Source organism: Sinohyriopsis cumingii, unplaced genomic scaffold (genome assembly GCF_028554795.1).
Source record: "Sinohyriopsis cumingii isolate HCF-2022 unplaced genomic scaffold, ASM2855479v2 utg000066l, whole genome shotgun sequence".
Lineage (NCBI taxonomy): Eukaryota > Metazoa > Mollusca > Bivalvia > Unionida > Unionidae > Sinohyriopsis > Sinohyriopsis cumingii.
The window spans coordinates 962,658-1,106,836 of record NW_028315866.1 but is presented as its reverse complement, the minus strand read 5'-3'; the positions used below and the strand labels follow the sequence as shown (position 1 = coordinate 1,106,836).

General features: G+C 33.8%; 2 protein-coding genes and 1 long non-coding RNA gene across 9 annotated transcripts; all 3 read right to left on the bottom strand.

Moving 5' to 3' along the window:
- Positions 1-1,859: 1,859 nt before the first annotated feature.
- On the bottom strand, positions 1,860-3,180 carry LOC149774966 (uncharacterized). Its single transcript, XR_016416682.1, has 2 exons — positions 3,042-3,180; positions 1,860-2,714 (listed from the first exon to the last, which is right to left on the bottom strand). It is a non-coding gene; the product is annotated as an uncharacterized LOC149774966 (long non-coding RNA).
- Positions 3,181-12,947: 9,767 nt separating this feature from the next.
- LOC149774965 (uncharacterized) lies at positions 12,948-35,778 on the bottom strand. The gene is made up of 9 exons (XM_089944619.1): positions 35,669-35,778; positions 33,895-33,910; positions 29,579-29,642; positions 26,703-26,770; positions 24,549-24,609; positions 19,318-19,394; positions 17,308-17,343; positions 15,599-15,748; positions 12,948-13,133 (listed from the first exon to the last, which is right to left on the bottom strand). The coding sequence occupies exons 1-9, from the start codon at positions 35,714-35,716 to the stop codon at positions 13,117-13,119; spliced, it is 537 nt and encodes a 178-aa protein (XP_089800745.1). The 5' UTR covers positions 35,717-35,778; the 3' UTR covers positions 12,948-13,116.
- A 38,819-nt stretch (positions 35,779-74,597) lies between these two features.
- On the bottom strand, positions 74,598-135,357 carry LOC149774964 (uncharacterized). Of its 7 annotated transcripts, XM_089944603.1 has the most exons (28): positions 135,252-135,357; positions 133,607-133,622; positions 130,386-130,421; positions 129,038-129,107; positions 126,155-126,219; positions 123,024-123,093; positions 122,541-122,602; positions 120,315-120,384; positions 119,937-119,998; positions 119,429-119,498; positions 117,773-117,834; positions 116,732-116,801; positions 115,073-115,134; positions 114,032-114,101; positions 112,373-112,434; positions 111,334-111,403; positions 109,611-109,672; positions 108,570-108,639; positions 106,053-106,114; positions 105,012-105,081; positions 103,311-103,372; positions 102,273-102,342; positions 97,760-97,821; positions 94,840-94,909; positions 92,850-92,911; positions 90,085-90,212; positions 89,821-89,970; positions 83,075-86,032 (listed from the first exon to the last, which is right to left on the bottom strand). In XM_089944603.1, the coding sequence occupies exons 1-27, from the start codon at positions 135,297-135,299 to the stop codon at positions 89,950-89,952; spliced, it is 1,704 nt and encodes a 567-aa protein (XP_089800729.1). In that variant the 5' UTR covers positions 135,300-135,357; the 3' UTR covers positions 83,075-86,032; positions 89,821-89,949. The 7 variants fall into 7 exon arrangements, with proteins under 7 accessions (XP_089800732.1, XP_089800729.1, XP_089800727.1 ...); XM_089944601.1 differs by lacking the exon at positions 89,821-89,970; XM_089944606.1 differs by lacking the exons at positions 83,075-86,032; positions 89,821-89,970; positions 90,085-90,212 and adding an exon at positions 74,598-74,639.
- Positions 135,358-144,179: the final 8,822 nt, after the last annotated feature.

Genomic DNA, 144,179 nt, shown 5'->3' with positions numbered 1-144,179 from the left:
ATGGCCAATATTTCTAAAAGAACAACAAAGGGGTTAAATATTTATTAAAGAAAAGCAATCATCATTTGGGAAATGAATTTTATTAATAACTCTATTGCCAAAAATATCAAACAACTAGTCAATGACACATTAATCAATTCCATCTCTTGAAATCAATGAAGTTTTCTTTGTAAGTTCTGAATGAGTCATTTGCTTGGTGAAAACTTTACTGAGAGAATATTTCTGTGATTCTTGGATTTTATATTCCAACATAAGCACTGCCTTACCATAACCATTATGGAATACAAATTATATGAACTTGATTGTAATTAATAAAATTCAAACTATAGGGCTACAAACCTGTTTAAATATAGAGTAACATGATGCAGAAACCAAGGTACTTGTATATCTAATAATCTCCTATATAGCCCCATTGTTTAAATGTCAATAATGGTCCTTTACTTCTTCCTCATTCATGCAAGTTATACATATGCAGTTTCATTACATTTTGTGTGTCATCATGTGCATAGTTTCACAAGTTTTTCGTTACCAGCTTCATTTAAGTTACACATGTGCATGTCTTCACACAATCTTTGTGTGTACCAGCTTCATGCAAATTATACAGGTGCATGATTTCACACAAGCTTTATGTGTACCAGTGCAATTAGTGATGTGAATTGGTCTGAATTACATAGCTGATTATCAGTTTCACACAAACAATAATCGATTAAATTCAGTTGCTGAGAGCAGATTTTCATTTTCGTTTCTTATACAGCTGTATTTTTGCTCTCTAGGTCAAAATGTTAATAAATGAACATGAATGATCTCTTTTATCGCTATAAATACGATTAACCAAATAAAAATGTTACTTTTTTATTGTTTTACGTTAGTTGTGTTCCACAACTTTGTTAACTGAAGACAGCTGCCTATGGCTGATCTGCGTTATGAAACTGATATACTGTTGCAAGCCCATAATTAAACACATTCATTCATATGTGGTTTGTCCATCGCTGAAAGTATATAAGAACATGCTTTGCTTGTTTAGTCAGTTTTTACTAATATTTTGATCACAAGATTTTGCATTTCAGTTGGAACAAAACAAAAAAAAATGTTCATATATATTAACTCAACAACCACAAATCAAAAATGCCTAATAGTAGGTTAAGCTTCTGATGATTGATATGATTCAAACATGACACTGACAATTGGAAAAAAAATCTGAACTACTGCGACACATAACATTTTATTTATTGTTACACAAGACACAACTGCAAACTAAATACATGATTTCATGAATATAAAATAGAAGGATTTAAAATTCTAGATATTGGAATTTCAGGAAAAATGTATATTATGCAAAAACAGTCACTCTGAATGAGTTCTACTATAGTCAGTTTCCAATCTGTACATAATATAATAAAAAAGATTTAAAAAATATATATACTCAACGTGCAGGACATTTTTAAGATGTCAGAATTTAGTCAATGTGGTCTTATCTCCCTTTATTTTAATTGTATTCATTATATACCACCTTCATGTAAGTCATAGACGTGCATGATTTCACACATGTTCTGTGTGTACCAGCTTCATGTAATGTATACATGTACATGGTTTCACACAAGTTTTGTGTGTGCACCTGTTCCATGAAAGTAATGCATGCGCATGGTTTCACACATATATTGTATGGGCGCAATTTAAAAACTTGCTTGTAACAATTAACATTTAAAGTAACTGTTTAATGGCTTTAGTCATTTATAAGCCAGATATAGAAATATATTTCCATTAAAAGCACAATTTGCCTTTAAGAAGCCAACAATAAACATGTTATCTACTGTAACAAGATAACCGGGTGGGATATTTCGGATTGACAACAGAACACGTTTTGACGACACATATATATATGGTTTAATGTGTTGATTTATATGAGCAGTAGATTATGAAGATGTGTGCGTATTTATAATCCAAATATTGGATTTATTTAACATAAAACGCACAGATTCAAAGATGGAAATAAAAATACGAATAAATTAGTTCAGTAACACAAAAAAACACAAGATAAATGATTCACAAATGATTCAATAATGGAAAGATGAATATAGTTCACTCAGATAGTAAACGATGTAAGCTTTTTACTCATAGTAAAAATGTATTCGCTCAGGTAGCGAAATTATGTTGCTAAACACAAGAACGGATATACCATCTATCTATCCAGTTCTGAATGATACACTGGGTCATACTAACCCAAAATTAGCCTACAGCTAATAAAATACATGTATGGAGATACACTCCGTTACCCGTGCACCATATCCGCTCCACAGCTCCTATGAATCAATTCCACAACTGCCACAGACTCCGGACCCTCGGAATACTATGATCACTCGGAACATTAGACCCTCCTGACACTCCAAATATTAGACCCTCCGGACACCCTGGTCCTTTGACGGCTCTACAGCTGGGTCACCTTAGTCACTCTTGACATTAGACACTCCGGACACTAGACATTAGACACTCCGGCACCTTAAACGCTCCGGACAAACGGATGTTTCTACACTCAGACAACACCGGACACCCCGGATATTCCTACCTTCAGACAACACCGGACACCCCGGATATTCCTACCCTCAGACAACACCGGACACCCCGAATATTCCTACCCTCAGACAACACCGGACACTCCGGATATTCCTACCCTCAGACAAACACCGGGCACCCCGGATATTCCTACCCTCAGACAGCTGAAAACATACCCGGTACAGTGTACTAAACTTGATACAGACATAATAACGTAAGGACGTCATACATGGTAAGTTATAAAGATTATATTATTATGACAATTACAAAATGACAGGTTCAATAGTAAACCTAACCCTGCTCGATAAGACTATAGTAAACAATTCTTTAAAAAATGTAGCTTTACATTACCAATATAAATCCTGTACTACGTTGCAACAAGAATAAAAAAAATGCACGCATTATGCTGTATAAAGAAAAGTATATAACAAACATGCAAAGGTAAATATGGTAATACACTAGTTATCAATTAAGACCGAAAAATTACCTACCCCTACAGCTGGAGTTGTGCGAATCCTTTAAGCAGGCCGCTTGCTGACAAAACCATTAGTATTGTAAAGACCCTTTACATACAGTAAAGTATTTATACGTTTAGATTTTTCGTTTTGCCGTATCGAAAGCACCTTGCACGTGTGGCATAGGACGAATCGTACTCACGATTTCGAAATACAATAGACCATATACATAATCACCCTCGGGTATCGTTGTACAGCGGAAAAACGAAAGCCGAGTACATGTATTTAATGAATAACATTTACACCATTCCGTGACATCTACATCAGCAAATTTACAGCCGAATAATATATTCATTTACTTAATCAGGACCTGAATATTAAAGTCATACATGTTTAGTCATTGCTATCAACTAATTTTTTTATTATGATCAATGGTCGGCCCATCGGTATGTGCCATATAAGCAATAAATGTGCGCGGTAACACAGAAGTTTTGTGTACCAACTTAATGCAAGTTATAAACGTGCATGGTTTCACACAAGTTCTGTGTGTACCAGCTTCATGGAAGTTATACATGTGCATGGTTTCACACAAGTTCTGTGTGTACCAGCTTCATGTATGTCATACATGTGCATGGTTTTCCACAACTACCTGCTTCATGCAAGTCATGCATGTACAGTTTCACACAAGCTTTGTGTATACCAGATTCATACAAGTCATACATGTACATGGTTTTCCACAAGTTCTGTGTACCAGCTTCATGTAAGTCATACAGGTGCAGAGTAAAAAACAAGCTTATACATATAAGTGTGCATGTTGTGGTACATATGTATGCATATTGTAATGTTTTACAGCACATCAACATAACATTGGCTATATAACGCCAGCTAATGGCAAAATCGTTGCAATAACGCATGATGTACAATATAAAATATAAAACTTAAAGAACTTAGCATTGTATAAAACGTATATTAAATAACATATAATGGCTACAAATGTAAATCCATAAACATATGATACAAATATGTTATATAAGCCACATATCCTCAAAACGCTGAAGGTTCTCTCAGGTGGTGCATCATTATATTTACTTCACACAGTTCACGTTAAAATATTTCTGCCTCACAGCGCGAAAAACAATACAGTCAGTAAGAGTCTGTTCCATTGTCAGCGGACATTGGTCTAGATTACCCAAGGGGAAGTATGCATGTGTCAGGTATGTGTGACGGATACACGATCACCACAAAACCACCTTATTTCTGCGATTGTTTTTGTTTGTGCGATACCACTCTCCAATAGTGTTATTCTGATGATTACGGAGTTTTAGTTCCACGATATTTTACTAACATGCTGATTTATGCAATATTTAAAATCAGCATACGGACTCTTTCGTTCGAAAATGGGTGACTGCGGGGTAGCTTTGGCTGCTTACTCTGCCCCTTCATTACCCTTTGTATCGATAAAAAGAGGCTAACAGTACGGAATAGGTTTCTCAAAACTTATGAGCACAATATTTATGTAATATATCTGACATGAACGGGTTGTCTAGGGTTCGCAAGGCTTTCCGTGTAAAAGGAAACCCGTAAAAGAAAGATACTTTTGGTTGTTGAGATCTTTTAATGGAGTTATTGTTTTAGGGTGGATTTGATTTATGAATTAGTAGCTGAAGTTTTATTTGGTAACAGGCTCAAGATGATGTCACTGGGCGTTGCTATGAAAGATTTATCCTGCTTTCCATCTTTCGAAGTGTCTGGATACAGGGATGCGTGGTTACGATAAGTCAATATTACATTAAGTACACTCTGAAAATAAAGAGCATCTGTTTGTACCTGTTTAAAGTATCATATATCTATTATTATTTTGGGGTGGGGTCTTTATTAGTTAAGGCTGTGATATTGGAACATAGTTTTGGCGGATGTGCAGAATATCTTATTGCTTCGGAATTGAATACAGTACATTCGTTTGGAGAATAGGTAATGGATACATTGAAAAGAAAACAACCCAGATAAATTCTTCCTATATGATTACATACCTACGTATTAGCATGATAATCGGTTTATATTTCATTTTATTTCGTCATCTGTGCACAAGCTGTACCTAAATAATTATGTGCATGCTTTGATTGAATCGGTTTGAAGTAAGGCAGTACTGAACTTGCATTTGATATGACACCAACAGAAGGAAGTGTGAGCACACAGAAAACCTCTGATAAAATTACAGGTGTTCGAATCAAACGTGACCAGTGGATACAATATTGGATCTCTCGTTACTAAAATGTTTAGGACGACAAGCAGTTTAAAAGGAAGGTTTCCAGTTTATCAACATTTACCTGTCAAGCCTGTAACTCATACTATCGAGATAATATATATTTTTTATAGTGTAAGTGGAGTCATCACGATGATAAATTAAGAAATAAACCCCAGATGTTATCGAATACTGGCCACCGTAGGCTTTTGTACCCATTTATTAAAATTAAATTAAACTATACATTCTTAAGCTCTAACCATGACATAGCGATTGTACTCGCTGATAGTGTTTCTAAATAAAATCTTGAACTAATTATTCAGCAGATTTTCCAATACTGAAAAGCCAAAAAGAGTAGATACACTTAAAGTTAAAATCAGACGATTCAGAATGTTGTAATCAACCGTTTTCAGTTTTGGGTCTTAAAGAAGCATTGAACAATGCCTATGCTAGTTTCACTGGGCCTGACCAAATACATTTCCAGTTTTGAACCACCCACCGAACCATTATTATTATGAACTAGTGGTAATATACAGAAAACATGGAAAGAGGATACGGTAGTTCCTTTTCCCAGTCCAGGTAAAGATATAACAGATCCTACGAACTACCATCTCATTGCCTTGACGAGGTGTGTCTGTAAAACGTTTGAACGAATGTTCAATGCAAGGCTTATTTGGTATTTGGAGACTAACAATTTAATATCTTGTTTTCGAAGTGGCTTCCGATTTGATCGTAGTACGAACGACGAACGAGCATTTAGTTAGACCTATAGCTTCCATTCGCTATGCTTTTATTGAGAAAGAACATCCAGAAGCTGTTTTCTTCTTATTTTGAGATGGTTTATGATACAACATGAATGTAGGGAGTAATTAATGACCTGCACGATCTGGGTCTTAAAAGCCGTCTGCTCACTTCTACATCAAACTTTTGTTCAAATAGGAAATTCAAGGTACGCGTGGGCTCCATTCCCTGTGATATATAAGGGCAAGAGATGTTTGCGCCTCAGGGCATTATATTATCCGTTTCTCTTTTTTAACGTCAAAATTAATAACATTTTGCAATTATATGGCTCTTATCGTGAATTGCTCCCTATTTTATATATAGTTCTTGATGATTTTCTAATATGCTATCGATTAAAACGCATCCATACAATTGAAACAAAATAAGAACTGGATTCAAAATTGGGCCACTTTTAATTGTTTTAAAATCGTAAAAATTAGAAACAGCATGTTTGCTTTTGTGTCAGATAATAAGACAACACGATGTTCATATGCTCACTTTGGACGGAACAAATATAGCGGTTGTTGAGGAAATATAGTATTTAGGTATAGTCTCGACAGAAAACTTACTTTTTGTTTCACATAATAAGACATTGAAGGCTAAATGCTTGAAAACACTTGATATACTCAGCGTAGTAGCACACACTGACTGAGATGATATTAAAATGGTTTCCTTAACCTAATGCAGACCTTTATTGGATCCAAACTTGACTATGGTTGTGTTGTTTATGCTTCAACCACAACCTTTCATAGTAAAATTTTTAATAATGTATTACGTATTTGCGCAGGGTTACAGCCAAACATATCTAATACTTTCAAAATGTATAATATCCAATATAAATCTTGATTGATGGGATATTTACACAACAGTGCATCGTGAAAAGGTACAAAAAGAAGGTAAATGATGATGATAATGATGATGATGATGATGATAATTGCAAGTATGCCATGATGACGAAGATGGTGATTATAACAACAATAATGACAAGAACTACAATGATATAATCGTAGCAAACGCGGTAATCTTCACATAAATAAATGGGTGAAATTCTCAGTAAAATCGCTTATGTTAATCAAGTCTTAATCTTTAGAAGAGACATGCATTCAATGTTTGATTTTTAGCTTTCGGATTTAACGCAACACTTGTAAAATTGTATGAAGCAACACAAGATCGTGACCAAGACTATTAACACTATTAACTTGACAATATTTGACTGGATTATGATATGGTCTATTCAGAATCAGTTGCACAGTCGGTAAATACCAGATACAGAAGTGGAATTGTTTTCTTTTATACTTACGCCCTTAGGTCAATACGGGGAGACTCATTGATATGCTAGCCAATGCAATCGTGAGAAATCGTACGTAATAAGTCTCAGAGAATTATGTTCACGGGTCTGTTTCTATGTTACAATTTTATGTATTCAACATCCCTTCCTGTTTGGTAGGTAGTTTCCTAAGTCTCATAGCTAAATCTTTTAGCCTTTACTGAATCAAACTTGTTTTTTTTATCTGGCAATTTTCTTCAAGTAATGTTCATTGTCATTGACAAATGTATATAAATCTTGATATTGATTGCTGCTTCCTTAAAATGTATACTCATTGAAATTAATGTCTAATTTGTTTCATTATGTTAAAATCCTGCCTATTCATTCGTTTTCGCTTCTAGTTGAACACGTATTAAAAAAGGTAGACGTAATTTCCTTTTTTATCTTTCCTGAGGATGCTTTTCGATTATATGCATCTTCATTTTATTTATTTATAAAGAAATTGTTTTGCATATATGATATTTTTCAATGTTTGTTTAGCTATTTAGCTTATCGTAAAATGTTGCCCATCTGTTTTCCTATTGATTTTACTGCTCGAAGTATTTCAATCGGAACTGAATTATTCACATATCTCGGGAAGGTAATATTTTCAAGATATTGCGTACACGTTTCGACTTGTGCATCAACAACAAAAGGAATTTTTCCTTTATTGCTTGCATCATATTTTTGGATGTGACTTCCTCGTGAGCCTATTTCGTACAGTTAATTACTGTGTTAATGGTTTTTTTGTGCGTCAGCCGCACAATGCAATTTCTTTACACGCTTGTTTTAATCCCCTTCTCAAATCACAGAGCTTAGGTCTCACTGGACAGTTTTTGGTGAATTTCTATCCGACAATGTCATTTTGCAGAACAACGATAATATTACTACAGTAAAGATCAAAATAAAAACTAATGATTTTTTACAAAATATGCTCTAAGATTTTGACTTTGTCATTCAGGTTAATTCATTATTAAACTGGTGGCTTTTATACTGAACCGATACTACCAGCAACCCCTCTTTTAACATTCATTTTGACAGTAAAGGTGGCCAAAGAATCAGTTTGTGCCTTATGCGTGATTAAAGTTCACTTGTACTATAACAAATTAGGATACTTTTAATCACCCCTCAACCATCTCAATTTTTAAATATTTACCTCTGTAGCAGACACACGTGAATGCGAAAGTCATGTCGGCTGACCATTTGCAGCCCAACTTACGCATTTGATCTCTAATACTAGTATAACCGTGACAGGCTGTCATTAATCAAGCCAACATATTTTCAAGCCTAACGAAAAATAAATGTAAGCCACATTACAGATTTAGCTTATTTGTAAACGTTAGGCTTGTGGTAATTAGACTCGTGGCTTCTACCATAAAAATTAGTGGGCTATGAAAATACGAAACTATCCAGTGTGACCTTATATGTATATCAATCGAAAATAATTTGATTCGTCTTTTTTTGTAGCAACCGGTCTGTTAAAAGCGAAAAAGTTATTAATCTATATAGATTAAAGTTTCACATCATGAAACATGTAAGCGATCAAACTCTCCTAAAATCCAACTGCATACTTCATTTTTAGTGTTTCCTACGTTGCCCTTACGCTAGCAACTGCCTCTGGCCATCTCTGTTGTTGTTTATATTGGTTGTCACTGACACGATTTCTCCCCAGTTTTATCCATGAATCTTTCTATCCTGCTTTTATATGCATTCTGCATTTTGCTGCTCGTATTTTGCATATTTTTAAATATGCCCCTGTAGATATCCGTATTTAATTGTTCCATTGCATACACAAAGACATTGTCGAATAGGAATTTATCGATGTAGTAATTTTCTTGTTGAATGTGGGGGAAAAGCTTTCAAAAATAAGATGTAAATTGATAAAGAAAATCCGCTGTTGTCATGCTGAAACAAATGCGTGCAGGCAGAAAACCTTTCCGAGCTATATAGATTATTTTAATTACTATCGGAAAGAAGTTTGATAGGAATATTAAGTTCATATAGGCTGGGGAGAATGTCCGGAATGTAGGATTTATTGATTTGTGTTCTTAGGCCGTATATCTCGGTATGTTTACATTTGGTTCAATGTGCAGCAGCTGTCCTAGAGTAACATAGCAATTGGGGACAGCTGGAATTATAAGTTATCAGTGTTGCAATGTTTCTGAATTTACTATGCGTGGGTGAAATGCATGTGCCCTAAAGTCCGGAGAGTGTCTTTGAACCAGACCGCTCGCATGGCTCTGTGACAAGTTCGCCATACAAGGGTCATGTTAAAGTCTATACACACGAGTTTAACTTTGAAAACACTGCTAACAGATATATGACTTATGGACAGGTGGTGCAGGGGACTTTATGGTATTGGAGATGTAATTTTTGAAGAGATAAAAACTAGAGATGAATGATATCTATTATGAAGGCCTGTACATAATCTTGGTAGGCGTGGATCGCTCGAAGTCACTCAAGAGTGTTGTAAAACAAGAATATTGTCCCGTGAACAAATTAGGCTGCTTGATGTTTCCTCTGGAAATTATGCGGCTGTAAAACTTCTTAAATCGTTCCATTGACTCCCAGCAACTTCCTGCAATTTTCGAACCGTGATAAGCACTTGTTTTCAGTGCCTTAAGTTCGCTACTTACACCAATGTTAATTAATGTTGAAAAGATTAGATGAAACTAAATGTGCCACCTGGATACCAAAGTTAGAGACATGCTTTTTGTTTCGGTTTGGTTTTGGGTATGGCTAAATAAAGATGTTGGAGACGAAACCAATTTGTCTATTTTTGCAAAGAATTTAAGGTTTCTACATTCCAAAACTGGCAAAATGATATAAAAAAATTCACATAAATGTCTTTATCATAGCATGCAGAGAGAGAGAGAGAGAGAGAGAGAGAGAGAGAGAGAGAGAGAGAGAGAGATCATGTACACAGATGAAAAGATGTTATGACATAGATTTCTGCATTAGCACTGGCAAATATGAACGAGTTTATTTCGGAAGAATACTGCAAGCTCTTTGTGAGTGAAGTATGTATCCGAGAAAACAAGTTCATATTCTCCCATACAAATGGAGTAACGTTTTTATTATACACTCATTTTTTTATTCTTTAAGGCCTAATGATAAAAATACATTATAAGAAAGAAAGTAATTGAATTTATGCTGTATTAAAAATAAATGTACAATCGTAGATTCATCAACACACAAAAACAATATTAATGTGCACATAGCACAGTCCAGCGACCCTTGAACTTCGTCTCGAACTCGATAGCAGGTTTTAAAAGAATTGCCGTTTCGGTCTGCTTAAAATTTAAATTTAGAGTCATATTGTGAATGAATGCGAATTGTAACAACTTTTCCATTTGGTCTGGAATGGATTGATTTCGTCTTTATGTTGATCCAACTCAGTTTACTTTTCTGTTTTTGATGGACTGGATTGTTGGAACAATTCAGCGAAGATTTCAGATGGAAATATACTCAAAATCCAGTACAGTTTCTGTGATTATTGGGTTTTTCAGAATATGACATTCGGATTTACAGAACTAACTAAGAAAGTACATTATGATGATATTCAAGATGCATAAATGCAAGTATATTTGTTGCCATTCTTATTATCAGCTAAAGGCGACATATTTTTATGCCCTGCTACTTGTATCTCGCTGTTGAAGGTACCCCTGCTTTGACCTGAATCATACTGTTTGTCTTCTATTGCTAGCCTAATATTGTATCAAAGTAGTCAGACGGGGACAACTGCAAAGCGGAAATAGTATGTTTTCGTCGTCTTGACTTATTGGCTGTGAAACTCTCAGTTTACTACAAAAACTTTCAGTTGCATGTTTTGTCTCGACTCTAATTTTTTGCAAGACTTGTAAAATGATACATCTCTGATAGATATGCGATAGTACTTTGCCTCAATATGCTATATGTTTTTTAGGACTTAGAGAGAACTTGTCATAGTCTAAACCATTCTATTTTCAATAAGATGCAAATATGTTTCCTTAAATAATGTTTCAGTGATTAGAACGGTATTTTCAATTACTGCGTCTCTCACCTTTGATGTTAACATTGCAAATATCACGTTATTCACTTGTTTGAATGTTTAATTTCTGACTCAGTGAACTCGTCCTCATCATTAACTTTATCGTATATACTTTCAAATGGCCAAAACAGCTTGTTTAGTTAATTCACACAAAAATTAAATCAGCCAAATTCTAAAGCTTCTACTACATGAGTGTCCAAAGTAGTTAGTAATACACTATATTAGTTTTAATTACGCGTGTCGTGCACGTGTGTTCAAGGTGTTCAATATCGTACAATACTGCATAATTCTGGCAATGTAACGTTAATGGAGACAACAGTGAGCATCTAATCAAACCTGCTATCTATTCTATGTAAGCACAAAATATGAAACCGAGTTAAATTTCATACAGAATGATGTATTTCATATTGTTCTTTTTGAAATGGTAAATTTGTGCAGTGGTTTTTTCAAATTCCGGTTTTTTTCCATAAGCCATGTCTTGGACGAGTGAGCCCTATACACACGTTGCACCAAGTTATAAAACTATAAAAAATCTTCTTCAATAATCATGTTCATTTGAAACGTCTGATATTTGAAGAGACTGAGATTGATGCTGATGTTCCAAGTTTATTGATTCAAGAGTATTTGGTAACATTAGGCACTTCTCGCTGATCAAAACAAATTTGCAACCGAAAACAAAAGCTGCTACTTTCTGTGAACTCTTGCTGTGATTAGTGAGTGATTTGACTCTGCTGTCCGGAGTTTAAGACGTGTTAGTAATCAGACTTATTATGAGCTCAGGGCCCGGATCAGACTTATTATAACATTGGCAATGGAAGCAGGCTTGTTAAAGCTCAGGACCCGATTCAGTTTGTTTCAAATAGGCACTCGAATGAAGCCTACTATAATCTCTGGACCCGAATAGGGCATGTTATAACCTCATGGCCCCGATCGGGCATCATATGAACGCATGGCCCGAATCGGGAATGACTCGAGTTGGGAATAATATAACCTCATGGACCGAAGCAAACTTTTAATACCATTTTCAGACTTGCTATAACATCAGAGCCCAAATCAGGTTTCTTAAAACTTAACAGACCGAATACAACTTGTTACAGCCCCCTGACCTGATTCAGGTTTATTATATCCTTGGTGCTCAAATCTTGATTGTTACAGCTTCGAAGCTCGTATCAGATTTGTTTTAACGTCAGGGCTTGAACGAGACTTATTATAAGTTTTAACGTCAGGGCTTGAACGAGACTTATTATAACCTCATGGCCCGTACGTACACGTTCCTTTAATTTTACTTCAGTTGTCTTTATCTTCGAATTCATCATCGGTGGGTGCTAGCATAATATCTAATATTATATTAATGTTAATAGAATAAGATTATAAATATCTGGTGCTTCCAGTTGCTCAAGTAATTATCTTTCAAACGTTTACTTTTTATGCTATTACTGCGACATCAAATTATATTCCCTACGTATATTGTCTTTGAGGAGTAGGAAAGCAAAGCAAATGTTTGAAAGTGCAAGCCTGGACAAAGAGACTTCCAACAGCCTCAGTAAGAAATGGCACGCTGTCATAGAAGAAATAAAATTAAAGTCATATGTTTAGATATTTATTGTCCATACAAATTACATGTTGAACACGCAGTGGTCTATACGTTCATTACTATGTCGTATATTTATCAGTATGACATTTTCAGGCATATTGATGCGTTGGTCGGTTAGGTGACAATACCTTCATTCCGATATCATCGCCCGTTCTCCAATTATGTTTTGATTTCTTCTGAAAATAAGATAAAGAAAATGTCATATTCGATCCATCATCAAAAATCAAAGAGCATCGATATTTATCATTGTTAATCCAGTGAGTTCGTTTTCAATCTGTTAGGTCTGAAGGAACCTTTTTATTAACATATAATGTTGAATGCTGAAAATTATAACAATGTGACCAGGGTATTGACATTATTCGTATGATGCATAATTGTTTTCAATGTTAGCTTGACTGAAGTGCTTTTCGATAATGTACCACCAAAGTCGTTTAGTTATTAAAGATTTAGGTTTATGTAAATAATTTAAGATTACCTTATTACCATTTTTGTTATTTTATATACCTTATAAACAGAATTTTAAAATCTTGTATTTATATTGAATGGTTACTTTTAATTGGAAGATTTTCCATTGTTTTCTGCAGCTTTGCTATTTTGTACCTTTGCAATTTTACGACATAAATTTTACTCGGCACTATAGAGCCATGATTGTGCTGATCTGCCCTAAACTATTTTCATACATGTTAATATGTGACTAAAATGTACTACAATGTACTACTACAATCAGCGGTAATTACTAGTGGAGGTTCTTGATAAAGTAATTTATATGTCGTCCGATGATGTAAAATAATAATCAATATTTTCATGTTTAGTAATCTTGAGTTTCATTTGCTGTTGGTTATGTAACAATGTAGATTTGTATAGCAAAGAGACGTTTTCACAAGTACCACGAAAGCTATTATGCTGCTTAAATTCAACTACAGTATGTATGACCCTAACGGATATACGGACTGTCTGATGCATACAATAAACCAAAAAATGGATTAGTGAATGTCAGATATTTGCAATTCCATAAATGATTAGAAGTAGCTGATTATGATACGAGCTATGTGTGGTAGTATTTTAACACAGTATTTTAAAGAATGGCGGCCACTTATTGACTGGAAATTATTATAACAATACGGTAACTTTTCAAAAGACGCTGTTGTTTTAATGAATTCAACGCTGTAGCAAGCTTGAACCGAAAACCATTTTAATTTTAGCATTGTCAAAGCACTTGCATTATTGGATGCTAACTTGTAGGTCTCATATGGATGACTTTGTATAGCGCGCACATACAAGGGCATTGTTCTCTAAACCGAGACCGGCAGCATACGATTTTTATAGAATTAAAATTTTCTTCTTGGAGAATGCGGTCATTGGATATTAGCGTCCTTTGCAGATCTGAACATAAAAGTTACGGTATACGTTCAAACATTAAAATGACTCTCTATGGGAACTGAATGAATCTTTTGTATTCTATAGCGACAGACAAACTCAGGTAAAATGAACCAAATAAAAAACACAACAACTCCATCGTCAATTTAATTAGAAAACGTTTTCGTAATTTTAGAAATAATTATCTGCTGTGAATGCTTTAAGTGATTTTACTGATTTTTATTAGTCACTCTGAATTTAAGCAACGGCTATCTCATGATAGCTTTAAAAAATACTGTGTGTTTTGAGCGCCGCTATTAATAAAGCTTGTCCCGAAATAAATCTATGTCAAAAGTTCCAGCACAAATATTATTGCTTAAGAATTCTTTACGTTTAAAAGTGGAAATATATAATTGCAATAATCTTAGGTGAGGGAAAAACAATATATTGACGCAAATACGCGAGGAAACATCTTTTTTTAATAAGTGATAATATATCGACTAGGAACCTATGTACTAATCCCATATTATCACCCTTTCCCAAGGTAATGCTGCAACAGGAGTAAAATGTCATTAACCTTAGGGTATGCGATAAAAAGTCACATCGGAATCAATATTCTTATTTTACACTTTCACGATGTTCAGAGGAAACTTGGATTCCTTTTCGGAAAATGTGATCGTTTTAATATTATAACCGCTTGCCAAACTGAAATAATTTCTTGATAGCTTTAAAACGGCAATGGAGAGAAAAGTATGGCTTTTTTGAGTTTTCGAGGGAAACTGCTGTTGACTGTAAATACACATTATACAAGTAAATCTTAGTTTAGGTTACATGAAAGTAATTATTAATGAGCTATGAAACCAGCCTAACTGTGGTTGTATACAAAATGCAGTTGTTAGATAGAAGTATGTATGAGTAAACGTGCGCAACAGAAGGCTTCTACCTTAAACCATCTTAATTGTATCGCTATGGAAGCACAATTACTACTGAATGTTAACTGCAAGAGCTCACTGGGGTGAAGTTTTATAGCGGGAACCTACAATGGCTACATTTACACACAGAAAACGACATACATCGTTCTTAAAATATAAGCGTAACGTTTGATGCAGATGAGGCAAGCGGCAGGTAATTATTAAAATGTTAGGAATCATTTGCACTATTTACAGAATAATAAAGCACTTCGGTCAACAGTGACTCCCAGCTATGACAAACCGTAAGCAACGTTTCAAATCGGTTTTATGTTCAACTCTTTATGTTGAGAAGGGAAGACAAGAAAACGAGTTACCTTCTTTACCAGCTTCTCGTTTCTTTCTTACATCATTGACAATGACGCTGTGGAGAATATGGTCATATGTGTTTTTGGCGGTGTCGATCAGACTCTGTGCCTCCTGTTTCACATTAAGGAGAATGGAGAGCAGGCTGCTCCTGGACATACCTCCAAATTACAGAAAACAGATTAAATAGTTGCGGATTTGTGTGAGTGAGTGCGTGCATGTGACAAACCCCTCATTCCACATCATGTTATCGTACATGCTACATTTTCACTGCAGTCGTTGTAGTATCCGTTTGCAGAATATTAGTTTTCTCGGCTACTTGCTTTCAATCCGCTCTATTCCCACCCCCAGTCCACTGAAAAATGCCCTTCTGATTCTCTTAATAGTACTACAATATATGAAGCTTGTCCCGAGTTATTGAAGAAAAAAGTTAGTAATGCGGATAATGAAATCAAGACTACAAATATACCCGATCGAAGGTGAATATTCATTTTTTCATTAATCTCTCTCTCTCTCTCTCTCTCTCTCTCTCTCTCTCTCTCTCTCTCTATATATATATATATATATATATATATATATATATATATATATATATATATATATATATATATATATATAATATTAAATCCTAAAAAGATAAGGTAAACATTTATTATATTAACTGCATTTTTTATACGTTCAAGACTATTTCATAAAGCTTCTTACTTGAGTTCATATACAAGATCTAACCGTAAACCCCTCCAGAAAACAAGTTCCCCCATCCCCAATCCTCCATAGCAGCACCCGACTAATTACTTATATTTTTAAAAATAATTCCATGAATGAGATCTTTAATGTCTTTTGATCACAAGCATACAGGCTGCTTTCCAACCCGATGCTCTCTTTGTCGACGCAACCACAAGTCCAAAGGCCGTTACTCAAAGATTAAAATGCTGAAGCATTAGGCATCATATCTAACCATTCATATACTCGTCCTTTCATCACAAATGCACGTGTTAAATTTAAATTTGCATCAGGTTCTTAAGGTCGCTCTTGAACAAGAGAGTCGCATTAAGTACCTTGTATTAGACAGACATGTGCCATGATTATGTATTATATTCTATATCATGTAAAATTTGACCATAGTATGTATTGCTGTATAGAATTTAAGTGCACGTGATTAAATGAAACAGAGATGTTAAAGATTTACTATTGTTTCCCGATTTATAAACGTTTAGATAAATTAAAAAACACGAGTCACATATCAACAAATGGAAAGTTTCCAGGTAGTAGATCACTGTCGTTCTTATGTGATATTTTTAATAGTTACCAAAATGATTGAACAATTTAGTTATATGTAGAAACTAATTTGTTGTTGCAATTACAGAGTAGTATAAAAATGTCGTTCACCTTGGCAAAGAGACTTTGTGCCCGGGTTTCTGCCCTTTATCTGCTACGTGCCTGCATTACGTAATAAAAGTACTAAAAAACTAAAAATTAGGAGTCATTCTGTGGCCAGTAACTCATAATGAGAATCCCCTTTACAACATATATTTCTTAAAAACATTTCAGAACTAAATGTATTGCGTCATGGGAATATTTCTAAAAATAATTTAAGATTTTGCAGCAAGGTGATAAGATTTAGGCAAAGAATAACATTATAGGTCGACGATGCACTGGTTTTGTTATCGTGTTCAGCAATAAAATCGAAGGAAAAGAAAGTGGAAATATATTTACTTACTCCAGTAGTTTGCTGGATGAGGTTCCCAGTTTGCTCCTAAAATATAGTTAAAGGAAAACAATATCACTGTAGATCTTTTATAATTAATTAATGTATCACTCCTTCGAAGCTTTTCTGGGATAGATTTTGATAGAAAAGACACATGGTGTTCCGATTGCATTGACTCTATCCGTGATGTTTTCTCAGTCTCCACTGACTGAAGATCTACTGTTTAAAATCGATAAGAGTACGTATTAGAAATGATGATACGGTTGAGGTCATTGCATTACCTAATTTTCAACGTCATTTGTCAATGAAAAGACTTGAAAGTTGAATGTCATGAACGATAATAGAAGTTGTGACAAAGATGACAAATTAATAAACGTTATGCGCTGGCCTTTTGACATACACATAACATGTGAATATTACATTCTTCAATGACATCTGGTAAGTTTTGTATGGTCTAATTATTAATATTGCATTTCTAATATCTATTAATTCCTGCCGTCTTGAATCAGTAGTGATTTCCAGGAAACAAGTATGCGTGTTGGTTGTATAGCAGCCACATATCCATATGTTCCTCCTATGTGCCTTGCAAACATTTTGCTTCAACCGAAGATAAGCAAAAACCTAAAGCAGAAAACATCGAAAATGTTTCTAAATTATACTATTTTGATGCGAGAAATATCAGTTTCTTTCATGTGGTCGTGAATGTTTTCCATCCAGATTTTAGAATTTGGGTGAATAAAGACAATGTACCAAAACAATGTACGCACGTATGTTATGTATATTTAATTCGCTTTATTTGTAAGTTTTATTTAATTTTATTTCATTACATCCTTTTGTAAATTGAGTTCATATCTGCTTGACCGAAATTGAATTTTTATTTTATTCAATGTAAACAACTAATACACAGCTAAATATTTGTCTATGTTTATTGGTTTAAAATCCGTATTATTATTAATAGAAGTAAATTTGTTTATTTGCGTCAAGGTTTTGGAATCTCCTGAGTGAAATTTACTGGTTATTGGTTTTATTTTGAAAACATTAGGATCATTCTAGGTTATTTTCCATTAGGTATTATTTTATTATTATAGAAAATGCTATTTGTGACCTGAGGTCAAGGAGAGAATTATATACATTTTAACTGAGAGGATTTGGTCATTCGTGCTTTAACATCTATCACTTTCAAGTTGTTTTATGTTGTGTTCAGTTGGCACGAATTTTATTTCTTCAAATTATTAAGTTCAAGTGATTATTTTTTCTGGAAATGCAAGTGTGCTCTTTTAAAATTCTTGGATACAGATATTCACTGGAATTTATAGTGAATTTAAGCCTGGAGTTCTATTACTGTGATTCAAAAAAGACTGTTGGCATATCAACACAGTATGAGCTATAACATACACGTCATCGCCTTCAGTTCTTGAATTTATTCTGGACTTTAATGAATTTTATTTAGGACTTTAAATTACATGGACTTGTGTCTGTAATTGTTGGATTATTTGGGGGTTTGATACGCAATACCTAAGTTATTTGTTTCCTCATTTTTACTTTGCATCCCAGGGAAATAAATTATTTGTTAAAATTTACATAGGTTGTTGTCTCTTACTCTTTCTTTGTGTTTTGTGGTGTTTTGTATACTTTTTGACGTAATTAGTAGTTATAAAGGGATATATATATATATATATATATATATATATATATATATGTATATAGATGTACGATAAAGTGTAATTATTTCACGCATAAGTGTCTCTTCTGGACATCAAATTATTCCAATTCCTGTACGTCTCACCGAATAATTTATTCAATGTGTTTATGCTTATTGTTGAAAAAAGTACTCTTTGTCTGGAATAATGTGCGTGTATTGTGGTTTTATAATTGTCAGAAATCAGCTAACGGATGAGTTTTGATGAGATTGTATTCAATCGCGACAAGGGAAAGGCGAATTAGAATAAAAACGGTTTGCATTTTTATAATACAAAAGAAAAGGATGATGAGCAAGTATATCTTGAAGTATTATTACAGTACCTGTAGCAACCGCAGGAGCAAACGTCGTGGTCATTATCCACTCGCAGTAGCATTCTTGACAACCTCTCCAATTGATTCTGAAGAATTTAGACATATACGACAATATATACTTTTGCATAACATAATAATGTTTGCGTACATATATTCATACATAAGTCGCGTTGAAGGAGTTTCATCTGTGTATGTGATATCAAGCAAACATTCCTGCATTTGAAATGAAGTAGTTCCACCTACATATCAATTAAACTCGTTTAAACCTATTTAACTGGTCTATTTTAGCAAATATTGTTGGCGCAAAAGTCCTCCCAACATTATATAAAGTCATCCCCCAAAGAGACATATTTATACTGTAACTTACATATAACAAGAACAAACCAGCATTATCTATGATAAACATAAAAAAAGAAAAATGTAAAGACAATTTGGGAATACACAAAACAATACATTTAATTTTGGTTCAGATTAAAAAAGAACAACACTAAACCAAGGATATGAAAGACCAACAACCACAGGAGGTATGGTTAAATACATGTATACACTTATGCAGGTTTGCTTTGTACGTGTTATACACGATAAACAACTATGAACTGAGAAAGATAACGACAAACCTAAAGTCCAAAACGAAACATGTAGAAGTTATGCTGACTTTAGTTTCATTATACCTTTATACAAAATGCGAGACTTCAAAATGTCGTGTAAAACAGTTAAAGTTTGGCAGCAACGGGTAGGAGGAATGCTATATTAAATGAATACATTAAGCCCATTCAAAATCTGTAAATTGACATCATAAATTATGGAATAGCTAAAATCGTAGTTTCGTTTACTCTTTTTCATTAAAATTAATACAGTTCAGTTATGTATTATTTTGTACATATCATCAACGATAGTTTATTATTAAGATTGTTTTCAAGAAATGTTTACACGCCTGAATATAATCTGCATGCGATATGTTTTAAACAAAACTTACATCTAAAAGCACAAGAATAAAACTGTATAGTTGTTTAATGAGTTTGAACTTTTTAGTAATATTAATAGTATCTTTGACATATGAAAGAAGTGATTTCATTAAATGTCTATATATTTTCATTGAGCATTCGTATATAAATTACATAATCAATAAAGATTGCCTTGCATAATTCAAAGGCAGAGAGTATAGTCAGGACTTTAATGAGTTTTCGTTCAATATGGCACATTACATGAGGACTGTAGTAAGCTTTTGTTCAATATGGCACATTATAGTGAGGACTTTAATGAGTTTTCGTTCAATATGGCACATTACAATCAGGTCTTTAATAAGTTTTGTTCAATATGGCACATTATAGTTAGAACTTTAATGAGTTTTTTGTTCAACATGGCACATTATAGTCAGGTCTTTAATGAGTTTTTGTTCAATATGACACATTATAGTGAGGACTTTAATGAGTTTTCGTTAAATATGGCACATTATAGTGAGGACTTTAATGAGTTTTTTGTTCAATATGGCACATTATAGTCAGGTCTTTAATGAGCTTTTGTGCAATATGGCACATTATAGTCAGGACTTTAATGAGTTGTTGTGCAATATGTGCAATTGACGAGCACGTATTTTAGTATTTTAGAGAAATTTAACAACATCTTCATATAAGGATCAATTATTCTTTGAAATTTCATTAGCACTTTACAAAATATTTCGATTTTTGTATGCAGGGTCTTCATTAATTTTTCTTAATAACACTTTTTGTTATTGATATTGAACTTCTTTAACATGGTCTTTATGATTCGTAATAATATTAGTGTTATTTTATTTTCTCCTGTAATCACTAGAATCTTGTTTTCATGAGACTGCGAAATTAATTTCTTAGAAATCTTATTAGTACTCTCATTTTTACGGTTTGAGTGTAGGTTTTTCTGGGGATCACGTTTATTTGAGCCGCAAACAGGCATGATTGTCATGGTTTTTAACGTTTCCTCTTGGTGAGATCGTTCATTGCATGTGTTTTGCTGATATTGTCATTACACTGGGTTCCTAAACTGAAGTAAACTCCTCGATGTCTTCAAAACGGTAATTTCGAGAGATCGATGCTCTTGCGGGCGGTTTAAGGGAAAAAGTATGTCGACTATGGATACTTACTGAGTAAATAAAAATTGATTTTAGGTCGCATAAAATACATATTTTGACTGAAAACCAGACTATGTGTTGTGGTATATTAAATACCGTATACTTGAAATCTAATAATTACCATAAAATATTAACTTAAATTTTTGGAAGAAGTTGACGTATCGCTAAATTTTACTCAACAGTAGTTTTACCGCAGTAGCCGCACAGGTAAAAAAAAAGTCGATCTAAGTGATTCAGTTGGTTCTGATTTTAATAGTGGGAATTATACAAAGCATTTGACTTAAAATGAGTCTCGCAGGATATCATTTTCATGTTTCACTCTTGATTATATCGTTCGTAGGCTGTAAGTGTGTTTGCCGAGCTTACTACAAAAGTATGGTAATTTTCCAAACATAGACTAACGGTCCACGGAAGGTGAATTAGTTGTCTGTGCCCTACAGCAACATATACATACATTTGAAAGAGACATATATAAAATATCCACAACACATCTACCACCCATTTCACCTTTCACATATGGGGAAACTTGTTTGCAATCGTAGGAATAACTTGTTTGTTGAGCACATTTTAGATGGTAAATATTTATAGTCACGGCGGAATTTAAGAAAAGGTGTACCGGAAAAGTGGTGTGAAGTGCATTGTCTAAGGCCATACAAAATATCTAAAGGATGAATCCAGCCATTTTCTTTAACATTGCGTCTTAAAATCGAGCACAAATAATAATTGTTCACGTCATTCACCATTCGTGCAGATATTGTGCAAGATGTAAACATACCGGTCAAAGAAAATGACTGGATTCATCCTTTAGTTATTTTGTATGGCCTTAAAAATAAAACACTATAAAACATTGTGTATAATAAAAGTACCCTAATTTATGTGCTGTATATAGATATATCATTTAGAAATATATAATTGTATGTACGGCTTTCTTGTCTCAATATTGTTATTAAAAATTAGTTTTATTAGACATTAATGCAGTTATACATGTATATATTTATGCGGGACGTGCCATATACGGATACAAAGTTTACATAAATAATTGTTAGTTATTCTTAAGTCTATGATTCATTCGAAAAAATAATTCTTAGTATGCGAGTTATTTTTGGCAAAAGATCGTTTCCATACGGCGGTGAAATAGCACAATAAACAACATAAATTGTAATTTTTGTCTGTTGGTGTTTTGATTTTGTGCGTTTTCTCTATTGTTCAAATAATGGACGATCTTTTCCTTTCAAAAACATTCTTGCAATTATAGTTTTGGTTGGTCGAGTCGCAAATATATTAGTTTCAAAGTAAAGGTATGCTTTTTCTCTGTAATCTTCTTAAAAGAAACTAATATCTATGTTGAAATAATCAATGTTTTATGTCTTTTTGACAATAAGTATGACGGGGAACAATTTTGGTTTCATCCTTTTCTGCATATGGCAAATACTCGTTCTTTACCTTTGCCCTATAAACTCTGTGCTTGATAGTATTACAGCAAATAATTCGCAAGCTCGTGATTTAAAGTAAACTTTTGTGATAAATCATAACCGCGGGTTTAACGGTATCGAACTTATCTACTAACTATTGATAAATATGTAAATCAAGCAGGATGTCAGTTGTATTAACTACATTTGTCTATAGGAAACGTATTCATCTTTCCCCACACTGCTCTTTAGAAAGTCGCGAACATGGTATTTTGTTTTACAAAAACGAACAAAATTATGTGACACCCTAATAATCCACTATATAAATTCATATATCTCTACAACAATGGGCCAAGCTTCAAGGCAATACGATTAAAGTTAACAACTCGAGGAGAATTTTAATGTTGCAAACTGAGAACTTTATGGTGGATAGGTCACGTTACAATATTTGTATGTCACAGTAGAGGAATTTGAGGTAGGTTTAAGGTGGGTAGAGGGGAATCAATCCAACTTATATTTTTGTAAAATATGTTAAAGATTTTTATTGAAAAAGAGAAAATTGGTAATTATTAGTTTATTATCACTTGCGGCTCTCCATATACTCTCTACAGATGTATGTTAATGATTCAAAGAAAAATATGAGGAGAATATGTCTCAACTTTATTGTCCTTAAAATAGCATACCAGTCCTGACCTACCCTAAAGCCGCATTTGTTTTTGACTTTTGATTCATAGCAATGAAAGGTTAAAGGGATGGACTGATCAATATTAGCGGTGCAATATACAAGTTGTGCACCAATATTTACTTTTATTTATATGATCATTAATAATTTTGCCAGCTTTCATTAAATTAGAGCTGACTGTTCTTGAGGTGTTTCAGAGAGAGAGAGAGAGAGAGAGAGATGGGGGGGGGGAGTGAGTTTACACAAATCATCATACTATAGCGATCATAGTTAAAAACCATAGGTCAAAAGAAAAATAAAACGATCACAAAATGTAGATATGTGATTATATTACGCATATGATATTTCTTGAAATGCAACCGTTGTGTGTGTATGTGTGTGCATGTTTGGGATTGTTAACGTAGCTTTAAAATTTTTTTAGTCATATCTTTACGATGTCTGCAGCCTGGCAGTTTAAAGTGATGTCTAGCAATGGGTCTACATGAGGTAGACTTGTAGGATCATACCCCACCTAGTCACAGTTTCCTGAGACAAGGCGGAACAGTCATAACACTAACCTCTTAATGCTAGGTGTCAAGCGAGGATCTAGTACCATTTTTATATCTTTGGTATGACTCGGCCGGGGTTCGAACTCGTGAGCTCCCTCATCCGTGATGGTAGCTCTAACCAGTTTGGCCATACGACTGTTGCGATTTAAATTTATGCGATAAGGAAAATGTTTGTTAGGATCAAATATTTAGCTAAAATACGTTTACTGCTTTGTAAGAATAGCGATAGTGCACCGAGGCACAACTCTGTGCAGCTGTTGGTTTCCATAAGTGTAGCATACGGATGTTGCATTCAGTTTTGTTACCAGAATGAGTCCTAAATCGTTTTGAAACAGATACAGATTGGCTCATCCGAGTTTAAATTGATGTTACCTCACAACATATAATTGTCATAAGGCCAGTTATATAATGGTCTGTTTATTTATTTATTTTGCAACCTTAAAAACTTTCAAACAATCTTAAACGTCAGTAATTTTATTGATCAATATACTCACCTGAAATTATGATAGTAGTTGTAGTCACATGTCGGGCAAGCTGGGTTGGGGCACGCAGGCACTAAATCAATAAATGCATAAACAAAGTGATTTGTAAGTCCAGAAGATGCTAAACATTTATTAAGTAATAAAACCCCATATTGCATGCTTTCTTTACTTGGTGTGAATGGAACAGCCAAATTAATAAAATAATTTGTTTAATTATCACCGGGTGAATTTTAAAAGTTTAGATGCTTCGTAATTACTTTTGAAACCTATTTATAGTGTCCGGTTCCATCACATTCCTGAAATTAAAACCGTAATGTATGTCTTTACGCTGTAAAGTTATCTACTTTTAGATTTTGTCTAAGTATGTCTTCAGGTTGTTTGTTGTTCTTAAGACATTGGTATACGTGCTAGATCTCACTAGCACTTAGCCCAACTGCCTTTGATTCTAAATTTGCATTGAATTCTAGGAGTTTCATAACATCTCAGTAATTTATATAATAATAATAATAATAATAATAATAATATATTAAATTCAGGCAACGAATGCATTTCATCACTAATTGCATTATATATGAATGAACTAATTACACGTGACTTTTGAACCTTGGATGTACATGTTTTTAAAATTAAGTCTAATTACTAAAGGCTTTATTTTTTTTTTATAAGTGAAGTATCTATCCTTAGCCTTTTCCAGTTATATACTCTAGAATGGCACAAACTTAAATTTATTAAATTTACTTAGATTTATGAAATAATCTTCTGTTAGTGAAAGGAAATTTATTTGACCTATGGGATGCAAGAATTTATACAAACATGCAAATTAAACAAAATGGCCATATCAAGATACATCTGTGCATAACCACTTATATTTATTGAAAGTGTGTCTGTGTCTTCAAATATATTTTATACGCGTTCCAATTTTAAAGATATGAGTTATTTGCATGCAATTTGTTTTCTTAATTCATTTAAAGATTTCTCCTGGAATCCTTACGGAAAAAATAATTTACCACTTACATGATCCAGTTAGTGTCCAGTCACTTTTATTTCTCGGAGCTTAGTTCAAATGAAACATAGTATCTTTCACAACAGCCAGAGACAAAATACAAAACATGATAGTATCGGGCACAAAGTGTTCCAGTGCTGGACATTTTCTATTTCTCCTATCAGAACTGAAGCATTATTTGTGCCATTCCGCATCTAATCACTGCTCAAGATAATGGTTGCTACCATGTAAAAAGGTGATTATTTGTAATCCCTATAAATGCACATCTGCTTTGGAAAAGAAACAATAAAGAAAGGAAAAACGATTGAAGGCTTATCCATTGCTTGTTCATTGCAAAACATTGCACGAAATTCATTTACGATAAATTGAAAACTATGTTTCCCGGGAGGACGATGATGAATAAGTTAACTTGCGTCTCGTCATTTAATTAAAAGACAATAAATATGTTAGGAGAAATTAAAATTCTTGTTCAAGGAGAAGGGCCCTACAAACGGAGTGGATTATCTGAGTATAGATTTAGCTGAGTATTATGGCGTAAATTATGTCATTTTATAGCTTATTAGCATTCTAGGGTTATTTAAATTCTCTCTTTCTCTCTCTCTCTCTCTCTCTCTCTCTCTCTCTCTCTCTCTCTATATATATATATATATATATATATATATATATATATATATATATAATAGATCCTTTCAAACGTTGGTGATCTCAAGTCATTTTAATGAGACCTTAGGTAATTTACAGCTCCATCTCCGTCGTGTTCATTTCTGATTAATGCTCTAGAAATTTGATTTATATATATTATTTGAGATGGGACGCAAAACGAGGTTGAAACTCGATAAAGCAAAACTTCCTACGTGCCTAAAAATGTTTCTTGTTAACTATTATCATAAGTCTAAAACCTAGCGAATTTTTATATTTTATTCTACTTGTTGTTACTATTGAACAATTCCTTCTTTGACAATATCATTTACAAAATAAATAAATCTGGAATAATGTATTTGCATTGCGGTGAAATGATTGTCAATAATATGGTACCCGATGAGCGTCGTGATGGCATTATATTCAATGTGGTCAAGACTAAGATGAATTATTATAATGCTATTGGTTTTTATAACATAGAAGAAATACTATGATCAGTGTATCTCTAAGTGTTTTTCAAGTACCTGCAGCCGACGATGCAACAGAGGTCTCCCACTCACAGTAACATTCCTGGCAGCCTCTCCAATCGTACCTGAATAGTTTGTATATATATATATATATATATATATATATATATATATATATATATATATATATATATATATATACAATAATATAAAATAATATCATCCTCTTTACATGCATACATACATACGTTTTACTAAATGACACTTCAGCTATGCATGTGATATCAGGTGAATATTTCAGTTTTTAGGATAAAGTATTACAAGCTGCCTATATATCAAGCATGTTAATATATATTTCGTTTGTCCATCAAATGACAGAAAGAAGGAAACGATAGCACGGTAACACACAAAGACTAATTTTCACTTATATTAAGAATGAAAAATCGCAAAAATGAAGCAAGGATAAGAAGATAGACCAGTGACTACCAGAAGTGTGTTCAATATGCTCACAAGCAGACAAAATAATTAAGTCTTGTATTTCGTAAGCAAAATTAATTGAAGAAAGAGAATACCAAGCTTAAAATGAAAGAGCAAATGCACTGTACCTGACATTAATAATTCAACATTATCAAATGCGAGAGTTCAAAATCTAGTGTAAAGTAGTGCACATTTGGAAGTAACGGGTAGTAAGAATACTACAGTAAATGTACATAAGAAGCCAATTAAATTACTGTTAATTAACATTATAGAGTAACGAAAATGGTCTGTTTAGTATCATTTCTTAAAACAACAATTTTAAAGTATTCATTTATTTCAATCTTAAATTCAATTAACTGACTTGCGATATAATTTTGAGTCAAAAATCAAATGAGCGAAGATTTAAGTCATCACAATAGATTCATACTAACAGCATGTATAACAAAGACTTTCTCATCATCGATTGAATAATTGGAAAACACACGTACAGTCCGAAAAACATCATGTCGTTTGAATGGTTCCATAACCTTACATGAATATGTGGAACAGTTTATACCTAGATACACATATCGTGAAGCAATTTTGTGTTATTTCCAGGTCTATATTTCACTCACAATAATTATTCCTAATTGACATGTTATCTTTGACATTGCAAAATCATTTCGATATGTCTGCCAAACAGCGCAAACTATATGCCGCTCAAGTAACCAAAACAACTAAAACATATTACAAACATCCCCGCCAAGAACAACAGCAAAGAAAACAGCAAAGAACAGAAATGAGAATATAAATTTTATTTGTCGCTTTTGTTTTGTTCAAATCAAGAATATACTTAAACTATTAGTCATAGATAATTCTTGTATTGACATTTGTGATAGTCCAGTCCAAGTTGTTGGTTCAAAAGTATCTGTCTCCAAGTCGATCGAAATCGTCTTAAGATGACAGATCGCACGCAGCATTGCATAATTTAGTCAGAGTCTATTTAGAAAAGTAATTTTCCTTTGAATGACTTTTTGTCCAGCATGTATGCGACCGATCGCGAAATACTGGTCAATTTAGTCGCATATTCAAATATAATATATGGTCTGGATGAATACGTTATGTATATTTGTTAATGTGTATTAGAACCAACTGATTTCTTTTAAATGTTTTGCTATGCATGTGACAAATACATCTGCTTTACCTTTATTGTACGAATTCTTGGAATGAGTGGAACACACACAGCAAAAGAATTGTTGTATTCGCAAGCTCGTGCTTACAGTATATTTTGTTGGATTAAACAAATAACATGATGTTTATCGGTATTGAAGTCGTGCCAATTGTATTAACTACAATCGTCCATCGTCTGGCATTCATCTGCCTTTTCCAACTTCATAAATACATGGAGGAGAAACATGGTACAAAAAAAACAAAACAATATAAACATTTAACTCGCCACTAATGAACCACGCACGTTTAATATACATAACGAACATTAAAATGAACTGGATTTTATCCACTATAGGTGAAAATGAATGTATAAGAAAAATGAATTAAAAAACGAATTTAATGACATATAAGTGATTGAAATATTTGTATGTTGCTGCAGCATAATTTGGGTTCGGGTGATAACTGCGATTGAATCTAATCCATGTTTTCAGTAAAAATGTTTAAAAATCTTAAGTAAAAAACAGCTAGAAGTAGCTCACTTTTAGTTGATCCATCCCCCTTGTTTCATTGTATATTAAACAGCGGTGCGTTCGGAATTGAAAACGAGGGGGAACCAACATCGTCCTACTTAACTAGCATATCACTCTTGGCTTGTTAAAAGGTCCTAACTTGTCGACGGGACTTGAAGCGGGTAGACTTATAACGATTCATTCTTTAATACACGTTTCTCTATATATTTTATTGAGAGAGAGAGAGAGAGAGAGAGAGAGAGAGAGAGATGTTAACCCAGTCTGATATACTGATATAGTGGGTCCCGGTAATAGAAAATGGTAAGTGGAAATCAGTTGCAAATTCTGGATTATCCATGTTTTATTTCAAATAACAGTAGAAAGAACATTTCGAAACATGATAGTTCAGGAAAGAGAACAACTGCGAGTGGTATGTACTTAACAAGTAAATAGTTTGTTACGGGAAATGCTCAGACTAATAGGGCGTTTCTGTAATCGTGCATGAGATACCTTTTGTACGGGTGCATTATAGATTAAATCGGCATGTTTGTGAATTTCGAGAAAGCTCAGAATAGGGAAGTTACATTCAGTTTTATTAATGGAAAGTTGCATAAATCATTATCAAGAGGCTAAAGATCGGTTTATCCAAATTGAAAATCCTATGATCATAATATATTTAAATCGTAGGGCCTGTTACATAATGTTATATGTATTTATTTGTTTCGTAAATTGTTCCAAGTTTAACTCAATGATTGATCTTAGTTCAAATCAAGGTACTTTATTATTCAATATACTCACCTGTATCTTTGATACTGTCCGTAGGCACATGATGGGCACACTAAATAAGGACACGCAGTACTAGCTAAAATTGAAAATGTAATAACTACATAAACAAAAAGTGATTTGTGTGCCTTTAGCATACATAATTTTATTATAAGCGATCTAAGTCTGACATTTTGCGCTTTGTTTGTTTGCTTTGAATGAAACAGCCCTATGTGTAAAATAATTTGCTTTATCATCAATGAGTGATTTCTAATACTTAAGGTGATCTGTAGTTAGTTTCCTAAATACATATTTAGAAAGTATGCCTGTCCGTCATGAAAGGTATAATTGTAAGTCAGAATCATTAGAATTAGAGCTTTCACCAAGTGTTCCGTCAGTTGTTTCTTACAGCATTAACAAACATACTATAGGTCCCCAGCACTTTACACAACCGCCTTTTAATTGCAATTTGCTATGCGTTCAAAACGATGTTAATGATTTATATAATAATTAAGATGTATAGTGCATACTTTAAACGATGAAAGAGAGCTGTTTTTAATTTTGTTACGTATGGATTTATTGATACCTTCCACCCATTTCAATGAACTAATTATACATGTCGTTTAAACCTTTCGCTGCATATTGTAGTACAGCATAATTCTAAAATCTTAACTATAAAATATCTCTGTAAATCACTCCTAACCTTTCCCATTCTGTATAACGTCTCTATCAATATATATATATATATATATATATATATATATATATATATATATATATATATATATATATATATATATATATATATATATATACGCAGAACTGTACATGAAGAAACAAAATAACAAGACCACTTCAGAGACAAGCTCAAATATCAACTAGTCAAATACTATTATTGCAATATCTATAAATAATCTATATCAAGATAATAACGATTAATGTACAAAAAGGTCACAAGTAAACGCTAATACTCGTACACTTGGATTATTCCTCTGAAAAATGAACATAATGAAATGGAAAGAAAAAGGCAAATAATGAAAATAAAGCAATTTCTTTAATATTACAGGAAATTGCTTGACGTTTGTTGATTATAAATTGAAAATATGTTGTCAGTAATGACCTAGGTGACTTAACTGGCTGTGTTCAATCCCATATCATTTAATTTAATGACAATATAATATAATTAAAGCAACCAAAAGGTTCACTTAGTGGCTGAGAAAGGGACTGGGTAGGGCGGCTTTGATTAACACAGATTGTGGACGTCGTTTACGTTTGTCATTAGGTTATGCCCAAACATTATAGGAATATTGAAATTCTTCTACAGAGATTCAAATAATGTTGAGGGTTCCTGCTTCACCTGTGTTCAGTATGTACTTGCTATCAGTTTCTATTGTACTATTGCCGCTATATATTCAGCACAAAAATGCAATCACTGGAGGTTCATTTTCTATATCCCCTTTTCGAAAGGCCTCTTAATAATGTCTAGATGTGCCCGGTCGATTTCTTTAATTTTGACAACCTCCTCCACCATTTCTGGTAATTTGTCATTGCCGGGTCCTGTGTTGTATAAAAAAAATGTTTCTGGCAATGGTACGATGACCCTGTTCCGTGAAGTTGGATTATTTAAATCAACTATAGATTTGATGCCATTCTGTCAATACCGCTTTTATTTAGCTTGAATGTAAAAGACCCCCACATATACCGTGAGTTTTATTTGATAAAATTTAACATTGCACTATATAAGGGGCGAGTACGACAGGCAAATACATAGATGTCAATGTGATCGTTATGTCGACCTTCCTCCACGTTGTTCCAATCAGTTCCTGCATAACTGTTCATCTCCTAATACTTTATATGTATATATTTATTCGTCTGCCACGAAACAAATAATATCACCCACCCACAACCACCACACCATTCTTCTATAGTAAATCAATGTCTGTACATGAGTAAAACTTTCCATTATTCGAAAATGTTGATGGTATTAGCAAGAGGAAATCAGACACATATTCTCTTTATATGGATTATAAGAGTTATAATTCACATGGCTAATAGAAGAGTTTCTTCCTATCCGTAAATTAAATTGTGCCATGTCATGAAAGTAATTGCTCCAAAATATGACAAATGTAAGTGGTTTTGGTGAGATAATAGGGACTTGTTCATCTACAACTCCGCATGTCTCTGTAACCTGCTATTACAGCTCCGGAAAGTTGGTATAAACGTTTGATTGCCAAGAACAGATGTGACTTTTCACTGCAACTTTTGTGCAGTGGTTTGATCCAAAGAATTGTGCATATATACATGAGGTATATAATGGACAGTGAGGTTTTCATTTCATCACATTTTGCAGGATAAGGATTTCTTACCGCATGGCCAGACAATATAAGCAGGAACAATACATTGCCATGTTCTTATAGAGATTCTGATCTCTAGATTCGGGTTTAAATATTCCACACTAGCGAAAGAGATTGATTAATCTTTTCATCCCTTACGTTGAAACGGTGCTAAATTAAACATCGTTTGTAATAGGTGTGTATATTGTTACGTCTCAAAGTAATAGATAAGAGTGAAAACGAATAAGTTGTGTAAAATTCAACAAAATGTGTATTTCTCTAGGATACAAAGTGAAAAATCAAAACTAACTTACAATATATTTAATGAAGTACAAAATAGTCCAAAAAGTTGTATAACAAGACCAAAAGTATCGAGTATACCAAATGAGTTCCAGTTATGTTGCGAAGGAAGTACATTGCATTGTGTTGATCTTCCAATTATATCTGGACTAGTTTGGTAGAATCGAAAATATCTATAAATAAATTCATAGAAATCCCAAAATAGTTACGTAGTCCAGAAGCATTCCTCGAAATTTCAACGAATAATTTAAATAAATCCTTTCAAATAATAACTGAACATAGCTAAATGACTCCACTAAGACAAATAGTTAAGATAAGAATAGCTAATACTCAGGTAAACATCCATTATATAAAACTAACACGCAATTTCGGAACCAATATGACAGTCGATAACTCATTTCCAAGTAATTCTAGCTTGTCAACAGGTAACCAAGCATAAATTAGGTCACATGGTTTTCATATCGGAAATCACATGACCTGAACTCAGATCCCATCGAACTTATCAACAAGATTTCTTTTACACTTTCACTGTCAAAAGGCCACGAAAACAGGTTTTCTCTAATTAAAGGAAAAATCTCTATCTTGAAGCTATACAATGTGTTTAAAAATGTCATTTACAGTCTATACTCATACAAATAATACGCAAAATATAGATATACATAACGAAATACAAATATTTTCTGATAAGGTCCTAAGTCCTTAGAGAAGAAGGTTACATATAAATTTTAAAATTCCAAGATAAAATTTACTGCAGACAAGATTACAGTTTTCACGGCGATTACATTAGTCCTTTTATAGTGTTAATGCTGCTGGTGTTTTCTGTCACATGTTTACCTACTCCCTACAGGATAGATAAATTATAAGAAATTCGTCAGATCGTTAATACGTTATAGAATTAGTGACGTTATCTGCATCGTCAATTAGGTTACTAAAGAGGAAAAGGCTAATTCAGTGTGGCTTTCTCGCATGACTAACTACATCGCATATCACTACATCCCATATATATATATATATATATATATATATATATATATATATATATATATATATATATATATATATATATATATATATATAGTAGTATCAATTTATATATGTATATAGTTAAGACTCCATGGTTACAAACTTAGTTGTTTTAAATTTAACAAAAGGATTTAGTTATCAAAGTCATAAATGGACACGTGAGAGGATAAAAAGTATTACGATGTGTATCCAGAATAATCGTGTAAAATGTTATGAAGTCAAAACTAAAAGTGTACTTGTCCTCCAAGAATCATGACGTTGTCAAGATGGCGTGGTCCAGAACTTCTTTGAATAATTTACAACATTTACAGAAAAATATAATAGTCCAAATAATGAAAACGTTATATTTCGACTGATCAGTCCAAGCAAACGTTTTTACCCTTGAATAATATCCAAGTACACAACAACAAAAACACGTCGGGAGACTTACAACATGAACAAAAGAAATAAAAATAACTGAAAAATCGGAATTGAATCTGATTGTTCAGTTAACTCCTTAAATAACCTAATATTACGACTTTTATTTCACAACATACCACATCTATCTTTTTATGACACCTTTATTTGTTTTATTTCACTTAACTTCAAACACTTTAGGGCAGTAGTTACAGTTTCTGTAAGATAGGTCTGAACATTTTATAGTTTGCTGGTAAAACTAAATTAAATAGAACAAAAGATACATTACAATAATCTTACCTTCACTGCATCTGACCTGAAAAATAATTTGAGAATATAAATTTGAGTTGTACGTTTCCTTACCATTTTCTCTTTCAAATGTTTTTGTAAAAACAAATAGAAAGAAATTGCTGTTTTGTATATGGTACACACACTTAAGTAAAGATATTTCATACGCATTATCTCTATTGGAAATGAAAAATATATCCACGTGTTTATATATGCAAAGCAACCTGACGAAATATAAGAGTCTCAGTCATAAATTTGAATATTGAGGCACACGAACTAATTTTATACTCTAGTAACAAAACTCAAAATTATATTGAATATAATTATTAATCTCCTTTATTCCTGTGTTATGACTATAAACTTATTATGTTCATTAAGTCCGTAATATTTTAGTCAGTTCATCCATTGGAAACCTAGTACAGGTTGGCTACGATGCCGGCAGTGTATGAGGTCTTATTATTCTGCGGTACATATATAGTATAGCGGGGTGACTGTCAATTAACCCATCGCGTGACAGAAAGGTCATTGGTCCACTCACCTAAATGTCCTATGACTCCTATGACTGGAAATATGTTTTGAGGTATATAAGCACTCTTGTTTTTTGATTGCCGTTTCCTATAAATCAGTCCTTTTCCTGTTAGTTTAACCTAGCCCGGCAATAAACAGTAACACAAAGTAGCGTTGATACAGTTTTCAGGTCGCCAAAACAAATCATCCAAACAAGTTTCGCTGTTTACCTGATTGCATTTACGTGATTTTCTGAGTCGACTAAAGGGGTTGCTGAGGAGCCCAAATGGTTACATGTGTATATTGTACTATATGACATATGCAGTTTCAAATCTCTATAACTGCAGCAATTCTCATCAAATTCCACAAACTCACAAGTTGCGTGTTAATCACTATTAGTTTTGAAGGAGAAAAACACAGATTCTAGAGAAATATTGATGTCAATTAGCGGACGGAGCATCTAGGTTTATCTGAGTGGTCACTTATTATGTGTAGCTATATCCCCTATGTAATTCTGTTATAGTACATTTGAGGTTGATATGACAAACAAAATTAATTCTACTATAGCCATTTTAATTTCAGGAAAAAGGGCCTGACTTTACACATTTGTATACTATTGTGTGGCATGTTCATCGGCTACTTTAAATTCTTTAATCGGATAAGTGCAGCGGAGTTGATTTGAACATATTATTTTAAAAGAATAATTTGGTTGTAATCAACGAATTTAAATATTACTTTTGGATACTAATGTTATGTAAATAGCAAAGCGTAAATGAAAAATGGATATTATTAGATGAACACATAACTTGATTTAAGAAAGACAAAAATCTACTATTGATTAAAAGAAGCCAAATTTGGAACACAATCCATTCCCCACTTCATTATCAATACAATGATTTACAATAAATACAAAGGATAGGGAGACGATGTGATCAGGATCATAAGATATGATGTGTGCAATGGATATTGCAGGTGCTTTGGATATTTGAGTAATTTCATTTGTACAAATACATATTTATTTTATTATCCAAGATCTGGGACTCAATGCATAATTAGGTAATTATGTTTTGATTAGTATCATAATAAGATTCTAAATTTTAATTAGAATGTGAATACATGAATACAGCGAATGCATTTTACATGTCCACAATTTGGTTAAAAAATCTAGTGATTGAATCAGTTCTTTGCCTTTGAAATGCGCTTTCTTTTTCTATTTTTATGCTGAATAATTTTCAGTAGCAAACAAATGTACATGTACATAGACATCTCTTTTACCTACCGTGAAGAAGACGAAACAAGTGAAGAGCAGGTAACCTAGAAGACCCATGATTTCAGACTTCGATATAATCGCTCACGCTGTCTCGATCTTTATACTTGGCGAGATTTTGTTTAATCGTTTTTATGCTAGTGCGGCTGAAGGCCGTAAACACCCGTTGGGTGTTCCTCTTCTATAGTAGTATAAATTGTAAGATTACATTATTAGCTAGAAAGGAACCTAAATTTGTATTATTGTATTATCATCATCTGGGTCTAAGGAGGGGAAATGAAATTAAAATAGTTACAGATCCTCGAATTTTAATTTGTTACTGTGCATCACAGAGTCCACCAAAACATACTCTGGTTGTGGGTGGCGTAATAGTCACAATAACAAATGCATGAGAAGTTACGTTTTTCCTCAGATAATATCAGCCACATCTACCAACCCTTGTTTTGTTACAGTGAATTTATGTACATTAACGTAAATATTGATTCTTTGCACGCTGAATAAACTGTAAATATTTGTACTGGTGTATGCTTGTCTGCTTTCTATACTTGTATCGACACTGACGAAAATGAAAATATTTTCTAAAACACTGCTGGTCGTTTAAGCACATGAGGAAATTGCCGTTATCTTAATTTGCTGCTTTGTATAGGGTACAAACACTCAAATAGAAATATTTCATGCGCATTTAATATAGAATTTAAAAACGCAGGGAAGTAAATGCATCAATGATGCATGATGTTCTCCAAAAACTAAATTTTGAGCCGTTTCCTGGTTATATTTACCTCTGAAGATAAAGGTGTTAAAGGGATAAATACCATGTATATTTTTAAAAATCTAACGAGATAATGTTGCGTTCTAATTGGTGATGATACGATCATGAGTAGGGGATCATTGCGCACCGGGACATATACATGCTTACAGCAATATTTGGTTTTTTATTTCTTCCGTTTTGAAGACACATTTGATATATAATAAGATTCAATGCCTTGTCACAGATTGTCTTAAGAATAAATGTACCAAAACTGATAACCTCGGGCAGTATTGTAATAAAACCGTGCCATATAAGTTGAACAAGTACCTCGCACGCTGTATAGTTTAATTACAGAAATTATTCTCTCTCCATCTCGTATAAAATTTTTAAGATCAAATCATCATAATAAGTAATACTTTATTCGAATTATCAATTATATAAGCTAAACTTTTCCACCGAAAGATGCATAAACAAGATAAATTTAGCCGAGGGTGTTTTGAACATTTTTAATTCATCTCTATATTTAGGATCACCTTTCAACTCTTATTAAGGTACAAATTGTATGCATTAAATTTGTTTGAAACAGTCATCAAGCAATATACAATTGGCCTTTTCTGGAGCATTTCGGGCAAGATTTTGGCAGCAAGTCAGCGCTACACATGTACATGCACGAGACCCTTTTGGAAATATGCACATTATTTATACATTGTTTGTAAACAAACTTTAAGTTTAAAAGCCTTATCGTTAATTTGCATGTGTGCAAATGCACAAACCAGGATATATTTTTGACAACAATATTCGTGTTAGGATCGTGTAGCCAACATATCTATGATTCACGAATTTAGGTACTACCACAGAGAAGAAAACCTGAGGTTATTTAATTGTTAATTTTCTTTAGGATAAGTGGTCCTTGATTAAAATAGATTACATATTTACGGACGAGATGGAAACATTGTATCTATAGAAGTTTAATCTGGTTCAAATTATTGCCCGAAATTGACTCTTACAATACTTACCTTTTATAATGTTATAAATTACGTCTCCAACAACTTTATTTTGTTGAAGAGTCGAACATATTTCAGATGTTTATTGATATAACTAGAAGAGGTAATATTACACGGAATATCTTTCAACCATGAGCTGCAAATATTGCTTTGAAAATAATATGTCTGTTTTTTCGGTGAATACGTTGAAACTACAGATCTGGTGGGATTGGAGAATTAAGGATTTGTATCGGATTAATATGCTGACATTGAACTACAAAATGTCATTCAATTTTGTAACCCTTTGAACTGGAAATATCAATGATTTAGATACGACTTTAAAAAAGATGATTGCAAGTATTGCATACTTACATTCCTGTTCCAGTATTCTTGAAACGTTTTAAGCAAAGTTAAAGCTCGGTCTCAAATATCAGGAAACTTAGAACTAGTATAACCTTGAATAACATGAAGGTAGACTCGTGGAACTTTCAGGATCTTCTAAACTTTGGTTTCTCTATTGTGTTTCTTGCTTACCAGGTTTCAAAAATATAGAGACTAGTCTTCGTTGCTACTTGCCTGAAATCACCCCAAAGAAGATCATGCTATAGTAACAACAACAACAACAACAACAACAACAATAATAATAATAATAATAATAATAATAATAATAATAATAATAATAATAATAAAATAATAATAACAATAATAATAATAATAATAATAATAATAATAATAATAATAATAATAATAATAAAACCCACAAACCTCACAAACCATTTTGATTTAGGTTTAATGTAGAAAATTACAAGTTGGATTAGTTGGATCAATGAAATAAAATCAAACTAAGCATTATTATCCAAATTATTTGTAGTTTTATCAACCCCAGTTTCTCATAACTGCCAGGTGACAAAGTCATGCAAGATTTCAAGAATCAATACATATTTGACTTGCAAAATGAATTATGTAATTTATTTCACTTGAGAGATAAATATCTAACTAAAGTATCCAATTTTAATCTTTCCTGTTCAAGTAGCGCTTGTTTACCAGAAATAGGTCCGCTTGAGGTCTGATTACAGCTAAACATATCTAAACCTTCATTCTTGCGTACAAAGTACAAACTATGACCTATGTCCAGCCTATCACATATGTAATGGTACCCACGCTACTAAACTATTCTTCTTTGTGTTGATGTAGCTTGATAACGTGTCTAGTAAAAAAACTGTCTTCATTCTCGACACCGTGACTACGCATTTAAAGATAAACTTTTACAAATGAAGTGCTATAAAGTGCATACCACCTTTGTTGTATTTTGACTGATCGTTAGTTCGTTCATTCGTTTTTTCGTGAGAGAGATATATGTGGGGTAGAAGGCCAGTCAGTAGACATAAAGAATTGTTCTTCATTGATTAGAGGGACATGCAATTCACTTATGATTATCTTCTGTAACAAATATCGTATTTTTTAGTAATGGTTGAAAGTTTAAAATTCTATATTTGTAACAATCCATATTTATTGTATGCAGATAAACGAAATGTATATTATAACATTTTTGCGGGTTCCAGTTTTGTGTCGAAGATATATATATGCCCTATCAGGTACAGGGCATAATGTCAGGTAAAATATTAGCGTTGTATTAAAGATGCATTTAGGCGCATATTCAAGACGTTATTGGCTTTATCAGGCCTCAGGAAAATGCATTTCCCAAGGATACACCGAGTCAGCCGACCTAGACTGGCTGACCTGGGTATAGCAGATTCAATCTAGATGGTCAATAATGTGCTGAAACTGCCGCTAAAAGACACAAAGACCCAATCTGTATTATTTTTATATATCACCTTTCACACACTTAATAGTTAATTTAAATAATTACTCTATGTAATTCGTATGTGTAGCATACGTTTTCTCCACCTCCAAAGACAGGAACTGTATATTGTTTCTTTATCAAAGTTTTATCTACTATATATTTAAAAGCTGACAACGTTAATTCCCTCTTTCAAACATTTGCATCAACATTTATGATCTGAAAGTAGCTTGTATGATTCGAGATGCCAGAGTTGTCAATCATTTGTCATCTCCTCATGGTTTTGTTTTAAATGCAGCTTTTTAATGATATGGGACGATAGTTGGAGGGGTCGGAAAGGTCCTTTCCAAGTTTAGCATTGTCATCGCCGTTTCTTCTCAAAAATACTAGGGGGAGTCGCACAAGAACCTGATCAATTGCTACACGCCACATTCGTAACAAAGAAACTGTTGCTGCCTATGACGATTGTTTTCTCGACGCAGCCCATGATGTGTATAGCTAAATTACAAAAGGGAATTGATGCACCTATGGTGTTAATCAGTTTTCAAGTGTTTCTGGGATGATCGCATGGATAAACAGCAAATCTAGCAAGAAGTAAAATAACTTAGAAAAGAGTATTCCGGTCAAGGTTTGCTTATTATCTTCTACGACTCAGTCATGGAAACTGGAACGGTAAACCTGTAGCTGTAAGAATATACACCAGTAAGACCTTAAAATGAAAAATTAACATCCAGCCGGTGCTCACTAGAATAACATCACAGGAACGATATTTACTGGCCTACCTGGCACTGCTTGGATTACGTGACGATTTCGATTCATAATGCAAAAGAGCAGCTAATTCAAGACGCAAAAGGAGAATATATAGTACCAGCTGCAGATGACCAGATTGCTGCACAGTGCCAAAATGATCATTCCATGAACTTAAGAATATAATACAAAACCAGAGCAGCGCACTTCAACTTTGCCTTCAAAGAATGGAAATGAAATGCTGACAGAATGTATCACACACCAAGAAATTCTGTAAAATATATGACAGCACCAAAAAAATGCAATTAAGTGAGAGAAAAAAAACAGCAACTGACAATTGAAAAACAATGCAAACAAGAAATTTAGAATAAATTGAAAGTCTTACATCAATTAGGAGGGAAGAATATAGTTGGAAACATTTAACCCAAACAACTGTTGAAAGTGTAGAATAAAGTGGTACCTGAAAATGTCATAACAGATTCGCTAGCGGTTGTTTACATTATGTTAGAGTATTGGCCTATATGAATACTTTTGTATGCTCAAGAGTTCACCAAACAGCAACAATGACCTATCTTGTTGATCATAACCAAGCCGTGAAATAGAGATGATATACATCTAATTTATTTTATTTTCGAATTGAAGGTATGTGGATATGAAGTAGCATTCTATTGCTCGTCAGCAGAATAGTGGATGTATGTTGCCAACTAACGGTGAAGCTCAAAAATGTAAACAAACTAACCCTTCCAAAGCATCAGGTAAAAGAATACAAAATATAAACCACAAAGATGTTAAAATTATGGAAACTGTACATGAAAAAGAGATGAAGACAACAAATATAAAACCCTTCAAACATTTTGAAAATGTGTTATATATAAGGCATTCTTCCAAAAAGATAATAGTTCCACTGGTCGAATGTCAACCCTGTTGATTTAGTCTCCTTCACAACAGGAATAACAGCCGTTGTGAAAAGGTCTGAGTGATCATGAACACCATATAACTAGCAGATATGCATACAAACAGTTTTAGATCTTGAAATTGCGAATCTGTTTTATTCTGCCAATTTCGAAATCTGTTTAATCTTATCTGTAGGCGATGCTGAATATTATACATATTCTGTGATCCATAGTACATCAAAAAGTAGTCGCAACATAATTAGCCTCCAGTTCCTGTGGTAGGGCATTTCACTATGCTGTTAATGTTGGTGTCGAATAGGGTGATTGAAAATGAGCTGCCCTAATGTGAACCAATGTCTGTGAGGATAGTTTTGTGAATTGGGTGGAGTGTACCTTAAATTTGACATTTAAATCTTTTTCAACCATGGAGCAATAGTTAGGTGGGCAGAACGTTAGACAAGGCTTCAATGGGTCATTCATTAAGCAGTACTGATTCAAGTCTGGCCAGATGGTGTATTGTGCATCTTACGTGTCTGACCCACATTGAAGCTTAGATAGAAATTTAGTCCGTGGTTCCGCAAATCCAACTTGCTAATGATATGGGACGATAGTTGGAAGGGTCGGTAGGGTCCTTTTAATTTTTGGGTACTGGTATTAATGTTGGTTCTTGTCAGTTTCCAAAATAACATTTAAAATCTTTAGTACCATATTCGAGCTCTGTCAGGTAGGTATTTCAAACGATGATTATTATTATTATTATTATTATTATTATTGAAATTTAGGGGAACATTTACTTTAATTCTCCAAACTCAGCTGAAGTTTTTAAATAATACTCTTATATGGAGTTTTTCGAGAATGTTTAGGTGAATGTATTTGTTATTTTTCGTTAAGCTTTGACCATTTCGTTGGACAATGATTTGTTTGTACCATTTTCTATATAAATTTAATAGAGGTCTTAGAGTACAAGATACAGGCATATAATATCCACGTGTTTCTCCTAACTTGGTAATGGTATGACGATATTTTGCTCGGAATATAAGTTATTTATTCAGATTTACAGCTATAAGGAGTGGGATTGTTTCAATTCCTTGTTATATTCTCTGATAGTCTTTGCATTGAGCATCAAAAATTGTGTTCACTCGTTGAAGAATCTCTGTGTTTGTGTACAGTGCTCCCAGCAGCTTCTGTAGAAATATAGGTTAAATCTACTAAGTTTGCAAAACGATCGGTTATCAGAGATAACGCTCAGAGGGAAGAAAACGGTTCGCAAACGTCCTTGTTCAAATTACATCTATATCCAAGCCACTGAGGTTAGGGACCATTACTTCTTAAATATATTGGGAAGTGAACTATACCACATAGGTAGTCACATAATCCAAGTTCTTTTGAAACATATATGCATTTCAGATAGTTAAATCTAACTAGGATCCTCAAGCAGGACACAGGTGGGTATACGACTTGAAATGTTAAAGGCAACAATTGTGCTTTAAAGTAAAGTCTTATATCTTCACCCTCTTCGATGGTATCTTTACAGTCCCAAAGTCTATATTGACCGTTAACGGTTGCTCATTAAATCAAACCGTATTGGTAGCTATTGAGCAAGATGATCAAGATCTGAATGAATGAATGGAGTGCTTGGGCTGGAGAGATATTTAAGAAAATACAAGAGTTTAACGTACTGAAGCACGAATGACTACAGCTGGTAACATAGTATTCAGATTAATTTGCCTTTATGGAGTTTTGTTATTTATGATGTCCTGAAAAGATGCCATACGTCGTAAAGGTTTCAAGATTACATGGACCGTTTACCTTAAAAAGATCTCTTAAAGACAGACAACTATTGATTCATGCACTTTAAGGAGCATAATAATAACATCAATATTCACTTGAACTTCGGAAATTCCATTACATTACGGTGTCAGAGAGGTTTATGAAAGTCGTGCAAGTACGGACTTCTAGAAACACTCCCTGATGCTATCTTTGGGGCTCTCCAATGTCCACTCTCTCTAGAGTCCTAAATTTATTGCAAAGATATTGATAGGATATACATATATTTTTTAACGTCTAGTGTAATTTTTTAACCATCTCTATATCTCCGCTGGTGCCAGTGGTCTGCAGATCTACATCTGGGCTGGATTTTGTATTGTTCTAGATTCGAGGTCTGGATCTTGTTTGATAGAATTATTTTTTTAAAGCTGGGGCCATTTTTATATGCTGCTCTTTCCGTGTGGTGGATTTAGGTGGCTTGCTGCTTGTGGTTATTAGTTTCTTACCTGCTACACCTTCACACTTATTACTGAGTAGTCTATTTGGTTTCACCTTGGCATGTAACATCTGGTTACAGACAATATTTGTGGATGGTTTTTGACTCCTTTTGACCAGCGCATGTGCAGGTTTCTAGTCTGTCATAGGAGATGCTGTTTCTTCCAGAAATCTCATGATCTGAGAAAACCGTTACCTTTCTTTTGTTTCATGTATTGGGTCTCCTCGAGTTTTCACTGAATGATGTCTCTATACTTTGAAAAATTTTCGGTCTAGGAATTAGCAAAATATTAGTTATTAAAGGGATGTTCTAGAACCCGGCTTGTATCGATGTAGGCAAGATAGCTAATAAGGATGTTAGTGTACACGGGAATCATTTTGTCTTTAGAGGAATGTTGATTTGTTTCACTTGTAAGATGTCATCAGATTTGTTTCTAAAAATTCATCATCGTGTATTTATTCAATATAAAGTCCAAAAGAAAAGATACATTTAAAGTTCCCATCCCAGAACTCAGAAAATTATAATCAACTGTTTGCACGTTTGTAGCTTAGGGAAGCTTTGAAGAAGGCCCGTGATAAATCTTCTTGACCTGGCGAAATACACTAACAGTTTTTGAAACACCTACCAGTACCATCAATAATCGCTCCCTTTGAAATATTCAATGATTTATGGAGCAATAGTAATATACCAAAATTTTGGATAGAAAAAACTAAAATACCTATTAACAAACCAGGTACAGGTAGCAGAGCTTATATCAGCTACCACCCTATTACCTTTACGAGCTTTGTGTGTAAAGTCTCGGCTTGTATGGTATTTGGAGACTAATACTTTAATTTCTCCTTTCCAAAGTGGATTCCGATATGGTCGTAGTACCACTGATCATCTGGTTAGATTGAAAAGATTTATTCGCGATGCTTTTACCAAGAAGGAACATTTAGTAACTGTTTTCTTCGATTTAGAAAATGTCTATGATACAATATAGAAGTATTAATGATGAGTGACCTGCCCGATCTGGATCTAAACGGCAGCCTGCCCTCTTTTATATGGAACTTTCTGTGAACTAGATAATTCAAGGTACGACTGGATTCTACCCTTTCTGATATGTACGAACAATAGATGGATGTGCCCCAAGGCATTATCTTTGCTGTAACGCTTTTCAAACTTACTATCATTACCAAGTGTTTGGCTCCTGGTGTAGATTGCTTATGTACCTCAAATACGTTTGTGGATTGCTCCGTATAGGTTGATGATTTACTAATACGTTATCGATCAAAATACATTCATACAATTGAAAGACAACTGCACCACAATATAAACAAAATCAGAAATGAGTCAATATCAAGGGTTTCAATTTCTCAAAAATAGTACGCATGCATTTCAGTCAGTTACGAGGATATCATGATGAAATTTAGCTCACGCTGGACGGAACACGTATACCAGTTGGAGTGGAAACGAAGTATTTAAGTATTAACATAGACGGAAAACTCAATTTTATTGCACACATAAAGAACTTAGTTAAATCCTTGAAATATGTAGATTTACTTAAGGTACTAGCACACACTGACGTCTGTGCTGATTGAAAAGTCTTTCTTAGTTTATATATAATTTGTATTCACTCCAAACTGAACTATGGTTGTATTGTTTATGGTTCAGCCAGGAAATCATGTTTAGAGATCCTTGATGCATATCACCACAAAAGAATAGTACTGTCTTTTGCAGCATTTAAGACATTATACCCACGTGAAAGACACTTGGCAGAAGCAAATGAACCCCATCCATCACGTCGTAGAGAAATACCGTCTAAACAATATGAACTTAATTTATATTCAACTCTTTGCAACCTGCTTTTTCGGCTGAATTCCAGCCCGAATTCATTATACCAGCCAAGTTTCCTGATCAACGCAAATACATTATACTAATAGAGTACACTGTTGGTTAAACAGCTATATCGGTATTAAACGTAATAAAAACTGATCGCGGTGCTAGAATGGCCTTATCTCTACAACCATCCGATTTTAAAATACCATACACAGACATTAAGCCTAGTCTAAAAAGTCTTTACTTGGTAAGTGGCAGCCATAATGGAATGATGCAGTGAAAAACAAAGTACATATAATCAAACCAATCCAAAGCGAATGGTCTCCTTCGTACAAACTCATCTCTAGGGACGAGGTAGTCATTGTAAGTATTAGAATTGGTAATACTTATATAACACAATGCTACAAAAAGAAAGGTGAAGACCAACCTGAGTGCCTTTCTTGCAATTTCCTCTTCACTGTGAAGCACATTATGATAGAGTTTTTTTATCTTTGACCTACATGTGATCATTATGATAATGATTATCACATGATGGACCTGTTTGATAAAATAAACATGTCCTGAAACTTACATTTCTAGTAGGAAGTAAATATCTATTCTAAGATATAACATCTGTGTAATTTCTTTGAGCATTTTTACCTAACGCAAGTAATCTTATTTCATCCTAAATATCTTTATTTATCTAATTATTACCCCCTGCGGGTCCCGGGTTGTAGAATTGGCCCGACGTGCCTCACTACCTGTCGTACGAGGCAACTAAATAGAGGCAACCTGTTTGCCGTTGGTTGCGTCCCGTGTCGGGGAAGGAAAGGATCCTGGTAGTTTATCATAGGCTTTCCGATGCAATACCCTACTTTGGCCTCTACTTCTTCTAGACGGGTGGTCGGGATGGGCGCGGTCGCGACAAATCGGCTGGTCACGCCAAGCCCTAGGAAGTCTTTGTTTACTAGCTCATCTTCTTAATCTTTCTTTTTGTATCTCTCTTGATACAACCGTTGCCTATACAGTCTATTCCTTTATCTTTCCCTTTCCCAAGTCTTAACGGGTCAATCAGGAGGTATTTTTACCGACCATAGAAGGCGTTGGCTTCACGGGCCAATCATAGGTAATTATATAAACTGAGTATAGCATATGTGTCCCCTTGTGAGCTCCATGGTGGTCTTGGAGCACGGGTGCTGAATGTTAAACAATCAAACATGGAAATTTCAAAAACAAATCAAAATAAACGCACCAAAGCTGGATCTGAGTCAGATGACGAACTATGTAGTGTGGAGTCATTTCCATACTTCATGGTTAGACAGTCTAAAGATGCCACAAAACCGCTTGCTGCAATATCTATGTTTCTCATCGAGAAAACAACGACAGGATCGATTGGCACACCAAAAGTTTCAAAATGTTGAAATCGGTTTGCCTTCTTGTTGAGTGTGAGCGACGAGGTCAAACAGAAAATATCAAGAAAATGGAAACTGTCTTCGATATTACAGTGACCTCAGTCGCTCACACCACACTCAATACGTCAAAAGACGCGATTCGTTGTCGCGACTTGGCTGGAGTCAGCGACACATATATCATTGAAGGAATGAAAAATGAAGGTGTCACTGCAGTAAGTAGAATACGTTTTAAACACCATTGTACTCACCTTCAACAAACCGACAGTACCCAGAGTGGTCAAAGTTGGCTTCTTGCAAGTGAATGCTGAGATATACATTCCAAACCCCCTTCAATGCTATAAGTGTCAGAAATATGGCCATCACGAAGACCGCAGCTCAAAAAGCCAAATATGTGGCCGATGCGGAGACATTCTCATCAGGAACCTGATTGTAGAGTAGCTCCGCATTGTGTCAACTGTGGAAAGGAACACCATTCCAATTCCAAGGATAGTGATACTTGGAAACAGGAGAAAGAAATACAAAGGGTGAAATAGACAGATAACATTCCCTATCCAGAAGCCATAAAACTTGTATAGACCAAAACAGCCCATCCTTCTCCACTGTAGTGAAGAACAATTAAAAAAAGCGTAGGACACTCAAACACTGACATATTTACCCGAATCAACACTAAGCTCTATCACCCTCCACTACCAACCACAGAAAAACACGGCCTCTACTCAGACAACCTTTAATAATAAACCACCACCGAAATCACCAAATAATAAAAACAAATCTTATGGAAATAGGCAATAAAAGGGGTCTGATGACCCCATCAAACTCTATAACAGGTTTGGAAACATTGAGAGCATGGATGAAGAAGAAACTGCTTCATGCGCTCAAGGTAGTACCAGACCTACAAACAAAACATTCACCCCCGTACTTCCTCCAGAGAAATAACCACACAAATTGCCACACAAATTGCCTCCGCGAAAGGTCTAACCTATCTTCACAATCTTCAATTTAAATTGATAATGAAGAACACCATCATACAATGGAACTGTCGAGGACTTAAAGTCTATTACAATTATACTCTCTTCCTTTTTAACGAACATGATCCTGCAGTACTATGCCTATAGGAAATATTCTTGAAAGATACCTATAACATTATACCTTAGAACTACACCCTGTTTAACACCTACTCCCAAAATGTTGACAGGGCCTCAGGAGTAGTTTCTGTTGTTGTGAACAATAGAGACCCTCATAGCGTTATCCCTATAAATGCAAATCTGCCAGCCATTGCTGTAAGCGTCATTCTACATCGAGTGATTACCTTTTGTTATATTTACTTACCACCAAACACCAACGTAGTCCCAAAAGATTTAGACAAACTTGTTCAACAACTTCCCTCACCAATAGTTTTACTCAAGGATTATATTGCCCATAGCATTTTATGGGGATCAAATCATACATAAATGACCGAGGCCACAAAGTAGAAGACTTTATTTCTAGACACGATTGGTGTCTATATAACACCACATCACCAACATATTTGCACCCAGGAACTGGTACATACACGTGTATCGATTTGACAATTTGTTCCCCATCGCTGCTTTTGGACTATGAATGGATGGTCGCTGATGACCTTCACAGCAATGATCACTTTCCAATCTCTCTTAAGAACACCGAAGTTACAAATGACGAAGCAATTCCACAATGGAATTTAAAGAAGGCCTACTGGGCCAAATTTGAAACACTTTGCACAGCTAGGCTTAACATGGATACCGTTTTAAACGACAATAACCCTTTGCAATATTTTACTTCTGTTTTAGCCGACATTGCAGAAGAATCCATTCCCAAGTCCTCCCCAAATTGTAAAAGAATCGCAAAACCGTGGTAAACAAAAGAATTTAAAGAAGCCATTAGACAACGCAGAGTAGCAATGAAAAAATGTAATAATCGTCCAACGGCCGAAAATTTTACTAAGTACCGTGTTGTTTGGGCCAAAGGCCGTCACACGATTAAAGAAAGTAAAAGAGCATCAAGGAACAAATATGTTTCAACTTTAAATTCTCGTTCCTCTATAAAGAAAATTTGGGACACGATCCTCAAAATAAATGGAAAGGGAAAACACATTTCCTTTCAACATCTCAAACTAAACAACAATAATTTCAATTCCAAACTTGACATAATTAATATACTTGCTGATAGCTTCTCTAAAAATACCTCATCGTCACATTATTAAGAAGCCTTCAGAAGATTAAAAACTCAAAAGATTAGACACGGTTGTAATTCATATCGAATAACTAAGAAAGTTATAATCAACCGTTTACACTGCTTTTGTTGATGTAATCTCTGAATAAGGTCCATGATTCATCCACTAGGACTGACGAAATACATTACCAGTTTTTGAAACACCTTCCAGAACCATCATTAACAGTTCTTCTGGAAATCTTCAATGATTTATGGATTACTGGTAATGTATCAAAAATCTATAAAGAAGCAACAGTAATACCAGTTACCAAACCAGATAAAGATATCACAGATCCTAACAGCTATCGACCTATTGCACTCACAAGCTGTGTGTGCAAAACAATGAAACGAATGATCAATTCTCGGCTTGTCTGGTACTTGGAAACTAACAATTTAATATCTCCTTTCCAAAGTGGCTTTCGATATGGCCGGAGCACCAATGATCATCTGGTTAGACTGGAAACATTTATTCGCGATGCATTTATTAGAAGGAACATCTATAGCGGTTTTCTTTGATTTAGAAAAGGCCTATGACACGACATGGAAGTGCGGGATACTAAGTGACCTTCTTTTTTATCAAACCTTCTCTCAGACAGAGAATTCAAGGTACGAGTAGGCTCCACCCTCTGATATCTGCACGAGCAAGAGATGTGTTTGCCCCAGGGCAGTATTTTATCTGTGACGCTTTTCAACATCAAAATTAATAGCATCACCACGTGTTTGGCTCCTGGTGTGGATTGCTCGCTATGCGTTGATGATTTTTTTAATATGTTATCGATCAAAGCACATGCATACAATCGAAAGACAACTACAGCAAAATATAAACAAGATTCAAAATTGGGCCAGTACAAATGGTGTCAAATTCTTGAATCAAAAACGGTATGTATGCATTTCTCTCGGTTACGAAGACATCACGATGAACCTAAACTCACGCTGGAGGGAACTACTATTCCAGTTGTTGAGGAAACAAAAATGTTAGGTAATATCTTTGACAGAAAACTGACTTTTATTCCACACCTAACGAACTTGAAAGCTAAATGCTTAAAACCTCTACTTAAACTAGTAGGGCACACTGACTGGTGTGCTGACATAAAAGTCATTCTCAGTTTATATAGAAGGTTTATTCGCTCCAAACTGGACTATGGTTGAGTTCTTTATGGTTCATCCAGAAAGTAATATCTGAGAATGTTTGATCCAATTCATCATCAAGGAATAATGTCGTCAGTGGAAATCACACAACACAAATTCGCTTACCAAATATCACATCAAATTTTTCAGCCGAAATCAGAGCAATATACCTTGCCCTGCAATATATCGAAAACAAACGTATTTTAAACAGCATCATCTTCTCCGACTCCTTTATAATTTTTAAACGCTTATACATATAACATTTTGTATGGCGCTAAATAGCCTAACAGTGCTGGTGGGCCGTTAAAATACAATGAATGAATGAATCAATCAACATAATTATTCATGGAGAGACACTAGTTACATTCCTTTTGATCGATAAACTACATATATTACCATAATCATCTCATCGTTTTGCTTGTGATTATTTCATTTTAGTGTCACTGGTCGATAATGAACCTTTTATTAAACATAAATAATATAGCATAAAACATTTTATATGGTGCTAAATAGCCTAACAGCGCTAGTGCGCCGCACAACCACAATCAATCAATCAAGTTTATCAGAGCTAAAGTATCCGAGCATCCCATTCATACAAATCTCAGATCGAGCAACACCTCTTGGCATGCAAATATATGTGGAAATACTTTCATAGATATCTCCATAAACGGTCTGGAGCGAAGTGGAATGTCAGTGTCCCTTTGCATTTTGTCTCAAAGATTGGTTGGTCTGAACGTAGCTTTTATTTGCACTTCTTTGTTATGTTTTGGTTCTCAAATTTGGACTAAATGATGAGAAAACTTACCAACTTTTCCTGACAGTCGACGATGGATGAAAATTTCGATGAGTTTCGTTGCCGCGTACAGCGTTACCCGGCGGTGTATTTTGTCTGACCATGGTAATTTACGAAATACTGATTTATTTACACTCACTGATGCACACAAAGTGTCGACAATGGTGAACCCATTTTAGCTCGAGTTATATGGCCGTGGACATGACGAAGATAAATCTTGTTCGGAAGCGGTCAACTAACGGAAGTAATCTTCAGCTGTAGGGCTCTTACGGGTAGTTGTCGAACTCTTTTGTGCAACTGGTAGCTGCGGTCACACACACACAGATATATATATATATATATATATATATATATATATATATATATATATATATATATATATATATATATATATATATATATATATATATATATATATATATATATATATATATATATATATGCAAGGCTTTGAAGCTAACATCAGTTAAGCTACATGTGTGACAATCAATCTAATACAGAGTCATTAGAATTCAAGAGCAATACATTAATCACAAAATTCATACATTGATCATGTCTTGATAATATATAATACAATGGTCATACTTGTTAGTTCATTTGTGATTATTTGTTATCATGTGTTTATTTTCGTTGTTATAGTTTAATTTATCTGAGGACGTTGCAAAGGTATCCATGTCGACATCGTTTGAAACCGTCTCTGTACAGAGGCTGCTCTATACAGGCTGCAGCTGTTGTTTTTCATTTCCTTTAATACCAATGTAGCCAGTCACTGATCTTCCAGAGATTGTACGAGAACACTTGTTTCTGCAATATCTGGGAAATTAGCAACTTGCCAAGCTTAAGGGTTGGCCACGCTTTCAGTGTAGAAACGGAATATGAAAAAATGATGAAATTTGATCTTTCAGACATTCAGTGTAATTGATATTGAAGGGGGCTTTATTCGGTAACCTGTTCATTATGGTGCCGTTAGGTTTTGCCATAGGAGTTGCAGCCTTATCCTTTGTCCGAACCATCGGTATACATTGACGTATGATCACGATCATAGGTTCTGATTGCATTGAATTTGCTTAAATAAGCTTAGTATGGGACAATTTATATTTGAAATGATGAAATATTATTGTCAAGAATATTAATAAAGATTGCAATTTGGCGATGGATTCATTTGCCATATTTGTAGGACTGACGTTTGTTTCCTCATGATTCGGAAACCAAAAGACTGAGTAAAAATTGCGTTCCCAAGCGTGCAATGTTTATGATTTGGGGAATGTGTGGATTAGAGCGCTGAAGAACCAACGTACAAACGGCGCTCACACATGATGTGTGTATATATATATATATATATATATATATATATATATATATATATATATATATATATATATATATATATATATACAAAATGCGCAATGGTACATAGGCGTAATCTGACAATACAGTGTTTGTTAAAAGTTTGTTAAAAGTTAACTTCTATATATAGAGGTAAAGGTAAATGATAAATTCTTTAGGAAGCTACAGTTCCCTAAGAAAATGACAATTTGCACATTAAATATCTGCGTCTGGTTTCGCCCACATCAAAGTACAATTCTGACCATACGTGAAATGTAGATTATCGTCTTCGATTGTCAAAGATCGTTAATGTAATTTAAAAATTGGATTAGTTGTTTACTTTTTACTTTTCAACAAGTAATGGCTAGCAATATGTTATATTAAGTGTAAGTACACAGACAACCCACCCTTGATCAAGAACCCGATGGTAGATGGGATCCGGGGTGAACAAGATAATATCAGAGCTAGGCTCATATATTTGCTCTGTTATGCATTAATTCATTGTCCTTCTGTCACACTCTCGTTGATGCAAATCAGTTGATGTAAACAATGTAGATAATAAGCACATGGTTGAGAATCCAAGTATGAGGCGACATTAAAATATGAGTGGCTTTATTTGATGGTTATATATTTGCACTGTTTTCATTTCAGTTAGGACAGTTTTTTCTTATGACAGTAACATATTTTCAAAATCATCTGTCGCTATCATTACAAATTTCATTTTTTCCATTGATTGGCAATATACTCGCTGTATGAAGGTGATTAATCTTAGTCCAAATGTAGGTATTCAACACTTTCACGGTCCCAATGCCTGCTAATTCATCTAGGTGATGGAGAAGATTACGTACACTGAGTTTCCTTTTTATGTGACATGTTATGTTATGCTATGTTATTAATTTCGAATATAAAGTTCAGACACTTTCTAAGAGAGAGAGAGAGAGAGAGAGAGAGAGGGAGAGAGGTAGTATTCAAAAGGTTCCATACAAGGGTTTTCTGCTGTAGTTCCTTGTCATATCCAACAGTTCATTGTCGTAAAGATGGTCACGAATTAATTGAAGATGACTCACGTTCTGGAAGAGCGTTGTTTGCAGTTGGTAAGCTGGAAGTGCCAGTGTTGATAGGGACATCTGAAGAAGATATTCGAGATACATTAGAATATGTTTCTGCTATACCAAACATTTTTATCCATCAGCTGTTTTAATGTACTGAAAATTAATTTCGAAGCTCAGAAACGTTTGTGCAGCATGGATCTCGTGATTGTTGAATGTTGTTCCAAAAACGGCTCTGGCTGAAATTGTCATATCTTAAAAGAGTGACTAGAAACGCTTTTACCGAGTCTGTTACAGCTGTAGCAATATGGAATTATAGTGGTGAACCCGACCTGACAGGAAATAGTGCATGTTATGTCGGAGAAAACGAGCAGATAATATCAATTTCTCGACTTTTTCGGACGATCATTATTTGTGGATGCAAAATTCTTGGCCGTCAATGTGCTCGAGTCTGACTTTGCTAGCGTCACTGGATATTTTGTATGCCTCCAAAAGTTTGCCACCGTCTGTGGAACACATCTGAACCACTCATCCTATTGTAGTACTAGAAGTATCCAGCAATTCCATGACAACAAAAAAACACATATTTCCAACGTCGTGGAATTTATGGAGGAAGACAGCAGCCAATTCCTCCTTACAGCCCTGATTTAATAATGACATGGCTAAAACAATGCCATTGTTCTGTTACGACAGCAAAGTATAGTTAAGATATTTGCATCATTGTTTCGTTGGTATTGTTATTATCAGAGAGAGAGAGAGAGAGAGAGAGAGAGAGAGAGAGAGAGAGAGCGAATTAATTAATTCGTCATGTGCATTCTTATGATATAGGGACTTCCCAACCATCGTAAGTGACAGGAACCTGACATTCTCATGAGTGGAATTTCCCTGCTGCGCATCCATCCATAGTCAGCATTGGTTTCAAATTTCTCACTGGGAAATTGAGTTGTTAAAGGAATGATGGTGTATTGTTGGTATTGAGTTAGTTTTCAAAATGAGACTACTTTCTTCCTCGGGGTATTACCTAATAGTAATACATTCTGCGTTCGAGTACTACTTCACATATCCATCAACTCCACCAACCTTACCTGCAGTACCAACACAAGTGATAATATTTCTCAGCCCATGAAGGTGATAGCCCAGCAAGAGTGGTCTCCCTCAAATACTGAGATCATTGCAAAATTGTTTCTAAAGTTGAGTTCACTTTCCGATCATGCTTGAAGCTTCCCTTTTAATCACCTCCCAAACGATTTTCTACTTCTGGAGCTATTCTAAGGAGGTACATCACACAACGAGGTGTACTCAAACTATATTTCTGTAATTGTTCTTGCTCTATTCCATACGATACGAAGAATTCACAATTTATTGACTTCATTACGTCTTATTAGATACAAGTCGGCAGGTTTGTATGACCAGTGCTACAGTCGAGGCTACGTCAAAGCAATATTTGTACTTAAAATGGACGATACATTTTATTAAATAAGCATATGGTATTAGATGTCATAAATTTGTTCTTGTAATTTGATTAGATGGGTGTGTTATTTATTAGTGTCCCATTCAGTAAGCTCACTGGACGCGTCACTGGCTTCACTTGCAAATGCTGTTATATTGATCTTTGTAATTACGGGTGTCAAGATGGAGGAGGGACAAACGCGTTAAGATGTTGGAAACAAACTTCTGTAGGGTTAAGGTCTGGGCGTACAATGGACACTTGCGCACGATTCCTTGAAAATGTCTGAGCGAACATCCTGAACAAACAGACTTATCCGGGTGAGTGAGGCAGACAGAGAGCACGAGCAAGTATATGAAAGCCATCAATATTGCCGCTGATGCCGCCTCAGTAAGTAATATTGTACTAGCATAAACTTTGAAGGCAGAATGTTCACCTTTTTATGTCAAATATATTTAGGATTATTTCAAAGCATGAGCCAGAGATACGCTCTTGTATATCATATTTGTGTGATTAAAAATTAACAACACATTTTCTAGGTCATTAACAACTGTTAAATATATAATATTCGGCACCACACAGTTTGAAAAATAAACCAAGAATTATTCTAAGACGGTTGATTTTGCCAGTACTCATGACAATCATTATCGTAGCCATCCTTTATGTCGATGATGAAAATGGAGAGATTCCTGTAAGTAAGGCACAGTATTAATTTTTGTTAATAAGATATATTATATCCACCCATAAACGCGTTTAATCCCACATACCGCAATACAAATTAAATTTATTTTTCGAAGATAATGTATTCACAAATCAGATATTAGCTTGAGACAAAGATAAACTAATTTTTGTCTTTTAATCTTAGCTTCCAATAAATGTAAGTGCTCTGGGAATAATATTTCTACCACAGATCATGACTTAACGAGGGTATGCTCATTTATCACCTCTCAATTTATAAATACGGGTAGAAGGATTCTAAACTTTGTATTTTTATTTGTATTCAAAAGGTTCAAAATGTGTGCGTATATGTGTGTTGCTTGATGACCATATTTTATATCGCTAAACTGATAGTGGCTTTTACAAGAATCGAACTGCGTGTGGAACAGGTAGCATTTTAACGTACATAACGGTCGCATTATAATGATCGCCAGGGAAGTATTATGGATTTTAGGATTTAAATTTGGACTGTACTGCTAGTTTACAAGACATTCATAATTTATTCTGGTACATACGTTATAGCTACAGAAGGTATAGGTTTGAATTTAGTTTAAAAAGCATATGCCAGATTCATTTTTTGCTGCCTGATTTCATGTTCGTTAAAATGATTGATTGTCTGTTCTTTTTCTCTGTTTGCAAATGAGTATATAATGTCACTGCCTGTATAAAGTTCGGATGACATTGACGTGGTGTTTTGTTGTCGGAAAATTGCAAATGACAAGCAATGTATCTTGCATGCACGTAGCGGCAGGTCATATACCAAACTTACCATCATTCGTGGCAATGGAAGATTCGGTCATACCAGTTTGATTCGCTCGTTCATGCTTTTACTGCTAATATTAGTACAGTATCCTATCCGTCGGCAGGGAACTAAAACATTCATAAAGGTATCAATGGAGCAAATGAGATGCGATTCACAACTGGATTTTTATGCATACTACTAGAATTGCTGAATCTTATCGTAAAACATGTGTAAAAGAGCATTTACTGTCTTAGCATGAATTATGCTGTTGATCGTCCATCATATTGGTTCATATGATACTAGCATGCGTTTACAGTCTCGGGTTTTGCCATGTTAGGTTATTGCGTCTTTATTTGGGACGTAAACATATCATTATATTTATGGTGTGCTTTGAATCCCATAATCTACGAGTTTCTATTTAAATACGATCTATGAAAGTTTATCAAGAATTCATTATTTGACAGTTATATCAGTAAAGAGATAAACTGGTCTTACTACCGATAATTGCTTTTTATGTCATTCAAGAACAAATAAAGCATCGTAGAATGTCTTGATACTGTATCGGCGGCCATTTTTGGAAAACTAATTATCACGAGAATCTCGTGGTCCCTGTTATTATGGAAACAGTACGGTTGGTGTAAACATAACAATTCATTTAATTGGTATAGGCTCCATCACTTATCATAAACCAGACTTTCTGAAAAATATAACTTAGGTACTAAATATTTACTAATTTCTTGCAATGACTTGGAATGTAGTTCTATTTGATACATTGTAAGGTATATCATTACTTCGTTGACTCGACCATTTCTAGTCTATGACTTCTTAGCTGACCTTCGTTTGATTCGTGTATAAATGTCTCAGCTGCTTAATCATAATATGTAATAACCAAAATATAAGTGAGTAGCATTTATAATGAAATATTTAATGTAAAAAAGTTAAGCCATTGTACCAGGTAGATTCTTCCTGATTGCTTTAATGTTCTACTATGAAAAGTGTCGGCCAGCCTTAAAATGTTGCAAGGAATGACCAGTGGAATATGGTAGAGGTTTAAAGGAAGTGAATTTGTTTACTAAAGTACAAGACCGCTCCGGTGGCCTAGTGTTTAGAGCGTCCGCATCGAATGCGGGAGGTCACGGGTTCAAACCCAGGCCGAATCATACCAAAGATGTATATATATGATACTAGCATCTGCCACTCTTGCCGTTCAGCATTAAGAGGTTAGTGTTCGAATTGGTTGGCATGGTGTCAGGAGAACGTGACTGGGAGGGACATGATTCTACATGTATGTAGCATGATGCCCCAGTGCTAGACATCCCTATATAATGTCACACTGTATACATCGTGGCGATATGACTGGTAATTGTTTTAAAGTTACGTTAAAAATCCATATCACACACAAACACACACACACATACAGACACACACACACACAACTACAATTATCGAGAGTCTTTCACAAATACAGTTTTCGCAACCAAGAGAGATACAGAGGACCATCACTAAAGGAAACAAACGTATAACAAGTCGACAAAATTACAAATACATATGCCATCAACATAGTACGAAACTATTCCAGAATATTGAAGAAAATTGTGAACAGACTGAACTACTTTGGAAGCTTGAATCATGTTTGAAGAAATGTTACGAAAGAAATTAAATCATACAGGAAGTATTAGTTAATGCATAGTTTGTATTACAGTCATGGTGTAGATCACATACAGCTTACATCTTGTTTAATAACAGAATGCAGCTTTGGATGCAATACAAGGATTAAACCAAGGCGATTCAATTGTGAGTTGGCAACAGTCAGAAATCCAACATTAAATGGCATTTAGTAAAACATAGTATCGATGCTAAATCGTATGCTTTAGTGCTAATGTCAGAGTGAGTAGGATGCCGTTCTATTCTGTCAATCACCTTTTTAGAAGTTTCAGCGCCCCAAATGGGATATTTTAAAAAATAATCATTGTAACAAAATCATAACAATGTAATGAAAGTCTCTTGTATTCTGTATTATTGTTTATGGACACAAATGGTTGTGAAGTATTGATTTGGGTAGTTATTTGCGTTGACATAATCTTGGTCTTTTACAGTTTGGAGCTGTGAAGGAAATATTAGTCTTATATTTTCTGAGACCGAAAACTAGTTATCCTTTGACACTATTCCTTTCAAAATCAGTGTAAATATTCTCATCTTTCTGTATCATATTCCATTGCATCAAATATCAGTTCACCATATATGCCAGTAAAATTGGCCAGAATCGTTACAACATTATGATTTTTGATTCTCCATCTCCATACTTCAGAGTTTTTAGTTTATTAAAACTGTAATTTTGTTTGACATTCTAAAACACCTGTTAAATAACCAATAAGCACTTCACCTTAAAACAAAGGCACATGAAACAAACGCACGCATTCCTTTCGTTTGCCATTTGATATAGAATGATACATATCATTTGAACATGCTCAGAGGGCTAATATAATTTATGTGATTATATGTGGACAAAACTTGGAACACGTAGGCAGCTTATAGAAGATATCCTGAAGACTGATAAACAAACAATCATAATACACTTTTGCTGGCTACCTTAGTCTGTGCTTTGGGTGATTTGGTGATATCGTCGGTCGTGGCCGTGATATCTCAGTCGTCCTCTTCGGGTGCAGATGGAGGCGGAGTCTGTTCCGTGGTGATGTTATTTTGTGGTCGTCTTCTTCCTCGTACGATATTCCCATATGAGAAGGGATCTGAGGAAGATTATTCACTAGTTTTAAATCTGACTTGCGTCCGAGATGCTTGACCAATTTGACAAACTCCTCTTGAGATATTCCCGAGAACGCATTGATGGGATTCTTATGCATTAAATGCAGATATATCCTGACGAATTTGGATGGCGCCTCAGGATATGTATCTGAAAAAGAGATCCACGTGACAACGTTTCCAGAGTTAGTGAATCTATCCATGGTAGCTTGGGCAGTGATGAGTGAGTACAAATAGTTGTACAGACTCTGGGTGATGGCCACCATACCAGTGGGAGTGATTCCTGTACTTTTGGGAGCTAAGAAATACATAAACCCAGCGATTGCATCGTCTTCCTCCTGCTGAATGTAATCGATAAACTCATGGTCGGTCAGCAGCGTGTTGGAAGTCCATATGTCATGAGCAGGAACATGATATCCGGCGGAAGTCTTGGACGGATCCCAGTCAATGATGGATGTCGACGTACCCTCGACACCACAGCAAGGACAATAATGATATCTTTTTTCCCGCAGACGTTGGCTACACAGTGCCTGGAACGGATCTAGGTTTTTGCCCAGGAGATGAACGACGTCATTTCATTGCGTTTTTTAGATCGATCAGCGAATCCACCAAGCTCAAATGCTTCTCTATTATATTAATCTTACTCGAGGAAGGGACTTTATCTCATACATGATGAAAATCGGATGTCAGATATGTGAGAGAGATATCCTGACCTGAACTGACGGATCGAAAACCTATATCATCATTAAAGGAACGAAGACAACAACTGTGACCTCTCAATCGTTGCTAAAGTAGTATGCAATCTCATTAATCGCCTAACCGAAGATGTCAGTGGAGAAAAGGCGAAAATGCTAAGAAAAGAAAACTTTCTGACTTATCTCCTCTTACGATTTTCTTTTCTTTGTTGATCTTCTCTTATAGTCAGACCATGCCGTGTAAGTCGTCATGGTAGTAACTATAGATACAGCAATAACGGCTACAATATTTCCTTCGTCATCCCCTAATCCTTCTGCGCCGAATTTAAGGATAGAGCTTTGAATCGATCCCATGATCTGCATAGCGTCTGAAATAGTTTCAGCCATTTTGATCAGCCAGTCTTTGAATTTAATTATAAAAGGACGGGGTGCCATTTAAGTAGGGATACCACCTATCTGAGTGAAGAGATCTTGGCCGCCTGAACTTCTGTAATAGTTGCAGTAATAATAACCCCAATAGCGGCAATTAAATCCAGCAATGACATTTTTGTTCCGCGATCGGATGATGGTCATAATTCTAGTACCAATGGATGCATCACTGCGATGCCAATTTCCTCCGAGTATTAAGGGCTGAACAGTCTCCTTGACAAACGTCTCCTCCAGGTCTCCCCTGCGTCTGATTAACTCATCTATCTGTATATTGAAATTATCTCTCTTTTCCTCGGTAATGTTAGGATCCAGTAATTTATTTCTGAGTACAGAGATCTTGTCCTTATTTTGAACGATGTGTTGATTGACATCCACGGACGTTCCATTCATGGCAACTAATTCTCGGTACAATAGTCAAACAGTGACCCCCCTCAGGTGAACCCCTCCCTTAGTGTCAAGATACATATCTCCATCTAAGGTGACGTTTCATATTCTATTCCTGAAAACTGCGCTATCGCAGGCGATTCTGTAAGCTCAAGTTCATCGGAATGGGCACTTTGAGGTCTAATCATGATGGGCCTAATCATCTCTTCAAAAAGCTCCAGGTGTCTTGTAGATCTAGCGCTGCCAGTCTTCAGAGTACATATCATCTCCTTCTATTCAGTAAGGCGAAGATATTGATTTGTCTTGTCCATGAAGTAAAATTTGTTATCAAGATCGAGATCGAGTCTCATCAGGTACCACACTTTGAGCTTAGGAAATGTATCTATCAGTGATCTGCTAGTACATATCTACGCAGCAGTAAGTTGAGATAATATATTGCGCTCTTGGTCTTAATATAAAAATCATGTGTACCGCGACTAGTTTTTGAATGATATTTTGCCTTAAAGACGGACCTAAATTCTTGCCTAATGTTTTTCAGCTTGTTGCCGCTAATCTCTGCCGCGGAGAGCATGGTAAATGCGGTATCACTCCGAGTATTCTCTTTTCAGAGATGTGATATAAATCATCGATGACAACTTCATCTACGAAATAAGGCACAGTAGGTATGCCACCCCCGGTCATGATTATCGTTATGATCACTAGAGTTTCTTTTAACTCCAAGTTAAGTAAATGGGCTGATTAATAAAGAAGATTAAATCGGAAAATGAGTCAGTTCGGAAAGAAGTTAGACCTTTGCCGTATAGCCAGACGTCCTAATGGCATCAAAGGCATCAAGAGCGATATAGTGGTCTCCAAAAATCCATCGACGATAGATCACAATCAGATGCTAATGATACGACGTCCCAACTTAGGTCCTCATGCTGTCGTCGTGCCATAATCCATTCTATTGGAGTTAAGATTACTCTCTATGCGACGTCGACGGCCAATGCTCAAGTGGCGGATGATATCGCAGATTGGTCAATAATATAGGACGGGCCCTCATTCAGAGACTCGTGATCAAGTTTGGAGGCGTCGAGATCATGTTGATCGATGATTATGATATATACATGTGCTATGTCTATTTATGGTTGAGTCCAAATGTCCGAATCAATGCGGTCTACTCAGGGATCAGTTATGGAACAACAGGTGATATCAACTGAAGAACGCTGGGAACGACGACAGGATGAGCCACTGCAGAGACATCTAGTGCCTCATGCTCGAATGCCTTTTCCAATCGATTTTGTATACCCCTCGATCTGGGGATCATCGATGACAACTTACCATTTCATCCAGTGGGTTCTACTATAGACTGTAGAGTTGTACTTCAATACATACAATCGAGTCATCTTATCAACGAACACCAGTGCGATGTATGCCATCACCGATCTAACGCTGTGGTTTCAGAACGTGACGAGTTCAGAGGTATCTTTCATCGTCAACTCGTTGATCTAGTGTACTCAGATTCAGCATATTATACTGACACATAAATATTCCTCTGAATAAATTTACTAACGTTGGGACATCAAAATGGCTACGGTGTCTAAATCTAAGATAACTCAGAAACGCCATTGGCCAACCAGTCATTCAGCAGAGACACGATGGTGTGTTACAATAGTTCATTGATCAATATAGTATCGGTGATCCAAATCAGATCTAAGCTTATGTACAAAACCGATATAAGAAGTTTGAGGAGGCCATCCAACTCTTCTTTAGTGAGATTATAAAGAAGGATTCTCATGTCTTCCTTTGGTATTGGTGACTTCTTCTTGAATTGTTTTTCGTCAGTCCTCGATATGAGAACGGTAGAAGATAGTGCTCTTCATGGGACCGGTAGAATGACCGATAATGTCACCGACGGAATCACGCTGCTCATAGAGAAGACGGAGGAAGCAACAGGGGGTTGACCTGCTACGTTTACTTGATCATGGATGCCCAGTTGGTGATCTCTCACGGAAGATTGAGCCAGATCGTGTACTAAACCCAGGTGGAGATCAGTCCGAAACACCTAAGAAAGGCAAGAAATTTCAGATTTGTATCCACTCTTGTGTTATGCTAATCAGTCATAGATAGCTATAAGTGAAAATGTTTTCGGGACTTACTCTTCACTGTGCGATGATCGACAGACGAGGCTGTGAAAAGAACGTGATGGTGTGTAGATTGATTGAGACTCATTTTTATTAAAGATTTAGCGACATCGTCTTTATCTGTCATAACATTAGATATGAATGTGTCGTATGACTGATAATGTGTTCAAGGCAGGGATAAAAAGGTCCACGTGATTAATCCCTCAGAGAAAGACATCAACGACATCCTTTCTCACGTGGAGAGAACTTGATGACGATGGCGCTATGCCCTTTGTGATCCTAGATGATTGTGCTGATATGTCTTCGGTGCGTATTAATAGAAATGTGTTGACGTCGCTGGCTTTTACTTCTTGACATGCAAATATCTCCGTGTGGGTGATCATTCAGAAGTATAACGCAAAAGCCAGGATTTTAGAGAACAGACCTCATTTATCAACTTCATTTACTGCAAGGACACCACGTCGTTTTATTTTGTCATGATAGAGAATGATATATTGAACTCCAAAGATCGACAGCCAGTACATTCTTATCTGGAATGGATGCCTTATGGAGCTCTTCTTTGAGAACCGATCTCCTTACAGGCACTGTTACTTACTGTGATCTTAGAGCTCCCGATCCCAGAGATCGTAATCTCAAAGTTAAGTCCATCCTCGTATATCATAAAACAAAACCCTGTCTGTAACGGGATCAGGGTATACTAGCACGACATCCTGCTTAACTCTGTGTGGAGGGATCATGGCAGGAGATATTTCCATGAGTGATCACAAGATCATTTCGCTACAAACTCCTTTATTTGGTAGTGATGCCGTCAATAAGGCTTATGTCGATCACGTCAAACATATCAGCTTATTATTTACTCTGATTCGTCCTACGACTACGTTAATTTTCTCAAAATAATGCGTGTAACCGGGATAGAATTTGTGAACGTGACTACCGAGAGAACATTTTCTATCAATTATAATTTATTTCAGTACTTCAAGGTAGTCACGGGAAACATCCTCTTTCCAACACCAACTGCAAGTTATTTACATTTCCTACCGGGACGAGCAATGATAAGATAATGCTTTGTGAAGTGTGATGAAAGATATTCCTGAGAATGGTTCACCACGGGGAGTGGCTCAGTGAAAAAAGGCTGGTCACGTCTGGAGGTCATGGTGAGATCTAATAGGGTCGATTTTCGGTCAGTCTCCGACTGTGTGGAGTGGAAACTATCGAGGGAAATACATTGAACTTCACTAATATGTGACAAGCAATTAGAGATGTACAATATGGTATAATAAGGTAGCAGAATTGTCCTATTGGCCAGCTCATCCCATTTTTAGTAACTATGAGAACGATCAGTAACGAAGAAATTGACATATCAAAACAAGGAATCAACATATATTTTGTTTATCAATTAATCGATATCACCGAGTAGCAGTTCCAGGTCAAAAAAGCAACAGGAAAAGAGTGTCAGTATCGAGGTTTGTATATGAGACCTCTCTGCGGGATGCTTTTGTTCGGACTACTGATATATCATATCAACATACATAAGACTAACATTAACATCGACAATCGCCGAGCATCTAGCGGTCATAGGATACCAAAAAGACCAATTATATAGATAAACCTCATCACGGGGGACTCGCAAACTTTTATTTTTTATGTAAGGCAGCTTGACAACCTGGGTATATGCTGTAGATCAATGTTACACTGTTGCAAAGGGACTCGCCGGTCCGTCACAACAAAAAGGTCAGACGATCACTACATTTTTAGATTTATACCAGATGATGCCAATTTCTTTTTGTTGTAACTGACACTGGTACTCGTAATCTCTGTAGTCGGTCTTTCTCCTTCGGCTTTCGTCTTGTTTTCCACATCATATGTTTTTTCCCCCTCAAAGTGGAGAAAAGTCCCAAAATGGTAAGGAAAGAGAGAAATTTCTGACTTTTCTCCTCGTCTTCATTATATTAAGAAAATTATCCTCAGTAACTAAAGGCGCCGATTATAGAGATGTCAAATAATTTGATTGAGGCTTCTGTACCATTATGTCCTCTCTTTTGTTTGGCAAAATATAGTATCATTCTCCTCCAACAGTGACTTTGTCATATGACTCAGACAGAGCCGCCGATATAGTAACAGGACCTCCAAGTGACTTCCGATCTATATAACCTTTCAATTATATTCCTCATTTGCATAGTATCTAATTGATACCTTCTCAATTATATATGTCTTTTTTTAAAACAAATAGGTAATCAAACCCTGGCAGTAGCATGTGTATTATAAACTTGATGTGGTTCCAGTTTCCCAGGACGGCACATGATCTCACTTTCTGTCTCTTTGTCTGGCCAATGACAATATTGTTTATACGAGTTTCATTAGACAATATTGTTTGGTAGTAACTTTTAAATATATGTTGTATTTATCAAAGTTAGTCTACAGACTAAAAATCATAGGTCAAATTTACCAAGAAGATAAATGAAACCTCGTCAGAAACAATAAGTATGTGCCTGTAAAACAAGTATGTCTGCGCTTCCTCAATTTCACATCTATCCCCGGTTTTATCATCTAGGATTGGTCCTTCAACGGAGGAATTGCGCTATTGACAAATATTAGTGTGTAAGTGTAGGCCTGTATATCATGTCCTAATACAAAACCCAGATAATATCATTTTCTGACCAACCAAAGATGTGAAAACATCGACGAGCCGTACAAATATTGTGCGTAACGATTAAACAATATAGATAATGACACGTTGTAAAGTAACGTTATCTGTGAAAAAAGTGTAAAGTGCAGGCATTCCAGAAAAGGAAGTGCAAGTTATTGATTAAGTTCGTAAGTATATGTTAAATCTCTTGAAGTCATTTTGAATATATTCTAAATTTAGTTCAGAATTATGTCAATAAATATAATGCTTAAGAAAATGGTAGAAAGGTCTTTGGCGCGGAATCGAATAATAAACAATATGGCCGCAATCGCTTAACCGGCTTGAAGCAGCTGTTCCGTTTTTTAGTGTCGTTTTCATGATAGTTGTGTTTGTTGCCTGTCTTCATCTACATTATTGTGTTCATTATGTATTGGCTGTTCAATTCGCACGTGTTTCTTCATCTCCTTGTTTTGGAAATGAGAACAATTAGACATTTTCTCAGCTGTCTTGCTCCACTGTTTTTGAACAAACCGCCATCACGTGATACTCGCCAGTCAACCCGTTTAAACTGTGATGGACCCTCATTAATTGCTTTAAATGATCCTTCCTTGGCTCTCCACACTACATTGTGTTCTAAACTAAACGAACTGGGACTACATTCATCATTACCTAAATGTAAACAGAAGCGAAAAATAAAATTGTTTCAAAGCTGGCCGACGTAGAACAGGAAAAAGGATTCCAGTTATCTCCCTTATTTCGGCTCAACAATTTAAAACAAAATTCGACCGTTTATTTAGATAACCTAATTCAAACCCAACTATCCAAGAGATACCTCTGCGTATTGCATTATTCAATGCCAAATCATTAGAACAACCAGAAAAGCGCACATAAATAGTTAGTTTTATCAACGACAGAATATTGACGTCTTTTTCCTGACAGTAACATGGCTAAAAACATCAGGTGATGAGTCCAAGTCTGCGGATCTAACACCCACTGATTACTCCATCAGATCATTCCCCAGTAACTCTCGCGGTCATCACAAAGAATTCCATGATCAAACGTCTTAACCACACAACAAGATTCAATTTCGACCACACGTTAGTCCATTTTGAGGGGGTATATCGCCCTCCTCCTAGTAGAAAAAACAAGCTACCTGAATCTCCCTTTTTGGAGCAGTTTCCGAATCTCCTTGAGTATGGTAATTCGATAGGTGGCAACCTTATTATTCTTGGAGATTTCAACTTTCACTTTGACTGTCCCGGAAACCCAAACACATCAAAACTCATAGATTCCATTAATGTTTTCAACCTCAAACAGTCAATTAACCAACCGACCCATAAACATGGTCACATTTTAGACTGGATTCTTCATAGACCTGATTATAACATTCTGCGGTCCTCCCTGGTATAGCATGACCTTGTATCAGATCACCTCTGCATTATATGCCATCTTGACGTATCAGTCCCTAACCCTACACCTTTATCTGCTACTAAGAGAAACCTCCGTATGATAAATTGAACCAAACTAATGGACGACTCCAAGCAAATCTAACAACTTGCTTAACTCCTACAGCAGAACAACTCGATAACTGCCTGCGTTCATTGCTCGACAAACATGCCCCAGCTACCAAGTGCAGAGTATCAATTCAAAAGTATTCTCCATGGCGTAGCAGTGTTAGGGACCAGCTTCGCACTGCTAAAATAGACCGCCGTAAAGCTGAGAGGCCTTGGTTTTCCTCCAGACTCACTGTTCATAAGCAAATCTATGAAGACGCTAAGAAGAATGTCAAAAACATTGTCATGCAGCGAAATCAGCCCGTTACACTACTAAGATCATGGAAAGGTCCAGCTGCAAAGAGCTCTTCGAGATTGCTAACAAGGTGATGTCAAGGAACAAATCTGTACCACTTCCAACTACATTCTCTCCAGTCGACCTTCCAGACATGTTTGCAAATTTCTTCCGGACAAAGTATAAACCATTAGAAAAAAGCTTGACACTACAATTTCAATTGCCATACAGTTGGTATATAGAATTTGAGCGGCACGTACATTCCTGATGAAGAATGCACCAAAGTCATGTAAACTTGATCCAATTCCAACATCACTGCTGCTTGAGTGCTTAGATCCAGTATTGCCTTCACTAACTGATGTTATTAATACCTCTTTTTTATCCGGGGAATTCCCATCAATTTTCAAAACTGCCACTGTAAAGCCTCTGCTGTAGAAATCAGTTTCTAATCTCCCATTCATAAAAAACATCTTAGAAAAGGTTATTCTATCCCACCTTGTGTCTCATCTGAATTCAAATAGTCTTTTCAGCAATGTACAATCTGCATATCGCCCTTGCCACAGTACTGTAACTACTCTTCTAAAAGTAGTTAATGACATTCTATCTGCGTTGGAGAGCGGAAAGATTACAGTCCTCACCCTCCTTGATTTTTCTGCAGCATTTGGCACACTAAACCATGATATATTACTTCACCGTCTCCAGCATATATGTGGCATTCATAATACAGTCTTACTGTGGCTCAAGTCCTCCTTGGACAACAGGACACAAATTGTATCTCCAAATGGATTACACTTCAGCCCAGTTGATCTATGTTGTGGTGTTCCACAGGGGTCTGTTCATGGATCTGTTCTCCTCATTCTGTACACTCAGTCGCTCTCAAGTACATCATACAGTGTCTCACCAATTGTACGCTGATGACACCCAAATATACACATCTAGCCACCCAGGTGAAGTTGATGCTACCATCCAAGGTGTAGAGATGCGCATTTCGGATGTGAAATCATGGATGAAATGTAACAAGCTGCAGATGAATGATGCTAAAACTGCGCCCATTCAGATCACAACACAAAGACTTTCTCATTCACATCCTTTACTACAAACAATAAATAATAGCAACATCAACATTAAATTCACAGAATCAGTACAAAACCAAGGTGTTACTCTGGACAGTACTCTCACATTGCACCAACATGCATGTCATGAACATATGCAAGGCTGCATATCTTGAGCTGAGACGCATCAGCTCCATTCGCAAATATCTTTCAGTTGATACCACTAAAACAGTTGTGTGTTCATTAGTACTTTCAAGACTGTATTATTGTAACTCAATTATTTCTAGTTCATCTGAAGATCTGCTCCAGAAACTTCAAAAAGTTCAAAACACAGCTGCTCGTATCATACTTAAAGTACCACGATCAGAGCACACCTCCTCGCTGCTCTGTACCCTACACTGGCTATCCATTCGATTCAGAATCAAGCACAAAATTTGTTCTCTGTGCTACGTTGCACTGTCGGACTCTAGTCTAAGATACCTATCCGACCTCACCCATGTGTACACACCAGCAAGATACTTACGCTGCTCTTCTGACAATCGTATACTCATTATTCCTACTATGAAAACAAAGTCATATGGACAGCATTCTTTTCAATACCAGGGACCAGCAACGTGGAATGAATTGCTCACTGATATTAGACACAAAGACACAGTGATCCCATTATATAGTGCTCACTTATTTCGACAGCAAGAGCAAAAGACCTAATAATGTTTCCTACCTTAACTATTTTCAGCATGTTTTTTATGTTTTCTAATTTCATGGTGTTTGTTTTTGTAATCATGTCATTATATGTTTTTTTATATCTTATAGGTGTTGTCTAATGTTGTAAAGCCTTAGAGCTTCTAAAGACTAGGTGCTTTACAAAGTCCTCATTATTATTTTTATTATTATTATTATTATTATTATTATTATTATTATTATTATTATATAAGCATATACAAGCATACTTGTAATCGACCAACTGAAAAGAAAACTGCAGGCAATGTCCTAATGAGTTCGCGCTTACGTTTGCACGTTTTGGGGTAGGCTACTTTGGCTCCACCAAATCCAGCCCTAGCCCCCTTTCTTGTTAAATATTGTATATTATGCATTATACGGTGTACCGTTTCAAGCTATCAGTGTCTTAGATATACTGCTTAAAACTAGGATTTTGACTTTCTTTTCTACATAGGTAAAAACAAAAAAGACGTATGTCTCTTTATCAAGTTATATAAATACTGTTTATCGAGTGAGTCCCTGCTGTTGATGTATCCTGTTTCCAAATCAAATTACTTGCATCCATGCATACCCACCACATCAATCAAAATATTCTTCCTAATTGAGAACCGCGTATTTATACAGGCCTTATTCAGGACTTTACCTTACTTATGCCAAATAGTTCATCTTGAAAACTAAGTCAGAGTGTATCGTCTCAACTCAGAAGAGATACATTCATAATTGAACAAAATTCAGCAGAGGGATCTAGTCATTTTGCTTATGAAGGAGTAAAAATAAGCAAGAGGTCTGTGGGACTTAAAAACAGTGATCAGAGCAATGCTCATACATTTTAAATGTATCCAGGTGATGATTGACAAGATAGGTGACTGTATAAAACATTCCGTTTGTTTAATACTCGTTTCGACAGCACCGCTCTTTCTCAGCCGCTCTTGTAGTTAGTGTTATTGGAGAAAAAATCGTACTATGAAACATAACAGTTTCTTAATATATAAAACTATTTGCACGTTGTATATGCAATCTCTTAACTTGCTTCTTGGGGGCAGGGTGGGAATCATTTCAGTAACACTTGAAACAATCCATGTAAGACAAGAGCCTTTCCCAAATACACATCGAAACATGCAACACAGACTGACCTGGGAAAGCTGACGCGGCTCACGCGTTGATTTACATCTTGCAGCAAAATACCGACATTACATACACCTTTATGCAACCACACTTGTCCGAAATCATGCGTTCCCAAGCACGAACTAATTTGGACGGGATTAACGTCATAGAGAAATTTTCTATTTTATATATGTCCATATGAAATTTTAAATCTACAGAATTTGATATTGCAAATATCATTTTCTTCATCTGTCGACAAACCCAGCTATAAAAACGAGGAAAGAAATAAACTTACTACATCATGTCGTTCATAAGTAATTACTTGCCGTGCGATTCATCTTATGCGCAAGCTTACTGATAGATAATTTGCACCAAATGTAGCACACCCAGTTTTTTAAAAAAAAAACTCATACTCATTAAAAAAGTCTGACATTGGGTCCTAAAGTATTCTCAGAGACTGAGTATGACACTTAAATTCCTATTTAAACGACCCAAGAGTTATTTGGCGAAAGGAGTCACTCGTCGCTGGTTAACACAAAATCTTAAGTTCAAACAGCACTACAATTTTCTATGATCTCATGGCATAGTTAATGTCGTGACTCTAAAATCTGTGATCGGTACGCGCTCATGTATCAGACTTGTTGTAACCTCATTGCCCGAAGCCGACAAAATTCAACAGGTTATCATAGGGCCCGAATGCACATACGTCACTAATAGACTTTATGTTCAAATGCATTATCGTAATGTGTTGGGATAGTATCTAATACTCTATCAAAAATAATAGAGAACAGAATTATAATGTTGTGATACATCAAATGCTAAAGCAATTCTCTTTCGAAGGTTTATTTTTCCCCAGGAATTCGGTACCCCTGGTTTATTGTTTTGCAGCAGGAAGAAAGCGAAATAAATCATTATTAATGCAAGTTTGGATAAAAAGGACTTGACACGGCTGCAGTGAAAATGTTAATCGGTCATGGCAGAACATAAGCTAATATCATATGTTTACATATGTATTGTCCATAAATGTTACAGATTGAAGACAGAGTGATCCATGCATTGACTGTTAGTTGATATAATTTTCAATAATAGGAATGTTTGGGGTACATCTATATATTGGCCGGTTATGCAACAATAACTTTCTTCCGACATGATAGGTTGTGTTCCAGTTAATTTTTGCTTTCTTCTGAGAAAAAGAAAAGAAAATATTAGCTGGATACATCATGCAATATCAATGGAAATCTACATTCACGTTTAAAGTGTGGGCCATGATTTAATCCAATGAGATCGTTTCTAATATGCTAGGCCTCGACGAACCCTTTTAGTCATTGATCTATATTGTTGAAGGATATAACTGTGTGACTAGTGTATCTTTTTTCAGCACCATGATGCAAGATGTACTCTTGAAATGTTAACTCGGTTAGGTAGCTTTTCGATGATGTACCACAATAAATCCTTTTTAGTTTTACAGAATTTGCTTTACATCAACATTTTGATTGTGTATTTAAGAATCATACTTTATTACCTTTTATGCTATTTTATATACTTTTATTGTATTTTGAACATCTTTAATCTTTTGAGATCAAATCTTCAGCATTATTTGGATGGTTTGTGTTCATACTTCTTTTGTTTGTAAGTTTGCGTCGTTTGGTGCTTTAGGAATTATTTTACAACGGAATGATTACTCAGCACAACATGGTCACAATTGTAGTAATCTGCCGTAAATTTTCTGTATGCATATAACTATGTGAATAATATGTACTTTAGGATATTAGAACCAACGGTAATTGCTAATGAAGGATTTGTTAAGTAGTAGAACGTGTCGTGGATTCATGAATGAACATCAGTTGGATTTAGTACTATTTTAAAGTCACAATATTTTTTTGGTGCAGTAATCTTGTATTTCAGTTATATAACACTGTAGATATTAACGGGAGAGAGAAGTGCTTGCAAGCGTAGTGTAAGATGCTTTGTTGAAACTTGCCCACGATATTTATTACTCTAATGGATATGACGAATTTATGATAAATCGGTTTTGCTACTGATCAAAGTAAGCCGAACAATGCATGCACAAATACTAGGTATATATAATGCCATAATGATCACAGATAACTAATTATTTTACGAGCTAAAAATCCATTAAATCCGTGGTGGCATGTTATATATCGTATTTCAAAGAATGACTGTCGCTGATTAGCTGAAAATAATTACAGAAAGAAATTGCGATATTTTTTCCGAAGCTGCCTTTATATGCTTTACTTATGCTAAAACGTTAATTTGTGATGGAAAACCATTTAATTGTATGATTGCTAATTGCGAAATTTCATAGGGCTGAAATTGTATAGTGCTCACCAAATATTACTTTTGTTCTGCAATACGCATCGTATAATCTGTATCCATTTAAAAGTTTACCCTTGGATGGATCATTCATAGAGCTTACGCTTATGTTGCAAATAATTAGTTACACTGGTTGTTACACTGGTTGTTACCTTCGGGAAATTTAGCCGTAAAAGAGGTTACTTGACCACATTTATGTTATCTAAGTTATCTTTCTCGGTAGTTCATTTATAATGTTTCATATCGTTTTATGGTATGTTATAATTGTAAGTCATTCTGGACCGAAGCGCTATTTTGTTCTACAAAAGTGCAAAGAGCTACCATCTTTGCTAGCTGCTTCTCAGTTTCTTACGTCATTAACGATGACGCTGTTGAGGATATGGTCGTAGGTGTTCTTGACGGTGTCGATCATAATCTGTTTTTTGTTTCAAATGAATGAGAATAGACAGCAGGCTGCTCCTGGACATACCTTTAAATTATACCAATATAAGTCAGTTAGATGCCCATTTTGTGTGTGCGTAGGTGCGTGCATATTAACAACCACACAATACTTCAGTTATAGTATATGGCACATTTGCAATACAGCAATGCTGTTTCTTTTGCACCTTCATCTGGCCCTATATATATGTATAAAGACAGACAGATAGACATACTTTGATAAAGAAATATACTTAAGATTGGAATGTCTGATGTTGGTAGAATCACATTGAGCACACTCGCAAAACAGCAATTAACACTGGTATCAAATAATCAAAAAAAAAATGAACAAGACGATTTTCAATACTCCTCCATTCTATTGTGCCTGTCTCTCTTACTCTCTAGGCGAACATATACAGTTAAACCTTTACTCAGTGCTAAACCCTGTTCACCGTGGCAATTCTGCGCCCACCATCCCGACGACAAATTATGTATATATATATATATATATATATATATATATATATATATATATATATATATATATATATATATATATATATGAAATGAAGATAACGTGAATCGATGTGCAGAAATGTCTTATCCCGTATGTATTCCGTTCTCAGGTCACAGCTGATTATTTCATTATTAGAGGGTCGACGCAATAAGCTGGATCGTGCAAACAGTAGTCGTGTTATCACGGCTTTTTATGGAAGCCGTTGTTTATGCCAGTGTGAATTAAAACTATATCTGAAGAAGTTTCTCGTCGAGACGTGATACGAGTTACGTCCAACTTCATTACTATTGGGGGGTCTTTGCATATTTCAATCTTGTATGTAAAGGCAGATGAACTTTCTGCTCGTGGGTCACAGAAATTGCCACGTACAGTGTATTTAGATTTTCTATTTCATCAAAAGATTAAAACATGAACCGAGTGTATTTTGATCTTGGCGAGTCAAGCAATTGTCCAATACAGATAGCATTTCTAAAGCGAAAACAGCTTTTTCCAAATGTAACATATGCAAGCTGGCTGAGAAAAGAATCAATCCTTTGAACGCTGTCCATTACTAGTTTTGTCATTGCGCACTAAACAGATTTAGATCGGTGATTGCTTTTAAGTCATTGATTGCTTAATTTATATGACGGATTAAGGTGAGCTGGATATAGTAATCTTGCGTGGAACATAAACTTTGAACAGAACAAGATATACACGTATTTATCATCTGAAAACAATTGCACATAAAGCAATCTTTATGAAATACTACTACTACTACTACTACTACAACTACTACTACTACTAATACTACCCCTAATAATAATAATAATAATACTAATAATAATTGTAATGATATTCGATGCGTAGCATTTGCGAAAAACCTATTTTTAAAGGTGAACCATATGCAGCATTCACCTTTATACCAATGCCAGTTTTGCTATTTTTTCATAGACGGCCGCTATAGACAATTGGCCTGAATATACATTTTCTACGTACGTATGCCATGAAGGCATATACTTTGAAAAGGTAAGAAAAACTAAGCGCGAATGTATGTCCTTTAAAAATATACATTTTAAAGAAATTGCACTCAAATATAATTTTCCTTCATATTCCATTAAATATATTTGGGAATTGAAAAGCCGAATGTGATTGAAAATTTGGTATTGGCTTTACACATCGTTTCAATACCTTGTATGCAGTGCTGATTAAAAGTCAACTTCTTATAATGCAACGGAATACAATCAACAAAAATCTCCTAAATAAAGGTCAATATATAGTCGATCAAGTTAAACGATAAAGACGACAACAAGTATACAAAAGTCATTCGGAACAAAAGACAAAGGTAACGATATTAAATCATTAAAATAAAGTACACATTTGTTATGTAAACCTATTATTAAAATTGTCCAAGATTTTCCCTGGTGAGGCATCATCATCAGGCTTATTACTTGAATTTACACACCCTCACCCTCAATATGAAAAAGGACACAAAAGAAGAAAGCAAGAATACGAAACAGCAACACCTGCTGACTATTGTTTTAGAAAATCCATGAACGATACGTATCTTGTCATCTTATCACAGGTATCATATGGGTTATCTTATACTCAAAGGCTCAAAAGGTTGATGCAAACATGACTGCTACTCTAATACACACATGCTGAAGTGTCACACATCTGATGAAACCATTGATTCATCCATCTTTTATATTCCGTTGCGAGTTAGTTTTGATGTTTTAGAGAATCCCCTAAATAACAACTGAAAACATATTTCGGACTACAAAAGTTATAATACTGTAATATCATCTATGATAACGAGAATACAACTTTGGGTGCCAAAAAGCAGGTAAATGCAGCGCTGCGTTCTTTGATTTGTTCAACCATAAATAACAATTGTAAATAAAAGGAAATAAAACGGGCAAGAGAAAAAGCATTTACTTACTCCAGTATTTCTCGGGATGAGGTTCCAAGCTTGCTTCTAAACTATAGTTAAAGAAAAAGAAATTCATCGTGTATAATTTGTAATTCATTAAAACATCACTCCATATTTATGAGATAGATGTTTGTAGAAATGACAATGTATGCGCAGATTCAATCCTTTGTTGTTTTCATATCTTCACTGATTGCAGATCTCGGATTCTAATATTAAAAACGTATACTCATATGAAATGATTATTACAAAAGGTTGATGCTGCTGCATCTCCTCATTAATAACCTTATTTGTCAATTCTTAACGCTCAAAAGCAGGCTTTCCCGAAATGTACATGTTGCCTTTCTTATTCAGTCTGTTCTTCAGAGAACTAAGTCTCTAGTAACGCATTATGTTTTCAAGATATCACACTCCATGTTTGATATTACCATTAATATCTCTATCCTAATGATTTTGGCCTGATATTCATCCCTTATTATTTCCGGCGATGTTACAGTACCAATTTTCTTGGAACTAATGTTTATGTTGCTTTTATAGCGGTCAAATATTCCCTCTATACATATAGCAAATAGATCAGTTAAATCGAAGAAAAATGGAAAACTAAGGAGGAGGTTTTAGGTGAGATTCAGCAGAAATTATCTTAAAGTTTTTCTAAAAATGGCTATTTCGATGAGAGAAAGGTCATTTAGTTTCTTTCACGTAATGAATTCTCTTCACCCATTGTTCAATATTGGTTTGTTAGGTTACTGTAACGAGACACAATACGCAATATGGAACATGACGAAAGTGAATTAGTATAAATTATACTCATTTTCATAACATGCGAGTAAATTATTATTGGTATGTCTGATTGTATTGTTTCAGTACTTGTGGTAATAGCAGAGGCAGATGTCATGGTTGATATCCACTCATAGTAGCATTCCTGACAATCTTTCTTGCAAAGGAATGTTCAGCTGTATATATTATATCAGGCGAACAGCCTCATATCTGTGATAAATGTGCGATAAAGTACTATCACCCACCAATGCAACATAAAATGGTTACAAACCAATTTCGTTCATCATCTTTTTACAAATGAATTCGGACAAAATATCCTCCCAACATTATTTTATGTGATTACCTAACAAGACAGATTGTAATATATTTTCAAAGACAAAAGACCATCCAACACTATTTGCTATAAACATTTATTAAAAGAAAAAAGACAAAACGTAAAAGAAACAGAAAACAACTATTGTGAAACTCCATTAACAAAACTAAAACAAAAACGAAAAGAAGAGAGGCCAATGATTACAAAAAGAGGGTTAAATATTTGCAGACTTTTAGGCAGATCAGTTATTTGAGAATGATAACGGCAAACGCAAAGAAAAAGCTATCACATGTAGTGGAGATGCTTATATAAATTTAAATATTTTTGTAAAAACTAAATGAACGACTTCAAAATTCAAATGTAAAATAGTCTGACTTTAACGTATTGTTTAATGTATATTTAAAGCCCATTTAGTTGCTCTCAAGAAACATAATAAATGATAGCATAGCAATAATGTTAAATGCGGTAACCTTCTTCCTTAAAACATAATATATTCAACATATTTATTTATCATGGAAATCACAACACACACACACACACACACACACACACACACAATAACATAAAGTGATATGTTCCCATGTATAATATCAAAAATATGAAACTGCACACACTGTAGGCAAAGTGTACCGACTATGTGATGAACTATGATATTTTAATAAAATAATTGATCTATTGCATAATTATATGAATTAGAAATATATAATTATATGTATGGCTATTTTCCTGTACATTGTGATTTCAATTAAATTTTGGTTAGGGATTCATTTATGTTTCTGTTCGGATTAGACGTATGAGATCGTTATGATAGTGCATGCCATATAAGGATGTAACGTAAGTGACATAACTGTTTATAAATGTATCAAATCCACCCCAGGAAGTTTAATTAGTTTTGTTGTTGTTTTGAATTTTTGTAATTTTGCTACTGTTCAAATTGACAGTTTTACCCGTTCTTGATGAACAATTCTAACAGTATCACTTCTCTTTAGTCCATTTATAATTGTGGTCATCTCAAAGCGAAGTTATCTCATTTATTTTAACAATCTCCTTAAGATCAAATCTTTCTTGTTTTATCCAACACAACCTCACATATTATGAAGAAAGACTCCAAATTAAAGTATCATTGATTGGACTAAAACTATCTAGAAACTATTGATAAGTAAGCAAGCCAACTGAACCGCGTGTCAAATTTGTTAACTAGATTTATCCATATGAGGATATCTCTGTCCCCTCTCCCTACCCCGGTTTTTAATCAGTGGGGAAGAAAGATATTTTGTACAGAAATGTGCACAGTTAGGTGATGCTCTATTATTGCAACGTGCACATTTCCTATACCTCTACAACAGTAAGCAAATGTTCAAGACAATCTATCCAATTTTAATAACTGTAAGAAACGTTAATGATACAAAAAAAATCCTTATGATATATAGGAGACTTGAAAATATTTGTCTGTCTCAGCAACTGATCTTTTTACATGAATTCAGGGTGTGTAGACAAGACTCAGTCAAGTTCACCTTTATCATCGGAAGTTGTCAAAACCATTCAGTTAAAAGCAACTTTAGTCATTTTTAGTTTATTCTCATCTGCGTAGCACCATTCATTACAAAGAGGTGTAGTGAGGATGTACTCGAAATGGAACGCAGTGGTCCCACAACTTCATTTTACTTACTATGGCAAAGGGACATTCATTTGCTGTAAGAACACAGGTGTTTACTGCCTTTTAACAAGAGGTATTAGTTGTCCGTGTGCATTGTTCATTCATTCTGTATATTGGTTTGTGTATTTAGTTCATAAACGGTTTTGAAAACGCTAAAGATTCTCTCAACTAAAGTTTAACCGCTGTTGGCAATTGATATATATAAGTCATTAAACCTGTTACATAGTGTTCTATTTTTTAGTTTATTTGCCTATATGTCAACTTTTAAAAAGTGTATTGTATTGATCAGTATACTTACCTATATCTATGGTAGTGATTCTTGCCACATGGCGGGCAAGTTGGATAAGGACACGTAGGTCGAGCTAAATTAATAAATATTCTCTGCCATTATAACATATTCTCTGTTACATATAATTATTCTTTGCAAAATAACCGTTTAGTGGCGATAAATAATTATGTTTTTTAATGCAGCCCACCAACTTAGTGGTATCGTTGCAAACAGTAATAAGGGCCTGCCTGAAAACTTTACCTTGCAGATTATTATAATAATAAAATATTGTGTTTACCATAGTTGTTGATCTAGGTCAAAAGTCTCCATACCAAGGGACTATGTACTCGTGGCTGCTCGTTTGCAACTTTCACTGATAATTATCAGCTGGTTGCACATACTTGTATGACTTTTACCTTTGAGAAAAAGTCATGGGGTACAGAGGATGTGGGCCATATAAAACACAATTAAAAAACAGGTTTGAACCAAAATACTGAAAGCATACATTTTGACACTACTTATGTCACTCTGTCCATCTCATCTATTCTTTAGAGACATACGACTTAAGTAAAAAAAGAATGAAATTATATATTTCTTTTTCAGTTCATAATTATTTTTTAGACGAATAATTATCATTCGTACTCTTACTGAGGCCGAAATCAGGCTAGTATGGGAAATTTTGTGATACAAAACGCGATTCTTCATTATTGTCTGGCAGATAGAAGCTCGCTGTTTGCCACACCTATATTCATGTAACCTCTTTGTTGACCTCTCCCGACGATTAAGAATTTTAGCCATGCGCAAACGCGTGTTTACAAAATTAATGCTAGAAGCAACTAGATCGAATGTCGATAGAAAACGAAAACTTACGGATTCTGAATAGGGGAAAATAGTAAAAAAGCTCTCTGGGCAAATTATGGCAACACGCGCATATCGATTAGTGAGTAGCATGAACAATGCAATGAACTGAAGTCCATTTTAAGCCTGAAAACTAATCCAGAGGTCGCCAAATTCTTGCTGGATAGGTGAGTTACAATTTAGCAATGAACAGCCAATTTGTGATACCCCATTTATTTCTGTAGAGTTAATTCTTTATCATATCTTTTAAAATTAACATATTTTATATAGACTGACATTATTCCATTTATCTTGCAATATAATGTTGCAGCCCTCATCATGCAGTGCCTGTATCGTTGGACACAGTTGTAAACTATAACATGTACTGCTGCTATTTTGTGAGGCTACCAAAGGGGAACTGAAGATCATCTTCATTTTCGCAGCAACCATACAACTTTATTTAGAAGCAAGCAGTCACTACTGGTTTTTATATATAACGTAAATGGTGATCAATATAAAGGAAATTAATGTAATACAGTTGAGAACATTTTATTCATGAAATCTTTTGTAAAGTATATATAATTATTGTGTCTAATGAAACATGTATTTTCCCCGGGTATATTAGTTATAAATGGAATGCCAGTGCATGGAAAACGGTATGATTCATCAGAAACGGAGGATTTTCACAGAAGACATGGCCACAACTTCTTCACCTGGGCCAATAGTTCATCGGATACCGATTCCTGCTGGGTCTGATATAATCACATCAGAATCAGATACATCAGCTGTGTAAGTATTACTACATTTTAGTAAACTTTTGTGTATTTACTTGTTAAAAAATATTTTGGTAGATAACTATCCCAGGAATTTATTTATTACATGGAAATGTATTATTCTATATTAGTGAAATGTTTTGAAGTTGATAAAGATTGTACATTTAAAAAATGTGGTATGTTATTTTATTTTCGTGTGACTTACTTATATTTAGACTATGAATTAAAATATTTTTTGTTGTAAATTATTTGCTGGCATTTGTAAACATAAATAACAAATAACATGAATCATTTGGAAAAAAAGAGTACATGAGTAACTAAAGCAGAAGATAGAAAAGTTCCTTGTGTCATTTTTTGCAAATGATATTTGCTTTGTAACTAAATGCTCCTCATCATGTCTATTTTAGTTATAGGGCCTCAAGGGAGAATAGTCCTTAACTAAATCAGTCACCCTCTGTAAATAAAATATTATTATTATTATTATTATCATTGTTATTATTGTTATTATTATTATTATTATTATTATTATTATTATTATTTGTTGAAGCATTATACATAATGCTTTGTTCATGTCGAATGATAAAATAACTGTAAAGACTTACAAGTTCAACATTAGTATTTACAAATTTAAAATGTTTATTTTTAGGGATTCAGCCTTGTCTGGAGTTGAAGAATTTCAGGAGAAGGAAAGTGTTATGATGGAAAAGTCTATAAGTGGATGGTATTTGTGTATGAATGAGAACGTTGCTCCGACAAAAGCTTTCTTTTCTCTACAAGGTACAAATGTGTAATTAGAATTTATCTTAAGTATAGTATAGATGCATAATTGAAATCATGAAGATATACTGGCTATCATAAAAAGGAAATGAATACATTGTATTATAAGCACAAGCCACACTAAGGCCATAAGTAGTGGCCGTCCATTTAGTCATACACATTTAGGGTGGGTACCCCAAACGCATACGTTTACGTAATGGGGGTCTACTGATAATGTACATACGCATAGGAAACGGGTGGGGTGGGTGGGTGAAACCTCGATAATAATTTGTGTAATACGTAATCAGACAAACTTGTTAACGTTACGCAGCTTTTTTCTTTGATGCAGCCAGATATTCAACTTCGGTGGACTATCTGCTTTATTAAACACGTTAATATTATTAATCCTTCATCATTTCCACATGGAATAAATATATGCCGTTCCATGGAATTTGGGTGCGTCAAGCGTACGTCGGCAGGTGGGGAATGTAAAACGGTACGCATGTGTACCGGGAGGGTGAAGGGGTCAAGCTTTGCCAGATTGTTTCATACGTACTAAATGGATGTCCTCTTAAGAATTGTTTTTTTATTTTCCCTTCCCTACCTATCCGACTGATCTAAACAGCCACTGATTCAAAACTATATTTTTCTGAATTTTTTATCATACTTTTTCATTTGAAAGTAATAACTGAACTTTCCCATATCTGATGCTCTTTCCATTACAAAATATTTTATAAAAACTTCCTACCAACCTACCAAAATTTGACAGCTTGGTATGAGAGATGGGGATGAATATTTTTAAGCATGACTTGACACTAAAAAGTTTTTTTTCTAGTGTTACAATGGAAGTGTCTGAGAGTAACTTTGAAGCTGATGACCATATGTCAGATGAAGATTATAAGCAAAGCTTAAATCTTTCATTCTGGTAATGAAACGTTTAGTATCTTTTCAATAAAGAATATTTATGTGACTGAAATGTTAGCATGTATGTAACTGTAATTGATAATGAAAAGATAATGAAGCTACTATCATACTGCCTGTTAGTAGCATTGGTTGTGTTTTTCATCAGAATCTCAGCAAAACCAACAAATATTATATCTGTACACTATAACTTTATAAGATATAACCTTCTCTTCTTACAGCATTTTATGAAATGTCATAAATAGTTCATTTTTATCTTTAAGACCAGACAGTAACATTAGTTTGGATGATGCTTAAGTAGAAGATGACACAGATGATGAGGATGATGGTAGTGATCAATCAAAAATAGAATAAGGGCCTGGTATTTTGGTGTATTAGTACTGTTGAAGATACCTTTAACTTTGTTGGTGACAGTCAATTTTTAGTTTATTACAGTGCACGTCTTAGTCTTGCAAAGACAAATATGCTGATTACATGCAGATCCAAGGGATGTGGGATAGAATATCAGTATGCAGACAAGTTGTTGGATTAGCGTTATCATTAAAATTGGTAAGATTACAGCTGAGTTATATTACAATGTAATATGCATTCTTAAGCATTATTTATATTGCAATTTTCATTAGATTTATCCATATTTCTATTACTTTAGAAATATACATTTACTCCATTAGCAGCAAAACTGTTAAATGTATTCTGAAAGGTATCAGAGTTTTTCAAACTGGAGGATGTTATTCACATTATATTACTATACATGTCATCATATCAGTCTAGATATAAACTAATGTTACTGAATTGTTAGACTTGTTTATGCATACTATACTGGTGTTCATACATATATGGTAGTTGTTAATGTTGTTTGGGTTCACATTTAGTAAATGACAGAATAAACATAAACATATGGGTAGAAGTCCCTATTTATTACACAAAACTGTCACGCTAAATATAAAAAAGAACTCTTTATAGTATGTAAAATAAATCAGATTTGATATTTATCTAAAGGTTTGTGTAAATAGACATTGCGCCAAGAAATGGTGTTCACAACCTCTGCTGAATCGGTAACTATATGGTAGTGATTGAATTTTGGTATCTGCATACTATTGTCCGGCGGTACCTTTCAGAAGATGGTCATGTTTTCAAAATTATGAAGATAACAATTTTAAGTTTTGACATTTCATAGAATTCAAAGGAAGTATTTAATTCCATCCACTGACCAATATTGGATTGGCCATCAGGAATACATGTTACAATCTTTACCGGTAAAAGAAGTTGTAATTCTCAGTAAGTCAAATTTCAGTTAATATAGCTAAACTTCAAAGTTATCTAAAACCTAATAGTATATCAAAGATATACATATCCTTTCAAATTCAAATATCATGAATACACCTCTAACCCAAATGAAATAAAAATGGTGTTGTATTTTCGTCATGCTTAGCACCTGGTTTTGATATAAATTGTAACCAGTATTATTGTTGAAATATGAACGAAGACAGATCCAGGTGATCCATGTGCTTACCTTGTCAGTCAGGATCTCTTAACATAAAACAAGATATTTGCATTTATCTGGTTTTAACATATTGACGTGAAATTTGATCATTCAGCTTGCAAACGTATTTTTAAATTTCGGTGGGAAAATACAATTTAGTTGGGAAAAGCTAGATTTCGGCATTTAGTCATTAATTTCAGGCTAAATCCCAGCTCTGATCCTGTTATAGGTTACTCAAAAACAACGCGTGAGTTGTTATTATAAGATAGCTATTATTACTATTTATTACAAATGATTATATGAAAATTAGTGCCAATATGAACTGCATCCTGCTTTTTTAGGGGATGATAGAATAGACAGCCTGGACATTCAGCTCAGTGTTGCATATACACATTCATGGACAATTCCAGCAAGAAAATGTTTTGTATCATAAGAATGGACACAAGAATGACAGACGGTAAAAGCACAAACTTAGAAAAGGCATGCTTTGTAAGAGGGTTGAATTTCTTGAAGGAAAAGTAAATAAAAATCGTAGATGTCAGCACGGATTCACATTTACAGATTACTGATCTGATGAATAAGTTGGCTTTTGATTAATTACTCCGATAAAATGAAATGACCTGAACGTATGTGCATGTTTATTTTCTTAATAAACAACAAATATAAATTATGATAAATGTTTTTATTATAAAAATGTGTTGCATCAACAAATACTGAATGATGGCCAGTAATATACGTCATCCTGAGTAATACCTAATATCGAAATTGAATGATCTAATGCCGCTTTATGAAAATAACGTGTATCCATCTTTTATTATATAAATGATATTTGACTGATAATGAACTGAATCTCATCAATTTTGGTTTGTGCTGAATGCGTGCACTAACAGCGATCAACAGCATGAGGTATACATTAGGATGATAACCTAGCTAAAGTAATTTTAAAACAAATGCCTTAGTGAACACGTGGTGGTGGTGTGGGCTTAAGTACAATATCTGTTTCTGTGCAGTAGTTTATTTAGGTGATGTACTAAAGTTTGGCATTGAGTAAATGGTAATTACTTTAGTCAAAAGCATATAAACCAACACAGGATAATACAACATCAATGTAATTTCGATTGAACTGGCTAGTATTTCGGACTTAGGTGTCTGTAATCAATCTGTTATGATAATGGTAGACTAGTTCTTCATATAAAAGTCAGTTTTATGTCTTTTATGGAACAATGCTCTTATGATAAACTTCGTAAAAGAACTCTCCATTAACGTAAAGATGGAGAGTAACTTGGAAGTCACTTCTGGAGACACTGACAATGACTTCAACTGATAGGTCCATTTATAAATTTGAAATAAAACCTCTGATAATTATATAATATTGTAGCAATAGTTATAATTGAAAAGAGAAAGAGTTTTATATGTATGCCAAAATTATTCTTAGATAATATTGTATCAGTTTTTGATACCTGGCTATACTTTTGAATTAAAGTTATGTCTGTACGTGCACATTTGTAATTATATAAGTTTAGCGAACTTCATAATATATAATAGTTAGTTTTACAGAGTATGCAGTTGTGTACGTTCATTTGGGTTTTCATATAAAGGGTATTATTTTTTGTTATGTCGAATAAATACATAAATGAAAGAACTGAAAATTCGATGTTTTAATTTCTGTGAAGTATAATGTTTGACTGAGCTGTAATAAAATGTCTGATATTGAATTCAAGGTTGCTTTTGACGAACTATTTGTTTAGTCTTAAAAACTGTATTGAAGTTTCCAGAGCCACTTGCTTGTATTGAACTGCCATAATTAATGAGCAGTATTACGCTGTATAGAGTAGTATCGTAGTATTTGTAGTTATGTTGAAATTTACAAACCGATCTGTATTCATAAAACACTGCAATACGTTTTCCTTTCTCAACGCAATATATTTTGCATTATTTATCATTTGACTTAATGTGTACATGCAAGAACACAATCATATACACCCTATATTTTTGTGTCTTACATCCTTTGCATCCGAAGACAATGCTAGTCAACTTCAATTCATCCTCACAGTAGGTTGTAAAACAGAGCCATACATACAATCATTCTTCAGTAGATAGGGAGCTAATAAAATGTTTAACAAAACTTGTTCATGCAAAATAAAAATTTCATAATACAAAAGGAGTTTATACAACTTAAAATAAAATCATGAGTTCCTAAGAAAGAGAATCCTACCAAATATTAATACTACATCACAAACATATTTAGTTTACAGGTATTCAATTAAAAATTAGGATGTATACCTAATAACAGAATTTCTCACCCATGTAACAAAGAAATCTAGTCGCTTTGCTAACATTGCTTTTCTTATCTTAACCTGGCTGTCTACTTTGAAAAAGAAAAAATAGTTTGTTTTCTGACAGATAAACATACATGTACAAGACGTCGACCTATTTGGTAGAACTCCAGACCCATAGGCAATACACGTCATTGGTTAAAACAAACCAAATTCTCTGAAGAACGACTACTAAGCCAGCAACAACCAGAAATGTGTTATGACAAACTTGCTATTTTAGTCAAAACTTCTCAAACATATGAATCTGCCCCAATTGAATCATAATGAGATTACAAATGAAAACTCATGCACTTGCTATTTCACAAGATTTCCATGTAGCGTACCACTACACTAGTAATAGCAATACTTGCCACATTTCCAGGACAAAAAATGAAGATTTCGAAGTAAATCATGAATTCAAAATCTCCTCAAAGTCATTACATGCGTAGTTAGAACTATGCATCCATTATTGTGCTGCACGGTATCATGCTGCTGCATACCATGGAATGTTTCAAAATTGATGAAAGTTAAAAGTTAGGAGCATATAAGCTATTCATTTCTTAGTGTTAATTTTATATGGCATCCTTCAATTAAATGTTATAATACAGCAATAATATCAAATGTTTTTATTTTTATTTTTTCTAATGCGTGAACTTAATTAGTGTTGACAGGTCACCCAATTGCCACCATTCACATATTTGTGTTGTATTCATGCACAAAAGCACATTGTTCCAGATGCTTATTGTGCAGTACTTCCAACATGTAACACTTATAATTTCTTTCGTTATTTCCTTTTGCTAAGAGCAGCATATATAGCTAGATCATATTTATTTAATTATTCTTATTTTCATGGAAGAGTACAAGACCTGATGACTTTATATAAAGTGAGAGACAATAATGATACTTGCTTAATATGTATTAAATCTGCTAACTATATTGCAAAACTGAAGGTTTTTTTTATATTGGAAACATTGGGTGAGACAAATAATGTATGTAAGCGTTTGTACCAATACAATGAAATCCCAACCTTTCATTGGGATTTCCTTGTGTTATCCTTGTGATAATTATATCAATGGAAAGATCACTCAAGTGTTCCTTGAGTAAAGCAACGGTACTGGCCAACGCTATCTGGGTATTTATCCCTTATACGCCGTACACAACAGCTTGGAATGACACGTATGTTGCCAGCACCAAGGTATCCCTAAGTCCATACAATAAACTGCCTATAAGCAGCATGCCTTTTCCCGCGGTTGTAGTCGTTATCTTCTTCTGCTGCCAGAACAAAATTGCCTATACCTCTGTGTAACAAGGAGCACGACGTCGTCTAAGACAACCAGGTCGAAGTTCTGCAGAAATTATAAAAATTGTCAGTAAAAAATATTCCAAAAAGATAAAACCATTAAATGTTCTTTGGGAAAATATTGATTCTTGTGTTATGCAATGAAGCAAACATATATAATGATAAACAAGTGTTTCAACCAGCTGCTTATTTCACTAATACTAAATAATAAATAACAACAATATTAACTCTGGATGGGCAATTGAGGCAGATTACAGTCACAAGACGTTTGGAAAGTAGAACTAAAAGGACACAATTTACCAAACAATTACTGACAAGAAGCCTTGAAGGACTCACGGTACTAATTCCACTCCAATGGTAAACATATGGAAACACTATCATATTCAAAATTCAATAACTTAAAATTTATGGGTGCTGATAATGACACCTATAATTTTTCGTGCACATCTAACCTTGGTGCAAGCTTATGTGTGGAGAACACCATATGACCCGCGGCAATTTGTTTACATACATGTGCATGAAACACGTGTTATTGATTCTGCACCAAATGAATCAGGTGCTACTTTCAGTATTGAGTACTCCTGAGTCAAGCCTGTAAAAATGCTAAAGTTGCATCAGTAGAAATTTGTCAATATTTTTTTTACATTACATATAGGATAAGCTCTCAAAAGATATTTTTCCTAAAATTTTAATTTTCATTATTAACCAATTATGGACCACCAAACCTGTAAATACTCTATTATTTCTTCACCCATTTCTAGACTGGTTCACAGTTCTTCCGTATAATTAGTACCGTGTGTCCTATAACCAGATTTAATTTTTTTTGAAAAAGTTGTATTTTACTCCTTGATATTAGAGCATAATTGTAAGAAAGAATTGCCCATGCTTGTGCATGGATAATAGTGCAATAGCATTTTATGTGATACCAATATCTGTAGTTAAATTGCATCCGCATTACATGTTGCTGTGTTGTATTGTACTTATTAATGGCTTATTCTTGTTATTAAAATAATTGTTTTCTGCCTTTGTATCTTCATGTTATCTTTCTATGGCATGCATGCTACACAAAAGAAACACAAGCATGCTGACATCAGCAAGTATGACATCACAGGGTATCAAATTACATGACGCATTGTATTTTCATCTCTCACTGGCTATAAGACAAGTTTTAAATGTTTTAAATTTCAAAATTGCATTTCTTTTCTTGCTGACTCTCACAGAAATAACATACAGTGCATCCCTATTCACATCAATCAAACAAAACAAATAAGTGTGCCACATGACAGGTCAAAATGATACGAGGCCATTGCCCTTTTGCGACTAAAACAAATACACACACCCATGAAGCATCAAGAGATGCTGATATTCCAAACTTATTTAAACTATCATCACATGTGATTCATGACCCCCAAATGTTAATAAAAAGGTATAAAAGCCAAGGAAGAGTTCCATAAGCTGTATTATACTGAATAATTAAATAACATAGTGCTACTTTTTAGTATAAAACTATGGGGAAGGGTGAATAAGCAAAGAATAGACAGAGTAATTTCTTCAAGCCTGGTAATGTTCCCCACAACAAAGGGGGTGGGGGGGAATGTGTATCAACCCAAATAACACATCAACATGAGGTATGTTACATAAGGACATCAAGAGACAAATTTGAAAAAGCTATCCAAAGTTCCTATAATGCTGACATTGATGTTGGAGACAGAAAGTGTATGCACAAACTGTTATGACTCAAGCTATTAAGTATGCTGGAGGTGGAGAAATGTGTGAAAAACTTTGCTATGCCAAGACAAGTTCATGTCTCTATGCAATATGCAGACACTGATAAAAATTGTCACTGAATACACTACTTCTTAAATTTAAGTAATAGAACTGAATTGCATATTGAAGTTGTCTAATACATAAACATATACCTACATTTACCCAAAGCTCATAAAAAGTTAAGAAAAAATCTAAAAATCATTACTGTGGCTGCTTTCCACTATAAGCAGTGTTAAATTACTTACTTTTTAATATAAAGCTGAAAAAATGCATACATTATTGAACAAAAGAGAAACAAAGCAAACATTGCAATCACTCAATTACAGTCAAAGGGGAGGTAATACACCTTGATTTGGCAAACCAAATAGCAAGCTCTAATTTACAGCTAAATGATTCCTTACTATTACTTGATGGTAAGAACAGAGCAATGTAGGTTTTATAAATAGCTTTTGTTTCAAATATGAAACCATATTTCTGACATGAAGCTTGTTTTCATTTATTCACAACAACATATATGGTGAACAAAACACATATCGCTTAGTGCACGCAGTAATCAAATGCTGAGATTTGGAATAATGTGTTCTGAGACCACAAGTTGCAACACCCTGAGTATGAAGGTTTTCTATCACGGGACTTGGTACATGAAGAAAAAAGAGATCTGGTTTGGTGGGAGAGAGCAGTATGTTCACCATGCAGTTATACATCAAGAATGTTTCAACTGTATGAAGAGAGGTTGGGGAAGAAAAACTGCCTGTGTAAAGAATGCAATACAGATAGGACTTTTGCAGAGTTATATTTGGAATGAAGGGTTGAAAACTATTATTTTAAGTGAAAATATCCCTCCCTGCTCCCTCAACAAAAGGAATGCAGAAAAGTTCCAATACTGTTTACCCAAAAATGTAATGTACCAATATGAGAAACATGCTGAACATAGAATAGGTGTCAAGGAGTTTAATTCTAGGATAAGAAATAAGACCGGTATAATTGATATTCAATGTGACTCGACATATAATAATTCAGTTTACAGGTTGAGGCAATGCAGCATGTGCAGTTTTGTGCACAGTCCTTATTTTTACAATGTTCTCTGCTTTGATCTGCTGAGTGTGTCTCTAAAGTTAAATGATCAGTACTGATACATAAGTGATTGTGACATAAGTGGCTTACATATAAAATCTCCCCCACCCCCACCCACTTTTGGGGAATTGTTGCATGTGTTAAATGGTATTTAACCATATAGGCCAATCTATGGGTACCATCATATGAAATTCTGCCATCAGGCCATACTATGCTCTTTTCCCTATGGCCTGAGCTATCTACTTCCACTCTCCAGTGTATAAAACCATCCCCATCTGTCTTTTGTATAGAATCTTTCTCCAAAATCACATTCAAACCATGATAAAAAGACTCCATTATGATTGTCATATGTAAAAACCACCAAATTGATACCCTGTATGCACGTGGCAACCATGGAAACAACAAACTCCTATTATGGTATAGGTCGCATATAGGACTCACGGTACTAATTCCACTCCAATGGTAAACATATGGAAACACTATCATATTCAAAATTCAATAACTTAAAATTTATGGGTGCTGATAATGACACCTATAATTTTTCGTGCACATCTAACCTTGGTGCAAGCTTATGTGTGGAGAACACCATATGACCCGCGGCAATTTGTTTACATACATGTGCATGAAACACGTGTTATTGATTCTGCACCAAATGAATCAGGTGCTACTTTCAGTATTGAGTACTCCTGAGTCAAGCCTGTAAAAATGCTAAAGTTGCATCAGTAGAAATTTGTCAATATTTTTTTTACATTACATATAGGATAAGCTCTCAAAAGATATTTTTCCTAAAATTTTAATTTTCATTATTAACCAATTATGGACCACCAAACCTGTAAATACTCTATTATTTCTTCACCCATTTCTAGACTGGTTCACAGTTCTTCCGTATAATTAGTACCGTGTGTCCTGAATAGCAGCTTGGCGTTATTTGTTTCCAGCATTGCTTTTCATCATCGGTTAGCATTTCACGACAGTTACTACATATGCAACAACCTGGTGATTCATCTCCTGGCCTTAGATGGTATCCTTATTGCTCTGTTGATTAGCCATTTATCACTTCAAAGATTATGTTGGCTTATTTTTGGCATGTTCGAGCCAAAATGCTATCTTTTCCTTCCTTTGTCATATTTTGGCTATGCGTTCCTATAAGAAATGAATTCAACATTATGAAAAAAAAAACCTGACAAAATATAAATCATAAATTTATATATCTTAATTCGAAAGCTGACTGTAATGTGTAACAAAAATCATGTTTACCTTCAACTGATGATCGTTGGCTTCAGCTGTAGTTGCCACGTTTGTCCTGATAAGTGATGGTTCTTGAGTTCCTCTTCCTCTTTTTTGCCTTGTAACTCTTCCGCTACCCCTACCACCTGACTGCCTTCCTGCTCACAACACTTTATTATTATTATTATTATTAATTATTGTTATCATTATTATTATTATAATGTCATTATTATTATTATTATTATTATTATTATTATTATTATTATTATTACTGAAGTGTATAAACAAATGTGCAAATCACATCGAGTATCAGATACGTAAGCATGAAGTGGTGATGCAAATTTACAAGACAATCAACTTTATTCTGAACCAAAGAAGCGACTTTAGCGAGATCTTTTTATAACGGTTCTGATTACAATGATACGAATTATCATATTGTCATATTATCATGTTGTTAGCTTATCTTGCCACGTAACACATAATCTCAGAAACACGACAAGTAATACGGAATGGGAATTGTAAGAACTGCCCCTTAAAGGAACCCCTTATCGTCAGGATACTACATCATATTGCCTTTTTTGCCTACTTCGTGTAATTTTATTTATATGCAATGAGAAATCTATAAGTAATACATATATTGCGCGTGACTATAAAGAGCTAAGAGGAAGGACAGACGAAGAAATATGAAGAATAAGGCAATAAATACATCAAAAGAGAAATACATGCTTACCTCGACTTCCATATTTGTTGACGCGCGTCACGTGACACTGCTATATCGGGGCATATCGGTAAATTCCGTTTCCGCATTATTAATTAGTCATGCTTATATAAGTGATTAGAGAATCATTACATTTTCATCGATTAAACTGACAGATGTACAATTTATGAAGCTGAATGATGTGTAATTACTCATTATTTGTACTATACGTTTCATAATATCATGCATTTGCAAGAATAGAAAAAGTCGAAAATCTTAGTTTGTATGCCTTTAAGTAGAAAGCATAAAAAGAGTAACAAATTGAGCATAATCTAAACTTCTTAAACGCGGAACGTAAAGCAGGGTGTGGACGCACATATCATGACGGGTTCGACAACAGAAGTGTTACAATCAGTTGCAGTTCAGCTGTTCATCTATTCGTCGACAATTCTGCCCCAGTTCCCTTTAACAATGATGAATCCATTTATGCACGAGATAAACTATTAGTATCGTGACGATGATTTGATACGGTTTACAACAATAAATCAGGCGCATAGTTTCTTTGCCGGATTTTACCAATTATAAATATTTTGAATAAAATGGTGTTTCCGATTCTATGAATGACATAGAGGCACCCAATGAAACCGATACGTGGGTTTCATTAATTAACGTGCGAAATGAGGGAATGAAGGAACCCCAATTACACTTCATTGTGTTGACGTGCTGTTAAAGATCCAGAAATACGGTTTAAATAATCAATAACCAAGGAGACGGTCAACATTCCGTGTAACTGATTTTGAATTGTAGTGTCGCGTATTGTTTGAATTCCCAAGAATTTCCATATTTAGGTGAGTTATCTAAAGGAGTCTATAACGAGAATTCATTATAATGTTGGTGCTTAAGGAAAGCTGTGTCCAGGGCCATAATTTGTATGCCTCAACAATTTGTGTTGCCAAGCAAAATGGTCTGGTCCCGAGAGTAGAATTCATGAATAACATAGTGGCACTCTACTAAAACAATATACGGATATAATTGATATACGTGGGAAATTAAGGAATTTGCGAATCCAACTTCACGTTTGTGTGTGAACGTCCAATTAAAATCCAGAAAGATGGCTTAAATAAGTATTCAACAGACAGAGTCATCATACCATATAAGGTATTATGCATTGCTGTCTTCTGTATAATTTTATTTCTTGAGCCGTTTCTATATTTATAGGAGTTAGATATGGTGTCTGTAATAAGAATCCATTATATACACTGGTATCGATTAATGAAATATCAGGCAATGTTCAGAATTTGAATGCATAAACGATGTGTTTTAGCCAGCACAAGTCCTGATCCCTAGAGTAGCGATTTCCTATCCATGACAAATGCATATAATTGATTATTTTCCTAGTTTCTTACTAAAAACATGATGAAAAGTTGGTAAGGTGTCATATATACCGATACAAAGCCCAACAGTTTCAAAATAGATTTTAGGTTTTGACCGAGGTAACATCAAATTGTTTTATTTACAACAAATAATTCCTTGCAAACAATGATTATAATTTAAAAGACGCATATAATAACACTTTCATAGTATTGATGTGGATTTTGTAGATATACTTTAATAAATACAGCGCATTCATGAAAAAGATTCATACATTATATGTGATGAGGAATAGAAAGTAAGAAGTAGACAAATTAGCTTTGTTACAAATCTATAACTTTGATATTGTTGTAACTGGTATATTTTGATGTAATTGGTTGTCCCAAAAGAAGATATGTATTCAGAGATAATTTTAATCATTTCATAGGGAAGCAACTGTTTAATGCAATGTAACATTTAAACTATAGTTAACACCTATGGAATGTTTATTAGTATTGTTATGCATGTCGATGAATTCACTATTTGATAATATCTTTGACATCACTATTAATCGGGAATCACGTGCGATTAGCATGCACACATATTCGACAGAAATGCGCTACCTGATGGGTCGTGCTGGCTTTGAAAACAAACCAGAAAATACATGTTTGAATTAGTATAATAATATCTCCTATTTATAACATACTAGAAAAAACGACGTTGGTATCTCTAAGTGCTATTTTAGTACCTGCAGGAGATTCGGTGGTCGTCTCCAGACAGTAGTATTCCTGGCAGCCTCTCCAATCATACCTAAAGAGAGCATGCAGAAATACAATGAAATAGATGTTCACTTTAATATACTAACTATCTATATATAGTACTATCCGGTGTATGTTTATCAATCTCTATCTCTCTTTGTGTATATATCTATCTATATCTATCTATCTATATATATATATATATATATAAACACGAACACACACATATAGATCGTGTACAATGATTTTGCAACCGTTCATGCTGTAATATATATATATATATATATATATATATATATATATATATATATATATATATATATATATAGTTCTGTCTCGTGCACGTATATAAATCTCTATATAACTCTCTTTATATATATATATATATATATATATATATATATATATATATATATATATATATATATATATATAAAGATATCGATATAAACACACACACAAATACGCACACACATATAGAACGTGTACAATTTTTTGGCAACTGTTGATGTGTTATGAGACTAATATCGTCTTTGCAAAGAAAGTTGTATTACCTCCCTTGCATAGATCAAGCTCATTTCGACGAATTTGATTGGTCCGTGAGAGCCGAATGTTTTCTTTTCGTCTTTGATATGCATATAAGAGACACTGCTCGTGATTCATCTTTCACCTCTGACGTCCGTGTGTGATTGTGAAACATTAATAGAAAACCTATCTTGTATGTATAAGTTCCTGCTTTGAATTAGAAGTGTTAGGATTGAAATGTAAGCGCATGTTTAACAGTATTGAAGGTAACTCGCAAGTATTGTTGGGTGCGTAGGTCATTAGAACAGCATCAGTTTTTGGTGACAACCATTGATCATTAAGTGACTTATTTCCTGCATCCTCTTGCATCATAAAATAAGCGGCGAAGACAGACTGGTCTTTAATGAAAGAGAACAAAAGAAGAAAAGAAATGCAGGATGCAAAATTGATATACGTACTAAGAAATGGAGGCTAAATGTTTAGGGAAGCAAAGAAATAACTTATATAAACTTAACAAGTGCGCATAGTTGATTTAGAGAAACCCCAAAATCAAACAACTGTAGACTTTATAGAGCATAGGTGACTTGAAGATATACGTATAACACTATTCCGAAATTGGAGGTGAGATTGGGGTAGATAGATAAGGTTACGTTTAACTTACATTTACTGTAAGAGTAAGATAAAACGTAAAGAAAAATAACAGCGGGGAAGTTAGTTTTAGGTTTTCTACCACCATGTCACGTTATCGCCAGGTCTAGTCAAAGAGGGGGTAATAGGTGCTGAGTTTAATGGATGGCGACGATAGGTCAAACGGAATGACAGATAATGATCTCTTTTGTGAAATGTTTAAAGATGTGGATTAATAGACATCGACAGCTCATTTCTTTCTTGCATGATACTTAATTATTTTCCCAACTTTCATCGAATTGCAGCACACTGTTTCTGGAAGTGTTTTGAGAGAAAGAAATAGGGTGCGAGAGAGAGAGAGAGATGAAGAGAGAGAGAGAGAGAGAGAGAGAGAGAGAGAGAGAGAGAGAGAGATAGGGAGAAAGGGAGATAAGGCAAGAGATAAAGAGAGAGAGAGAGAAACATAAAGGGAGATAGTTATTGAACACATTTTGCAATAGTTTTCTTGGTGATTAGATAACCACGAACGAGTTTTATATTCATTAAAATTAATTATTTTGACCGTGTGTATCCTTGAATCACTCTTTTTGATTGTTTTCTGCAGTTCGAATAAGCTCAACATACAAATAAATACTACATTAAGGTTTGTGACTGGTCACACTTTGAAAGGATTGCTAAGGAGATAAAGATGGATTCATTGGTACTTAAAAAGCTATTGCCTGAGAGCATTTTGAACTCAGTAGCCTGTTACACGATGTTATATTTTAGTTATTTAATTTGCAAAATATTCCAGGTTTAACAGTGTCTTTTATTAGTCTATATACTAACCTGTATTGTAACTGCTGACTGTAGGTGCATGTTGGGTAAACTATAGTAGGACACGCAGTTGTAGAACTAGCTAAATAAATCGAAAGTAAAGAAATATATTTAATAAATGAAAATGTGTATTTTGTATCCAGAGCACGGCATTAATCAATAAACATGACTAATATTTCTCGATTGTTATTCTTCAAGTGATTGAAACAGACCAACGTATACAATATTTTGTTTAGAGCTTGATGAGCGATTTTCAAACTTTGTATGATCTGTTAATGTTACATTACTGAATTAGTACTGTTGTCATCACTTCTAAATGTAGCCACTTAAGACTGACGGAGCGTTTTAGAGAGAGATATTCTATTCAACATTTTGACCAAGTATTTACACATGTTCTTTCTAAAGACCTAGACAAATCAAATATAACTCTTGAGTAGTTACTGCAGTTGTCAATGATTTTTCCATTTTCATCGCCTTTTATGGATTTCACAAATACTTATGATTTATACAATAACTACTATATACTATTCACAATTTAGATTTTAATAATGCCTAAGTTACTTTTATGTACACTTCATTAATGTCATCCAGTGATGCATGCCATTTTCATATCTCGGTACCTTGTCATGTAAAATGTCCTAGTCTTAAACTCTTTGTGAAAATAACTCATCTCTCTTCAAGTTTGAAATTCCATATTTGGTTTTTATCAATTGATACTTTAGAATAGCACAAACTTCAGTTTGCTACATTTTTTGGGGATCATGATGTAATCGTCGTCTGCTGCTGCAATAAACTTAAATGAAACTATTTGATGGAAGATATTTTAAAACAAATATATTTCATTGCTTCACTTCGGTGTATACTTTTCTTTTGTGTAAAAGTTCTTGAGAAGAGAATTTTCTACTGAAGATATATTCGTGAAACCCAAGGTAGTAAAATTGAAAATTGTGGTAACAGAGGATTAGGATTACCGTTGACAGTATATCTTTATAAGTTGCGGAACTAATATTTGGAGACCTACCCGCACATGTAGCATGAAAGTACCTCTTAATTGGCATCTCAAAATTGTTACCTAATCACCTAATTGTATTACAATGAGTATAAATTATCCATATCAAGATGTTAATGGATATTGAACCAAAATATGATAGTTTGATGCTAATATATGCAAGCCGTATATAGGAATCTTTGATATGGAGACAGAACAACAAGGAAGAAGGAAGAACGAAATTAAACTGATGGAAACATTTTTTTCTATATTCCAGATAATAGCAGCAATTTAATGATGATATGATAAATTGAAACGTAGTTTTTCAGAGACGACCTAGAAAAGTTAGTTAACTCGTTTTCATTGCTATACCGTTTTAATATAGGAAAATAAAATAATGTCTTAAACGCTTCTTCAATGGGTAGATGAAGGACGAGTGTCTGTATCTGTTTATGCAAGATGGCAACCTTTGTTAGTATGAATAATATTGTATTAGTGGAAGAATATTATGATATACATGACATCATACCATGTCATCCTTGCATTCCAGGTTCATTGATATTCTTCCCCAAAGATGGAAAAGTATTAAGTGCTCCCACTTCATTTGTTTTCATTATCCTTTTGTTAACACTGTTTATGATGTATTTCTCACTATCCTGAAGGCAGAACAGACATGTATCCGCAAATGGGGGCAAACAAAAATATTTTAAACCTGTGACGATTGTTTGAATTTATTTTTATAATGTCGAACTTCATTGCCCTTATCTGTTTTCTGTGTTCCATCTAACATTGCGTTGTGTGTTTAGTTTAATTCAGTGGTAAAATGACTGTTCCCCGATATGTTTGGTTATTTACACGATATGTAATGAAAAAAGATGTAATTTTGATCAACACGCCGTTTTTATAAATAGAGAGCATAAAGAGGAGTAACACACTGAGCACAATCTAGTGTGCAGACGGATAAAACTTATCGGTCCCAAGGAGAGTCCTGTTGCCTTGTAACGGATTTTGCATTGCTGTGTTATGTTTACTGGTTTAGTTCTTAAGCATTTTTCATACTTAGATGATTTAAAACATTGGGTCTGTAAAAAGAATCAAATACATACACTGCTGTAAATTGATGAAATCTCAGTTCATGGTCAGAATTTGCATCCATAAACGATATATTTCGCGAAGCATAAGTCCTGATCCCGAGAATAGTTTCCCTGTCCCAACCAAATGCATATAATGGATTATTGTCCTAGTGTCTCAGTAAATTAGTGTTTAAAAGTAGATACGGTGTCTTTAGAATCGATACACCGACACTTTTTGAATGGTTTTAGGTCTAGAGGGAGAGTGCATCAAAATGTTTGATTTACAACAAAATATTTATTGTACACAATGATTTGAGCTTATATGACGGGTATATTTATATATTTCATAACATTAATGAGTAATTTGAATTTTAAGGATATTCTTGAATTAGCGGAGATAAATTTTGAAACCTAATACTTTGTTAATTTGGGGCCATAGAAGGAATACTTATATGAATCAGCTTTACTACCATTGTGTACTTTTCTTATTGTTGTAAGTGGTATATTTTGATGCAATTTATTGACCTCCTAGAAAATATTTATTTAGAGATCATCTTAGTCATTTCACAGTGAAACACAATTTAATGCAATAAAACATTTTAAGTATATTTAACACCTATTAAAGATTATTTGTAATGTTATGCATGCCAAAGAATTCACTATTCGATAATATCTTTGACATCACTATAAATAGGGGCTAACGTGCCATTAACGCCTACAAATATTTGTTATAAAATCGCTACCTAATGGGTTGTTCTGGCTTTGAATAAAAACAGGAACAAAATGGTTGAATCAGTAGAATAATATCGAGCTTTTATAACATACTAGAAAAAAACAAGGATGATCGTATCTAAAAGTGGTATTTCTGTACCTGATGTCGTTTCGGTGGTCGTCTCCTGACAGTAGTATTCCTGACAGCCTCTCCAATCATACCTGAAGAGTATGCAGATATACAATAGTTTAAATGTTCACTTTATTATCTTTCTATCTATCTATCTATCTATCTGTCTATATATATATATATATATATATATATATATATATATATATATATATATATATATATATATATATATCATGAATACAAAACAAGAACAGATGGAGGAAAGAAAAGAAAAGAATAAAGGAAATCGAAAGAGGGAAAGAAACTGTGTTAAACCTTTCTAAACGAATTCTAACTAATAGTGATTACATTCTTCTAGGTAAGGGATTATCATATTGTCCAAGGACCAAAGTGCATGATAATATTAATTTAGCAGAAGCATTTTTCAAATACACAAGATCGTTAAATTAAAAGAATTTTTCTCACAATCATGTACATCTTCACAGTATGAAAATAGTTTCCATCTACAAAATAAGCCCTTTTACAATAAAAAAGAATCAACATTTACACCTTCTAGTGGACGAGATATTTATCTCGATTTTTATATTGAAGCAACTAAACAAGAAATTTTAAATAGCAGTCCTAAAAGAAAACATTTTACAAACATATCTAAAGAAGAATTAAATTCTTTACGTAGCTTATCGCAAGATGAAAGCATTATTATTAAAAAAGCGGATAAGTCTAGCACCATAGTAATAATGAATAAGGAGGATTATATTAAAGAAGTAGAAAGACAATTAAATGATGAAGAATATTACACAAAACTTTCCTATATTCCTTCTGAAGAAACGAAAGAAAAAATAAGCCAATGTATTAATCAAATCTCTGTACACATTTGTTCTATATATCATGAACTATATATCTTCCCAAATAAAATACGCACACCTCAGTTTTATATTTTGCCAAAAATACATAAAGCGGTTGATAAGTCACTACCTTTAGGATATCCAGGTAGACCCATTATTTCTACATACAACTCAGTTACAAATAATATATCGCAATATATTGATCACATTTTACAACCACTAATGAAATCACTACCTTCATACGTCAAAGATACTTTTGATTTCATTACCAAATTGAAATCTTTACCGAAACTAACGGAAAATTCATTCCTTGTTACACTTGATGTGGTTTCACTCTACACGAATATACCACACAATGATGGTGTCGAAGCGTGTAAATATTATCTTGAAGATAACGAATTTACATATAAACTATCAAAAGAACATATTTGTGATTTGATAAAACTTGTGCTCGAAAATAACTTTTTTCAATTTGGTAATACAAACTATCTCCAAAAAATGGGAACAGCAATGGGTAGTCCTATGGCACCTGCTTATGCATCTTTATTTATGGGAAAATTAGAAAATGATTTTCTAAATAAATGCCTCTTAAAACCGGATGTATGGTTAAGGTTTTTAGATGATATTTTTATGATTTGGAGTTATTCATTAGAAGACCTTTATTACTTTATAGACAATTTAAACAAATTACATCCAACAATAAAATTTACATTCAATGTCTCTAAAACTAAAGTTTCATTCTTGGACGTTGATGTCATGAAAAATGAAAATAATGAAATTACTACCATGGTTCATGTTAAAAACACGAATATTCATCAATATGTTGAATATTCTTCATGCCATCCTAAATCATGTAAAAATGGGATACCATATAGTCAAGCAAAAAGATATAGAAGAATTATCTCGGATGATGCTGTTTTTAAATCATCTTTGACAGAGCTAGGTCAGCATTTTTTAAACAGAAATTACCCTATTGACATCATTAATACTGCTTTCCAAAACGTATCTTCTCTTACACAGCTTGAATCTTTACAATATAAAATCAAAAATAGAAATGAAGATATCATACCTTTTGTTATTGAATATAATCAAAGTTTGCCTAATATAGGTAAGATTATCAATAAATATTGGGATTTATTAAACTTATCATGTAAAGCAAGTGTTAAATCGCTACACGAAAGCAAACCCACACTTGCTTATAAAAGGACTAAAAATCTTAAAGATTTCCTAACTAATTCCAAATTAGAAAAACCATCATATAAAATAGGATCATCAACTAAATGTAATAGACCTAGATGTTCACACTGTTCATTTATTAATGAAGATACTTCTTTCAATAGTAATAATACGAAAGAAACTTTTAATATGCGTTGTGACATTAATTGTGCAACATCAAATGTTATTTATTTGATAACGTGCAAAAAATGTGGCATCCAATATGTTGGACAAACCATTCAACAAATATCTAAACGTATGAACCAACATAGATCAGATATAAAAAATTATATCGATCAATCATTTTCATCTCATGTTGCCGCACATTTTAACAAAAATTCCCATACATTGCAAGATTTCTCCTTCCAACCTATTGTTAAAGCTGATTCTGAAATGGAACGTCTACTAAAGGAAACCTATTGGATTCACGTCTTAATACGAAATATCCAAAAGGTCTAAATTCAAAAACACTATATGACATTTAGTAAATTTTTTTTCTTTTCTGAATTATGTCCCCTGTTTACAATTAGATTTGAATATTTCATATTATTTTACTTTGCAGAAAATCTTAATTGGTAAAAGTATAATCTAATAACATAAAAATAAGTTTACTAATTCTTTAAAAATGAAATTGAATTTGTAATTAATTATCAATATAATATGATTAATTATTTATAAAATACTTGATAGTAACCGTTATGCACACCATATTTTTTTATTATATTTTTATTAAATAAATTGAGTTCTGATAACCACTTTAACAGCTATAAAGATTATACTGGTATATATGTTGTATACATTTATCTTTGTAAGTTTTTTTTTTTAATTTATTTTCTATACTTCTAATAAGCGTGTATTATACATAATACAAATATTACTAAAACTGTTTATCTCTATTTGTTAATAAATTATATATATATATATATATATATATATATATATATATATATATATATATATATATATATATATATATATATATATATATATATATAGTTCTACATAGTGTACAAGCACGCACACACATATATAGAACGTGTACAATGATTCAACTGTTCATCTGTTTTGATACTAATATCGTCTTTTCAAAGAAAGATGTATTACCTCCCATGCATATATTAAGCTCATTTATACAAATTTGATTGGTCCGTGAGAGCCGAATGTTTTCTTTTCGTCTATTTGATATGCCTATAAGAAACACTCGTGATTTTCCTTTCGCATGTGACGTCCAAGAGTGATTTTGACACAGGATCAGAAAACAAGTATTGGATATATAACTTCATGCTTTGAATTAGTAGTGTTTAGATTGAAATGGAAGCGCAGGTTTAAATTGTGATGGTAACTAGCAAGTATTGCCGCTTAAGTAGGTCATTAGAAACGCATCATGTTTGGGGTGTACAAAGTTGACCATAAGTGACTTATTTCCTGCACCTTCTTCCATCTTGAAGTAAGTGAAAAAGGCAGAATGGTATTTAATAAAAGACAAAAATAGGAGAAATGTAAAACAACGTCCTAAAGTAATATACGTACACAACTGCAGAGGCTAATTGTTTAGGAAACCAAAGAAATATAACTTATAGAATCTTAACTAGTGTTCATATTTTGAAATAGAGATGCCCCCATAATACAGAAACAACTATAGACTTTATAGAGTATAGGTCACTTGAAGATACACGTATGCCGCTATTCTGAAATTTGAGGTGGGATTCGGAGATATATATCATTACGTTGAACCTATATTTGGTGTAATGATAAGATAACGTTTAAAAGAAAAACAGCAAGAAGTTGGTTATTTTTAGGTTTTGCAACTCCATGTCCCGTTATAGACTTGTCTAGTCAAAACGGATGTGTTGAGTTTAATTAATGGCGACAATGGGTCAAACGGAATGATACATAATAATCTCTTGTTCGAAATTCTTAAAGATGTAGATTAATATACACCCATATCTCATTTCTTTCTTGCATGATACTTAATTATTTTCACAACTTGCATAGAATTGCAGCACACTCTTTCTGGACGTGTTTTGAGAGAGAGAGAGAGAGAGAGAGAGAGAGAGAGAGAGAGAGAGAGAGAGAGAGAAAGGGAGAGACAGAGAAAGAGAAAGAGAGAGAATAAGATAAAGGGAGATAATTAATGAACACATTTTGCAATAGTTTTCTTGGTGATTAGATAACCACGAACGAGTTTAATATTCATTAAAATTAATTATTTTGACCGTGTGGATTCTTCAATTACACATTTTGATTGTTTTCTGCAACTGGAATAAGTTCAACATACAAATATATAATACATTAAGTTTTATGACTGGTCATACTTTGAAAGGTTCCTAAGGAGATAAAGATATATTCATCGTACTTAAAATGCTATTGCCTGAGAGCATTTTGAACTAGGTACCCTCTCACACGATGTTATGTTTTAGTTATTTAATTTGCAAAATATTCCAGGTTTAACAGTGTATTTTATTAGTCTATATACTAACCTGTATTGTAACTGCTGACTGTAGGTGCATGTTGGGTAAACTATAGTAGGACACGCAGTTGTAGTTCGAGCTAAAGAAATCGAAAGTAAAGAAATATATTTAATAAATGAAAATGTTCTTTTTGTATCCAGAGCACGGCATTAATCAATAAACATGACTAATATTTTTCGATTGTTATTCTTGATGTGATTGAAAAAGACCAACGTATAAAATATTTTGTTTAGTGCTTGATGAGCGAATTTCAAACTTTATATGATCTGTTAATGTTAAAGTACTGAATTATTACTCTTGCCATTACTTCTAAATGTAGCCACTTAAGACTGACCGAGCGCTTTAGAGAGAGCGATTGATACATTTTGACCAAGTATTTCCACAAGTTGTTTCTAAAGACCTAGACAAATCAAATATAACTCTTGACCAAATGCATATAATGGATTATTGTCCTAGTATATCAGTAAATTAGTGTTGAAAAGTAGGTAAAGTTTCATCGATATCACGTATATATAGACCTTTCATTGTATTAATATGTGATGTGGATTTTGAGGATTTTCTTGAATAAATACAGATCAAGTTTGAAAGCTCATACATTTTTAGTAAAGGGTTATATCATAAAGAACTCGATAAATCGTCTTTACAACCATTGTATAGTTTTGCTATTGTTGTAACTGGTATATTTGGAAGAAATTGTTTGACCTCCTAGAAAATATTTATTTAGAGATCATCTTAGTCATTTCATACTGAAAAAGAGTTTAATGTAATAAAACATTTAAACTATATTTAACACCTATTAAAGATTATTTGTAAAGTTATGCATGCCGAAGAATTTACTATTCGATAACATCTTTGACATCACTATAAATAGGGGCTAACGTGCCATTAGCGTCTACAAATATTTGTTATAAAATCGCTACCTGATGGGTCGTTCTGGCTTTGAATAAAAACAGGAACAACATGGTTGAATCAGTAGAATACTATCGAGCTTTTATAACATAAAAGAAAAAACAAGGATGATCGTATCTCTAAGTGGTATTTCTGTACCTGATAACGTTTTGGTGGTGGTCTCCTGACAGTAGTATTCCTGACAGCCTCTCCAATCATACCTGAAGAGTATGCAGATATACAATAGTTTAGATGTTCACTTTATTTTATATCTATATATCTATGTATCAATATATATATTTATATATATAATTCTACCTAGTGTACAAAGACGCACACACATATATAGAATGTGTACATTGATTTTGGAACTGTTCATCTGTTTTGATACTAATATCGTTTTTCCAAAGAAAGATGTATTACCTCCCATGCATATATTAAGCTCATTTATACAAATTTGATTGGTCCGTGAGAGCTGAATGTTTTCTTTTCGTCTATTTGATATGCCTATAAGAAACACTCGTGATTTTCCTTTCGCATGTGACGTCCAAGAGTGATTTTGACACAGGATCAGAAAACAAGTATTGGATATATAACTTCATGCTTTGAGTTAGAAGTGTTTAGATTGAAATGGAAGCGCAGGTTTAAAATGTGAACGTAACTAGCAAGTATTGTCGCTTAAGTAGGTCACTAGAAACGCATCATTTTTGGGGTGACCAAAGTTGACCATAAGTGACTTATTTCCTGCACCTTCTTCCATCTTGAAGTAAGTGACGAAGGCAGAATGGTATTTAATAAATGACAACAATAGGAGAAATGTAAAGGAACGTCCTAAAGTGATATACGTACACAACTGCAGAGGCTAATTGTTTAGGAAAGCAAAGAAATATAACTTATAGAATCTTAACTAGTGTTCATATTTTGAAATAGAGATGCCCCCAAAATACAGAAACAACTATAGACTTTATAGAGTATAGGTCACTTGAAGATACACGTATGCCGCTATTCTGAAATTTGAGGTGGGATTGGGAGATATATATCATTACGTTGAACCTATACTTGGTGTAAGGATATGATAAAGTTTAAAAGAAAAACAACAAGAAGTTGGTTATTTTTAGGTTTTGCAACTCCATGTCCCGTTATAGACTTGTCTAGTCGAAACGGATGTGTTGAGTTTAATGGATGGCGACAATGGGTCATACGGAATGACACATGATAATCTCTTGTTCGAAATTCTTAAAGATGTAGATTAATATACACCCATATCTCATTTCTTTCTTGTATGATACCTAATTATTTTCACAACTTGCGTCCAATTGCAGCACATGTTTTCTGGACGTGTTTTGAGGGAGAGAGAGAAAGAGACAGAGAGAGAGACAGAGACAGAGAAAAAGAGGGATGGAGAGAGAGAGAGAGAGAGAGAGAGAGAGAGAGAGAGAGAGAGAGAGAGAGAGAGACAAAGGGAGAGACAGAGAAAGAGAAAGAGAGACAATAAGATAAAGGGAGATAATTAATGAACACATTTTGCAATAGTTTTCTTGGTGATTAGATAACCACGAACGAGTTTAATATTCATTAAAATTAATTATTTTGACCGTGTGGATTCTTCAATTACACATTTTGATTGTTTTCTGCAACTGGAATAAGTTCAACATACAAATAAATAATACATTAAGGTTTATGACTGGTCACACTTTGAAAGGGTTCCTAAAGAGATAAAGATGGATTCATCGTACTTAAAAAGCTATTGCCTGAGAGCATTTTGAACTCGGTATCCTGTCACACGATGTTATGTTTTAGTTATTTAATTTGCAAAATATTCCAGGTTTAACAGTGTATTTTATTAGTCTATATACTAACCTGTATTGTAACTGCTGACTGTAGGTGCATGTTGGGTAAACTATAGTAGGACACGCAGTTGTAGTCCGAGCTAAAGAAATCGAAAGTAAAGAAATATATTTAATAAATGAAAATGTGCTTTTTGTGTCCAGAGCACGGCATTAATCAATAAACATGACTAATATTTCTCGATTGTTATTCTTGATGTGATTGAAACAGACCAACGTATAAAATATTTTGTTTAGTGCTTGATGAGCGATTTTGAAACCTTGTATGATCTGTTAATGTTACATTACTGAATTTAGTATTCTTGCCATTACTTCTAAATGTAGCCACTTAAGACTGACCGAGCGTTTTAGAGAGAGCTATTCATACATTTTGACCAATTATTTCCACAAGTTGTTTCTAAAGACCTAGACAAATCAAATATAACTCTTGACCAAATGCATATAATGGATCATTGTCCTAGTATATCAGTAAATTAGTGTTGAAAAGTAGGTAAAGTTTCATCGATATCACTTATATTTAGACCTTTCATTGTGTTAATATGTAATGTGGATTTTTGAGGATTTTCTTGAATAAATACAGATCAAGTTTGAAAGGTCATACATTATTAGTAAAGGGTTTATATCATAAAGAACTCGATAAATCATCTTTACTACCATTGTATAGTTTTGCTATTGTTGTAACTGGTATATTTGGAAGAAATTGTTTGACCTCCTAGAAAATATTTATATAGAGATCATCATAGTCATTTCATAGTGAAAAACAGTTTAATGTAATAAAACATTTAAACTATATTTAACACCTATTAAAGATTATTTGTAATGTTATGCATGCCGAAGAATTCACTATTCGATAATATCTTTGACATCATTATAAATAGGGGCTAACGTGCCATTAGCGCCTACAAATATTTGTTATAAAATCGCTACCTGATGGGTCGTTCTGACTTTGAATAAAAACAGGAAAGACATGGTTGAATCAGTAGAATAATATCGAGCTTTTATAACATACTAGAAAAAACAAGGATGATCGTATCTCTAAGTGGTATTTCTGTACCTGATAACGTTTCGGTGGTGGTCTCCTGACAGTAGTATTCCTGACAGCCTCTCCAATCATACCTGAAGAGTATGCAGATATACAGTAGTTTAGATGTTCACTTTATTTTCTATCTATCTATCTATCTATCAATATATATATATATATATATATATATATATATATATATATATATATATATATATATATATATATATATATATATATATATATATATATATATATATATATATATATATTGTTCTACCTAGTGTATAAACACGCACACACATATATAGAAGGTGTACATTGATTTTGCAACTGTTCATCTGTTTTGATACTAATATCGTCTTTTCAAAGAAAGATGTATTACCTCCCATGCATATATTAAGCTCATTTATATAAATTTGATTGGTCCGTGAGAGCCGAATGTTTTCTTTTCGTCTATTTGATATGCCTATAAGAAACACTCGTGATTTTCCTTTCGGATGTGACGTCCACGAGTGATTTTGACACAGGATCAGAAAACAAGTATTGGATATATAACTCCATGCTTTGAATTAGTAGTGTTTAGATTGAAATGGAAGCGCAAGTTTAAATTGTGATGGTAACTTGCAGGCATTGTCGCTTAAGTAGGTCATTAGAAACGCATCATTTTTGGGGTGACCAAAGTTGTCCATAATTGACTTATTTCCTGCACCTTCTTCCATCTTGAAGTAAGTGACGAAGGCAGAATGGTATTTAATAAAAGACAAAAATAGGATAAATGTAAAGCAACGTCCGAAAGTGATATACGTACACAGCTGCAGAGGCTAATTGTTTAGGAAAGCAAAGAAATATAACTTATAGAATCTTAACTAGTGTTCATATTTTGAAATAGAGATGCCCCCAAAATACAGAAACAACTATAGACTTTATAGAGTATACGTTAGTTGAAGATACACGTATGCCGCTATTCTGAAAATTGAGGTGGGATTGGGAGATATATATCATTACGTTGAACCTATATTTGGTTTAAGGATATGATAAAGTTTAAAAGAAAAACAGCAAGAAGTTGCTTAAGTTTAGGTTTTGCAACTCCATGTCCCGTTATAGACTTGTCTAGTCAAAACGGATGTGTTTAGTTTAATGGATGGCGACAATGGGTCAAACGGAATGACACATGATAATCTCTTGTTCGAAATTCTTAAAGATGTAGATTAGTATACACCCATATCTCATTTCTTTCTTGTATGATACCTAATTATTTTCACAACTTGCGTCGAATTGCAGCACATGTTTTCTGGACGTGTTTTCAGGGAGAGAGAGAAAGAGACAGAGAGAGACAGAGACAGAGAACGAGAGGGATGGGGAGAGAGAGAGAAAGGGAGAGACAGAGACAGAGAAAGAGAGAGAGAATAAGATAAAGGGAGATAATTACTGAACACATTTTGTAATATTTTCTTGGTGATTAGATAACCACGAACGAGTTTAATATTCATTAAAATTAATTATTTTGACTGTGTGGATTCTTCAATTACACATTTTGATTGTTTTCTGCAACTCGAATGCAACATACACAACTGCGGAGGCTAATTGTTTAGGAAAGCAAAGAAATATAACTTATAGAATCTTAACTAGTGTTCATATTTTGAAATAGAGATGCCCTCAAAATACAGAAACAACTATAGACTTTATAGAGTATAGGTCACTTGAAGATACACGTATGCCGCTATTCTGAAATTTGAGGTGGGATTGGGAGATATATATCATTACGTTGAACCTGTATTTGGTATAATGATAAGATAACGTTTAAAAGAAAAACAGCAAGAAGTTGGTTATTTTTAGGTTTTGCAACTCCATGTCCCGTTATAGAATTGTCTAGTCAAAACGGATGTGTTGAGTTTAATGGATGGCGAAAATGGGTCAAACGGAATGACACATAATAATCTCTTGTTCGAAATTCTTAAAGATGTAGATTAATATATACCCATATCTCATTTCTTTCTTGTATGATACCTAATTATTTTCTCAACTTGCATCGAATTGCAGCACACTGGTTTCTGGACGTGTTTTGTGAGAGAGAGAGAGAGAGAGAGAGAGAGAGAGAGAGAGAGAGAGAGAGAGAGAGAGTAGGAGGGAGAGAGAAAGAGAGAGAAAGGGAGATGCAGAGGAAGAGAAAGAGAGAGAATAAGATAAAGGGAGATAATTAATGAACACATTTTGCAATAGTTTTCTTGGTGATTAGATAACCACGAACGAGTTTAATATTCATTAAAATTAATTATTTTGACCGTGTGGATTCTTCAATTACACATTTTGATTGTTTTCTGCAACTGGAATAAGTTCAACATACAAATAAATAATATATGAAGGTTTATGACTGATCACACTTTGAAAGGGTTCCTAAAGAGATAAAGATGTATTCATCGTACTTAAAAAGCTATTGCCTGAGAGCATTTTGAATTCGGTATCCTTTTACATGATGTTATGTTTTAGTTATTTAATTTGCAAAATATTCCAGGTTTAACAGTGTATTTTATTAGTCTATATACTAACCTATATTGTAACTGCTGACTGTAGGTGCATGTTGGGTAAACTATAGTAGGACACGCAGTTGTAGTCCGAGCTAAAGAAATCGAAAGTAAAGAAATATATTTAATAAATGAAAATGTTCTTTTTGTATCCAGAGCACGGGATTAATCAATAAACATGACTAATATTTCTCTATTGTTATTCTTGATGTGATTGAAAAAGACCAACGTATAAAATATTTTGTTTAGTGTTTGATGAGCGATTTTCAAACTTTGTATGATCTGTTAATGTTAAATTACTGAATTAGTACTCTTGCCATTGCTTCTAAATGTAGCCACTTAAGACTGACCGAGCGTTTTAGAGAGAGCTATTCATACATTTTGACCAATTATTTCCACAAGTTGTTTCTAAAGACCTAGACAAATCAAATATAACTCTTGACCAAATGCATATAATGGATTATTGTCCTAGTATATCAGTAAATTAGTGTTCAAAAGTAGGTAAAGTTTCATCGATATCACTTATATTTAGACCTTTCATTGTGTTAATATGTAATGTGGATTTTTGAGGATTTTCTTGAATAAATACAGATCAAGTTTGAAAGCACATACATTATTAGTAAAGGGTTTATATCATAAAGAACTCGATAAATCATCTTTACTACCATTGTATAGTTTTGCTATTGTTGTAACTGGTATATTTTGATGAAATTGGTTGGCCTCCTAGAAAATATTTATTTAGAGATCATCTTAGTCATTTCATAGTGAAAAACAGTTTAATGTAATAAAACATTTAAACTATATTTAACACCTATTAAAGATTATTTGTAATGTTATGCATGCCGAAGAATTCACTATTCGATAATATCTTTGACATCACTATAAATAGGGGCTAACGTGCCATTAGCGCCTACAAATATTTGTTATAAAATCGCTACCTGATGGGTCGTTCTGGCTTTGAATAAAAACAGGAACAACATGATTGAATAAGTAGAATAATATCGAGCTTTTATAACATACTTGAAAAAAACAAGGATGATCGTATCTCTAAGTGGAATTTCTGTACCTGATAACGTTTCGGTGGTGGTCTCCTGACAGTAGTATTCCTGACAGCCTCTCCAATCATACCTGAAGAGTATGCAGACATACAATAGTTTAGATGTTCACTTTATTTTCTATCTATCTATCTATCTATCTATCTATATATATATATATATATATATATATATATATATATATATATATATATATATATATATATATATATATATATATATATATATATTGTTCTACCTAGTGTACAAACACGCACACACATATATAGAAGGTGTACATTGATTTTGCAACTGTTCATCTGTTTTGATACTAATATCGTCTTTTCAAAGAAAGATGTATTACCTCCCATGCATATATTAAGCTCATTTATATAAATTTGATTGGTCCGTGAGAGCCGAATGTTTTCTTTTCGTCTATTTGATATGCCTATAAGAAACACTCGTGATTTTCCTTTCGCATGTGACGTCCAAGAGTGATTTTGACACAGGATCAGAAAACAAGTATTGGATATATAACTCCATGCTTTGAATTAGTAGTGTTTAGATTGAAATGGAAGCGCAGGTTTAAATTGTGATGGTAACTAGCAAGCATTGTCGCTTAAGTAGGTCATTAGAAACACATCATTTTTGGGGTGACCAAAGTTGTCCATAAGTGACTTATTTCCTGCACCTTCTTCCATCTTGAAGTAAGTGACGAAGGCAGAATGGTATTTAATAAAAGACAAAAGTAGGAGAAATGTAAAGCAACGTCCGAAAGTGATATACGTACACAGCGGCAGAGGCTAATTGTTTAGGAAAGCAAAGAAATATAACTTATAGAATCTTAACTAGTGTTCATATTTTGAAATAGAGATGCCCCCAAAATACAGAAACAACTATAGACTTTATAGAGTATACGTTAGTTGAAGATACACGTATGCCGCTATTCTGAAATTTGAGGTGGGATTGGGAGATATATATCATTACGTTGAACCTATATTTGGTTTAAGGATATGATAAAGTTTAAAAGAAAAACAACAAGAAGTTGGTTATTTTTTGGTTTTGCAACTCCATGTCCCGTTATAGTCTTGTCTAGTCAAAACGGATGTGTTGAGTTTAATGGATGGCGACAATGGGTCAAACGGAATGACACATGATAATCTCTTGTTCGAAATTCTTAAAGATGTAGATTAGTATACACCCATATCTCATTTCTTTCTTGTATGATACCTAGTTATTTTCACAACTTGCGTCGAATTGCAGCACATGTTTTCTGGACGTGTTTTCAGGGAGAGAGAAAGAGACAGAGAGAGACAGAGACAGAGAAAGAGAGGGATGGGGAGAGAGAGAGAAAGGGAGAGACAGAGACAGAGAAAGAGAGAGAGAATAAGATAAAGGGAGATAATTAATGAACACATTTTGCAATAGTTTTCTTGGTGATTCGATAACCACGATCGAGTTTAATATTCATTAAAATTAATTATTTTGACCGTGTGGATTCTTCAATTACACATTTTGATTGTTTTCTGCAACTGGAATAAGTTCAACATACAAATAAATAATACATTAAGGTTTATGACTGGTCACACTTTGAAAGGGTTCCTAAAGAGATAAAGATGGATTCATCGTACTTAAAAAGCTATTGCCTGAGAGCATTTTGAACTCGGTATCCTTTTACACGATGTTATGTTTTAGTTATTTAATTTGCAAAATATTCCAGGTTTAACAGTGTATTTTATTAGTCTATATACTAACCTATATTGTAACTGCTGACTGTAGGTGCATGTTGGGTAAACTATAGTAGGACACGCAGTTGTAGTCCGAGCTAAAGAAATCGAAAGTAAAGAAATATATTTAATAAATGAAAATGTGCTTTTTGTGTCGAGAGCACGGCATTAATCAATAAACATGACTAATATTTCTCGATTGTTATTCTTGATGTGATTGAAACAGACCAACGTATAAAATATTTTGTTTAGTGCTTGATGAGCGATTTTCAAACTTTGTATGATCTGTTAATGTTAAATTACTGAATTAGTACGCTCTCCATCACTTCTAAATGTAGCCACTTAAGACTGACGGAGCGTTTTAGAGAGAGCTATTCATACATTTTGACCAAGTATTTCCACATGTTGTTTCTAAAGACCTAGACAAATCAAATATAACTCTTGACCAAATGCATATAATGGATTATTGTCCTAGTATATCAGTAAATTAGTGTTGAAAAGTAGGTAAAGTTTAATCGATATCACTTATATTTAGACCTTTCATTGTATTAATATGTAATTTTGATTTTGAGGAATTTATTGAATAAATACAGATCAAGTTTGAAAGCTCATACGTTATTAGTAAAGGGTTATATGATAAAGAACTCGATAAATCATCTTTACTACCATTGTATAGTTTTGTTATTGTTGTAACTGGTATATTTGGATGTAATTGGTTGACCTCCTAGAAAATATTTATTTAGAGATCATCTTAGTCATTTCATAGTGAAATACAGTTTAATGCAATAAAACATTTAAACTGTATTTAACACCTATTAAAAATTATTTGTAATGGTATGCATGCCGAAGAATTCACTATTCGATAATATCTTTGACATCACTATAAATAGGGGCTAACGTGCCATTAGCGCCTACAAATATTTGTTATAAAATCGCTACCTGATGGGTCGTTCTGGCTTTGAATAAAAACAGGAACAACATGATTGAATAAGTAGAATAATATCGAGCTTTTATAACATACTTGAGAAAAACAAGGATGATCGTATCTCTAAGTGGTATTTCTGTACCTGATAACGTTTCGGTGGTGGTCTCCTGACAGTAGTATTCCTGACAGCCTCTCCAATCATACCTGAAGAGTATGCAGATATACAATAGTTTAGATGTTCACTTTATTTTATATCTATATATCTATGTATCAATATATATATTTATATATATAATTCTACCTAGTGTACAAAGACGCACACACACATATAGAAGGTGTACAATGATTTTGCAACTGTTCATCTGTTTTGATACTAATATCGTCTTTTCAAAGAAAGATGTATTACCTCCCATGCATATATTAAGCTCATTTATACAAATTTGATTGGTCCGTGAGAGCCGAATGTTTTCTTTTCGTCTATTTGATATGCCTATAAGAAACACTCGTGATTTTCCTGTCGCATGAGACGTCCAAGAGTGATTTTGACACAGGATCAGAAAACAAGTATTGGATATATAACTTCATGCTTTGAATTAGTAGTGTTTAGATTGAAATGGAAGCGCAGGTGTAAATTGTGAAGGTAACTAGCAAGTATTGCCGCTTAAGTAGGTCATTAGAAACGCATCATTTTTGGGGTGACCAAAGGTGACCATAAGTGACTTATTTCCTGCACCTTCTTCCGTCTTGAAGTAAGTGACGAAGGCAGAATGATATTTAATAAAAGACAAAAATAGGAGAAATGTAAAGGAACGTCCTAAAGTGATATACGTACACAGCTGCAGAGGCAATTGTTTAGGAAAGCAAAGAAATATAACTTATAGAATCTTAACTAGTGTTCATATTTTGAAATAGAGATGCCCCCAAAATACAGAAACAACTATAGACTTTATAGAGTATAGGTCACTTGAAGATACACGTATGCCGCTATTCTGAAATTTGAGGTGGGATTGGGAGATATATATCATTACGTTGAACCTATATTTGGTGTAAGGATATGATAAAGTTTAAAAGAAAAACAAGAAGAAGTTGGTTATTTTTAGGTTTTGCAACTCCATGTCCCGTTATAGACTTGTCTAGTCAAAACGGATGTGTTGAGTTCAATGGATGGCGACAATGGGTCAAACGGAATGACACATAATAATCTCTTGTTCGAAATTCTTAAAGATGTAAAATTAATATACACCCATAACTCATTTCTTTCTTGTATGATACCTAATTATTTTCACAACTTGCGTCGAATTGCAGCACATGTTTTCTGGACGTGTTTTCAGGGAGAGAGAGAAAGAGACAGAGAGAGACAGAGAAAGAGAAAGAGAGGGATGGGGAGAAAGAGAGAAAGGGAGAGACAGAGACAGAGAAAGAGAGAGAGAGAATAAGATAAAGGGAGATAATTAATGAACACATTTTGCAATAGTTTTCTTGGTGATTAGATAACCACGAACGAGTTTAATATTCATTAAAATTAATTATTTTGACTGTGTGGATTCTTCAATTACACATTTTGATTGTTTTCTGCAACTGGAATAAGTTCAACATACAAATAAATAATACATTAAGGTTTATGACTGGTCACACTTTGAAAGGGTTCCTAAAGAGATAAAGATGGATTCATCGTACTTAAAAAGCTATTGCCTGAGAGCATTTTGAACTCGGTATCCTGTCACACGATGTTATGTTTTAGTTATTTAATTTGCAAAATATTCCAGGTTTAACAGTGTATTTTATTAGTCTATATACTAACCTGTATTGTAACTGCTGACTGTAGGTGCATGTTGGGTAAACTATAGTAGGACACGCAGTTGTAGTCCGAGCTAAAGAAATCGAAAGTAAAGAAATATATTTAATAAATGAAAATGTGCTTTTTGTATCCAGAGCACGGCATTAATCAATAAACATGACTAATATTTCTCGATTGTTATTCTTGATGTGATTGAAACAGACCAACGTATAAAATATTTTGTTTAGTGCTTGATAAGCGATTTTCAAACTTTGTATGATCTGTTAATGTTAAATTACTGAATTAGTACTCTTGCCATTGCTTCTAAATGTAGCCACGTAAGACTGACCGAGCGTTTTAGAGAGAGCTATTCATACATTTTGACCAAGTATTTCCACAAGTTGTTTCTAAAGACCTAGACAAATCAAATATAACTCTTGACCAAATGCATATAATGGATTATTGTCCTAGTATATCAGTAAATTAGTGTTGAAAAGTAGGTAAAGTTTCATCGATATCACTTATATTTAGACCTTTCATTGTGTTAATATGTAATGTGGATTTTTGAGGATTTTCTTGAATAAATACAGATCAAATTTGAAAGCTCATACATTATTAGTAAAGGGTTTATATCATAAAGAACTCGATAAATGATCTTTACTACCATTGTATAGTTTTGCTATTGTTGTAACTGGTATATTTGGAAGAAATTGGTTGACCTCCTAGAAAATATTTATTTAGAGATCATCTTAGTCATTTCATAGTGAAAAACAGTTTAATGTAATAAAACATTTAAACTATATTTAACACCTATTAAAGATTATTTGTAATGTTATGCATGCCGAAGAATTCACTATTCGATAATATCTTTGACATCACTATAAATAGGGGCTAACGTGCCATTAGCGCCTACAAATATTTGTTATAAAATCGCTACCTGATGGGTCGTTCTGACTTTGAATAAAAACATTAACAACATGATTGAATAAGTAGAATAATATCGAGCTTTTATAACATACTTGAAAAAAACAAGGATGATCGTATCTCTAAGTGGTATTTCTGTACCTGATAACGTTTCGGTGGTGGTCTCCTGACAGTAGTATTCCTGACAGCCTCTCCAATCATACCTGAAGAGTATGCAGATATACAATAGTTTAGATGTTCACTTTATTTTATATCTATATATATATGTATCAATATATATATTTATATATATAATTCTACCTAGTGTACAAAGACGCACACACACATATAGAAGGTGTACAATGATTTTGCAACTGTTCATCTGTTTTGATACTAATATCGTCTTTTCAAAGAAAGATGTATTACCTCCCATGCATATATTAAGCTCATTTATACAAATTTGATTGGTCCGTGAGAGCCGAATGTTTTCTTTTCGTCTATTTGATATGCCTATAAGAAACACTCGTGATTTTCCTGTCGCATGAGACGTCCAAGAGTGATTTTGACACAGGATCAGAAAACAAGTATTGGATATATAACTTCATGCTTTGAATTAGTAGTGTTTAGATTGAAATGGAAGCGCAGGTGTAAATTGTGAAGGTAACTAGCAAGTATTGCCGCTTAAGTAGGTCATTAGAAACGCATCATTTTTGGGGTGACCAAAGTTGACCATAAGTGACTTATTTCCTGCACCTTCTTCCGTCTTGAAGTAAGTGACGAAGGCAGAATGATATTTAATAAAAGACAAAAATAGGAGAAATGTAAAGGAACGTCCTAAAGTGATATACGTACACAGCTGCAGAGGCAATTGTTTAGGAAAGCAAAGAAATATAACTTATAGAATCTTAACTAGTGTTCATATTTTGAAATAGAGATGCCCCCAAAATACAGAAACAACTATAGACTTTATAGAGTATAGGTCACTTGAAGATACACGTATGCCGCTATTCTGAAATTTGAGGTGGGATTGGGAGATATATATCATTACGTTGAACCTATATTTGGTGTAAGGATATGATAAAGTTTAAAAGAAAAACAACAAGAAGTTGGTTATTTTTAGGTTTTGCAACTCCATGTCCCGTTATAGACTTGTCTAGTCAAAACGGATGTGTTGAGTTTAATGGATGGCGACAATGGGTCAAACGGAATGACACATAATAATCTCTTGTTCGAAATTCTTAAAGATGTAAAATTAATATACACCCATAACTCATTTCTTTCTTGTATGATACCTAATTATTTTCACAACTTGCGTCGAATTGCAGCACATGTTTTCTGGACGTGTTTTCAGGGAGAGAGAGAAAGAGACAGAGAGAGACAGAGACAGAGAAAGAGAGGGATGGGGAGAGAGAGAGAAAGGGAGAGACAGAGACAGAGAAAGAGAGAGAGAGAATAAGATAAAGGGAGATAATTAATGAACACATTTTGCAATAGTTTTCTTGGTGATTAGATAACCACGAACGAGTTTAATATTCATTAAAATTAATTATTTTGACCGTGTAGATTCTTCAATTACACATTTTGATTGTTTTCTGCAACTGGAATAAGTTCAACATACAAATAAATAATACATTAAGGTTTATGACTGGTCACACTTTGAAAGGGTTCCTAAAGAGATAAAGATGGATTCATCGTACTTAAAAAGCTATTGCCTGAGAGCATTTTGAACTCGGTATCCTGTCACACGATGTTATGTTTTAGTTATTTAATTTGCAAAATATTCCAGGTTTAACAGTGTATTTTATTAGTCTATATACTAACCTGTATTGTAACTGCTGACTGTAGGTGCATGTTGGGTAAACTATAGTAGGACACGCAGTTGTAGTCCGAGCTAAAGAAATCGAAAGTAAAGAAATATATTTAATAAATGAAAATGTGCTTTTTGTATCCAGAGCACGGCATTAATCAATAAACATGACTAATATTTCTCGATTGTTATTCTTGATGTGATTGAAACAGACCAACGTATAAAATATTTTGTTTAGTGCTTGATGAGCGATTTTGAAACTTTGTATGATCTGTTAATGTTAAATTACTGAATTAGTACTCTTGCCATTGCTTCTAAATGTAGCCACGTAAGACTGACCGAGCGTTTTAGAGAGAGCTATTCATACATTTTGACCAAGTATTTCCACAAGTTGTTTCTAAAGACCTAGACAAATCAAATATAACTCTTGACCAAATGCATATAATGGATTATTGTCCTAGTATATCAGTAAATTAGTGTTGAAAAGTAGGTAAAGTTTCATCGATATCACTTATATTTAGACCTTTCATTGTGTTAATATGTAATGTGGATTTTTGAGGATTTTCTTGAATAAATACAGATCAAGTTTGAAAGCTCATACATTATTAGTAAAGGGTTTATATCATAAAGAACTCGATAAATGATCTTTACTACCATTGTATAGTTTTGCTATTGTTGTAACTGGTATATTTGGAAGAAATTGGTTGACCTCCTAGAAAATATTTATTTAGAGATCATCTTAGTCATTTCATAGTGAAAAACAGTTTAATGTAATAAAACATTTAAACTATATTTAACACCTATTAAAGATTATTTGTAATGTTATGCATGCCGAAGAATTCACTATTCGATAATATCTTTGACATCACTATAAATAGGGGCTAACGTGCCATTAGCGCCTACAAATATTTGTTATAAAATCGCTACCTGATGGGTCGTTCTGGCTTTGAATAAAAACAGGAACAACATGATTGAATAAGTAGAATAATATCGAGCTTTTATAACATACTTGAAAAAAACAAGGATGATCGTATCTCTAAGTGGTATTTCTGTACCTGATAAAGTTTCGGTGGTGGTCTCCTGACAGTAGTATTCCTGACAGCCTCTCCAATCATACCTGAAGAGTATGCAGATATACAATAGTTTAGATGTTCACTTTATTTTATATCTATATATATATGTATCAATATATATATTTATATATATAATTCTACCTAGTGTACAAAGACGCACACACACATATAGAAGGTGTACAATGATTTTGCAACTGTTCATCTGTTTTGATACTAATATCGTCTTTTCAAAGAAAGATGTATTACCTCCCATGCATATATTAAGCTCATTTATACAAATTTGATTGGTCCGTGAGAGCCGAATGTTTTCTTTTCGTCTATTTGATATGCCTATAAGAAACACTCGTGATTTTCCTGTCGCATGAGACGTCCAAGAGTGATTTTGACACAGGATCAGAAAACAAGTATTGGATATATAACTTCATGCTTTGAATTAGTAGTGTTTAGATTGAAATGGAAGCGCAGGTGTAAATTGTGAAGGTAACTAGCAAGTATTGCCGCTTAAGTAGGTCATTAGAAACGCATCATTTTTGGGGTGACCAAAGTTGACCATAAGTGACTTATTTCCTGCACCTTCTTCCGTCTTGAAGTAAGTGACGAAGGCAGAATGATATTTAATAAAAGACAAAAATAGGAGAAATGTAAAGGAACGTCCTAAAGTGATATACGTACACAGCTGCAGAGGCAATTGTTTAGGAAAGCAAAGAAATATAACTTATAGAATCTTAACTAGTGTTCATATTTTGAAATAGAGATGCCCCCAAAATACAGAAACAACTATAGACTTTATAGAGTATAGGTCACTTGAAGATACACGTATGCCGCTATTCTGAAATTTGAGGTGGGATTGGGAGATATATATCATTACGTTGAACCTATATTTGGTGTAAGGATATGATAAAGTTTAAAAGAAAAACAACAAGAAGTTGGTTATTTTTAGGTTTTGCAACTCCATGTCCCGTTATAGAATTGTCTAGTCAAAACGGATGTGTTGAGTTTAATGGATGGCGACAATGGGTCAAACGGAATGACACATAGTAATCTCTTGTTCGAAATTCTTAAAGATGTAAAATTAATATACACCCATAACTCATTTCTTTCTTGTATGATACCTAATTATTTTCACAACTTGCGTCGAATTGCAGCACATGTTTTCTGGACGTGTTTTCAGGGAGAGAGAGAAAGAGACAGAGAGAGACAGAGAAAGAGAAAGAGAGGGATGGGGAGAGAGAGAGAAAGGGAGAGACAGAGACAGAGAAAGAGAGAGAGAATAAGATAAAGGGAGATAATTAATGAACACATTTTGCAATAGTTTTCTTGGTGATTAGATAACCACGAACGAGTTTAATATTCATTAAAATTAATTATTTTGACCGTGTGGATTCTTCAATTACACATTTTGATTGTTTTCTGCAACTGGAATAAGTTCAACATACAAATAAATAATACATTAAGGTTTATGACTGGTCACACTTTGAAAGGGTTCCTAAGGAGATAAAGATGGATTCATTGTACTTAAAAAGCTATTGCCTGAGATCATTTTGAACTCGGTACCCTGTCACACGATGTTATGTTTTAGTTATTTAATTTGCAAAAGATTCCAGGTTTAACAGTGTATTTATTAGTCTATATGCTAACCTGTATTGTAAGTGCTGACTGTAGGTGCATGTTGGGTGAACTATAGTAGGACACGCAGTTGTAGTCCGAGCTAAAGAAATCGAAAGTAAAGAAATATATTTAATAAATGAAAATGTGCTTTTTGTATCCAGAGCAGGGCATTAATCAATAAACATGTCTAATATTGCTTGGTTGCTATTCTTGATTTGAATGAAATAGGCCAACATATAAAATATTTTGTTTAGTGCTTGTTTAGCCATTTTTAAACTTTGCACGATCTGTTAATCTTACCTTATTGAATTAGTACGCTTGCCATCACTTCTACAATGTAACCACTTATGGCTGACCGAGCGTTTTAGAGAGAGCTATTCATACATTTTGACCAAGTGTTTCCACAAGTTGTTTCTAAAGACCTAGACAAATCAAATAGAGATCATGGGCAGTTAGGGAAGTTGTCAATGATTCTCCCATTTTCTTCGCCTTTAATGGATATCACAAATACATATGATTTATTGAATAATTAATGTACCTGCTGTCGCGTGGGTGGTTGTCTCCTGGCAGTAGTATTCAAGACAGCCTCTCCAATCATACCTGAAGAGTATGCAGATATGGAATTGTATTGATGTTCACATTAATATACAAGTATATGTATAAATTAATTATCTTGTCCGTTTAGATTCTAGATTTTCACATTTTGATTGTGCATTGCGTTTAAGCTCAATATCCAAAGAGATACTTCATTAAGGTTTGTGACTAAGGAAATAAAGACGGATTCATCAGTACTTAAAAATATATTGCCTGAGAGCATTTTTAAGTTTGTAGCCTGTTACAAGAGGGTATGTTTTAGTTATTTAATTAGCAAAATAATCCAGGGTTAACAGTCTTTTTTATTAGGCTATATACTAACCTGTAAAGTAACGGTTGACTGAAGGTACATGTTGGGTACATTATAGCAGGACACGCAGTTGTAGTCCGAGCTAAATAAATCGAAAGTAAACAAATATATTAACATATTTAATAAATGAAAAAGTGTTTTTTTCTTACCAGAACACGGTATTAATCAATGAACATGTCTCATATTTCTCGATTGATATTCTTGATTTAATTGAAAGAGACCAATATATAAATTATTGTGTTTAGTGTTTATGAGTTATTTTTAAACTTTGTGTGATCTGTTAATATAAAATTACTGAATTAGTACGCTTGCCATCACTTCTAAAATGTAACCACATTAGGTTGACCGAGTGTTTTAGAGATAGCTATTCATATATGTTTACCAAGTGTTTTCACAAGTTGTTTCTAAAGACCTAGATAAATCAAATATAACTCTTGAGCAGTTAGAGAAGCTGTCAATGATTCTCCCATTTCATCGCCTTTTATGGATTTTACAAATACTTATGATTTTATAGAATCATTACCATATACTGTTCACAATTTAGATTTAAAAAATACCACAAAGTTGCTGCGATTTAATGATGATAAATTCAAACGTAGTTTTTCAGAGACGACCTAGAAAAGTTAGTTAACTAGTTTTCATTGCTATACCGTTTTAATATAAGACAATAAAATAATGCCTTGAACGCTTCTTTAATAAATATATGAAGGGCGAGCGTCTATATCTTTTTATGGAAGATGGCAACATTTGTTAGTATGAATAATATTGTATTATTGGAAGAATATTATGATATACATGATATCATACCATGTCATCCTTGCATTCCAGGGTCATTGATATTCTTTCCCAAAGATGGAAAAGATTAAGTGCTCCCACTTCATTTGTTTTCATTATCTTTTCGTTAACACTGTTTATGATGTACTTCTCACTATCCTAAAGGCAGAATCATTCATGTATCCACATATGGGAACAAACAAAGATATTTTAAACCTGTGACGATTGTTTGCATTTATTTTAATAATGTCGAACTTCATTCCCCTGATCTGTTTTTTTTGTTCCATCTAAAATTGCGTTGTGTGTTTAGTTTAATTCAGTGGTATAATGACTGTTCCCAGATATGTTTGGTTATTTACACGATATGTAATGAAAAAAGATGTAATTTTGATTAACACGCCGTTTTTTTAAATAAGGAGCATAAAGAGGAGTAACACATTGAGGATAATTCAAACCTCTTCAGCACTGAACATAATCTAGTGTGTAGACGGATAAACCATATCGCTCCCAAGGAGAGTCCTATTGCCTTGTAACGGATTTTGCATTGCTGTGTTATGTTTACTGGTTTAGTTCTTAAGCATTTTTCATACTTAGATGATTTAAATAATTGGGTCTGTAATAAGAAATAACTATATACACTGCTGTAAATTGATGAAATCTCAGTTCATGGTCAGAATTTGCATCCATAAACGATATATTTTGCGAAGCATAAGTCCTGATCCCGAGAGTAGTTTCCCTGTCCCAACCAAATGCATATAATGGATTATTGTCCTAGTGTCTCAGTAAATTAATGTTGAAAAATAAATACAGTGTCATCGGTATCGATACACCTACCGACAGTTTTTGAACGGTGTTAGGCATTTAAGGATTGTGCATCAAAATGTTTGATTGACATCAAATAGTTTCTTGCACAGAATGAGTTCAGTTTATATGACAGTTATATTTAGACCTTTCATAGCATTAATATGTAATGTGGATTTTGAGGATTTTCTTGAATAAATACAGATCAAGTTTGAAAGCTCATACATTATTAGTAAGTGGCCATATAATAAAAAAACTTTATAAATCATCTTTACTACAATTGTATAGTTTTGTTATTGATGTAACTGGTATATTTTGATGTAATTGGTTGACCCCTTAGAAGATATTTATTTAGAGATCATAGGGAAAGACAGTTTAATGCAATAGAACATTTACACTATATTTAACACCTATTGAAGATTTATTACTAATGCTATGTTCGTCGAAGCATTCACAGTTTGATAATATCAATAACATCACTATAAATAGGGGCTAACGTGTGATAATGGCGCACAAATAGTTATTATAATTGCGCTACATGATGGGTCGTGCTGGCTTTGAAACAGATATGAAAAGACAGTTGAATAATCATGATAATATCGAGATTTTATAACATACTAGAGACATCAACGAATATCTTATCTCTAAGTGACATTTCTGTACCTGCTGTCGTTTCGGTGGTTGTCTCCTGGCAGTAGTATTCAAGACAGCCTCTCCAATCATACCTGAAGAGTATGCAGATATACAATGGTATCGATGTTCACATTAATATACAACTATATATATATATATATATATATATATATATATATATATATATATATATATATATATATATATATATATATATATATATATATATATATATATATATATTATTTTGTCCGTGTTGATTCTAGATTTTCACATGTTGATTGTGCATTTCGATTAAGCTCAACATCCAAAAAGATATAGCATGAAGGCTTTTGACTGGCCATATTTTGATAGGGGTACTAAAGAGATAAAGACAGATTCATCGGTACTTAAACATCTATTGCCTGAGAGCATTTTTAAGTATGTAACCTATCAAAAGAGGGCATGTTTTAGTTATTTAATTTGCAATATATTCCAGAATTAACAGTGTATTTTATTAGGCTATATACTAACCTGTAAAGTAACGGTTGATTGTAGGTACATGTAGGGTACATTATAGTAGGACATGCATTTGTAGTCCGAGCTAAATAAATCGAAAGTAAAGAAATATATAAACATATTTAATAAATGAAAAAGTGTTTTTTGTGTGCCCAGAACACGGCATTAATCAATGAACATGTCTCATATTTCTCGATTGATATTCTTGATTTAATTGAAAGAGACCAATATATAAATTATTGTGTTTAGTGTTTATAAGTGATATTTATACTTTGTGTGATATGTTAATATTAAATTACTGAATTAGTACGCTTGCCATCACTTCTAAAATGTAACCACTTAAGGCTGACCGAGCGTTTGAGAGATAGCTATTCATACATTTTTAGAAAGTGTTTCCACAAGTTGTTTCTAAAGATCTAGACTGACCAAATATAACTCTTGAGCAGATACTGCAGCTGTCAGTGATTTTCCCATTTTCATCGCCTTTAATGGGTTTCACAATTAATTATGATTTACACAATAATTATCATATACTGTTCACAATTTAGATTTAAATAATGCCTTATTGTATTACATATTGATCTACTTACTTATATGTACACTTCTTTAATGTGATCCAATTACGCATGACATTTTCATATTTGGGTGCCATGTGTTGGTAAAATGTCTTAGAATTAAGATCTTTGTAAAAATGACGCATCTGTCTTTAGGTTTGCCATTCCATATTTGGTCTTTATCAATTGTATGCTTTTGAATATCACAAACTTTAATTTGCTACATTTATTGAGCGTCATAACGTAATCGTCTGCTGTTGAAATAAACTTGAATGAATCGATTTGATGGAAGATATTTTAAAACAAATATATTTCATTGCTTCACTTCGGTGTGTACTTTTCTATTTTGTAAACGCTTTTTAGAAGATAATGTTCTTCTGAAGATATATTCGTGAACCCCAAGGTAAGTAAAATTGGAAATAGTGGTAAAAGGGGAATTTTATAAACTGAATTACCTTTACCAGTATAGCTTTGGAACTTGCAGAACTAATATGGTTGGATACCCGTACATATAGCGTCAATGTGAAACAACCACTTCATTGGCATATCAAAAATGTTATATAATCACCTAATTTTATTTCAATGAGTATAACGATCCATATTAAAATGCTAATGGATATTGTACCAAAATATGATAGTTGTATATGTCTTTCGTATATATGAATCTTTGATGTGGAAAAAGAACAGCAAGAACGGAGAAAGAAAGTAATTAAAACTGATGGAAATATAATTTTATATACACCACAAAGTTGCTGCGACTTTAATGATGATAAATTCAAACGTAATCCCCAGAGACGACCTAGAGAAGTTAGTTAACTTATTTTCGTTGCTATACCGTTTATTATAGGACAATAAAATAATGTTTATACACTTTTTCAATGGATAGATAAAGAGAAAGAGGTGTGTATCTTTTTAAGGAAGATGGCGAAATTTGTTAGGTTGCATAATATTGTATTATTAACTGAATATTATAATGTAAATGATATCATAATATGTCATCCTTGCATTCCAGGGACATTGGTATTCCTTCCGAAAGATGGAAAAGCTTTAGTGCTTCCATTTCCTTTGTTTTCATTATCCTTTCGTTAACATTGTTTATTATGTACTTGTCACTATCCTAAAGGGGATAATCATTCATGCAACCGCATATTTGAAGAAACAAAGATATTTTAAACCTGTGACGATTGTTTGAATTTTATTTTATAATGTCGATGTTCAGTCCCCTTTCCTGTAGTCTGATATTCCATTTGAACGTGTGTTGTGTGTTGGTTTTAATTCAGATGTATAATGATTGTTACTCGATATGTCTGGTTATTATTATTTACTCGATGTGTAAGAAAATACGATGTCAGATTTTTCAACTCGCCTTTTGTTTATATAGAGAGTATAAAGAGGAGTAACATATTGATCATAATTTAAACCTCTTCAACACTAAATGTAATGTAGTGTGTGGATGGATAAACCGAATCAGGCTCAGGGAGAGTCCTATTTCCGTGTAACGTATATTGCATTGTTGTGTTATGTACTGGTTTAGTTCTTAAGCATTTTCATACTTAGATGATTTAGATAATGGTGATTTTAATAATAATCCATTATTATTTAGCTAGTTTCTCACCAAAATCGTGTTGAAAAGTTGACAAGGGTTCGTCGGTCTCGAAACAACTACCGGCCGCAGTCTCGATGGAGCGTACATCAAAATGTTTGATTAACAACAAAAAATTTCTTTCACACAATGATTACAGTGTATATGATGGGTATATTTATATATTTCATAGTATTAATGTGTAATGTGGATTTTGAGGATATTCCTGAATAGCTACATATAAATTTTGAAAGATAATACATTATTTGTGACTCGCCATAGAATAATGAACTATATAAATTAGCTTTACAACCATTTTATAGTTTTGCTATTGTTGTAACTGGTATATTTTATGTTATTGGTAGAACTCTAAGAAGATATTCATTTAAAGATCATCTTAGTCATTTCAACTTAAGATATTTACTGGAAGCTCTTACATCTTGAGGGTAAAGCATTTTTTGCCGACAAGGATTATATTTTCCATGCCGGCAGTATAAATCCTTTTAGAGTATTAATGTGAATTATGGTGCTATACTTTAATCAATGCGGTGCATTTTTGGAAAGTTCTTACATTTCCTACAGGGAGCATAACATGATCGGAATTATGCAGTGTATCTTTGTTGTCTACATATACTATTTTGACTTTAGGCATATCGTATATTGTCCTGAAATGGGCGATAGAAACATGAAATGTTAAGTTAGATATTGTGTACATCGTTTCACTCACAGAGACAAAAATCGGTTCAGGGCAAACGAACTATTATACCAGCTCTAAATATTAAGGCTTATTCGATATTACTCTTGCTACTAATGAAAAATTTACATTTTGCTAATATCGTTTGAATGAAGATAGATCGGTAATAATTTGTTTGTACACCATGAAATGTTTTCTATTGATAGTATTATATTCAATACCTACAAGACTAAGAACAAATACTGTAAATAATATAATTGTGTATAACATAGAAATAAAACGATATTAAGTGAATCTTTAGGTATTGAATCAGTACCTGTAGACGTGGACTCAGTGGAATGCGATTCACAGTAACATTCCTGACAGCCTCTCCAATCGTACCTGAAGAGTATGTTTACCGGTATATTCAAAAACATATGCATAACAACAATTTATTAGCTTTGACGGAATGATGTTTCAGCTGTGCACGTAACATCAGGCAAGTATCCCCGAAGTTAGGATCAAGTATTACGTCACGCCTTAGATAAAACTTATTTACGCCGATTTCATTCATCCACGTTCAGCAAAAAAGTCAGGTCTATAGTCTTCCCAACATTATATATAGTCATCGCTCATTAAAAAGGAGCATGCTCTACATTACATAAACAAGCAAATTATCAAAAACTGGCCAAGCGTGATTTCAACGTATAGAAACAAATTAATTTGCGACTCAATAAAGAACAGAATGAAGCAAAATATACCCTGAGAACATACAACATGTAAATGTCCCATATATTTATAATTGAAACGGGCATACATATATCAAAGAGAAGAAGGGACAACAATGACTACAAGATCCTTGGTCAATTATACTAGCACGCAAATCAGCTAATTACGTGTTGTGCTTAGTACACAAAAATAATTTTAAAAATAGATAACGCAAAGCTCAAAATCAAACAGTAAAGTCTAAAATAGATCCTGACTTTATTTTAATTAGTTCGTTATAATAAAAAATAAGATCGTGATAGTTCGGCAGTAACTGGTAGGAAACAATGCATTAAATGCATCTATGAAAATCATTTAATTAATGTCAATTCACATGACACAATAGCCACAATATTCGTTTTGTATCCACGTTTGAGTTTTAAACATAATGGATTGCACATAATTATTCATGTCATTTTTAGAATCAATTAGCCCATCAAATGCATATAATATATCGTATATTTTTCCATACAATATAATTTTCAGTTAATGATTCATAGTATGTTTCTACATCAAAGCAAAAAATTAAACAAGGGATGATACAAATCACCACATTGGTTGCTAATAAGAGCACCTATAGTAAAGAATTTCTGATCTTCGGTTGATTAATTGGGAAGCCCACGTCCGGTCCGAATAGTTGGATGGGTGTTTGAAATATATTCATTATTTTACATATATAGGTGGGGTAATCCATAAATAGATTCTAAGTGTGTGAACAAATTCTGAGTTGTTCCCCAAGTCTGCAGTTCATTGGCAAGAATGATTCCTAATTAAACAATTACTATTAGCATTATTATTACTATGATAGATCATGTTGGATATAATGTTGATCAAACCAAAAACTCTCATCGATTCCCCAAAAGTAATCGCTTTCTCTTGTCACCTCTGAAGTCACATATCAATTCTGTAGGTTTGCAAAAGATGTATTTTCAAGTCTGTCGAATCGCCATAATATCACCTATCGCACATATGCTTGCACATGCTAGTGAAACCCTATAAACGGAAGTAATATTCCATTGATTAGCATCGTATTTTAACGATCTCCAAATAATTATGTTGACTTTTAAAATTTTATTCTGAAGCTTGAAATATTCATGTTTTACATTTATTCGGAGAATTCACTGCGTGAATGTAACGCAGAAACATTAAAAAATTTGTGTCTTAAGTTTGTGTCTTAAATAAATAAGTTTAAGATCAAAATATGGCCGCAAGTTTAACGGCATTGAAATTACCTAGCACCTTTTGATAAGTATATCAATCGAATCACATGTCATTTTCGTCGACTACATTTATCAATTCATCTCATATTTCTCATCCACTCAACCCTCGTTAATAGGTAGGAATGAACAACGTTATTAAAAAAGACAACAAAAAAGTGAAGAAAATCATGCACAATGTCATATACTTGCTCAACAATAGTCATCAAGGGTGAAGGCTATGTTTAGAAATTTAACTATTGCAATGGAGGATCCTAAGAAAGCTAAGGAATTTGTTTTGGTCGGTAAGTCACTTTGAAATACGTTCATATCGCAGTAGCGGAATTTAAAATAGCTTCGAGATGATTGTACGGAATTCCGTCAGGCCCAATTTTGAATAACATAGAGAAGTTAGTCACTTTGTGTTTATCCGACCATATGGAGCAGCTCATACTCCAAACAGTGGCTGTTAATTATTCACGCGAGGACATCGAGGGGGAAACAGCTATGTTTTTCAAATAGTTTATCAATATCTGCTTTTCGAAGAGCCGTAACTGCTTTAACCGCTTTTGATTTGAAATCTTATCGACGAAACATTATGTAGGTGGACTGTTAATGATTCATTGTGCAATATTCCAAAAGGTTGTCTATTATTAAACACCAATATCTAATTTATTTGCTGTATCATAATCAGTAATTTTATCTACTTTCTTGGACCTACAAAACAGTTTTCTTGCTGTTTTACTGACAGAGAGATAGAGAGATTGATATAGATAGAGAGATATAGCAATTAATGAATTCATTATGTTCTAGCGGGTTCTCTACTACAAAATAGGACACAAAACTAGATACAGAATCTCGATGCTTTTATTTGAACATGAATGGGAATAAGATTAAGTTTGATGATTTAGACTAACTTTTCCAGTCAAAAACAGTTTGTTACTAGCAACTAATCAGATTAAACGACGTATGCTGTTATTTAGGACGAGATCTTTTTGTACGTGTACATTGTGTATTAACCATGTGCACACGTGCAATGTATTTGTAGAAAAGCACATATATATCCTAGATTAAGTGTTATTAATATAAATTTTCCTTAATCGCTAACGAGTTGAAGCTCCAGTCATCCGAATTTAAAACGGCAGTGCTTCACAACATATTTAAATCATAAGGTCTGTTAAATGATAGTATGTTTATTTATTTGATTTGCAATGTCTTCGAAGTTTAGCTTAGTGTATTTTCTTAATCAATATACACACCTGTAACGTTGGCGCTGACCATATGTACATCCCCCGCACGTTACAGAAGGACATTCTGTAGTAGTCTGAGCTAAAGAAATAGTAAATACATATATAAACAAATTAACATATAAAAGAGTGTTCAGACTGCTTAGGATACGCTAAAAAGTTTTCAAGCAAAATACTCTTAATTTTTGAGTATTTTTAGTGGATATCACTATATAATACTTCATGTTCCAGACGGTGATATACGCAGTCGACATCAGGGCAACAGATCTTGTCTTGATAAATATCAAAATGAAATAAAGTATATCTTTTATCCGATTCTCTGTCAGATGTTCAGTTACTACATAATAGGAATGTATAAAATACATTATTGACCAATATTCTCATAAGAATTATCGGGCTGTGTACCTCTCACTATATAGTATACTGCAGATTAGCCGGCCATGAAGGTATTAGAGGAAGTGAAGGAGGATACTGTAAAGTAGTCCTACCTCTACAGCCAACTGATTTTAAAATATTATGCAATCATTTTAAATGTTTTGTGTGTGTGACTTGGGATTTGTATCGTAGCTATAATAATTGTTCAGTAATATCGCTACGACTTCTGCAGTATGACAGTTTATAGTGATGTCTAACATTGGGGTATCCTGACACTGAAATATAGCATACATGTCCCACCCAGTCACATTATCGTGACACAAGGCCTACTAGCCTTAACACTACCGTCTTAATGGTGATCACCTAGAGACGTCAATAGGTGTTAAATAGTGACTATGTCGTCCAGCTAAAAACAATGTGGATGAAATGTAATACTAGTTAATGTAAACATTATGAAGGCTTCCAGGTAGTAGCATTTTCTTGGTCAAGTGACATTTTGTATAGATAAACGTTATACGTTATATTTACTTTGCAATGTCTTCGAAGTTTAACATAGTGTATTGTATTAGTCGCTATACACGCCTGTAACGTATATACGTCAGATTTACACAGAAACTATTTTTGCTGTTGCAATACCATATTATTATAAAGATGTTCTTCACCGTGGCAAAGCGACCGCATACACAGGTGTCTGTCACTTACCTCCTTCTTGTCTGTATTGCGTGTCAACATTCTTAGAATAAATAAATCTCAGAGACATTATGTGGTCAATAAAGTTATGATGCGTACATAGTTTCCCCTTCTCAACAAGCGAATGAATGTGTTGGGCAAAAGTTTGCAGCGAGGTGATTTAATCAATGTTAAACTTTTGGATGACAATATTAAGGTCATTGTTACGCTGATTTGATTATATTCATGTGTTCATTCATAAAAAACAGCGTGAAAGAAAAAGAACGAAATTCGATGACAAAATGCATTTACTTACCCCAATAGTTTGCTTGGTGAGATTCCAATGATGCTTCTAAAATATAGTGCAAGAAAAAAATCTCCTGAGATCATTTTTTTATATAAATGAATATATTAACCAATTGATATTTCCTCTGATGATTTATTTCTCTATACTGTCTGAAATCTAGCATTCTAATTTTAAAAAGCATAAGAATAACAAATGATGATAAGGCGGATGCCATTGCATATCTTGATTAAAATGTTATTTGTAAATGAAAAACCTGAAAAGGTCGGCATTACTGAAAGATTCTATTACGTTTGACATATAGGACAATCGTTTTTCATATTATCTATTTGAAAGAAAACATAATCTCTGGTGAAGCGTTTCATTTTCACGATATCAATCTCAGGCATGATACTATCATTTACATCATGCCCCATTCAAGAAATTTGGTCTGCTATTCATCCGTTCTTCCAGCTCCTGTCTATGACACAGACGTGTGATTAGTAAACATTATGCACATTCATTCTCAAGGTGAATATTATATTCTCTTCAATGATTTATGGTAATTGTTGTATGGCTTAGTTGCAAATATAACAGCGATATATATATATATATATATATATATATATATATATATATATATATATATATATATATATATATATATATATATATACACATATATAGGCGAATATCCATGTATTTTAGATACAGTACTAACACCCACCTATGAAACAAACTCGTTTCTACCTTTTCCACTATTCCATCGTGTAGCAAATAAGTGATGTCGATCCAACAGATCTCGGAACAGTATATAAAGTCATTCTCCCAAAATAGATTCTAGGTAGTCAAGTAAGCAAGAAGATGCAAACAAGCACTATCCAGGGTAAAACTTGGAAAATTGAGAATAAAACCAGTTGTGAGCTTACAAAGGATTCTACCATTGTGTCCTCTCATTTATCAATTACATTATGTTACGTAATGAAACCAAACCTACCTAAACTGGGTGAATGTAATCTATTGTATGGGTAAAGTATATAATTGACCAACTCTGTTTCCATCTTCGTGTATTTCCTGTTATCAATATTCCAGAAAGTTGATTTTAAGCATCTACTGCTCCCTCATACCGTGTAAGTGAGTTTGCATTGTATTGTGCATTGCTTGTGCTCTAATGTATTTTCGATAGTTCAACAGTACAACAAGAATCTAGTATATACGTAGATGTTGGTTAAGAAAATCTCACCTATCGCTCATACTCTGAGGACGGAAACGATACGTTGATATTGGCTGGAGATGCGTTAAACGCATAGCATTTTACACGTGATACTTTTAAACCTCCCAAATGTATCGTTACGTTGAATGATTAATGCAACAGAAAGAAGACGACGAATGCTCTAACAGTTGCTTATACATGACACGACATTGCAATATTCCCTGTCGATAAATGAAAGATATTTTTTTTCAAGAGGACTTAGATATCATACTTGCCTCGTGTTCAATTCCGCGTCTTTTATTTACTGGAAATCAGATTTCGTTATGCCCTTGTCGCTCTTCAGGTCGAATTATACATTTACTCACATACAAACCAAAACTTTTATTTTCTGTGTCCTTCTTTAACAGACAGTCCCTATTGACCAGCGTACTTAATATATTGTTAATATCGCCTCGTATTGATTTGCTATTGCGGGTACGGATGTTGCATCGAAGTATCATTTGTTCTATTCTTTTATTTCAATGGTATAATGTTCCATGAAGTTGGACTATTTAGTTCATTTCGTCGACACCGCCTTTTATTTATCTTGAATGTTAGAGAAAACTTTAATGCGAGTTTTATAAAAATATTTAACATTGTGACATATTAAGTATAAGCACTGACGAACACGTACACTTAAGCCAAAATTATCACTACGTCGAGCTACCGCCAAACAGGGACCGACTACGGAACTTCTACAACTATTACCAGCTAAATAGCTCATATCTTAAATATTGCTCTATACGTATTTAATATTCTACAACGAGAAACCAATAGTACTCTTTCACCACTACCATCACAGACTCTCCCATTATCTACAGTAAATCAATATTCATATACGAATATAGCTTTTGTATTCTTCAAAAGAGTTCATACTCTTTTGAAAAAGGACATGGGGCGCATATTTCCTTTGCTGGGATTGTATCAGTCAATATTCATTTGTCTAAGATAAAGGTATCTTCCGATCCATCAATTTGCACGCCAAATCCAGTCGACTGTGCTGGTCATATATTAACATTCGCAACATTCTATTATTACATTTAATGCCATGTAATAATATTGATCCGTCCATAATATGTCATCATTAATTGACTTTAGGGCGGGAATACGTAAAATATCATCTACAACTCCACTTGTTTTTGTTTACCTGCTACTTAAGATCCTCAATGTTGGTATAATCGATTTCCCAGAATAAAATCCTCACACTGTGTAAGCGATTTTCTATTGTTGTACATTGTTTTGGCCCCTAAGACTTTTCCATACAACACAGTCTGTATTACCTCACCACGTGTGAGATAAGGACTCCTCACACAGATAAAAACATGTGGGAAGGAATCATTCACTGACTTGCTCGAGTCTACAAATTATGATATGTAAGCGTGTAATCAGATTGAATATACTTTAAGAAGTACGGCGAAGTTTCTACGAGGTCTTACAGGGTTTTCTGCGAGGTCTGTGTGGCACGAACGTCTCTAGAGAGAACGCGTACATATGTTTGAATTACAGAGGAAAACACTTTTTGACACGATTACAGCTTGCACGACAAATACAGTCGATTGTGCTGGTCGTATATTAACATCCGAAACCTTCTATTATATATACGTAATTCGCCAACACTTTTAACATAGGCAGACCAGCAGTGTATTAAGTTTATAGTTATATTCTTGCAACTAGTAATATAAATATTTAAATATAAACTGCCTCATGAACTTGTAATACATAAAGTCATCATTTAATAGGTTTCATGTATTGACAGCTCTGAATAAAATGACTTCCAAAACAATCGAAAACAATTATTCCTGAATATTGGCAGAATTTTGTTTACAATAAAAAATAATATTGCACTGCTCTCACACTTGTGTTTGCAATTTTTCTTAAATATTACTTAACTATTGAAAACTCTGGGGAATTAGTTATATGTATGACATTTTCGAAAACTTTCGATTTTATCGGCAATACGTAACTAAAACAATAAATCAAATCATATTTAAAACAGTCATACCTTCGCTGCATCTGATCTGGAATAAAATTCAGGTCTGTATTTTTATATGTTTATTTGGAAAATCATTGTAACTTTTCTTGCTACTTTTTGTCTCGCACTGTCGAAAGCAGCAAGAAAGAAATGAACGTTTTGTATATATCTCAAACAATCCACATTATACATGTTATCAATATTATTTCCAATGGAATTGCAGAAAATCTCCACATGTGTATGTGTGAGTGCAAAACAGCCTGAACAAATTTAAAAGTTTGAAAATATTAATGATTTAATATTCGAGATCTTTCCAAATTATCCTCCACAAAAGTGTCTCAGCCATACCTTTGAATAATGCTCCCACAAAATAATGTTTGAATCAGTAAAAAACAAACATTGTATCCTTCCTTATTGCGCTGTTATGGTTACAGGCATATTATATTCAATAAGTTATATATAGTAAAACCATCTATTGCAAAACTAACACTAATATAAGTACGCTGTCAAACATGACTCAATATATCACAATATAATAAGATCTCCGCATAGTGAGGCGCCTGCCAGTGAGCTGTTGTACAGAACTTTTAATATCTCGCTATTTATTAGTGCAATTTGCTCAAAACGACCAGAAATATAGGTCTACGTCAATCATCAATAAATAACTAGCCTTTCTTCTACACAGGAATCCGTCTGCTGTCCCTTTAACACACTCAAACACGAAATTAATTGTGAATCATTTTCGGGTTGCCTAAACAATGTCCAGTTCAATCTCTAAATATGTTTCTCTGTTTACCTGGTAGCATTTGCTTGCTGCTTAAAGTTGATTAAATTGGTTGTCTATGAGCTCAAATGATACACGAAAAGTTAAAGTTCAAAGCTCTATTAACCAATTTTTGTCATTAAATTGTCACTAAAGTTTTGAAAAGTTCTTAGAGTATCCGTTAATCATCGTTTAGTTACGATCATATTCTCGAGAAATCTTTGTTTTAATTAGTGGATGTAGCGTTGTGTTTTTTTATTATAGAAGTACGTTATTGTGTACACACCAAATGCCCGTTTTAATACATCAGGGGTTGAAACTGAAAAGAATATTCGTGATATAGAAATGTACCTTATACCTGATGGTAAAGGGGCCGCTTTGCAAATTTAGATGTTGGAGCGTGGCTGATTTGCGTGAAGCTAATAATGTAACTGCTGTGTATTGAAGAAGATCTTCGTAGGACATGCACATCTTATTTGAAAAACAAATGATATTGTTTTATAGTAAGATGATAGTTTGCGGAGTATGAGCTATATCATTAGCCATGAATATGTTATGTACTCCATGTATTTGAATAATATATTCTATTAAACGCTTATATATTGTGTTAGAGAATATTTTAGGCTGAAAGCTTTTATTTGTTTAATGTTTTGTTTAGTGTCATAATTAGGTTCGTGATTTTCCTAATCAGATTTCTGAGGCGCCATAAAAAATGAGAATAAATGGTTACTGCAAATACATTTCGATATGATCACAATTTTGCATCAAAGATCTTTATAAATAAGTGATAATTTTAAATGACTGAATATGTTCATGTACCTTGTAAATCAGTTTCATTTTCTTTGATTATACTCTACCAGTTTGAGTAGCAAACAAATAAACTAGTACGTGTAACATATATTTTGTACCTACCGTGAAGAAGACCAAGCAAGTGAAGAGCAGGTACCGTACAAGACACATGATTTCAGAATGTGATATAATCACTAACACTGCCTCAATCTCTATGGTTAGGAAGGTAATGATAAATCCTTTTTATACCAGTGCGGTGCAAGGGCGCATGTTCTCCTTTCACAGTGCACTAGGTCATCTCATTAGGCAGAAACGAAGCAGAACGTAGGCGATTTGGCATAAGTTTGGACTTAGGAGAGAAAAGTGACTGAATTATAAATTCTAGAATGTTAATTCGCTGATATGCTGTATTGAGTTCAAGAGAACTGATTCACATGGTAAGGAACATTTTAGTACAAACGATGAGTCAAGGCAGTAAGTGACCTGTATGGTATGCGGTAACAGTTGATTCCTAAACAGTAACATAAAGAATCCGAACATTTCTCTGTGCCGTTGTATGCTAGCCTGCTTATTGGACTTGGGACTTCACAATTGATGAAAATTTATTCAAAAACCTTCCTTTTCGACATTTAATGCTTACTACTCCGTTCCTAATTTGAATATACGAGATAAAAATGCTTAACGAAATTGTTTTATTTTATCGGGAATCTTTATTTTTGGATAGTCGATATAGATTGTCCTATATATATATATATATATATATATATATATATATATATATATATATATATATATATATATATATATATATATATATATATATATTCAGAGAGAGAGAGAGAGAGAATAATAGATATATACCATACATAGTGGAAAGTGAGACTTAAATATTAGGTCATCACGCGACTGTGTTGTATTGCTACACACGAGTGCATTTAACACCGACTGAGTAACATCATTTTTTGGTGATATGTGCTCAGTTGTGAGGGAAGATGGGCTCGCGCGTGCAGGCAAGGAGACGGGTACCGTTTACCCGTGGACCTGGGTTCGAATCTCCGCAGAGTACGAATTAAAAATGCTCTAACCTGTATGATAGTATTATTTGTAATAATGTATATTTATATATAAACGAAACTTTTTATTTCCAATGCGCAAATACGATAGTTACTCATCAAATCAAAATGTGTGTGTTTGAAACATTGTTTAATATAATTGAATGATAACATTGATTATGATGCCCTTCAACAAGGGTTTTCTTTTTTGGGGCAGTACAAATGAAATTATTTTGTTGAACTCACGAACAAGCCTCACATACGAATCTTTAGAACAAGAAGTGGAACACGTTATATGGTTCAACCATCATTTACATAATACATTTGACACATACAGGTGATATTTATTTTTACATTTACACAAAAAATGCAAGTTTGTTGGTATTAATGAAACGTATTTAATGTTGTTAAAGGATTTTTAATTAATACTGTGATATCATTGAACGACAAAATGTATTTGAATTGTGTAGGCCTTTGCACTAGAAAGATTATAGATAACCCTTAGATACTGCCTTGCTAAACAATGCTTGCAAGCGGTAAATACTTAACTTCTTGACCCAATATGTTTGAAACATATTAATCAAACATCAAACTCAAACTGATAACCAGAAAATCTAGAATTATTTATAACCTCAAATAACATGAAGATAGATCATAGAACTTTCATAATCTTATAAACCTTGATTGATATATTTACTTGCTAGGTTTTGATTACATTAATTTCCTATACGTATTATATCTGATTTGGGTGTTTGTGCCTCTTCTTGAGATTCGTGTCTTACAAGTATAAAAATACGCGAAATGGTCTTCATTGAAGCTTTCAGGTGCATGCCTTACCAGGAATAAAAAATGAAACAAAAGCACATAACACGCTATTCCGATTTAAAGTTAAAGGGACATTACAAGAATTCTACGGCGGATACGTTAGATCTGTAAGAAAGAAGTATTAGTATCCCAATTATTTCTAGTTTTGTCAACTTAATCTTTGCCGTTCAAACAGTGTTATCTTCCAGGAAGAAGGTCCACTTGAGGTCTAACGTCAACTAAACATATTTAAACCTCTGTTCTAATGGGCAAATTGCAAACCATTACCGATATACACCTAACAACCATTTCATGGTGTCAACACTATTAACAATTCTTAATTGTGTGAATGAAGCTAGAGACCATGCCGAGTAATAAATCCTAGTTTTGAATTTTGAGAATACGATTACAGATTTAATTATATAAATCTGGCACAATGAGGTAACACATAATTTAGATCACCTTATTGAGAGAGACAGAGGGAAAGAGACAGAGAGAGAGAGAAAGGGGGGGGGGGGCCGGGGAAATTGGGTCATGTAGTAGATGTAATGTATATACTATGTTAAGTATAGACGGGGCATGCCAGAGCTGAATGAGAACATGAAGACTGAATGCCTTTTCCAAAGACACACTCAAAGTGTCAACCAGTACGGGCCGTGAAAGGTTTAGATCGTTAAAGAAAATGGCGCTAAATGTGCTGTTAGAAGAAACTAAGTACCGTCTGTATTGCTTATGTTCTATCCTTCAGATTAAAACATTAAGTAAAATGGAAAAATATACACCTTAGGGATTCTAACTTTGTTGTACCGTGTGAATATCCACGGAAGTGAGGTGCAAAACAGACAAAGTTTTTTCTTCTTCTGATGTTAAAGCTGGTATAACTGGAAGAAGGATGAATTGAATTAAATATTTGAAACGTAGGTTGGATGTGAAGCTACTCTATAGATTCTAGCAAGCTGTACTTTGTGATGAATGTGTGAAACAATGCACAAAAAACGGTCAGTCAAATACCATTATATATGCCCAAATGATGGATTGTTTCATATGTAAGCAACACTAATTTCTTTCTTACCTATTAGTTATAACAACCATTATATGATTAATCGATATTGTTTAAAAACGTAAAATTTTACAACGCTACGCCTTATATACATCTCTCTGTTTGCTTTTTTTCCATATCCCTGCTGGCCCCTCTTCATAGCATTGGGATCTGTGCATAATGTAAGCTAAACTGTTGTAAAGATAAATTACGCAAAGAAGAATGGAAAGGGATTGCTCAAAATATTTTTCTCTCTTTCTCTCTGCTTCTTTTCAAGAATGTGAAGGAAAACCTGGTTAAAACAGAATGAAATGCGGTATAAACTGCATTTCTGTTAATGTAAGATTAGTCAATATCGGGGTACCAACAGTGCGATAGAATCAAAATATTACTACCAACAACCGCATGAAATTTTCATTCTAAAGTATTAGCGCAATTTGCTCCACAATGATATTTTGGTGACAAGTTTGGTCATAAGAAATATGCAGGCTCCTATAATGTATTCGAGAGCAGATATATCTATCAGATTTAGATTAAGAAGGTGCTAATTTATTGTACAATTTCCAGTCCATGTTCAAAGTAATTTTTTGTCTGCATTAGAACTATATAGAGTTTAGAAAAGTTTGACTTGTTTCTTAAATGACACAAGTAGCCAAAGAATAGTGCAGTTTATCAATATTTACTTTTCATTAAAAAATGCGTGCAGAAAACAAGCTTTATTCAATAAAATCCTTAACTAACAATAACGCACGGAAAGTAATCTATGTAAACTGATTTAAAATCTTAGCTAAGCCCGTTTGATAAGGAACTTAAACATAAATCCCCCAGATTACATATTCTCATTAAATAGGATCTTGTGCTCAAAACATTACGGGTATACATCGTGCAACCACATGGATATTATCAATATAAATTGTTTCATTTATTTGGCTACGCAATCTTCAGTGTGGGTGTTTTGTTTCCTTACCTTATTAATCAAATTTACAGGACACCTATAAAAGCATTTCTCTTTCTGTATGTCATCAATAATTGTGCAATATTTGTGCACCATTATATCTTTGATGTATCGTTTTTAAAAGCGTTTAATGTATTTCAACTCTTCGACATAATGTATTCGTCCTATTCTCCGCTGTATCTGCATTGTTATTATTTGAACAAAACTACAGAAGTAATAAACTCTTTTACAAGAGATATTTTGAAAAGAAAATTAACGTTTTCTAAAAGTCATTACCTAAACTGTGACAAGTAATCTATATATATGAAAATATAAGGTGACAACAGCAAAGATAAGAGCAAGCACTCATACACAATGTTTCCAGTTAAATAGCACGTTCTCCAAGCAAATTTTTACATTGAAGAAAAAGAAGTGTTGCTGTTACCTTTCTTACTTTTTGATCGTCATCATTTAAAAAAGGTATCAAATTTATCAAGCTTTAGCGGACAGAGAGTTAAATATTTTAAAAAGACTTTCTTAAGCCATTTAGATAACAAAATAAAACATAAATTCAGTAAATTACAGATTAACGACAACTAGAAGCGTAGAGTGCTCCTAAACTGATGAGTAAAATAGGTGGAAACTACCACATGGGCAGTATTGATGGACATTCTTCTAAATATATAATTATTTAGTTTTAACAATACTTGAAAAGACTTTTTAATGACATATAAGACATAGCATTCTGCCTGTAGTTTTCATCAGTGAAAGTTAGATTGCCAATGCATGAAACTTAAGGACACGCATTTTCGCCATCCTTAAAAATTCATTAAAGAGAGTATGTATGTACATACCGCTGTTCTTTTACGTTTATCCTTTTGCTTCTTCTTCATCTCTTTAAACTAATCGTTTCGAATAATAATAAACGTACTTTACCATGTAGGAATTAATTTTGCACTCCCTGATGTATCTGGTGTCTAATTACTTTGGCAGAATGTAGCAGATTTCCTAACATTCCATAATGCTGAAAAAATGACGAGCGATTATGACACAGATATGTTTGGATTAATAAAGATGTATTTATGTAACAGCACTACCTTCCTGACAAAGTTCACTGTATGACAGCTTATGTTTCAAGGTCAGCGTGGTCGTAAATCCCATTTTATCAACTACTTGTAAAATACTATGTATTATATGTTTCAACAATAGGTGAATTGACTACGTCACAGCTTAGATGCAGTTTGATTGCGAGAGAGTACTGTCGATTCATTCAAATTATTTCAAATGGTCTTAAAATAGTGTCAGACAGAAAATACTATTCCAGATGGCATACTTGCTTGTATGGTCTCTATTCAATATGTCCATATATCACCAGACGGAGAAAATTATATAAAAAGTTAAATATGGATTCCAGTTAGATTCAATAATTTGAAAGTAAAAGAAAAAATGTTTACTATAAATCTGAAAAGACTGGTTCCCGACTAGATGTGTATGATATTGAGAAATGTGCGATCTTTTTTCATAGCAGCACAATTCAACATAGCATCACTAAGATTACTTATGATAGAATACATACAAAGCGGAGATAGTGTGTTAAGAATAGAAGGAAAATTAAGAGAAAATGAATATAAAATGACTTTACAGAATACATAATGACCATGGTTATGTATGTTTAATGGATAGTGTGCAAGCCCATGTGTATCATGATTATAGGTCGTAAGTAAGAACATTCTATTGCGATTTCGTGAAAGGAGACGTGATATATATGTACTCAGTTCTTATTCATATCAGCCTTTGGGAATCTAATATTATCGTTTGCAGCTTTTAGACATAACTCAAGAAGAATTATCTAAGCCAGTCATTGGAATTACTAATTGCCCTTTGACTTAATTAACCCATTATTTTGGAATTATTGAGAACTCTTTCAAAGACATCCCGCTTTGTATCTGAATGTTAAATCAGGACTATCAACACTACTGGAATTCACTTGGACTTGTGGTAAAACATTAAGGATGGTTCGGGAATTATTATACGTAAATACATTTTGTGTTGAATTGTACTTTAATTTTTGGCTTCACTTCCTTCCTATCAGATATTTTAACACCAGGTATATAACATCAAGGAGAGTATAAAACCAGACATTTAGTTATTCAAAAGGAAACTTATCACAATGCAGTAGCAGAAAAACTGCGAATATAAAGGGTAAGAAGGATACATAGGAGAGTTAGAAATGTTGAAATCAAACATTTCATATAAGCATCTCAATATCGGCACCGGGACAGTTACATATAGATGTATGATACGGTGTTTACAACACATCAGCGCACCCATTGTTATGTCATACAAACTAAAGATAAAGTTAAAGTATATAACATTGACTTGTACAAAAATGTGAAAACACAAACCTTTTCAAATAAATGTAAACATTACGTAAAAGATAAAACATGCAATCGAAAATTGTTAAATTATCAGTCAAATTGTATATTATTAACAGTGTTACCGTATATAAAATATAGAAAATATTATTAAAATATGTTGTATAAACCACGTTTCTATAAACAGACTGTACCTATTTGGTGACCCCTATTCATATAGACTTTTCAAGAACACTTATGTTTTGCGGAGTAGGAAATCAACACGCTTAGAATGAATCTGTTCCAATCTTAGTAGACACTTGCAGGGTATACTTTCCGATCCAGGATCACCTTGTAGGTGGTATGCATGAGTCAGTTATGTGCGACAGTTTCCCGATTTGGACGATGCAACCTTATCTCTCTATCTGGCTGTGTAAGAGGGATGCAACTTAGCAAACGTGTGTTGGAATTTCGTAATTATTTTGTTTGTGGAATGCTCATTTTAGGTAGTTAGCCACGAATGACAAATACAATATCTGAGTGTTTTATGTGCCATTTCATTCCCATTGTGATTAGGCAGCCAACAGGAGGACTGAAACACTTAGCCAGATTGTATAAGGTATCTTGCATTTTAAGAGCGTGTGGGATTTAAATTGCTGGAACGATCTAAATGGGGAACACTTATCCGAAAAGATATATGAAACAGGTCTATCTAGAACTATGTAAACGTAAATTGCGCCAAACATTACCAAGATACACTCTTTCAAACACACACACACACACACACACACACACACACACACACACACACATATATATATATATATATATATATATATATATATATATATATATATATATATATATATATATATATATATATATATATATATATATATATCAATTACAATGTTCTAAAATATAAAAAAGCAAAGATGTTAAAAGTATGTAAAACGCATATATCAGAAAGAAAGAACTTTGAAATAGATTTTCAAAATTTGTTATATAAGCCGCATTCTTCAAATACTCTAATTGTTCTTCAGGTGGTACATTATTATACAGTTTCTCAAATAATAATCATCAATATCCTTTTGTCTCGGCAATTTGAAGTTCAAAATGTATGGAAGCCGTCATATTCGCTTAAGAAAACAAAACGTATTGATAATTGTTGAATAATATTATTAAGATCTGAGTGATTCATTGGAGTGCTTATACTATACATAGTGCAAGACATTTGTAAAGGGACACTCAAAAGGCTACAGCGTTTAAAGTAGTATACAGTTTAATATTGCATGTCTTTGTAGCATTAAGGTGTTTAGCTGAAACACTATCGCACTGATTATATGAGTTCTGTACTTTATTCTTGGTTTGTGTGGCTACTGACATGAAGTTTGTACAGTTAATACGTTGAATTTGGTTTGACCTGGTCTTGTTATATCTGTCTGGGAGGAGACAATAATTATGGATGATTTCGCACCTTCTTTATATGTGCTGGTGCAGGAGTGTTAGTCTACGGTACGAAAGCTGTTTCTTCTAGAAATGTCCTAGCTCCAGAAAAGTTGATTCCTTTGTACCGTTTCACGTGCCGGATAACCTCGAGTTTCCACTCCAGCAATTCACACAACATTATAATTGAAAGGGTTGACAATTGTGCTTATGGGACTGGCCCTTATCGATATAGGCAAAATGGTAGAAATACGTCTATGGGTATCTCCAAAACCATTCTGAGCAAAGTAAAGTGTCTGACTTTTCCAGATAGTCTCAATATGTAGTTAGTCCCAAGTAAGATTTTACTTGCAAGTTTTGTTGATTGTTTGATTATCGTGATTGGATCCAGTGTAATAAACTTTGACGACTCTGGGTACTGTTGGTTTGTTGAAGGTGAGTACAATGGTTTTGGTGTTCTGCAGGTTGTTATTACGTTTAATACGTTTTCTACGTACTGTAGTGACACCTTCGTTTTTCATCCCTTCAATGATATCTGTGTCGCTGACTACATCCAAGTCGCGACAACGCCATTATATATATTGAGTGTGGTGTGAGCGAATGAGGTTACTGGCATATCAAAGAAAGTTTTAATTTTCTTGAAAGTTTCTGTCTGACGTCTTCGTTCACTCAACAAGAAGGCGACCCGATTTCATTTTTTTCTGACAGTTTTTGGTGTACCAATCGATCCTGTTATTGTCTTTGCGATCCCAAACGGAGATAGTGCTATAAGCTGTTTTGTGGTATCTTTAGACTGTATGTCCATGAATCGTGGAAATGACTCCACACTACATGGTTCGTCATCCGAGTCAGATAGTTTTCGTTCGTTTGTTTTGATTATTTTTGGAAATATCCATGTTGGTTTATTTAAAATTCAGCACCCGTGCTCCCCGCCCATCGTGGACCCAACAAGGGGACACTTTACAGGTGTCATGGATACACAGATAATGTAGTTGATAAAATTACCTTTAATTGATCCGTGAAGTCACCACCTTCTAGGGTCGGTAAAATTACCTCCATATTGACCCATTAAGCCACCGCCTTCGAGGAAGTCTTCTAAGACTTGGGAAAGGAAAAGATAAAGGAATAGACAATACGGGCAACGGTGTTATGAAGAGAGATACAAGAAAAAAGATAAAGAAGGTGAAGGAGTAAATAAAGACTTCCTAGGGCTCGGCATGTCCAGTCCATTTGTCGGAACCGGGCCCATCCCGACCACCCGTCTAAGAGAAGTAGAGGCCAAAGTAGTGTATTGCATGGAAAGCCTCTATCAGAAGAGAGGGCGAACAACCTCTAATTGGTTCACTCTCCGTTTCGCAAAATAAGCCTTCTTGAAATCGCAACAAAAAAAATCGCGATTGTCTCAGTAAACGGTAGGAGACA

What these genes read in the sequence shown, in the direction of transcription:
- LOC149774965 (XM_089944619.1), bottom strand. Translation starts at nt 35,716, where the DNA reads ATGGGTCTTCTAGGTTACCTGCTCTTCACTTGTTTCGTCTTCTTCACG. An exon ending in TGTTGCATCGTCGGCTGCAG is followed by an intron (nt 24,610 to 26,702) that starts GTACTTGAAAAA and finishes TTATTGATTTAG; the next exon opens with TGCCTGCGTGCCCCAACCCA. An exon ending in TGCTCCTGCGGTTGCTACAG is followed by an intron (nt 17,344 to 19,317) that starts GTACTGTAATAA and finishes ACTATATTTTAG; the next exon opens with GAGCAAACTGGGAACCTCAT.
- LOC149774964 (XM_089944601.1), bottom strand. Translation starts at nt 135,299, where the DNA reads ATGTGTCTTGTACGGTACCTGCTCTTCACTTGCTTGGTCTTCTTCACG. An exon ending in CACTGAGTCCACGTCTACAG is followed by an intron (nt 123,094 to 126,154) that starts GTACTGATTCAA and finishes CGATTTATTTAG; the next exon opens with CTCGGACTACAAATGCATGT. An exon ending in AGTCAGCAGTTACAATACAG is followed by an intron (nt 103,373 to 105,011) that starts GTTAGTATATAG and finishes CATACTCTTCAG; the next exon opens with GTATGATTGGAGAGGCTGTC.